General features: G+C 47.7%; 1 protein-coding gene across 2 annotated transcripts; it reads left to right on the top strand.

Annotated features, from left to right (window-relative positions):
• The first annotated feature begins 33,957 nt into the window (after positions 1-33,957).
• On the top strand, positions 33,958-103,118 carry LOC140458846 (nectin-1-like). Of its 2 annotated transcripts, XM_072553530.1 has the most exons (9): positions 33,958-34,362; positions 57,416-57,766; positions 59,208-59,501; positions 60,601-60,718; positions 62,126-62,274; positions 93,531-93,669; positions 96,376-96,436; positions 97,095-97,181; positions 98,313-103,118. In XM_072553530.1, the coding sequence occupies exons 1-9, from the start codon at positions 34,311-34,313 to the stop codon at positions 98,490-98,492; spliced, it is 1,431 nt and encodes a 476-aa protein (XP_072409631.1). In that variant the 5' UTR covers positions 33,958-34,310; the 3' UTR covers positions 98,493-103,118. The 2 variants fall into 2 exon arrangements, with proteins under 2 accessions (XP_072409631.1, XP_072409630.1); XM_072553529.1 differs by lacking the exons at positions 93,531-93,669; positions 96,376-96,436; positions 97,095-97,181; positions 98,313-103,118 and adding an exon at positions 72,117-74,099 and having other exon boundaries at positions 33,967-34,362.
• Positions 103,119-144,179: the final 41,061 nt, after the last annotated feature.

Here is a 144,179-nt window from a genome sequence, read left to right as displayed (position 1 = left end):
ATACAGGTCACCTCTAAAACATGACCACTTTGGCATGAAATCTCACCTGTTTACATATAAACAAAAGGTCTCTCAAAATCCTTTTCATCTCTGTACCAAACCAGACTGATTGGAGCCTGGCCCAGTTTATTATCGCTCTAAAAAAAAATGAAGGAAGGAAATTGCTATCCTCACCTGGTCTGGCCTACATGTGACTCCAGACCCACAACTCCAAAGTGGTTGACTCTTAACTGTCGTCTGGGCAATAATTGCAAGCCTAACCAGTGTTGCCCTCATCCCAAGAATGAATTAAAATAAACAAAGGCACTGTGAGTAAACCAGTGAAACCTCCTACATTCCTTAGTAAAACTATGAGAGTACCTGCATGGCATATTCTGCAGTGGACCAAGAAAATAGCTCATTAATGTCTTCTGAACAGCAGTTAGATATGGGAACAAAAGCTAGCCTTATCTGTGATAGCAAAGAAAAATAAAAAGTAAGTTTAAAAAAAAATAGGTGTCACTGTACTCCTGTAACCTGCATTTTGTAAGGTATTACCTCCATTGTGGTTTGCAGATGTGCTCTGAGCTTCAACAACTCAGAACTCTCAAGTTATTGTTTATTCAGCACTCATAAGAATTATACTTACATGTCACATGTGCGAGGTTACCTTGGGTCTGTTGGGAAGTCAGACCAGGGGGAATGTGACAATAGTATGGATTTAAGAGATTTATTTTATCTTGTTTGTTTTTATGAAGAGAGACTGAGACAAAGGTGCTGAGCGTTCTGTTCCAAGCCAATAAACTAAACAACATGAGGTCTTGGTTTCTTTTAAAGTTGGAAGAATACTTACATGCCAGATCTCTTGGTGGAAGAGCATTTCTGTAATAGTCATCACAACTCCATGACATTTACTAGATTCATGGAGAAGGACAGGAGCAGATGGTATCGGAAATTATTTGGGGGAGGGGGAAATTACAATGCTATTATGCAGAAACTGGGGCACCTAAACTGGGAACAGATGTTCTCTGGGAAATGCACAACAGAAATGTGGAGGTTGTTTAGGAAGCACCTGCTGATAGTGCTGGACAGGTTTGTCCACTAAGGCAAGGAAGGGATGGTAGGTTAAAATAACCTTGTGTGACAAGGGATGTGGAACATCTAGTCAAGAAAAACAGGAAGCTTACTTTAGGTTGAGGAGGCAAGGATCAGACAGGGCTTTAGAGGGTTACAAGGTATCCAGGAAGGAACTGAAGAATGGACATTGGATAGCTAGAAGGGGGCATGAAACTGCTTTAGTGTGTGGGATTAAAGAAAACCCTAAGGCATTCTACACCTATGTGAGAAACAAGTGCATGGCCAGAAGTGAGGTTAGGGCCAATCAGGGATTATTGAGGGAACTTCCATCTGGAGTCAGAGGAAGTAGGGGAAGTCCTTCATGAATACTTTGCTTCAGTATTCACTACTGAGAGGGATCTTGATGTTTCTGAGGACAACGTGAGACAGACTGATGTGCTAGAACAGGTTAATGTTAGGAAGAAAGTTTTTGGAAAACTTAAGAATAGATAAATCTCCTAGGCCAGACAGAATATATGCTAGGTTTCAGCAGGAAGCGAGGGAAGAGATTGCTGCACCTTCGGGATTGATCTTTGCATCCTCACTGTCTACTGGAGTAACACACATGATTGGAGGGTGGCAAATGTTATTTCCTTGTTCAAGAAAATGAATAGGGATAATCCTGCGAATTACAAACCAGTCAGCCTTATGTCTGTGGTGGGCAAAGTATTGGAGAGGATTCTGAGAGAAAGGGTTTATGATTACTTGGAAAACCATAGTTTGATTAGAGATAGTCAGTGTGGCTTTGTGAGGGGCAGGTCATGCCTCGCAAGCCTTATTGAATTATTGAGGATGTGACAAAACATGTTGAATGTACGGCAGTGGATGTGGTGTACATGGCATTTGATAAGGTAGGCTCATTCGGAAAGTAAGGAGCCATGGGATACAGGGAAACCTGTCTGTCTGGAATTGGCTGGACCATAGACGACAGAGTGTTCTGGATGGAAAGTATTCAGTTTGGAGTTTGGTGACTAATGGTGTTCTGCAGGGATCTGTTCTGGGACCTCTGCTCTTTGTAATTTTTATAAATGACTTGGATGAGGAAGTGGAAGGGTGGGTTAGTAGGTTTGCCAATGACACGAAGGTTTGTGCAGTTGTAGATAATGTGAAGGGCTGTTGTCTGTTGCAATGAGACATTGACAGGATGTAGAACTGAGCTGAGAAGTGGCAGATGGAGTTCAACCTGGAAAAGTGTGAAGTCATTCACTTTGGTAGGTCGAATTAGAGTACAGAATACGGGGTTAAAGTCAGGATTCTTGGCAGTGTGGAAGAATAGAGGGATCTTGGGGTCCATATCCATAGATCCCTCAAAGTTGCCACCCAGGTTGATAGGGTTATCAAGAAAGCATATGGTATGTTGGCTTACATTAGCAAGGGGATTGAGTTTAAGGTTATGCTGCACCTCTATAGAATCCTGGTTAGACCATACTTGGAATATTGTGTTCAGTTCTGGTCGCCTCATTATAGGAAAGATGTGGAAGGCATCATTTTAAGGTGATTGGAAGAAGGTTTAGGGGAGATGTCAGAGGTAGGTTCTTTAGACAGAGAGTGGTGAGAGCGTGGAATTCACTGCCAGCAGTGGTAGTAGAGTCAGATACATTAGGGACATTTAAGCAACTCTTGGATATGTAAATGGAAGATAGTACAATGAAGGGTATGAAGGTTAGTCTGATCCTAGAGTAGGATAAAAGGCCAGCACAACATTGAGGGCCAAACGGCTTGCACTGCGCTGTAATCTTCAATGTAATGTTCAATATTCTAAAGCATCTGTATTGTGCTGTACTGTTTGAAGTAGCATGAATGGCTGGAATCAGTCTCCCACAAAATTAGGGTTTTTTCAGTCATCATTTGTTGGGATCTTGAAGCTGCCATACATCTCTCCCTTCTATGGCAAAATTGAGTTCCCGCTCTATCAGAAGTTTAGCTTGATGCTCTTCCCTCCCAGGACTGGAGAAACCCTGCATGTGAGACAATTTACTATTTTAATGCATTTGCCTTTTCCAAGGATGTGTTTATGGAATATTACTATATTGGAACAACAGTTGGTTTTAGTTAAGTAATCTATTATTTTGTTAAGTTTTCTAATAATGTTAACATGAGACCAGTTCTGTCTTTTAGAGTTATAGAGTCACAGATGTACAGCACAGAAACAGACCCTTCACTCCGATTCATCCATGCCGACCAGATATCCTAGCCTAATCCAGTCCCATTTGTCAGCACTTGGCCCATATCCTTCTCAACCCTTCCTATTCATATACCCATGCAGATACCTTTTAACTGTTGTAATTCTACCCATCCAGAAGCCTTTTAAATGTTGCAATTGCACTAACCTCCATCTGTTCCTCTGGCAACCCATTCCATACACGCACCACTCTGTATGAAAATGTTGTCCCTGAGGTTCCTTTTATTATATTTCCCCTCTCACCCTAAACCTATGCCCTTTAGTTCCACCACCCCAGGGAAAAGACCTTGTCTGTTTACCCCATCAAAGACCATCATGATTTTATAAACCTTTATAAGGTCGCCCCTCAGCCTCTGACGCTCCAGGGAAAACAGCTCCATCCTATTCAGCATCTCCTGATAGCTCAAACCCTTCAAACCTAGTTTGTATTTTAATTGTAGAGTAAGAATAAAGTGTGCTTTGTTTAAGGTTAGTAGTGTAACCAGTCAAATTACATCTTGAACGAAGGACATTACACTTGCCTTTAAATAAGAAATAGTTAATGTCTCTGCTATCTCCATCATATATCTGAAGGAGGTTTGGTCTTCTCTATTACAAACAAAGGCTCTTGTAGGGATCAAGACCTCTAATTCCAGGTTGTGTTTGGGATACTCAACTCAGACAATGCATTAAAGATGTGAGGTTAGAGTCTGTCCCATCCTGGAGTCAGATTGGTTTTATTTCCAAAGTAGGTATTTATAAAATGTTACATTGACTGACTGCCTCCAGATTATGTACAATTTCAACAAAATGCAATCAAGCCAATTTTGTATCCAATTAGTTATTCCTGGATCCCATGTGACAAACATACTAACCACATGTTGTTAAACCAGAAAGGGTATGGAAAACCATTCCAATTACTGGGACTGGGGGGGTTTGAGCTATAAGGAGAGGCTGGAGTCTAGGCTGTGGCAATGGAGCTTCGGAGGCTGAGAGGTGACCTTATTGAGGTTTATAAAATCATGAGAGGTATAGATAAAGTGATCTGCCAAGGTCATATTCCAATGGTAGGGGAGTTCAAAACTAGAAGGCACAGGTTTAAGGTGAGAGGGGAAAGACTTAAAAGGGACCGGAAAAGCAACATTTTCATGCAGAGTGTGTGGAATAAGCTGCCAGAGAAAGTGGTAGTGGCTGATACAGTTACAACATTTAAAAGATATTTGGACAAGTGCATGGATAGGAGAGGTTCAGAGAGATCTGGACCAAATGGAGGCAAATAGGGCTCATTCAGTTTGGGAAATCTGATTGGTTTGGATCAGTTCAACCGAAATGTGTGTACCCATCCTGCTTTCTCCAACACTATCGAGCTTTTAAATCTATTTTTGGCTTTATATAAATATTCTAATCAATCTCTGGTTTTGACTTTGTTCATTCAAACTGATTGCAGAGGGAGGTGGGGCACTCTGTTCACACACTTCCAAAACACCCTGCAGAAACTGCAGTGCCATTTGGGCCTCTGAACTCTCAGTAATGTGCCATTTCAAAAACATAATGGACAATGTCTGGGTAAATGCAAGATCAATAAAGAGTTTGTCACTCGCAGGACAATGTAACCCATTCTTTTGTTCAGCATTCTCCTGACCCTCATTGAAGACTTGCTCCTGGCAGCCATCTGACATTATAGCCAGGTAGAAACAATGACTGCAGATGCTGGAAACCAGATTCTGGGTTAGAGTGGTGCTGGAAAAGCACAGCAGTTCAGGCAGCATCCAAGGGGCAGGAAAATCGATGTTTCAGGCAAAAGCCCTTCATCAGGAATACAGGCAGATTGCCTGAAGGGTGGAGAGATAAATGACAGAAGGGTGGGGGTGGGGAGAAAGTAGCATAGAAGTGTTCCAAGGCGGAAGATGAGGTGTTCTTCCTCCAGGCGTCTGGTGGTGAGGGAGCAGCGGTGAAGGAGGCCCAGGACCTCCATGTCCTTGGCAGAGTGGGAGGGGGAGTTGAAATGTTGGGCCACAGGGCGGTGTGGTTGATTGGTGCGGGTGTCCCAGAGATGTTCCCTAAAGCGCTCTGCTAGGAGGTGTCCAGTCTCCCCAATTTGGAGGAGACCGCATCGGGAGCAACGGATACAATAAATGATATTGGTGGATGTGCAGGTAAAACTTTGATGGATGTGGAAGGCTCTTTTAGGGCCTTGGATGGAGGTGAGGGAGGAGGTGTGGGTACATGTTTTGCAATTCCTGCGGTGGCAGGGGAAGATGCCAGGACGGGAGGGTGGGTTGTAGGGGGGCGTAGACCTGACCAGGTAGTCATGGAGGGAATGGTCTTTGCGGAAGGCGGAAAGGGGTGGGGAGAAAAATATATCCCTGGTGGGGTCTGTTTGGAGGTGGTGGAAATGTCAGCGGATGACTGGAGAGAGGCAAATGTATTTCCTCTCTTCAAGAAAGGAAATAGGGAAATCCCCGGCAATTACAGACCAGTAAGTCTCACGTCTGTTATCTGCAAGGTGTTAGAAAGGATTCTGAGGGATAGGATTTATGACCATCTGGAAGAGCATGGCTTGATTAAATGCAGTCAATACGGCTTTGTGAGTTCTTTGAGGATGTGACTAGAAACGTTGATGAGGGTCGAGCTGTGGATGTGGTGTATGTGGACTTCAGCAAGGCATTTGATAAGGTTCCCCATGGTAGGCTCATTCAGAAGGTCAGGAGGAATGGGATACAGGGAAACTTAGCTGTCTGGATGCAGAATTGGCTGGCCAACAGAAGACAGCGAGTGGTAGTAGAAGGAAAATATTCTGCCTGGAAATTTGTGGTAAGTGGTGTTCCACAGGGCTCTGTCCTTGGTCCTCTACTGTTTGTAATTTTTATTAATGACTTGGATGAGGGGATTGAAGGATGGGTCAGCAAGTTTGCAGATGACACAAAGGTTGGAGGTGTCATTGACAGTATAAAGGGCTGTTGTAGACTGCAGCGGGACATTGACAGGATGCAGAGATGGGCTGAGAGGTGGCAGAAGGAGTTCAACCTGGATAAATGCGACGTGATGCATTTTGGAAGGTTGAATTTGAAAGCTGAGTACAGGATTAAGGATAGCATTGGCAGTGTGGAGGAACAGAGGGATCTTGGTGTGCAGGTACGTAGATCCCTTAAAATGGCCACCCAAGTGGACAGGGTTGTTAAGAAAGCATATGGTGTTTTGACTTTCATTAACAGGGGGTTTGAGTTTAAGAGTCGTGAGATCTTGTTGCAGCTCTTTAAAACTTTGGTTGGACTGCACTTGGAATACTCCGTCCAGTTCTGGTCGCCTTATTATAGGAAAGATGTGGATGCTTTGGAGAGGGTTCAGAGGAGGTTTACCAAGATGCTGCCTGGACTGGAGGGCTTATCTTATGAAGAGAGGTTGACTGAGCTTGGACTCTTTTCATTGGAGAAAAGGAGGAGGAGAGGGTCCTAATTGAGGTATACAAGATAATGAGAGGCATAGATAGAGTCGATAGCCAGAGACTATTTCCCAGGGCAGAAGTGACTAACGTGAGGGGTCATAGTTTTAAGCTAGTTGGAGGAAAGTGTAGAGGGGATGTCAGAGGCGGGCTCTTTACACAGAGAGTTGTGAGAGCATGGGATGCGTTGCCAGCATCAGTTGTGGAAGCTAGGTCACTGGGGACATTTAAGAGACTACAGGACATGCATATGGCCACAGAAATTTGAGGGTGCATACATGAGGATCAGTGGTCAGCACAACTCCGTGGGCTGAAGGGCCTGTTCTGTGCTGTTCTATGATTTGGTTTATGCGAAGATTGCTCGGGTGGAATGTGAGCACCAGGGGCGTTTTGTCCTTGTTACAGTTGGAGGGGTGGGTTCTGAGGGCGGAGGTACCGGATGTGGACGATATGCGTTGGAGGGTATCTTTAACCACGTGGGAAGGGAAATTGTGGTCTCTAAAGAAGGAGGCCATCTGGTGTGTTCTGTGGTGGAACTGGTCCTCCTGGGAGCAGATACAGCGGAGGCGGAGGAATTGGGAATATGGGATAGCATTTTTGCAGGAGGTAGGGTGGGAAGAGGTGTAATCCAGATAGCTGTGGGAGTCGGTGGGTTTGCAAAAGATGTCGGTGTCAAGTCGGTCATCATTAATGGAGATGGAGAGGTCCAGGAAGGGGAGGGAGGTGTCAGAGATGGTCCAGGTAAATTTAAGGTCAGGGTGGAATGTGTTGGTGAAGTTGATTAATTGCTGAAAATGTGTTGCTGGAAAAGCACAGCAGGTCAGGCAGCATCCAAGGAGCAGGAGAATCGACGTTTCGGGCATGAGCCCTTTCCTGAAGAAGGGCTCAGGCCCGAAACGTCGATTCTCCTGCTCCTTGGATGCTGCCTGACCTGCCGCGCTTTTCCAGCAACACATTTTCAGCTCTGATCTCCAGCATCTGCAGTCCTCACTTTCTCCTCCAAGTTGATGAATTGCGCAACCTCCTCGCGGGAGCATGAGGTGGTGCCAATGCAGTCATTAATGTAGTGGAGGAAGAGGTGCGGAGTGGTGCCGGTGTAATTACGGAAGATGGACTGTTCTATGTAGCCAACAAAGAGAGGCATAGCTGGGGCCCATATGGGTGCCCATGGCTACCCCTTTGGTCTGGAGGAAGGGGGAGGATTCGAAGGAGAAATTGTTAAGGGTAAGGACCAGTTCGGCCAAACGAATGAGAGTGTCGGTGGAAGGGTACTGTTGGGGACGTCGGGAGAGGAAGAAACAGAGGGCTTGGAGGCCATGGTCATGGCGGATGGAGGTGTAGAGGGATTGGATATCCATGGTGAAAATGAGGCATTGTCGGCCAGGGAAATGGAAGTCTTGGAGGATGTGGGTGGTGTCTCGAACGTATGTGGGGAGTTCCTGGACTGGGAGGAATAGAACAGTGTCGAGGTAGGTAGAAATGGGTTCAGTGGGGCAGGAGCATGCTGAGACAATGGGTCGGCCAGGGTGGTCAGGCTTGTGGATCTTGGGAAGGAGGTAGAACCGGGCAGTGCGGGTTCCCGAACTATGAGGTTGGAAGCTGTGGGTGGGAGATCTCCTCAGGTGATGAGGTTCTGTATGGTCTGGGAGATGATGGTTTGGTGATGGGGGGGTGGGGTCATGGTCGAGGGGGCAGTAGGAAGAGGTGCCATCAAGTTGGCGTCTGGCTTCAGCGGTGTAGAGGTCCGTGCGCCAGACTACCATTGTGCCCCCTTTATCTGCTGGCTTCATGGTGAGGTCGGGATTGGAGCAGAGGGATTGGAGGGTTGCGCGTTGTGAGGGTGAGAGGTTGGAGTGGGGGATGAGGGTAGATAGGTTGAGGCAGTTAATATCCCGGTGGCAGTTGGGAAATGAAGAGATCGAGGGTGGGTAATAGGTGTCCAGGTGGATGCAGTGTGTTGGAGGTGGGCGAAGGGGTCCTCTGAAGGTTGGCGGGAGTCCTGATTGTGAAAGTAAGTTCGGAGGCGGAGGTGGCAGAAGGAGTGTTCGATGTCACGGCGTGTATTAAATTCATTGTGTGAACGGAGGGGGATGAAGATGAGTCCTTTGCTGAGGATTGATCGTTTGTCCTCAGTGAGGGGGAGGTCTGGAGGGAAGGTGAAAATTTGGCAGGATTGGGAGCTGGGATCTGGTGTGGGTGTGGTGGTGGGGGGAATGGGAGTGGGGGCAGAGCCAGTAGCTGGAGTGGGTGTGGTGGTGGGGGGAATGGGGGTGGAGTCATGAGCAGGGGTGGTGTTCCCCTCACGGTTCTGGGGGGCAGGGATAGTGACAGTAAGATCTATAGGGAGCATGTCAGCAGAATGCAGGTGAGTGGCATTGTTGGGGCGGAAGTGGTGGCAAACACAGCAGTGGGGGGGGTGCGGAAGTCACTGAGCATGTGATATTACCTATGATGTGAGAGGCGGAAGTGATGCCACGTGTGGTGCATAAGGAATTGTGAGGGGCGGAAGTGGCTGTGGAAGCGGCCATGGTGGGGGCGGAAGTGATGTCATCATTCAGCTTCGGTATGGTGGCTGCACCAGCCGCATGGCTAATGGCATCTGAGCAGTTCCAGAGGCTGGGGGAATCCACTGGAATGTTTGAGAGTGATACTTTCTCCCCACCCCAACCTTCCTCTCATTTATCTCTCCACCCTTCAGGCCCTCTGCCTGTAGTCCTGATGAAGGGCTTTTGCCCGAAACATCGATTTTACTGCTCCTTGGATGCTGTCTGAAACTGCTGTGCTTTTCCAGTAGCACTCTAAACCTGAGATTACAACCATAGAACCACAGGAACGATACAACACAGGAGGAGCTCATTCAGCCCAACTTGTCCATGCAAACCCAAAGACAACGAGGTGTAATTTTTGAACCGCATCTTCCTGCACATGGCCCAAAGCTCTGTGCTTATGGTGTAGATCCATGTATTTCTTTTTAAAAAAACATTTAGGGTTATGCCTGTACAACCAACTCAGGCACCAAATTCCAGACACTCACCATCGTCTGCATGCGTGGAAAGGTTTTCCTTCATGTCCCCTCCAATCCTTCTGTGATTTAGCTTGAATCTATGACCCCTAGTTTTTGAACTCTCTGCCAAGGGAAAGAGGTTTCTCCTGTCTCACTCTATCTGTACTCTTCACAATTTTGTATACCTCAATCTTGTCACCCTTCAGCTTTCTCTATTCCAAGGAGAACAAACCCAATCTCACCAGTCATTTTTGATTTGATTTATTTCTGTCATATGTATTGGGATACAGTGAAATATATTGTTTCACATGCTATCCAGGCGAATCATGCTTTACATGAGTACATCAGGGGAACAGAACAGAATGGAGAATATAGTGTTACAGCTACAGGGAAGGTGCAGAGAAAGATCAACTTCAATATTTGTGAGGTGCATTTGAAAGTCCAAGAATAGTGTGGAAGAAGCTGTTCTTGAATCTGTTGAAACATGTCCTCATAGCTACAATATCCAGGCAAAAGTAAGGACTGCAGATGCTGGAAACCAGAATCTAGATTAAATTGGTGGGTCAGGCAGCATCTGAGGAGCAGGAAAATCAACGCTGTGGGCAATATTTTATTAAATCTTGTCTGCACTTTCACCAAAGTGGTTAAGTCCTTCTTGTGGACTTAGCAATATGTCCTTCCTGCTTCATCTGATCCCAAACCAATTTTCTTTCCCCTTTTTGTACCATCTCTAAAATAATCCCCAAATCTGTTAACATCACTGTAATTTTCCCCTGCTTAAGCTCAACTCTGCCTCTGTTAGCTCTGGTCCTGACTCTTCTAACAATCCCCTGGCTGTTTCCTATTCTTGGTGGTGGAGGTCCGTTGGGACACCATGTGAAAAGTGCACTTTAATATTAAAAATTATAACACCAGGTTAGAGTCCAACAGGTTTATTTGGAAGTATTATCTTTCAGAGCACTGCACCTTCATTAGGTTAGTACCTGATGAAGGAGCAGTGCTCCCAAAGCTAATACTTACAAATAAACTCGTTGGACTATATAACCTGCTGTGTGTGATTTTTAGGTTTGTCCAGCCCAGTCCAACACCGGCACCACCACATTATCTGTATTAATAAGCAATTGAAGCTTTCCACCAGATGGTAGTGCTGTACCACCAAAGCAGCTCATTCCATTGCTTCATTTTGCTGCTCATGGGTTTATTTATTCAACATTAAGTGTGTTTCCATAGTGGCACTCATTGCTTTCTCTTGCACAAAAATCATTCTTTTACTAGTATGGGTTCTTGTGGTGTGGGTTAGATTCCCTACAGTATGGAAACAGGCCATTTGGCTCAACATGTCCACACTGACCCTCTGAAGAGTAGCCTACCCAGACCCATTTCCCTCTGGCTAATGCACCTAGCACTATAGGTAATTTAGCATGGCTATTTCACTTGACCTACACATCCTGGATTATGCAGAGGTGTTTATCGAGGTTCGTCCCGAGCATCTCCGTGGCGCGGGACTCCGTGTTGTATGGTCCTTTTCCCGGGACGCATATCGAGGCGAACATCAACTGTGCCTGGAGGATCATCAAGTTGGTGAAGGACGCTCTCCGGGCGGTCCGAAACCTGTTGATCTTCCAGATGAAGGAGTTGACCCCGACTGAGTGTTGCAGACTGGCACATTCCAAGGTCCAGGACTACGTGTTGAGGGATGTGCTCAAGATTGGGGCAGCTGTTGTCAAGGCGAGGTGGGGAAAAACCACCGTGTAACATCTGCCTGTCTTCTTAGGGGGCAGGGGGCCCACGCAGTCTTTTAGGCTCTGCTGACGCCTCAGCTAAATATATGGACATATGATTGATAAAAGTACAGACCTGTATATACAAATGATAAATTCTGATCTCTGTATGCAAATGTTTACATATGTATGGCATGACCAACAGTAGACCATCAAATTATTTTATGAATAAAGTATATTTTTGAAATAAAAAAAATCTTGGATTGCAGGAGGAAACCGGAGCAAACCGGCACAGACACGGGAAGAATATGCAAACTTCACACAGTCACCCGAGGCGGGAATCAAACCCGGGTCCCTGGTTCTATGAGGCATCAGTGCTAACCAGTTGAGCTACCATGCCACCCCCAATTTTCACCATTTTAATAGTAGTCCATTTTATTGTGTTCCTATCAAAATGGATGACCTCACATTTACCAACATTACTCCATCCATCAGATCCTTGCCCACTCACTTCACCTACATTCTTCTGCAGACTTTCAGTGTCCTCTGCACACTTTGCTGTCCCACTCATCTTAGTGCCACTGTGGGGTGGCACAGTGGCTCAGTGGTAAGCACTGCTGCCTCAAAGCTCCAAGAACCTGGGTTTGAATCCCACCTCGGGCAACTGTCTGTATGGAGTTTGAACATTCTCCCTGTGTCTGCGTGAGTTTCCTCCCACAATCCAAAGATGTGCAGGCCAGGTGAATGGGCCATGCTAAATTGCCCATAGTGTTAGGTGCATTAGTCAGGGGTTAACAGGGGACTGGGTCTGGGTCGGTTACTCTTTGGGGACTCAGTGTGGACTTGTTGGGCCGAAGCACCTGTTTCCGTACTGTAGGGAATCTAATCTAATCGAATTGGTGCAGTGGTAGTCTCTCTACTGTCTGAACCAGGAGGTCTAAGTTCAGGTCTCACCTGCTGCAGAGATATGAGAAAAAATCTCTGAACAAATTGGTTGGAATTTTTTTATTTTCAGATTTAGATTTCATTATACATGTACTCAAGTACAGTGAAAAGTGTATAATGTCACCACACGTGGCACCATTTTAAGTATCAAAATAGATTGACCATTTTATGGAACACTTAGCAAAGTTAAATCTCATGGAATACAGGGAGAACTAGCCATTTGGATACAGAACTGGCTCAAAGGTAGAAGACAGAGGGTGGTGGTGGAGGGTTGTTTTTCAGTCTGGAGGTCTGTGACCAGTGGAGTGCCACAAGGATTGGTGCTGGGCCCTCTACTTTTTGTCATTTACATAAATGATTTGGATGCGAGCATAAGAGGTACAGTTAGTAAGTTTGCAGATGACACCAAAATTGGAGGTGTAGTGGACAGCGAAGAGGGTTACCTCAGATTACAACAGGATCTGGACCAGATGGGCCAATGGGCTGAGAAGTGGCGGATGGAGTTTAATTCAGATAAATGTGAGGTGCTGCATTTTGGGAAAGCAAATCTTAGCAGGACTTATACACTTAATAGTAAGATCCTAGGGAGTGTTGCTGAACAAAGAGACCTTGGAGTGCAGGTTCATAGCTCCTTGAAAGTAGAGTCACAGGTAGATAGAATAGTGAAGGCAGCGTTTGGTATGCTTTCCTTTATTGGTCAGAGTATTGAGTACAGGAGTTGGGAGGTCATGTTGCGGGTACAGGACATTGATTAGGCCATTGTTGGAATATTGTGTGCAGTTCTGGTCTCCTTCCTATCGGAAAGATGTTGTGAAACTTGAAAGGGTTCAGAAAAGATTTACAAGGATGTTGCCAGGGTTGGAGGATCTGAGCTACAGGGAGAGGCTGAACAGGTTGTGACTGTTTTCCCTGGAGCGTCGGAGGCTGAGGGGTGACCTTATCGAGGTTTACAAAATTATGAGGGGCATGGATAGGATAAATAGACAAAGTCTTTTCCCTTGGGTCGGGGAGTCCAGAACTAGAGGGCATAGGTTTAGGGTGAGAGGGGAAAGATATAAAAGAGATCTAAGGGGCAACTTTTTCACGCAGAGGGTGGTACGTGTATGGAATGAACTGCCAGAGGATGTGGTGGAGGCTGGTACAATTGCAACATTTAAGAGGCATTTGGATGGGTATATGAATAGGAAGGGTTTGGAGGGAATGGGCCGGTGGGACCAGATTGGGTTGGGATATCTGGTCGGCATGGGCGGGTTGGACTGGAGGGTCTGTTTCCATGCTGTACATCTCTATGACTCGATGACTCTATTTCCACTCTGTCTGTTGGAATGACCCTGACTTCCTGGTTGTTTGCTATTTAAATAAGCCACCTGGCTCTCATGCCATGATTTCTGTCCTGGGATTGTTGCTATGTTCCAATGAAATATAACACAAGCTCAAGGAACAAGCACAAACTCATTTTCCATTTCAACATTTTATAATCTGCATTTGTTTCGATAAGGTCTCCCCTTCCTTTTAAATTCCAATGAGTACAGTCCCAGTTTACTCAATTTCTCCTCCTAAGCTAACTGTCCCAATTCCGGAATCAACCTAGTGAACCTCCTCTGCACTCTCTCCAGTGCTTGTACATCATTTCTCAAGTAAGAAAACCAAAACTGTCCACATTACTCCAGGTGTGGGCCTCACTAACACCCTATACAGCTGCAGCATAGCCTCCCTGTTTTTAACCTCCATCCCTCTCGCAATGAAGAACAATATTCCATTTGCCTTCTTAATTACCTGCTGCACCTGCAAACCAATGTCTTGTGATTCATGCACAAGGACATCCAGATCTCTCTGCACAGCAGCATACTGTAATTTTTCACCATTTAAATAATAGTCCATTTTGTTGTGTTCCTACCAAAATGGCCAACTTCACATTTACCAACATTGTACTCCATCCGTTAGATCCTTGCCCAGTCACTTGATATATATTCTTCTGCAGACTTTTAGTGTCCTCTGCACACTTCGCTGTCCTACTCATCGAAGTGCCATCTGCGAACTTTGACACACATTTGGTCTCCAATTCTAAATCTGCTATCTAAATTGGAAACAGTTTTAATTAGCACTCACCATTGAGTTTCACAACATCAGGATATAACCTCTCTCTTCTATTTCTCATCCATCTCTCACCCTCTTCTCGCCAAATCTTATTTGTGTCTTGTGAGCTTTGCTGTCAAGAGCCTACCTTTAACATTTGTTTTACATCTCTACTGTTCCTTAATCACCATTAACACTCCCTTTGTCTTTAGCACTGGGCATTCTCACAATTTGTTCCAATGGCACAGAACTCACCACTGTCCAGCCCCTTTCAGTTCTGAGGAACAGCAGAACAGATTTGAAACTTCAACTCTGTTTTTCTCTCTTCACAAATGCTGCCAGATCTGATGAGTCATAGTCATACAGCATGAAAACAGACCCTTCGGTCCAACTCGTCCATGCTGACCAGATATCCCAACCCAATCTAGTCCTACCTGCCAACACTTGACCCTTATCCCTCCAAACCTTTCCTATTCATATACCTATACAGGTGCCTTTTAAACGTTGTAATTGTACTAGCTTTCACCACTTCCTCTGGCAGCTCATTCCATACATGTACCACCCTCTGAGTGAAAAAGTTGCCCCCTAGGTTTCTTTTATATCTTTCCCCTCTCACCCTAAACCTATGCCCTCTAGTTCTGTTTTGAAATAAAGACTTGAACTAGAAGGGCCTTTCAGCCCTTCAAGCCTACTGTGCCACAGAATTAGATCATAACTGATTTTTTTGTGTGTTGAGTTCCACATTCCCATTGAACCCCAATAACCCTGGACTCCACTGCCTATCCAGAATCTGTCTCACTCCACCTTAAAAGTATTCAGTTATCAGCATCTCTGACAAGGTGACCCCCACTTTGAAAATAGCTCCCCCCAGTTCTGGACTGACTAACAAGACGTAACATCTTTTCCCCATCCACCTTGTTTAGACCATTCAGGATTTTGCTCCCTTCAATTATGTCAGCTCTCACTCCCTAACCTGCAAGGGAAACAAACACTCAGCCCAACACTTTCCTTGGAGGAGACTCCCTCACTCCAGGGGATTCCCTAAACCAGCTCCAATCCAGTTACATCCTTTAAATAAGGAGACCAAAACTGTTCACAGTACTCACAATGTGGTCTCACTGACGCCCTGGATAAATTAAGTAAAACATTATGCTTTTTTGTTCAAATCCAAGAAAGATGCACATAGAAACCATACAGTGTGGAAACAGGCCATTCATCCCACACCAACCCTCCAAACAGAATCCTACCCCATCCCTTTTACCCTGCATTTCCTAAGGCTAATCCACCTAACCTACACATTTCTGGACGCTATGGGCACAGCCAATGCATCCTAACCTGCACATCTTTGGAATGTGGGAAGAAACCAGAGCATCCAAAGGAAACACACACAGACATGGGGAGAATGTGCAAACTCCACACAGACAGTTGCCCGAGACCAGAATTGAACCAGGGTCCCTGGCACCATGAGCCACCATGCCACCCCAGATAAAGACGAACTCCCCTTAGCTTTTTGATGATTTGTTCTTGATTAGATGTTTTACCTGCCCACCATTTATGAGTTTCAGACTGTCAACTGAATTTGGTTCCTGTGAGGAAGATTAATCTCTAAGACTTCAAAATTGGGAGCAAAAATTCCACTTTTAAATGATTTTGCTCATAATAATTCCACAAAATCACACCATGCTCTTATATTCTGTATTTAAAATGCTCTTTAATGTTTACTTGACTCTTCTTATGAAACTGAGCATATGTCTATAGCATATTTATGAATCGGATTGCATTGAATATGAAGAAAATCATTGCCCAAACAGGGGTCTTCAGTTCACTGCCTCCAGATTTAAAGGGAAGAACCATTTCTATAGCACCTTCCACTACCAGCAGATATCCCTGTGTGCTTTACAGCTTGTAAAGAGCTGTTCTGAAACATGCTTGTTGTTGTAAAGTAGGAAAGGTTGCTATGAAATGGCAAACTCCATAAACCACTTGCAGGTACTGGCTGTCTAATATTAACCACACAACAATGGGGAGAACAACTCTTTTCTCCTTCAAATCAATGCATCTTTCATTTCTCTCAGAAGGGACAGACACGGGCAACAGTGTCATGCTACACAGAAAAAATGCGGCACTCCCTCAGCACTGACCCTCGACCAGTGCCCACTCCCTCAGCACTGACCCTCCAACAGTGTGGTACTCCCTTAGCACTGACCCTCCGACAGTGTGGTACTCCCTTAGCACTGACCCTCCGACAGCGCGACACTGCCATAGCACTGACCCTCCGACAGTGCAGCATTCTCTCAGTACCGCCCCTCGGCCAATGCAGTGCTCTTAAGTACCTACACTTCGACACTGTGGTGCCCCCTCAGTACTGACCTCCGACTGTGTGGCACTTCCTAAGCACTGATCCTCCAGCACTGCGGCACTCCCTCAGCATTGATCCTCTGACAGTGCGGTGCTCCCCAGCACTGACCCTCTGACAGTGAGGTGCTCCCTTAGCACCGACCCTCCTACAGTGCAGCATTCTCTCAGTACTGCCCCTCGGCCAGTGCGGTGCTCCTTAAGTACTAACCCTTCGACACTGTGGTGTCCCCTCAGTACTGACTCTCCGACTGTGCAGAACTCACTTCGTACTGACCCTCTGACAGTGCGGCACTTCCTAAGTACTGATCCTCTGGCATTGCATTGACCCTCTGACAGTGTGGTGTTCCCTCAGCACTGACCCTCCGACAGTGTGGCGCTCCCTCAGCACTGATCCTCCGGCACTGTGGCACTCCCTCAGCACTGACCCTCCGACAGTGTGGCGCTCCCTCAGCACTGATCCTTCGGCACTGTGGCACTCCCTCAGCATTGACCCTCTGACAGTGTGGTGTTCCCTCAGCACTGACCCTCTGACAGTGTGGCGCTCCCTCAGCACTGATCCTCCGGCACTGTGGCACTCCCTCAGCACTGACCCTCCGACAGTGTGGCGCTCCCTCAGCACTGATCCTCCGGCACTGTGGCACTCCCTCAGCACTGACCCTCCGACAGTGCGGCGCTCCCTCAGCACTGACCCTCCGACAGTGTGGCACTCCCTCAGCACTGACCCTCTGACAGTGCAGCTCTCCCTCAGCACTGACCCTCCGACAGTGCGGCGCTCCCTCAGCACTGACCCTCTGACAGTGTGGCACTCCCTCAGCACTGACCCTCTGACAGTGTGGCGCTCCCTCAGCACTGACCCTCTGACAGTGTGGCACTCCCTCAGCACTGACCCTCTGACAGTGTGGCACTCCCTCAGCACTGACCCTCCGACAGTGTGCTGCTCCCTCAGCACTCTTGTTGCTTCCAATCGCCATTCCAGATTGGAATGAAATTCTGTGAACATCGTTCAGGCCATTTGGCCCATTCACTTTATCCTATCGAAAGTCTTTATTCCTCTCCAACCTATGACACCTTCTTCTCATCCAAACAGTTGCTCAGAGTCCATTCCTGTTGCCTGACCCTGTATGAAATTAATTCCCCACATGTCCAGGGGGTTACACAGCGGCACACCGAGCTTGCATCCAGGGAATAAAAAACATCTCAGAAGCAACATAATCATCTCACAAACAATGTACACAAATCAAAACTTCATTCCTAGTCAGTAGTAATGTATGCTGGGACAGTGAATACTTTGAACAGAATTTGCTGTTGGGAGATCCTTATGTGTGGCAAGAAGTTACTTTCTCTCATAACCTGCGCATAGATCACTTTGGAACATTATGCCTCGTTAACAGTGCCCATTGATTAACAATAACAGTGAACATGATGTGCTATTTACAGCTGAAGCTGGAGACTGGTGTTTATTCTCTGTAAGACCATCTCTGACTGTCCTCATAGAAAGTCTTTGCTTTTCAGGGTAAACAGGAATTGGACTTGTGTGAGGAAGATGCAATTGGAATCTCTGACGAGATGGGAAAGTATTGTCTGACTCGTGTTCCAATGTCCAGATATTAATGATAAATATTGTGCCTTCCATAACAGACACTGCAGTGTTTCATCATTCACACAAATCAAATATCATGTTTGGAAACCTCACAGGAAGTAATAAACATGTGATTCATTGTTTCAATTGTGAATTACAGGATATAATGTTCACCTCAAAGTCAGGAGGTCACAACTCACACTGCAGAGATTTCAGTCTCTTATTGACGTCAATGTTGGATGATCAGTGTTGAGGGAGTATCCCACTGTCGCAGGGTCAGTGCTGAGGGAGTACCGCACTGTTGGAGGGTTAGTGCTGAGGGGTTTCTGCACTGTTGGAGGGTCAGTACTGAGGGAGTAATGCACTGTTGGAGGGTCAATGCTGAGGCAGTGCCACACTGTCGGAGGGTCAGTGAAGAGGGAGTGCCGCACTGTCGTAGGGTCAGTACTGCAGGAGTACCACACTTTCAGAGGGTCAGTATTGAGGGAGTGCTGCACTGTCAGAGGGTTAGTGCTGAGGGGTTTCTGCACTGTTGGAGGGTCAGTAATGAGGGAATAGCGCACTGTTGGAGGGTCAGTGCTGAGGCAGTGCCGCACTGTTGGAGAGTTAGTGCTGAGGGAGCGCCACACTGTCGTAGGGTCAGTGCTGAGGGAGTGCCGCACTGTTGGAGGGTCAGCGCTGAGGGAGTGCCGCACTGTTGGAGTGTCAGTACTGAAGGAGTGCTGCACTGTCAGAGGGTCAGTACTGAGGGAGTGCTGCACTGTTGGAGGGTCAATGTGGAAACGTCCCAAGACCACTAATCTGAGGAAGAGTTGGTACAGTCTCTCAGGGGTCACCAGTTAACACAAAACCATCATCCTTTGAAAAAGCTAATTGTCTGGGAGAAGGTTAAAAACAATCACACTACACCAGGTTTATTTGGAGGCACTAGCTTTCGAAGCGCTACTCCTTCATCAGGTTGGACTATAACCTGGGTGTTGTGTGATATTTAACCTTGTCCACCCTAGTCCAACACCGGCACCTCCAAATCATGTCTGAGACATGGCCACAGTGTGATTTTTGGGTGTTTTGTTTAACACAGCTAGGCCTTCATGTTTCTGACATCACAGTTAAACTTCAAAACAAATTACCTGATGAGACCTGAGGCACTTTGAGAAGTCTGGAGGCTGCAACAACATGGCTTGTACTTTGTTTAAATTCCGGTTTGGCTGCCAGATGAACAGAAAACCTCTGCAGTAATCATCATTCCAGCAAATCATATAGTGTTTGGGAGCTGACTTTGACACATAATCACCCAGCCTTCTGCTAATCCTGTTTTGCAATGGGTATAATTATTGCTTTGCAAACCCATAGTTGATTACGATGTTCAGTACGCAATGTACAGAGGTGAAAGTGAGAATTCAGTATCACCAATATTAAGATGCCTCTGCTTCACTCTTAGCCATCCTCTCGAGTTCAGTCAACATCCCCTTTCCCTGGACTCTGACAATCCCCCAAATCCCATCAAAGTTTCGGTGTGGGGGTGATTCCTTTGGATGGTATGAAGCAAGAGGGACCACAAATTCTGTAGAGAGATTGAAGAATCTGGGATTGTGTTTTAATCTTAGAGCAGAAAAGGTTTAGGGTAATAATTCGTGATGTCTTCTACACACATAACTGAGTCGGATAAGCAGTACCTCAATAACTCCCCATAACTTAAGGCAGAGCGAGATAGACTGTATAACATCTAATGTGGGCTTGCAGTGTCTATAACTAGTCCCTAATTCAGAGGAAGAAAATCTTCTGAAAGTGTTGCCTTCTTTCTGATAGCCTAAAATACAATTGTCTTGTCGCTAGATTGCAATCTCCCCGGATATTGTTAGGATGTGGGTGAAAATAATCCAACACTATCCAGAAAAGAGGTTAAGTTTCACTGAGCATTTGATACAGAAAACTTGATGAAGCAATTCAAATTTGAATTCGTCCTTTAATTTAATGCTACAAAGCATTCAATTTTGATGATTGAACAAAAAAATATAAATTGCAAAGTTGAATCATGTCACAAAACGGTAACTGCTTTGTATTTCTGAAAGAGAATCCAAGAGTCAAAATCTATATCATACAATTCTTCAGAAAAAGAGACAGGGATTTGGAAAGCGAGTTTGCAATAGAGAATGACGCCAGCAGTGTGTGGGTCCAATTCCAAAGACTGGTTGGTTACCAAAATATCCTCGAGGAGAAAGTGAGGACTGCAGATGCTGGAGATCAGAGCTGAAAATGTGTTGCTGGAAAAGCACAGCAGGTCAGGCAGCATCCGAGGAGCAGGAGAATCGACGTTTCGGGCATCAGCCCTTCTTCAGGAATGAGGAAAGTGTGTCCAGCAGACTAAGATAAAAGGTTGGGAGGAGGGACTTGGGGGAGGGGCGTTGGAAATGCGATAGGTGGAAGGAGGTCAAGGTGAGGGTGATAGGCCGGAGTGGGGATGGGGGCGGAGAGGTCAGGAAGAAGATTGCAGGTTAGGAAGGCGGTGCTGAGTTCGAGGGTTGGGACTGAGACAAGGTGGGGGGAGGGGAAATGAGGAAACTGGAGAAATCTGAGTTCATCCCTTGTGGTTGGAGGGTTCCCAGGTGGAAGATGAGGCGCACTTCCTCCAACCGTCGTGTTGCCATGGTCTGGCGATGGAGGAGTCCAAGGACCTGCATGACCTTGGTGAAGTGGGAGGGGGAGTTGAAGTGGAGGGCATCATCGACTATTCCAGCAGGCTAAGATAAAAGATAGGGAGGAGGGACTTGGGACGATGCCCTCCACCGCATCTCTTCCACTTCCCACTCCTCCGCCCTTGAGCCCTGCCCCTCCAACCGCCACCAGGACAGAACCCCACTGGTCCTCACCTACCTCCCCACCAACCTCCACGTCCAACGTATCATCTGCCGTCATTTCTGCCACCTCCAAATGGACCCCACCACCAGGGATATATTTCCCTCCCCTCCCCTATCAGAGTTCCGAAAAGACCACTCCCTCCGTGACTCCCTCGTCAGGTCCACACCTCCTACCAACCCAACCTCCACTCCCGGCACCTTTCCCTGCAACCGCAAGAAATGCAAAACTTGCGCCCACACCTCCCCCCTTACCTCCCTTCAAGGCCCCAAGGGACACTTCCATATCCGCCACAAATTCACCTGCACCTCCACACACATCATCTATTGCATCCGCTGCACCCGATGTGGCCTCCTCTATATTGGGGAGACAGGCCGCCTACTTGCAGAACGTTTCAGAGAACACCTCTGGGACACCTGGACCAACCAACCCAACCACCCCGTAGCCCAACACTTCAACTCCCCCTCCCACTCCACCAAGGACACGCAGGTCCTTGGACTCCTCCATCGCCAGACCATGGCAACACGACAGTTGGAGGAAGAGCGCCTCATCCTCTCAGGTGGATAGAGTTTGTAAGAAGGCCTATGGAGTATTATCGTTCATTAGCAGAGGGATTGAATTCAAGAGTCGTGAAGTGATGTTGCAGCTGTACAGGACTTTGGTTAGGCCACAGTTGGAGTACTGTGTGCAGTTCTGGTCGCCTCACTTTAGGAAAGATGTGGAAGCTTTGGAGAGGGTGCAGAGAAGATTTACCAGGATGTTGCCTGGAATGGAGAATAGGTCATACGAGGATAGGTTGAGAGTTCTCGGCCTTTTCTCGTTGGAACGGCGAAGGATGAGGGGTGACTTGATAGAGGTTTATAAGATGATCAGAGGAATAGATAGAGTAGACAGTCAGAAACTTTTCCCCCGGGTACAACAGAGTGTTACAAGGGGACATAAATTTAAGGTGAAGGGTGGAAGGTATAGGGGAGATGTCAGGGGTGGGTTCTTTACCCAGAGAGTGATGAGGGCATGGAATGTGCTGCCCGTGGGAGTGGTAGAGTCAGAATCATTGGCGACCTTTAAGCGGCATTTGGATAGGTACATGGATGGGTGCTTAATCTAGGTTAGAAGTTCGGCACAACATCGTGGGCCGAAGGGCCTGTTCTGTGCTGTATTGTTCTATGTTCTATGTTCTATCTTCCGCCTGAGAACCCTCCAACCACAAGGGATGAACTCAGATTTCTCCAGTTTCCTCATTTCCCCTCCCCCCACCTTGTCTCAGTCAAATCCCTTGAACTCAGCACCGCCTTCCTAACCTGCAATCTTCTTCCTGACCTCTCCGCCCCCACCCCACTCCAGCCTATCACCCTCACCTTGACTTCCTTCTACCTATCGCATTCCCAACGCCCCTCCCCCAAGTACCTCCTCCCTACCTTTTATTTTAGCCTGCTGGACACACTTTCCTCATTCCTGAAGAAGGGCTGATACCAAAATATCCTACCTTCTCCACAACCCCCCTCTTAGCATGAGGTGTAGTGACCTACAGGTTAAACTCACCACCAGTTATCTCTCTCTGATGAGATAACGGGACAATGGAGACTTTTAAAATAAATTCAGAGTCAAACATCAAAGTAATGATGTTATCCCTAGGCAATGAGACCAATGAGGTTTTGAATCAGTCATCTGATACATAAGTGACTGACAGAAACCTCTCTCTCCCCTGACCAAACTAATCAGTCAAACTATGTTGAGACTTTTTAATAATACTTCTTGGTGCCAAGGTGTTAAAATGGAAGACAGCCATTCAATCAATGATTATTATCCCATGTGAGTGAGAGAGGAACAGGAGAAGCCCCTTGAGCCTGTTCTGCTATTCAATGAGATCATGAGGCCTAACTCCATAGATGTTCCTTTGTTCCATATCCCTTTGCTTAACAAAAGTGTGACTATCTTGGATTTAAAATTAACAAATGATTTTGGAAGAGAGTTCCAAATATCAGAGCTATCGCTGTAATAGTGGGTGATATAAACAGATTCAAGATGGCTTCAGAGTACGGCAACTCCTTGCGAAAAACAGGCAAAACAAACACTTTTCACTGTATTTTGGTACATGCTCAGCTGGCTAGTTTGTGATACAGTGACGTCAGCAGTGTGGGTTCAATTCCCACACCAGCTGAAGTTACCACAAAGTTCCTACATTCCAGCTTGAGGTGTGGTGACCTTCTAATGAGAGAGCAGGACTACAGTGACTTGATCTGTTTGTTGCCCAATCTGTTTGGTTAAGGATTTGCATTCAGGAAGACAATGAGTCTTAGGACTGAGTGTTTCTTTATCAGACTGTGGTTTTCCCTTATCTGACTTTATCAGCTCAGGAATCCTGGATCTGTTCCTTTTTAATTGCATATAAACTTTGTCAGCAATCACACAACATGGTGGAGGAGGGGGGGGAGGGGGAGGGGGAGGGGGGGGGGGAGGGGAAACCATGTTCTTTGCCATTTGAAAAATACAGCTTTTGTAGGTTTTACTGAGAGGTTGTTATTGAGTTAACTTCTAATCCCCATTCCATCTGTTTTAGCCCTTATTCTGTCAAAATTTAACCAAGGCATTCACAATCACTGAGGGAGGGTTTAGATTGAGTCGATGATGGAGACACCAATCCCGGGGTAGGAGGTTCAGTCACCAGAGGGACATGGATTGAAGGGAATTGGGAAAAGAACCAGAGATGGGGAGAGGAGGAAAATGTGTTTCTTTTTGACCCAGCCAGTTGTTGTGATGCGGGACATGCTGCCTCAAAGGGCAGTGGGAACAGATTCAACAGGAGCTTTCAGCAGTGGGGAACCAGGGAAATACTAGAAGGGAAAACATTCCCTGGACTATGGGGATAGAATGGGGGCAGGACTTTGGTGAGTATAACAAATGGGAGAGGTCTAAGATCAAGCCCGAGCAGGGACGGTGCACTGAATGGCTTCCTCCTGTGCTGTATGATTTTGTGGTTCTACTTAACTGTATGAATCCATTGGATTTGTTTCCTCCAGATTCAATAACTCCAGTAGTCTCCAGGCATCCGTCCATACTCCAGAGCCCCTGCTGTGTGCTGAACATGAATCAAGTCCCTTTAACTCATCAACTCCCTGTCCCACTCATTGACATTGGCCCACAGTTCAGCATCGGCAGGTCCTGCTGAAATCATTCCATCACTGATCCATCAGCTCACTCTCCCTATACCTTCCCAAACCTCAACACCTCTCCCTACCTCGGTAAGCTCCTTATCTCTCTAACACTTTCTGACACTCTCCCTATCTCTGAAGCCTCTCCTAGCCCCTACCCCTTCCTTAGGTCAGTAACCTTTTCTAGCCCCTACACCCCTCCCTAACTGTCACCTCCTCCAGCCCTTACATTCCTCCCTATCTCTGTAACCCCCTCCAACCCCAAAACCCCTCCCTATCTCTGTTACCTCCTCCAACCCATACACCCCTCCCTCTCTCTGTCACCCCTTCCAGTGCTTACATCTCTCCTTATCTCTATAATTTCCTCCAGCCCCTACACCCCTTATCTCTAACCTCCCCCAGTCCCTTCACTTCTCCTTATCTCTGTAACCTCCTCCAGCCCATACATCCCTCCCTATCTCTATTACCTCCTCCAGCCCCGACACCCCTCCTTATCTCTAACCTCCTCCAGGCTCTTTACTCCTCCATATCTCCATAATGTCCTACATCCCTCCTTATTTCTGTCGCCTCCTCCAGCCCCTACATCCCTTCCTGTCTCTGCAACCTCCTCCAGCCCCTACATCACTTCCTGTCTCTGCAACCTCCTTCAGCCCCTTCACCCCACCTATCTCTGTAACCTCCTCCAGTCTCTACATTCATCACTATTTCTGTAACTTCCTACAGTCCTGAAATCTCTGCCCATCCCTGATATTTCCTCCATATAACGTGGTGAAGATTAGTGGGAATATTGATGATTGAGGAGCCATTAAAATTTGGTAGAGAATAGCTAAAAAAAGCACTTAGGGGGAGTAGATAAATGAGCTTGTAATAAAATAGAAGATATTTTAGAAATCTAGAAGCTAGGAGAAATGCAAGAGTGGACAAAGAACAAAGAATTGGCGACGGAATTTTACAGGTGCTTTGCATGAATTTTCACAGTGGAAAACAGTAGCATCCCAAAACTTCAAGGAAGTCAGGGGACAGAGGTGAGTGTAGTAGCCATCACTAAGTTGCTGGGGAAGCTGAAAGGTCTGAAGGTGGATAAAGCATCCGAAACAGATAGACTACACCCCAGGGTTCTGAAGGAGAAAGCTGAAGAGATTGTAGAGACATGAGTGGTGATCTTTCAGGAATCACTGGAGTCAGGGAGGGTCCCAGTGGACTGGAAAATGGCTAATGTCATGGTGAGATAGAAATAGGAAACTATAGGCAGGCTAGCCTGATCTCGGTTGTTGGTAAGATTTTAAAGTGCATTATTAAGGATGGGATTGCAAAGCACTTGGAAGTGGATAGTAAAACAGGGCTGAGTCAGCTTGGCTTTGTTGAGGGGATATCATGCCTGATAATCTGGTAGAATTCTTTGAGGAGGTAATGAATAAGTTAGAGAAAGGAAATCCTGTGGATGTGATCTATTTGGATTTCCAGAAGGCCCTCGACAAGGTGTGGCACAAGAGGCTGCTAAATAAAAGCCCATGGTGTTAGGTCAACCCCCGTATCCATGGAACCATTTTTCATGGTTTCACTTACCCATGTTTTACCATGGCTGGAACATATAAGAGGGAACGTTCCAGAACCAGGGACCAGGAGGCTGCCAGGAAGGTACGTTTCTCAGTTAAATGAATGTGTTCACTCCTATCCACTGTTTTGAGCTTCTGCAGTAGGTCCTGGAACATTTCTCCTATGGGTACGGCGGGAGGACCACTATGCTGGCCTGAATGGAGGATCAACTGACTGGCAGAGATCAAGAGATAAAGGGTATTTTTTTGAGAATGGCAGCCAGTAACAAGTGGACGTCTGCAGGGGTCAGTGTCGGGACCACGACTATTCACATCATACATTAATGATCTGGACAAAGGAATGAGGGCACTCTAGCTAAATTTGCAGATGACACAAACTTAGGTGAAGGGACAGGTCGTGTTGAGGTGGCAGAGGCAGCAGAAGGATGTTGCCTTCAGGGAAGTAAACTACCATTCTTGCCCAACCTGACCAACATGTGACTCCAGACCCACAGCAATGTTGTTGATCCTTAATTGCCCTCTGGGATGGACCATAAGTGCTGACCTACCCTGTGACACCCTCATCCTATGAATGAGTCAAAACAAAACTCTTAAACATACAAAAAGAGGACTAGGCTTAAATAAAGTCTGTACAATGAGACAGGTGGGTACAACAGCAGTCAGATAGCTGCATAGCCATGAATCCTAGAAGAAACAGTGCTGAGCTGCCAGGAATTATACAAAGCCAGCCCCAGTCACAAACCTCCATTCAGTCTACCCAGCCCAGCCCATTCCAGCCCAGTCCCTCCTCCACCCTGACTGTCAATGAGAGAAAACCTAATCACAGCCAAAACTCAAGCAGCGCCTTTAAATCAATGCTCTCAGTCCATCGCAAACACCATAGCTTTCGGGGGGTAGAGGGCTCCAATGGTCTGAAAGTAGCAATGACAGGGGCCCGCAGTCAAGAGAGACCCTTGCATTTAAGTTCGAGAGAAAAAAAACTGCAGATGCTGGAATCCAAAGTAGACAAGAAGGAGGTTGGAATGACACAGCAAGCCAGGCAGCATCAGGAAGGACAGGCAGGAGGCTGGGAGAACACAGCAAGGCAGGCAGCATCAGGAGGGACAGGCAGGAGGCTGGGAGAACACAGCAAGGCAGGCAGCATCAGGAGGGACAGGCAGGAGGCTGGGAGAACACAGCAAGGCAGGCAGCATCAGGAGGGACAGGCAGGAGGCTGGGAGAACACAGCAAGGCAGGCAGCATCAGGAGGGACAGGCAGGAGGCTGGGAGAACACAGCAAGGCAGGCAGCATCAGGAGGGACAGGCAGGAGGCTGGAGGAACACAGCAAGGCAGGCAGCATCAGGAGGGACAGGCAGGAGGCTGGGGGAACACAGCAAGGCAGGCAGCATCAGGAGGGACAGGCAGGAGGCTGGGAGAACACAGCAAGGCAGGCAGCATCAGGAGGGACAGGCAGGAGGCTGGGAGAACACAGCAAGGCAGGCAGCATCAGGAGGGACAGGCAGGAGGCTGGGAGAACACAGCAAGGCAGGCAGCATCAGGAGGGACAGGCAGGAGGCTGGGAGAACACAGCAAGGCAGGCAGCATCAGGAGGGACAGGCAGGAGGCTGGAGGAACACAGCAAGGCAGGCAGCATCAGGAGGGACAGGCAGGAGGCTGGGGGAACACAGCAAGTCAGGCAGCATCAGGAGGGACAGGCAGGAGGCTGGGAGAACACAGCAAGGCAGGCAGCGTCAGGAGGGACAGGCAGGAGGCTGGGGGAACACAGCAAGGCAGGCAGCGTCAGGAGGGACAGGCAGGAGGCTGGGGGAACACAGCAAGTCAGGCAGCATCAGGAGGGACGGGCAGGAGGCTGGGAGAACACAGCAAGGCAGGCAGCATCAGGAGGGACAGGCAGGAGGCTGGAGGAACACAGCAAGGCAGGCAGCATCAGGAGGGACAGGCAGGAGGCTGGGGGAACACAGCAAGTCAGGCAGCATCAGGAGGGACAGGCAGGAGGCTGGGAGAACACAGCAAGGCAGGCAGCATCAGGAGGGACAGGCAGGAGGCTGGGGGAACACAGCAAGGCAGGCAGCGTCAGGAGGGACAGGCAGGAGGCTGGGGGAACACAGCAAGGCAGGCAGCGTCAGGAGGGACAGGCAGGAGGCTGAGGGAACACAGCAAGTCAGGCAGCATCAGGAGGGACGGGCAGGAGGCTGGGAGAACACAGCAAGGCAGGCAGCATCAGGAGGGACAGGCAGGAGGCTGGGAGAGCACAGCAAGGCAGGCAGCACCAGGAGGGACAGGCAGGAGGCTGGAGGAACACAGCAAGGCAGGCAGCATCAGGAGGGACAGGCAGGAGGCTGGGGGAACACAGCAAGTCAGGCAGCATCAGGAGGGACAGGCAGGAGGCTGGGAGAACACAGCAAGGCAGGCAGCATCAGGAGGGACAGGCAGGAGGCTGGGGGAACACAGCAAGGCAGGCAGCGTCAGAAGGGACAGGCAGGAGGCTGGGGGAACACAGCAAGGCAGGCAGCGTCAGGAGGGACAGGCAGGAGGCTGGGGGAACACAGCAAGTCAGGCAGCATTAGGAGGGACGGGCAGGAGGCTAGGAGAACACAGCAAGGCAGGCAGCATCAGGAGGGACAGGCAGGAGGCTGGAGGAACACAGCAAGGCAGGCAGCATCAGGAGGGACAGGCAGGAGGCTGGGGGAACACAGCAAGTCAGGCAGCATCAGGAGGGACAGGCAGGAGGCTGGGAGAACACAGCAAGGCAGGCAGCATCAGGAGGGACAGGCAGGAGGCTGGGGGAACACAGCAAGGCAGGCAGCGTCAGGAGGGACAGGCAGGAGGCTGGGGGAACACAGCAAGGCAGGCAGCGTCAGGAGGGACAGGCAGGAGGCTGAGGGAACACAGCAAGTCAGGCAGCATCAGGAGGGACGGGCAGGAGGCTGGGAGAACACAGCAAGGCAGGCAGCATCAGGAGGGATGGGCAGGAGGCTGGAATGACACAGCGAACCAGGCAGCATCAGGAGGGACAGGCAGGAGGCTGGGAGAACACAGCAAGGCAGGCAGCATCAGGAGGGACAGGCAGGAGGCTGGGAGAACACAGCAAGGCAGGCAGCATCAGGAGGGACAGGCAGGAGGCTGTGAGAACACAGCAAGCCAGCCAGCATCAGGAGGGACAGGCAGGAGGCTGGGAGAACACAGCAAGGCAGGCAGCATCAGGAGGGACAGGCAGGAGGCTGGGAGAACACAGCAAGGCAGGCAGCATCAGGAGGGACAGGCAGGAGGCTGGGAGAACACAGCAAGGCAGGCAGCACCAGGAGGGACAGGCAGGAGGCTGGGAGAGCACAGCAAGGCAGGCAGCATCAGGAGGGACAGGCAGGAGGCTGGGAGAACACAGCAAGCCAGCCAGCATCAGGAGGGACAGGCAGGAGGCTGGGGGAACACAGCAAGGCAGGCAGCATCAGGAGGGACAGGCAGGAGGCTGGGAGAACACAGCAAGCCAGCCAGCATCAGGAGGGACAGGCAGGAGGCTGGGGGAACACAGCAAGGCAGGCAGCATCAGGAGGGACAGGCAGGAGGCTGGGAGAACACAGCAAGGCAGGCAGCATCAGGAGGGACAGGCAGGAGGCTGGGAGAACACAGCAAGGCAGGCAGCACCAGGAGGGACAGGCAGGAGGCTGGGAGAGCACAGCAAGGCAGGCAGCATCAGGAGGGACAGGCAGGAGGCTGGGAGAACACAGCAAGGCAGGCAGCATCAGGAGGGACGGGCAGGAGGCTGGGAGAACACAGCAAGGCAGGCAGCATCAGGAGGGACAGGCAGGAGGCTGGGAGAGCACAGCAAGGCAGGCAGCATCAGAAGGTGGAGAAGTCGCTGTTTCAGGTAGCATTGAAAATATCCTCAAGCATGCAGTTGGGGAGGCAATGACCCAGAATGATATAATTGCTGGACTATTAGTCCTGAGATGCAGATAATGCTCTGGGGACCGGGGTTTGAATCCTGCCACATCAGATGGTGGAAGTTGAATTCAATAAATATCTGGAATTAAAAAGTCTAATGATGACCATGAGTCCATTGTCGATTGTTGGAAAAACTCACCTGGTTCACTAACGTCCTTGAGGGAAGGAAACTGCCATTCTTACCTGATTTGGCCTACACCCAGACCCACAGCAATGTGGTTGACTATTAACTGCCCTCTGGACAATTAGAGATGGGCAATAAATACTGGGCTAGCCAGTAACACCCTTATTCCATGAATTCTTAACAAAGCACTTCACAGGGAACTGACCACAAATATTGAAAAAGAGCTACAGAAGGGAAAGGCAGCCACAAGGATCGGTGCTGGGTCCACTACTTTTCATCATTTATATAGATGATTTGGATGTGAGCATAAGAGGTACAGTTAGTAAGTTTGCAGATGACACCAAAATTGGAGGTGTAGTGGACAGTGAAGAAGGTTACCTCAGATTACAACAGAATCTGGACCAGATGGATCAGTGGGCTGAGGAGTGGCAGGTGGAATTTAATTTAGATAAATACAAGGTGCTGCATTTTGGGAAAGCAAATCTTAGCAGGACATATACACTTAATAGTAAAATCCTCGGGAGTGTTGCTGAACAAAGAGACCTTGGAGTGCAGGTTCACAGCTCCTTAAAAGTAGAGTTGCACGTAGATAGGATAGTGAAGAAGGTGTTTGGCATGCTTTCCTTTATTGGTCAGAGTATTGAGGACAGGAGTTGGGAGGTCGTGTTGCGGCTGTACAGGATATTGGTTAGGCCACTGTTGGAATATTGCGCACAATTCTGGTCTCCTTCCTATCGGAAAGATATTGTGAAACTTGAAAGGGTTCAGAAAAGATTTACAAGGATGTTGCCAGGGTTGGAGGATTTGAGCTGTAGGGAGAGTTGAATAGGCAGGGGCTGTTTTCCCTGGAGCTTCGGAGGCTGAGGGGTGACCTTATAGAGGCTTATAAAATTATGAGGGGCATGGACAGGGTAAATAGACAAGGTCTTTTCCTGGGGTCGGGGAGTCCAGAACTAGAGGGCATAGGTTTAGGGTGAGAGGGGAAAGATATAAAAGAGAGCTAAGGGGCAACTTTTTCACGCAGAGGGTGGTATGTGTATGGAATGAGCTGCCAGAGGAAGTGGTGGAGACTGGTACAATTGCAAAATTTAAAAGGCACCTGGATGGGTATATGAATAGGAAGGGTTTGGAGGGATATGGGCCGGGTGCTGGCAGGTGGGACTAGTTTGGGTTGGGATATCTGGTCGGCATGGACGAGTTGGACTGAAGGGTCTTTTTCCTTGCTGTACATCTCTATGACAGTAGGCTTTATTAAGCATCTTAAAGGCCTTAATTTTAAAGGTGAAAGGCAGGAGGTTTGGAGGGAATTTGAGGAAATTTTATTTCATCCAGATGGTAGTGAGTGTCTGGACTGCACTGCCTGGGAAAGTAGTTAAGGCAGGAAACTTCCCAATATTTAAAAAGTACTTGGATGAGCACTTGAAATGTTGTAATATTCAAGGATATGAAAATGGGTCTTCTGGAATACTGAGTTCAATCCTGGTTTCCCTGCTATAGGAACTTGAAAGGGTTCAGAAAACATTTCCATGGATGTTGCCAGGGCTGAAGGGTTTGAGCTATGGGGAGAGTTTGGATAGCCTGAGACTATTTTCCCTGAAGGTTCGGAGGCTGAGAGGTTTTCTAAAATCACGAGGGGCATGGTTAGGATAAATAGACAAGATATTTTCCCCAGGGTGGGGAATGCAGAACCAGAGGGCATAGGTTTAGGGTGAGAGGGGAAAGATATAAAAGGGACTTAAGGAACAACTTTTTCATCCAGTGGTTGGTGCATGTGTGGAATGAGCTGCCAGAAGAAGTGGTGGAGGCTGGTATTATTACAACATTTAAAAAGCATCTGGACGGGTACATGAACAGGAAGGGTTTAGAGGGATGTGGGTCAAATGGTGGAAAATGGGACTAGATTCCATAGAATCCCTACAGTGTGGAAACAGGCCCTTTGGCCCAACAAGTCCACACCGACCCTCAGAAGAGTAACCACCCAGACCCATTCCCCCTACCCTATATATTCCCCTGACTAATGCACCTAACCTACACATCCCTGAACACTATGGGCAACTTAGCACAGCCAATTCACCCAACCTGCACATTTTTGGATTGTGGGAGAAAACCTGAGTGCCCAGAGGAAACCCACACAGACACAGGGAGAATGTGCAAACTCCACACAGTCAGTGGCCCGAGGCTGGAATCAAACCCAGGGCCCTGCTGCTGTGAGGCAGCAGTGCTAACCACTGAACCATCCCCAAAACAACTGCCTGAGCAGGGACATGAACCCTGGACACCCACATTAAAAGTCTGATGGTTTACTGACTGAGCTACCTGGGCTCACCCTGAATTAATTTAGAATATCTGGTTGGCCTGGACGAGTTGGACTGAAGGGTCTGTTTCCTTACTCTTTATCTCTATGACCTGAATGTAGATTTGAAACAGTCATTTTTTGTCAGTATAGGCCAGGTGGGCTAAATTACACCCTCCTAAGTTGGAGTGATAGAAATATGCAAGATCCTGAAATGGTAAGAGGGCATGCTGAGAACATAGGGAGGACTTTAGGGAGACAGAGGTTTTGGGAACAAATAAATGTTGTTTAAAAATTGAGGTATTGCTGAACCAAGATCACTAAAGGTCAATGAGGGGCTTGGAGCTATAATTTGAGGAAGTTCCAGGGTAGATGTTCAGATGTTATTCACCCTTGGCTCGAGAATTCAGAACTGGAGGAAGAGGTGAAAGTTGCAGTCTCAGGTTTAAGAGTGAGCCCATTTATGACCAAGAGGGGACAGAATTCTTTTTCAAGGGGAGAGGTGTGAATCTTTGGGATTCACTCCCTCAGAAGGCTGGGAAAACTCAGTCCTTCGGGAACAAGGCAACATGGGGCAAAAGCAGAAATTGCTGGAGAAACTCAGCAGGTCTGGCAGCATCAGTGGGGACAAAAGCAGAGTCTTCATCAGTCATTGGACTGAAAGCGATAACTCTCTTCACACAGATGCTGCCAGACCTGCTGAGCTTCTCCAGAAATTTCTGCTTTTGTTCCAGAATCTCCAGCAGTTCTTGGTTTCAGTTTAGATGCAGCATGTGAATCATAAAATCACACATAGCACCCTTCCTAACGTCGGGACGTCCCGAAGCATTTGCCAAACAATGGAGTTGTTTTGTGGATTAATCATCGTTCTAGTACAGAAAGATCCCACAGCCAGGAACACTAACTTCACAGATAAGACATTGGACAGTAAACCGGGACACACCATCCGAGGAAAGATGGGGCCCTGGTTTAACAACACGTCCAGGGAGGGAGAGGCAGCAGTGCAGCACTCTCTCAGTACTACCACTCCAGGGTCAGCCAAGAAATGTGTGCTGAAATCTCAGGAGGTACAATTACATTGAAAGGCCAAGTAGCTACAATGACACAATCCAATCCGACTTTTATAGCGTCTATAAGGCAACGCCCAGCGATGTCACCAACTGGGGCCAAACACTCGTAACTTCCAGGAAACTGGAATCACAATGGCGCCAGGAGAGGATTAAGCCGCATTTCTATAGCACCTTTCAACATCTCAGGATGCCACAAAGCTTGGCACAGCCAAAGACATTTCTTTGCGAAGTGTACTTTCTGTGGTAATGTCGGAGAAGTAGCAACATACCACATCCTAGAATTTTTTAAGGGCTATTGATTGAAGAATAAATATTTTCTCCACGACATATGTAGAAACTTCCCATTTCATACTCCAAACTGGCCGAGGAATAACTGAAACAAGCCTTATCGAACACTCTTTTTAACAATGCATTTCTAAGATGGTGCCAATGATAGTGCAGTGCTCCCTCAGCGGGTGCTGAAAGATATGATAACTGGTGAACACGCCCTGTACATAAATCGCTCTGAAACGAGCCTGAAACACTGAAATTTCAGCTCGGAATGTGGGGACCCGCATTTCACTACACCGCCCGCACTCAGCCTCCGTCCTCCCACCCCCGACTCCCTTCTCTTTGTAATACATTGAAAATCTTCCGGCTTTCGGTTTCTGAGGGGGGGGTGGGGGAGAAATCGTGTCTGAGTAAGTGAGAGAGAGAGACAGCCCTTAAAGGGGGAGGAGTCTTTTCAATCGATACTGGGAAACGAAGGTTTTTTTTTAATTGGAAAGTATCGAGGGTGCAGCTATACAGAGAAAAGGAACACGCAACATTTGGGGAGACTCGCGACAGAGAGATCGGAGGGACGCAGCGATAAACAGATCAAGAAGGACTGAGTCGATTTCACTGGGAACTGCAGCTCTGTGTGAAATCTACCGACCTGCACATTTCCTTCAGCAATGGCTACGTTGTATCTGATTCCCTTCGTCTTGTTACTTCAAATCTGGCCTGGTAAGACTCGCAACATTAACTGTAGCACATTTAGATTTGGCTTCCTAGGAAAAGTAACACGCTGTGTCCTAGCAGAAAAAAGGCCCCTGTTTTAGGATCGCCATTATTTAGGTGTGGCTTGTTACAGGTGGGAGGTCTGTGTATATTCTCTGTCCTTAGTGAATGATTTTAAATTGGGAAAGAGGGAATTAAATTTGAAATGTCTACACTTTGTCTTTCTGCCGAGATATGTCTCTCTCTCTCTCTCTCTCGACTTAAACCAGTTGTAGTCAAATTCCTTGCTCCCTCTATGGTCACTGCTGAACTAGAGCTGTTTTTTTCTGGTGTAAAGTTACAGCGAACGGGTGAGCTCAGATTACCCAGAGGGAAGAACCCAGGTTTTCTTTTTCTATCTTCCCATAACACATGAACACACACAACCAACTGAATTAATTTTAAAATCCAACTCCAACCCTCGCCATTTCAAAACAGAAGTGAAATAGTTTTTTTTAAAGGAATTAGGCGTGTTCTCTTTTGTGTCTCAGCGTTCCAGAGACAAAGGTATTTTTCTGGACGTGAAAAAGGGCGTGAACCTTTGTTTGAGAATATCTGATTTCCAAAGTGCACTTTTATCTGTCTCTTAGACCCCCCCCCCCCCTTCGGGTAACTTAATTTTCACTGCAGAATTCAAGGGAGTTTGTTTTTAAGGTTTTTGTTTTAACATGCAAGCCTTTGAATTGGCTGGTGATGTTTTGTATATTGCTTCTTTCAGTTTTTGAGAGAGAAAGAGAGCATACAGGAGACAATTGGAGGATTAGTTTGGTGGGAGTGTGTTTTGTGAGAAGTCTGGAGTCCTGACTGTGTTAGAACAGAAGGGAACCAGATCCTGGTGCAGTTGGGGTGGAGCTGTTGTTGTCATTGGAGAGTAACTATGATAGAGGCATTATTATCAAATAAACACACCTACACCCAGTACCCCCACCCTCCCATTCTGCCACCTTGTCTTGTCTGCTTGCCCTCAAATTGGGGTTTGAGACTCTGCTCATTTTCCACCTCTGCTCACATCGCCATACTCTCCTGTGTTTGGTGAACCACATTGCCTCATCTTTTCATTTTTAAAAAAAAAGGTCCTCATCCTTGTTTTCAAATGCTTTCTTTGCTTCATCCGTCCCTGTCTTTCTAACCTCCTCCAGCTCCAGAACCTTTTCTGCTTCTGCATTCATTCAGCATTGGAAGGCATGGCTTTTGCTCACTTGGGGTCTTGTGCTATGAACTTGCCTCCCTAATCCACCCCTGCCCCGGTTACGACACATTTTGCCACCACTGCCTTTGACTAAGCTCTAATGTCTTGGGCTCTATGTCAAATGGTTAGTGCCCTTGTGAGAAACGTTCCTGGGGAAGAGTTTATGCTCAAAACATTGCCTTTCCTGCTCCTTCAATGCTGCCTGATTGACTGTGCTTTTCCAGCACCACACATTTTTTTGAATCTGATCTCCAGCATTTCTCCCCCTTGTAAGAAACTAAGCCAAGCTAAAGGCACTATATCAAGTTAGGTTGTTGCTTCACTTGTATTTGTTCATGGGATATGGACATTTGTTGGGGCCAGTGTTTATTGCCCAGAGGGCAGTTAAAAATCAACACATTGCTGTGGATCTGGAGTCACATGTAGGACAGATCAATAAGGATGACAGTTTCCTTCCCTCAAGGACCCAGTTGAGTTTTTTTTTAATGAAGTTTGACATGGTTTGTTCATCGTTAGGCTATCATTTTAATCTAGGTTTTTAAACTGGACTCAGAATTAGCCACCACTGCTGGGATTCAAACCAACCCCCAGGAACTTTAACCTGGGGTTCTGAATTGCCAGTCTAGTGACAATGTGACTACATCTCCCCCAGGATGCGATTAAATGAGTGCAGTGGAGAGTCTTGGTGAGATTGTATCAGGAATATTGTGCACAGTTTTCATCTCTTTATTGAAGAAAGGATGCAGTGGAATTCAAAGCAGTTTGATGCAGGCCTGTAATTAAGGTGTTAGTTCATAGGAAACAGGTCTAATGGTTTGTTTTTATTCACTTTTCCAGCTGGCCCCAGCACTTATTGCCCCATCTCTAGTTGCCCTTGGTGAAGGTGGTGGTCAGCTGCTTTCTTGAACCGCTGCAGTTGGGGCCTATTCCCATTTAAAACTTTTGAAGAATGAGAGATGATCTCGTTGAAAAGTAAAATCCTGGGGCTATTACTAGGATGATGTTTCCTGTTGTGGGAAAGTCTGCAATGAAGAGCCACAGTTCAAAGATTAGTAGCCTTCTGATCAAAATGGAAGTGTGGAATAATTTCTTTCATGTTTGGATTCCTCTTCCCCAGTTAGCAGTAAAAGATGTGCCATTAAGCATGAGTTAGATAGATTTTTTTTTTAAAATTGGTAGTTGAGGACAGAAAGTAATGTGGAATTAAAGCCACAATTGGATCAATATGACCTCTTTGAATGGCGATGCAGGGTCAAGGGTCATACCTCTATTTCTTGTGTTTCTCTGTGTCAATACTTTAAGAAATGAGTCAGCAGTTCTGAAAGATTACCAGGTCTGGCATTGGGTGTTAATAGCCTTTTAATGGGGAAGAGAGGTTTTCAGTAGAGAGGATGCAAGCAGTAACAATGGGATGGGGCAAAAGACAGCTGCAGAGGGGATAAAATGACTTAGTTCAATTCTGTGAACTCTGAATGAATGGAAACTGGAGTTGGAGATTAACTTTGTTCAGTATCTAGTTTTCATGTCATAACCAGAATCATAGAATCTCTACAGTATGGAAGCACACCATTCGGCCCATTGCATCCACACCAACTCTTGAAGAGTATCCGACCCAGACTCACCCCCTACACTGTCCCTGTAACCCATGGATAACCCACCTAGCCTGCACATTTCTGGATATAATGGGGCAAATTAGTCTGGTTAATCCATCTAACCTGCATATTTTTGGACTTTGGACATAATAGAGTTATTACCCATAATCCCTTTTCTCTCTGTCATTGATTATTATCTGTCAACCTACAGAAGACTCACTCGCACAGGATGGAAAGCCCCTCCTGTGCTCGGAGATTATAGGCCCAAAGTTCCTTCTATATCTATTGCAGTCTCAATACGTCACCTCTGACATGACTCATTGGCTGGATGTGGTTAGTTTTGGAAATAACTCAACACAATTCACCTCTTCTTCTTTCCCAGAAACCACACTTCCCCTCCCAGAAACCACTCTCCCATCCCGGAAACAATCAGGGAGAGAGAATGGGAGCGATTACGTGATTAAAGATAACAGCATTCTTGTGCCGTTGAGGAATTCTGGCTGGCATGCATTTATGATGAGTGTCCTTTCATCTTTCTGTAAACCGGTGGAGTTGGAGTAGTGTGATAAGGAAGGCTGGAGCTTGTGGGAATCTTTTCTTTCCCTTTTTAAAAGGCTGCTTTCTAAGATGTTTCGAGTATTGGCTTTGCTTCATTTGGATAGCACTATCTTCTGATCGAGGCCCCTGACAGCAAATAGAATTCAGATTCACTGCTGTGTCAGGCCTCCACTAGTGGCATAGTGGCTCAGTGGCTAGCCCTGCTGCCTCACGGCTTTAGGGACCCCGTTCCTCTCTTGGGGGTGACTCTCTACGTGGAGCTTGCATGTTCTCCCAGTGTCTGTGAGAGTTTCCTCTAGGTGCTCCCACAGTCCAAAGAGGTGCAGGTTAGGTTGATTGACCTTTGGAAATGTGGGGTTACGGGGAAAGAGTGGGTCTGGGTAAGATGCTTCTCGGAGGGTCGGTGTGGATCCACTGGGCCAAATGGTCTGCTTCCACACTGTAAGGTCTCTATGATCTTGCTCTTTCGGGTTAGTGTAAATAATCCAACAGCTGCTGTTGGAAGAATACAGACTGGGAGGACGAAAAGATCACTTGCTTCCTTAAGTTATTCTGCAAGCCAAGAACAAATTGATTTGATCAGTTTTTTTATTACTTCTGACTTCCCGGTTTTTAGGGAATAAGATTTTGCAGAGTAATTACACTTGCAGAGTGAAAAATAATTTGTCTTTAAAGGAGAATCCTTAACTTTTAATTGTAGATAAGTTCATGTCCATTCAACATCCAATCTGACAGGTTCCTTCTGGATCTTGTATATTTAAGAGCAGAGGGGCTTTGAGGTTCTCTTTGACACCAGGACCCCTGTCGATTGGCCCTTTGTCATCGTGTGATATTGAGCACCTGGTCATGGTTGTGTACTCATAGTCATAGACGCTTTGGCCCAACTCGTCCATGCCATTCAGTTTTCACAATTAACCTAATCCCATTTGCCTGCCTTGGGTCCATATCCCTCTATACCTATTCCATCCATGGACCTGTCTAAATGTTTCTTAAGTGATGAAATTGTACTCCCCTCCATCATTACCTCTGGCAGTCCATTTCAGAATCTCACCACCCTCGGTGGGGGTGGACAGAGGTTTGGAGGAAAGAAAACACCAGCACCTCCTGTAGTTTTTTTAAAAAAAAGTCTTTGACCCCCCTCAGACCTACAACTATGTTTCCTGCGATACAGTTGTGGCCACCGCTTCTACAAAAGAAAAGGTGCTGCATTGATTGTAAAGTGCTTAACTCATGAAAGGGGAAACATAAATGAATGCTTCATCTATCTAGATTGTTACCTCAAAAATAAAGTGAATGAATTAATTGGGTAATGCAATGTCACCATTCATCTGGAGAGGACTATAAAAGCAGGGATATACTTCTGAGGCTTTATAAAGCTCCAGTCAGGCCATATTTAGAGTATTAGGAGCTATTTTGGGCTCCATGCCTCAGGAAAGATATATTGGCCCCGGAGCAGGTCCAGAGGAGGTTGACCAGAATGAAAAGCTTAACACATGAGGAATGTTTGAGGACTCTGGGGCTATATATGATGTTGGAAGGATATGGGGAGATCTGATTGAAACTTGCAGAATATTGAACAGAATATTCATTGCCACAGAATGCTGTGGAGGCCAGATCGTTGAGTATATTTAATATATTTATCTGTATGAAGCTCCTTTCCTCCACAATTTGACCAAGGCCTGACCTCTTCACAGTGAACAGCATATGGCAATCAGGATGAATCTGCCTCCAATCAGATGCTTGGGGGAACATCCCTTTTTGCTGTCCCAGGGAATGTTTGTTTAATCATCAGAGAGAATCCCCTCCCTCTCATGCTGTGAACAGGTTTCTGTATCTGTTGCGAGGAAGGAGATTTCCCCATTTTATTGCTATGACAGAAGTGTTGCAGCACAGGAGGTGGTAATTCGGCCCTTTTTTTCAGCACTGCCTTCTCTCCCTGTAGCCTTGTATTGCGTGTAACGCCATCACACCATAACGCTTTTAGAACTGTTTTTTTAAACTGCAGTTATTTTTACTGTAACTTTGTTTGATCTGACTGCGGTCATCCTCGTTCTTTGATTCACAGATGGGGGCGATCAACTGACATCGCAGGAATAACAAACTGCAGTTTGGGATATTGTTCATGTTACGCCTTTAACCAGTGCAGATAGGCCAAATAAGCTATTGCTTACGCTGGGCAAAGCGCTGTAGGACGGGAATGTTGTCTTGCAGGGTGAGATGTGACGTTGAGACACATATTCCTTACCCCACTACAAGATAAATAAGAACGATCCCTCTGGAAAGAAAGTAAATGCTGTGCTCCCACCCCGTTAACCAACATTGCTAAATGGACAATCTGGTCCAATTGCAGTTTTCTGGAGCTGGCTGTGCACAAATTGGTTGCAGCATTTCCTACATCGTAACAGTGGTGACACCTCAAATACACTTAACTTAGCCTTTTTTATAGAAAATCCCTTGGAATGTTCTGAGGTCATAAAAGGCACTCTGTTTAAAAATGCAACTCTTTTTGAGTGCAGTCCCATTCAGTCTCAAGGGGAAATTGAACGGTAAAGGATGAATTTGTCCATGTCACTAATGAAGGAATAAAGTGCCATCAATTGTGCAACCATCCTGGCTAATTAGCTTAACCTCTGTCATTGGGTAAATGTAAATGGAAAATAAAAAGGATATCAGAGCAGTTATGTTAGAAACGCAGGTATTCCCCTGCCCACAGAGTGTTCCTATGAAACCTTCTGTAAACTGAAATGGCGTAAAGTGAATAAACATTAGTTTATGTGGGAAAAAGTTTGCTTTTTCTCAAAAGCTAACATCCTCTTCGGATTTCTTTTGGTTTGTGAAAGCAAGTACTAATGTAGGTCTTTCTTAAAAGCGAAGTGGCGTAAAATGAGCTTTTGAAAAACGTGCGATACCTGTACATGATAAATTTGAGCAGAGTCCGTATGGTTTCATGAGGGGAAAATCTTACCGTATGATCATAAGAGCAGATATTAGGCCATTCGGCCCATTGTATTTGTCCTGGCACGGTGGCTCAGTGGGATGGCACGGTGGTTAGCACTTCTGCCTCACAGCGCCAGGCACCTAGGTTCAATTCCCGCCTCGGGCAACTGTCTGTGTGGAGTTTGCACATTCTCCCAGTGTCTGTGAGGGTTTCCTCTGGGTGCTCCGGTTTTCTCCCACAGTCCAAAGATGCGCAGGTTAGGTGAATTGGCCATGCAAAATTGCCCTTAGTGTTAGGTGTAGGGAAATGGGTCTGAGTGGGTTGCTCTTCGGAGGGTTGGTGTGGACGTGTTGGGTCGAAGGGCCTGTATCCACACTGTAGGGAATCTAATTTTTAAAAATCTAATAAGTCAACCCCATTTTCCAGCTTTCTCCCCATAACCTTTGATCTCCATGGCAACCAAGAACATATCTACCTCTGTTTTAAATATACTCAATGATCTGGCCTCCACAGTGTTCTGTGGCAATGAATTCCACAGAGTCTCCACTCTCTGGCCAGAGACCTTTCTCTCAATCTCCACCCACTGGAAACATCTTCCCAATTCTGGTGAACCTCCTCTGGACCTGCTCCAGGTCCAATACGTCTTTCCTGAGGTATGGAACCCAAAATAGCTCCTAATACTCTGAATGTGCTCTGACTAGAGTTTTATAAAGACTCAGAAGTATATCCTTGCTTTTATAGTCCTCTCCAGATGATTGGTGACAGTGCATTACCTGACTAATTCACTTGCTTTATTTTCGAGGTAACAATCTAGATAGATGAAGCATAACTAGTAAATATAGTGTTTCGTTTCTAAAGAGGTGTTAAATAAATTACCACACATCAGGCTACTTAATAGGATTACGGACCATAATGTTGGGGTTGGTATTTTAGCAAGGATAGCGAATTGGCTAACTAATAGACAGGGAGTTGAGCAGAGGAGGACATTTTTTGGAATTTGGTAACCTGTGATGAGTGCTAAGGGTCACTTTTTATTTCTCTGTCTGCCTCTGTGTCTGTCTATCTTGTATATTAGTTGGATGATGAAAGTGTATTGTCGTCAAGTTTGTGGATGACATTAACAGTGGAAAAGTAAGTGATGAGGGTGACACAAGTAGAACAAAGACCAAAATAGGAATTGCTGGAATTGAGGGTTCTGAGGAAGGATCACTCTACTTGAAATGTTAACTCTGATTTCTGTCCACAGGTTCTGCCAGACTTGCAAAGTCTTTCTAGCAATTTCTGTTTTGTCTCTGATTTACAGCAACCACAGTTCTTTTGGTTTTTACAATAGGAAAAAGGCAGGTTCAGTGAGCGGGCAAATGCTTGGCCGACAGAGTTAAAATGTGACGTTACACACCTTTTTGGCAGGTAGAAGAAAGAAACTTGTGCGTGCATCATAAAAAGCTAGCATCCAAGTTCAGCGGCTAATAGGGAAGGCGAATAAAATGCTGGCCTTTATTACAAAGAGAATGGAGTATATCATGGAGAAGTCTTGCTAAAACTGTACAAAGCACTATCCAGACCCCAGCTAGGAAACTCTGATCACTTCTAGACTCCTTTTATTGAAGGAAAGATAGACTGGCATTGGTGGCAGTCTGAAGAAGGTTCACTCAGCTGACCCTGGATACGGAGAGACCATCTTATGGAGGAGAAGTTGATTGGCCCAGTTACTCATTGGCGTTTAGATGAATGAGAGGCGATGCTATTGAAACATAAAATTTTTGGGGAGGTGTGATTGGGTAGGTGCGGAGAGGTTGATTTCCCCTTGTGGGAGACTTGAGGAACAGAGTGCATCATCTCAAGCTAAGGGTCCCACAGAGATGAGGAATTTCTTCTGAGGATGGCGAATGTCTGGGGTAGGGGTTTGGTTTAGCTCAGTTGGCCAGACAGCTGGTCTGCAAAGTGGTTTGATTCCAACAGCATGGGTTCAATCCCCACACTGACTGAGGTTATCATGAAGTGCTCTCCTCCTCAACCTCTACCCTCACCTGAGGAAGGATGACAGTCAGGTTAAACCACCACCAGTCATCACTTTCTAATGAGAAAGCAGCCCTATGGTCTCGTAAGACTATGGCAACTTGACTTGAATTGGTGAATGTGTGGCACTTTTCACCACCTGGGACTGTCAGGGCTGGGTCGTTAAGTATATTTGAAGCAGCGAAAGACAGATTTTTGATCAATAAGGGGAATGAAAGGTAAAGGTAGGTAAGTGGAGTTGAATGTTATGCGATCAACCTAGCTGAACTTCCTAACCTGTAAAGACTGGAGGAACTTTGAATAACATCATGGTTTCTGTGCTGTGAACGTGGCACGCTGTCCTGGACAGAGAAGTCTAACACATGATGCTTTTGTTTTTAAAAAAAAATGAAAGTCTGATGTTTATTGACACTTACTGGTGTGGTTTCTGATGCTCTCCAAATGCAATTAAGGTACAGGGTTTTTGGTTGACATTTGCACAATGCATTTTAACCTGTCATAGAGCAATCTAATTCTGGGCCACAATGATGTTCGTATGGGTTAATATTAGCAAAACAACAGTCAGTTCTGAATCTATTTTAAGAGAGGAAATAGAGAGAGGTTTGTGAAAGCGAATAAGTGAGCTTAGGCCTCCAGACCATGAGGACTGGAGGTGGGACAATGGAAATCAGAAGGCAAGATGCAAGAAGCTGGGTGGTTAGACACCACTGAGAGAGAATGGAGCTCCTCAAGGCTATTCATTTGTGTTGTTAGTGACTTGTCGCTCAACAAGACCCATCAGCCCACATCCCTTGATAGCCCACAGGCACTGTGGGCTTTGTTGAGACAGCATTGAGTGCTGCAGTTGGGAGCTTTCTGAAGTGATTGACTGAAGCAGGCTACGTCATGTGATTGGCTGAAGAAGTGGCCAATGCCTGCGTTTTGTGTAGCCCAGCTCAGGGCTATCCCCAAGACCTTCCAAAGTGAGGGGACCGGTTCAAGGAGGAAAATGGGAACCAGTTGGCAGATAGCAAGCTCTGACAAACAGGAATCAGTCGAACAATTGGATCATTGCTTTGGATTGTTGGTTAAGGGTTAACCTTTTGGCTGTGGGCAGCCCAGCGTTTATGCCATTCTTTCTGAAAGAACGGAGGCATAGGCCCTATTTTAGTCTCCTCTGAGCGATTGACCTAGCTGAGTGGTATGGGACTGAATGTGTTTTGCCAGGTTTCCATGCTCAAAGCATTTGTGAGTGCTGAAACCTTCAGCATCTGAGGAGGGAGTGTGCATTGAGCTAAACCTGACAGTGCTTCGTGTGTGCTCTTGTGCGTGCTCTCTCCTTTCTAGACCACTGAAGTTTTAATTGTTGCCACCTCTGGTCAGGTGTACTACTTGCTGTTAAAATTCTTGTGTCCCACATTTCCAGCTCTCATTAAACAGCAGTAATAGATCTATATCTATTGTATGCTCGTGAGATAACATTGTGTTTCCACCCCAAGCAGACACACCCAAACTTACACTACCTGTCAAACAGGTTTGCTTCATCTCAATGGGAGGAGTGCAGCCATTTCAGAATTCCAACAAATGTCTGGCTCACTTCCCCCTCCTTCCGTCCATGCCACTTACACACCCCGACTCAAAATTTCCCACGGGCTGGCGTTTGGGATCTTGCGGCTCAGTGTGGCTCCAGGCTGCTACTGCTGCTTGGTAATGTTGTGGTGGAGGGACGTATCTGTGGTTACCCCAGTGGTCCTTTTTAATGCTGCTCTGTTAGACTGGTAACACTTTAAAGGAAGCCACCTGCAGCCCCCCTTCGCACAATCAAACCAAAGTGATCACTGACCACAGAAATGTGGTCGTGATTTGCTACATTGGTTGGAATGTTATGTAATTAGACTGTTGCTAAATCTGTTTGGTGCGACAGAGGAGTGCATTTCTCACCCAGTTCCGCTTTAGGAAATTGGGGAAGAGTGAGCGTAATATTCCACAAATATTTTCTGCACAGAAACGCACCGTTCAGCCTAATGGCTGTGCTCTGTGTTGCTATAACAATCGGGTACTGGACTCTATGATTAAAATTGGGAAGGTAGTCATGTTGATATTCTCCACGTGACTAGATTGGATATTTTTGGCTGAAGTAGCTGTAGGGTTAGCCTCTGATCTTTTTGTTACTTCTTCTGCTACAACATTTGCATTTAAATAGTTTCTTAAACATGATAAACCCTTTTTGCAGCTCTTCACCAGAGCACTTTAATCCAGAACTGAACTATAATCTGATCAGATGGGTGCTTGGGTGTGTTGCTGGAGCAACTAGAGAGAAGGAGGTGAGAGCTCGAAGGTTAGGTTTAAATTTAGAATCATAGAGATGTACAGCATGGAAACCGATGCTTCGGTCCAACTCGTCCATGCTGACCAGATATCCCAACCCAATCTAGTCCCATCTGCCAGCACCTAGCCCATTACTTCTGTGCTACAATGTGCCTCGTAGCTAGATAGTGTAAAAGATCTTGAAACCAGCTGCAATTTGTGCTCTAAGGATATATATATGAGCATTGTTTCCTTTTGAGTTGCCGACAGTCTCTTGTGTACTATTAGGCAATTACTTATGCATGTTGTGAGGCATGGACATGTCAAAGCTAAAGGGTTGTGTTGGATTGAGCTGGGCATTGTTGAACTGTGTGGGTTCTGCTGGTGTTTTTATTCTGTGTCTCTCTCTGCAGTTGTCCTTGAGCTTGTGAATTTTGAGCGAGGATACCCGTGAAATAATACGCAGGTGTGCACTGCACATGACCGTGTTCTTGATCTCTCTCTCTCTCTCTCTCTCTCTCTCTCTCTCTCTCTCTCTCTCTCTCTCTCTCTCTCTCTCTCTCTCTCTCTCTCTCTCTCTCTCTCTCTCTCTCTCTCTCTCGCTGTATAGTTCACTCTCTGCAGGAATGGCAATGTTATTGAGTTATCGAATTACCTAGTTAACAAATCAGGAATTTATTTTGACATGAAACCAACCTTGGGGTATACTGGGATGACAATATTTCATTATATTTTAAAAAGACGTCTTTGCTTTTAAGAGGGATACCCATAATCAGATCATTCAATTCCCCTTAGCCCGTTCCACCATTTAGTATAGGATCATTGCCAATCCTCTGGTGGCTCAGTGTTTAACACTGCTGCCTCTCCATGCCAGGGACCCCAGTTTGCACGTTCTTCGAAGGGTGGAATCAAACGCCACACATTCATTCTCCCCGTGTCTGTGTGGGTTTTGTCTGGGTGCTCCAGTTTCCTCCCACAGTCCAAAGATGTGTAGGTTAGAGTGGATTGGCTGTGCTAAATTGCCATTGTGTCCAGGGATTTGTAGGTTAGGTGGATTAGGTATGGGAAATGCAAGGGTGGATATAGGTGGGATGCTCTTCGGAGAGTTGGTGTAGACTCGATTGGCCGAATGGCTGCTTCTATACTATAATGGTTCCATGATTCTATCTCTGTTTCATATTCCTGCTTTCTCCCTAAACCCCTTGATGCCTTTTTACATCTAAAGCTGTATTTGTCTGTTTCATTTAATTGTAATCAGTGAGTTGAACCTCCTCAACCTTCTCTGATAGAGAATTCCACAGATTTGCTGTCTTCTTATTGAAGAAATATTTCCTCAACTCAGTCCCATATGATCTGCCTCATATCTTGAGATTGTGTCCTGGTTCTTGACTCTCCAACAAGGGGATACACTCTTTCTGCATCTAGTCTGTCCAGACCTGTGTGGAATTTTATACATTTCAGTCCGATCCCTCACCTCCTTCATCTTTCTGAACTCTGGTTCAGTTGGGTCTGTATTCACTAATCTCTCCTCACAGGGCACTCAAATGTTGGTTAAGTAGGGCACATGATTACCACTGGTCACAGAGAATCATCAGATGAAGCTATCAAATGTTTTCCCAGATACCTATTTCTTATCCTGGACTCTGTACATCCTGTGTACAATCCAAAACTCTCCTATCCCACTGCCTGCCCCATGCTCAGAGACCACACATTTCCAAATTTCTCATCGAGGTTACCAAATTTCTCCATCCCTTTCCTACCTCAGTAGCCTCCTCCTGCCACTTAACCTGCGGAATCAACACTGTAGCTATAAGAGCAGGTCAAAGGCCAGGAACCCTGCAGTGAGTAGCCTCCTTACTCCTTAAAGCCTGTTCACTATCTATCCACTCCCTACATGCCTTGACAGGTGTAGCTCAAGAAGCTCAGCACCATCCAGGGCAAGGTAGGCCCTGTTTGATTAGTCCCACATTCATAAACATCCATTCCCTCCATCACTGATGCTCAGTACATACTGTTGCTACTACTTACAAGATGTACTACAGATATTCACCAAAGATCCTCCGACCGCACCTTCCAAACCCACAATCCGTTCCATCTAGAAGGGCAAAGGCAGAAGAATATATGGGAACACCGTCCCCTGTGATTTCCCCTCCAAACCACTCACCACCTGACTTGAAATTATATCGCTGTTCCTTCAGAGTCGCTGAGTCAAAATCCTAGAACTCCCTCCCTAAGGACATTGCGTGTCTACCTACAGCACATGGACTGCAGCGGTTCAAGAAGGCAGCTCCTCACCACCTCCTTGAAGGAAGGAAATCTGTCATCCCAACCTTGTGTGGGTGTGCATGTGACTTCACACTACAGCAATGTGGCTACCTCTTAACTGACCTCTGGGCATTTAGGGATAGTTAATAAATGCTGGCCTAGCTAGTGACACCAAGGTCCCATGAATAAATAAAGAAAATTGCTGTTGTTTGCTACCTTGCCCTTTTTTAAAGATGAAGTTAAAAATCAAGACACCAGGCTTAAGATGTTTTACTTTTAAAAAGAAAACTGCCTCCTTGGAGTTACTTCCCTCATATTTCTGCTCATCAGATCTGTGGCTGAAAATCTCTCCAGTGGTTCCTTTTTTTTAAACTCAGACCACTGATGTGGAAAGTTGGTTGGAGAAAGCACAGATGCCTCCCACACATCCCCCTTTTTCATGAGGGATGAGTTGAATGGGGAATCTCTTGTATTCTGCATTCCTGAGAAAAGCTCCAATCTCAGTTCATCCTGTCACTGTGCTGGAATTCAAGTGGCTTTCTTCCCCCCCCCCCCCCCCCCCCCCACCCCTGCACCTCAATGTTTTGAAGGTCGGGGTAGCCTGGAGGTAGAGAGAGACAGATGGTGCAGTTAGATTAGATATATTTATTATCGCATGTACTGAAACACGCAAAAGAGTACTTTTCACTGTGTTATTTGCAAAGAGTCACTGCTGTCTTTGGCACTACCTTAGATCTCTTTATATCACTGATCTTGCGGTTTTTTTAAATGTAGTCATGTGTTTGGTTTTGTTATTTGTAATGTTTTGAGAGGTTGAGGAAGGAAGGCTCAGACACTGGTGTTTCAGAAATTATCTTGTCTAAATGTTGAGATTTTGCCAGGGTGTCTCACTGGAGATTTTAAAGCTAGGGGCAGGGCTCAGGTTCAGAGTCTCTGGGTAAGAGGTCTGTAATTTCTGCGATGAGGAAGAATTTCCTCACTCGGGTTGTCAGGTTTTATAGATTTTCGGGGACTGTGAATGCTGAGTCCTAAAGTAGTTTTGAGACTTCTTGTTTATGCCATTTTGGGACATTTTTAGTGTTTTGAATTCTTGGCTGAAACACAGTGACAGGAAGTACCCTTGGTGTAAGTGGAAGAGTTGGGAGACTTCTCTTATCAGGTGCTTGTGCTGTGTGTGGTCATTAAGCTCCTGTTTCGCCTGCTCTGCTACTCTGCCAGTGGTAATAATTAAACCAGCTACACCACTGGTGAAGTCACCAGATTACTAGACCAGAGCACTGGGTCCTGACTGAACTGTGAGAAATTAAGAAACACCGAAGCCATGGACATCTGTGTCTGATTCTCCTCTCTCTCCACCCCCTTGCTTGATTGTAGAATATAGAACATTACAGTACAGCCCTTGATGTTGCGCTGACCTGTCATACCAATCTGAAGTCCATCTAACCTGCACTATTCCATGTATTTCCATATGCTTGTCCAATGACGACTTAAATGTACTTAAAGTTGGCAATTCTACTACCGTTGCAGGCAAAGCATTCCATACCCTTACTACTCTCGGAGTAAAGAAACTACCTCTGACATCTGTCCTATACCTATCACCCCTCGTGCTCGTCATCACCATACTTGGAAAAAGGCTCTCCCTGTCCACCCTATCTAACCCTCTGATTATCTTATGTGTCTCTATTAAGTCACCTCTCAAACGAAAACAGCCTCCAGTCCCTCGGCCTTTCCTTGTAAGACCTTTGTATCTCCCACTATCTCCAAAACCAAATGACCTGATCGTTCTCACTGTTGTGTTTCCTCCATTCCAACAGGGACTGTTATTACTCGAACATATTGTTAAGTGCACAGATTGTGCTCCCTGTCTCATCACCTGCTCCCCCCTCCCCCACCACCCCCCACCGCCCCATCCAAGCACACCATAGTACGAAGGGCTTTTTTTTTGACAAACTTTTAACTGATGACTGACGTGAGTGGGTTTGACTGGAGCAGGTCAGACATCAGCAGCCGTGATACCTATCGCTTTACCAGCTGTAATTTCATGAGAGAATGGGCCAGCAAGTTGATCCTGACTAACCTGCTGTGGAAATAGTAACCAGTCCGAGGCTCCTCAACAGATCGGTGACAGTCTCAGCAACTTCAATCCGGTTTGATTGGTCTGGAATAGGCCTTTATGCTAAATATCTGGAGTTCTGGGGGAGGGATCAATTTCTCCTCTCTCCACCCCCGGTTTGTTGGTTTTTGTTTTGTTACGTTAATGTCCTCGAACTGAGTTAGATATGTTGTGCCATTCAAACATCACTGCAGATCATGTGTAGGCAGGACTGAGTGAGGATGGCAGATTTTCCTTCCCTAATGGGGTCTTGCAGCAATTCATGGTTTAAATTTAATTGGATTGGACCTGATCAGATGTACTCTAGAACTCTGTGAGAAGCTAGGGAAGTGATTGCTGGGCCTCTTGCTGACATTTGGATCATTGATAGTCACAGGTGAGGTGTCAGAAGACTGGAGGTTGGCGAATGTGGTGCCACTGTTTAAGAAGGGGACAACTGAAAAGCTCGGGAATGAGAGAGCCTGATGTCAATGGTGGGCAAGTTATAGAATCATACAGCACAGAAACAGACCCTTCGGGCCAACTCATCCATGTTGACCCAGATATCCCAACCCAATCTAGTCCCACCTGCCAGCACCCGGCCCATATCCCTCCAAACGCTTCCAATTCACACACCCATCCAGATGCCTTTTAAATGTTGCAATTGTATGAGCCTCCACCATTTCCTCTGGCAGCTCATTCCATACATGAACCTTGTTGGAGGCAATCCTGAGGGACAGGATTTATATGTATTTTGGAAAGGCAAAGACTAATTAGGGATAGTCAGTATAGCTGTGGGCATGGGAAATCATGTCTCAAAAAGTTGATTTTGAGTTTTTTTTTGAAGAAGTAACAAAGAGGATTAATGAGGGTGGAATAATGGACGTGATCTATGTGGACTTCAATAAGTAAATTTGACAAGGTTACTCATGGGAGACTGGTTAGCAATGTTAGATCTCATGGGATAGAGGGAGAACTAGCCACTTGGATACAAAACTGGCTCGAAGGTAGAAGATTGGTGGCTGTACAAGCTTGCTTTACCAACTGGAGGCCTATGACCAGTGGAGTACCACAAAGATTGGTGCTGGATCCACTCCTTTCCTTATTTATATAAATGATTTGGGGATAAATGATTTGGACACAGGAGATATAATTAGTTAGTTTGCAGATTACACCAAAATTGGAGGTGTAGTGGACAGTGAAGAAGGTAACCTCAGATTACAACGTGATCATGATCAGATGCACCAATGGGTTGGGGAATGGCAGACTGAATTTAATTTACATAAATGCAGGGTGCTGCATTTGGGAAAAGCACACCTTTAGCAAGACTTATACACCTAATGGTAAGGTCTCAGGGAATGTTGCTGAACAAAGATGTTGTCCCATTCCTCCCCCTACCCCACGCCCCCCCAAGTCGAAGCAAAATGCTTGGAGACGCAGTATAAGACTGTAAGACACCAGAGTGGAAGTAAGGCCATTTGACCCATCTAGTCCACTCCACCATTCAATCATGGCTGATGAGCATTTCAATTCCACTTACCCACACTCTCCCCATATCCCTTAATCCCTTGCGAGATCAAGAATTTATCAATCTCTGCCTTGAAGACATTTAACATCCCGATCCCCACTGCACTCTGTGTGGCAATGAATTCCATAGGCCCACCACTCTGGCTGAAGAACTGTCTCCTCATTTCTGTTTTAAATTGACCCCCTCTAATTCTAAGGCCTTGTCCATGGGTCCTAGTATCCCTGCCTGACAGAAACAAATTCCCAGTGTCCACCTTTTCTAAGGCATACATTATCTTGTAAGTTTCTATTAAATCTCCCCTCAACCTTCTGAACTCTAATGAATACAATCCCAGGATTCTCGGCCATTCATCATATGTTAGGCCTACCATTCCAGGGATCATCCGTGTGAATCTCTGCTGGACACGCTCCAGTGCCAGTATGTCCTTCCTGAGGTGTGGGGCCCAAATCTGGACACAGTAGTCTAAATGGGGCCTAACCAGATCTTTATAAAGTCTCAGTAATACATTGCTGCTTTTACATTCCAAGCCTCTTAAGACAAATGACAACATTACGTTTGCTTTCTTAACCATGGACTCAACCTCCAAATCAACCTTTAGAGAATCCTGGACTAGCACTCCCAAACCCCTTTGTACTTTGGCTTTATGAATTTTCTCATTGTTTAGAAAATAGTCCATCCAGCATTCTTTTTTTTCCAAAGTTCAAGACCTTGTGTTTGTTCATGTTGAATTTCATCAGTATAGTTTTACCTCCTTTGTCCAGGTGCTGGAGGGAGAGAGAATGGTCACCAATGTGCACAGGGACATCAGTTCACTGTCTTCTCTAGAACTGCAGTTTCTCAATGAACTGTATAGTTTACAGGGAGGAGCATCCAGACAAGGCAACATACATATTGATTGGGCGACCTATCCAATCAGTGAGCATCAACAGTAAAGATTAAGCCATCTGCCGTTACACAATGAATAATTGGCTTTACATAATGAGTACATTTTCACCTTGTTAATTGATGTTACATACTGAATGCTACCTCATCTTGTTAAATGGCTGTACATAATGAATGCTTTTCCACCTTGTTAACCCATTACCCTTGCCTCCAGCATCCCATTCTTAATTGTAAGTTCTTATCTAATCTGAGTCATGCTCAGCTGCTCCTCTTATTTCACACAACTCAAAACTTAACTCTTTCCCTGCCTGCTTATACCCTACTCACATTCTCAAAGAGACCTTGGAGTGCAGGTTCGTAGCTCCTTGAAAGTGGAGTCGCAGGTAGATAGGATAGTGAAGAAGGCGTTTGGTATGCTTTCCTTTATTGGTCAGAGTATTGAGTACAGGAGTTGGGAGGTCATGTTGCGGCTGTACAGGATGTTGGTTTGGCCACTTTTAGAATATTGTGTGCAATTCTGGTGTCCCTCCTATTGGAAGGATGTTGTGAAATTTGAAAGGGGACAGAAGAGATTTCCAAGGATGTTGCCAGGCTTGGAGGATTTGAGCTATAGAGAGAGGTTGAATAGGCTGGGGCTGTTTTTCTTGGAGCATCTGAGGCTGAGGGGTGACCTTCTAGAAGTTCATAAAATCATGAGGGACATGAATAGGATAAATAGACAAGGTCTATTTATCTGAGGTGAGGGAGTCCAGGACTAGAGGGCATAGGTTTCGGGTGAGAGGGGAAACATATAAAAGAGACACACAGGACAAAGTTTTCACACAGAGAGGGTGGTGTGTGTTCAGAATGAGTTGCCAGAGGATGTGGTGGAGGCTGGTACAATGACAACTGGATGGGTACTGTATATGAATAGGAAGGGTTTGGAGGGATATGGGCCAAGTGCTGGCAAATGGATCTAGATTAGGTTGGGGATATCTGGTCAGCATGGTCAAGTTGAACCGAAGGGTCTGTTTCTGTGCTGTACTTCTCTATGACTATGAAATTCCACTCTTCACTCTGTGGTTAGACTAAGAGTGATAACTTGTGGTGTGAGGTCTAGTGTGGAAGTACTGAGCTAATATTGCAGCCACAGACACATTCCACTCTTGTGCTTGTTTGTAGATCCGTGTTATTTTGGGCTATGGGAGTTGAAGTACTTACCCCCCTCTCTACAGGTTCGGTGGCAGCCACCATATCCCGGAGTTGGAAGCTCCCATGGACTCAGACCCCACCATTGTGAAGATGTATCTCAGAATTGCTAACAGATTCTGAATTTAAAACAGCCAAAACCCACAAATATCCTTGTCTTTAGGCTTTGTCTTTTTCAACTGGTTCAATATAATTTCCCAATCAGAGCTGAAATTTGTAACTTGGTTCTATTTTATGATCAATCCACCATGTCAAAATGCCCTTTATCACTCCTCCCTCTCTCTTTTTTTTTTCTCTCTCCCTCTCTCTCTCTCTGCCTCCATCTGACTTTCCCTCTGTCTCTCTTCCCCTTCTTCCATCTCTCTTCTTCCCTTTTTCCTTCCTACTGTGTGTGTGTGTGTGTGTGTCTCTGTCTGTCTGTCTGTCTCCATCACATACCCCCATCTTCCCACCCAATCTCGACACTTTCCTGGTGAAGACTGACTGCCTTAGCTGTTTTCTGGGTGAACTGGGAGTTTTAATTTGCCCAGATTTTCAATGAGATCTGCCTTTTTGTGCTGGCAGCTCCCGTTGCCGTAGGAACCTGGCGGTGAATTGCAGTGTTTTAAGATAAGGCCTTTCATGGCTATGCTCCAAACAGCTTTTTGTTCTCAGATCACTTGAGCGAACCATTTCGACAACTTCCTTTCACTTTTGCTGCAGTCTGCCACTCTTTTTTTTTCCCAACCCCTTCATGTTGCGCCCACACCTCCCCCCTCACCTCCCTCCAAGGCCCCAATGGATCCTTCCATGCAAATTCACCTGCACCTCCACACACGTCATTTACTGTATCCGTTGCACCCGATGTGGTCTCCTCTACATTGGGGAGACAGGCTGCCTACTTGTGGAACGTTTCAGGAACACCTCTGGGACACCGGCACCAACCAACCCAACTGCCCCGTGGCTGAACACTTTAACTCCCCCTCCCGCTCCGCCAAGGACATGCAGGTCCTTGGCCTCCTCCATCACCAGACCCTGACCACACGACACCTGGAGGAAGAGTGCCTCATCTTCCGCCAAGGAACCCTCCAACCACAAGGGATGAATGCAGATTTCTCCAGCTTCCTCATTTCCCCTCCCTCCCACCTTATCTCAGTCCCAACTCCCAGATTCAGCACTGCCCTCTTGACCTGCAATCTTCTTCCTGTCCTCTCCGCCCCCACCCCCCTCTCTGGTCTATCACCCTCCCCTCCTTCCACCTATCGTATTCCCAGCAACCCTCCCCCCTACCCTTTAGCTCAGCCCGCTTGGCACACCAGCCTCATTCCTGAAGAAGGGCTTGTGCCCGAAACGTTGATTCTCCTGCTCCTCGGATGCTGCCTGGCCTGCTGTGTTTTTCCAGCACCACATTTTTCAATTATGTTCCCTCCCATTGCCCTGTTCAGCTCCATTCTCTCACTACCCCCACCCCCGCCCTCTCCCTCTCAGTAGGGACCCTGGGGTGGGGGGAGTGGAGGGGGGGTGGCCATCTTTCAGATGAGGCCTGACGTTGAGATATAAAGATAAGAGCCATTTCTTGTTACAAGAATTCTGTGAAATCCTCACCACCCCACCATCACTGTAACAGGTTAACCGGGCAATTGTCACCTCCCTGTTCGTATGTTTTTTGCTGTGCATAGCATTTCGCCCTGGTGGTTCAGTGGTTTGCACTATTGTCTCTCAGCGCCAGGGTCCTGGGTTTGATTCCTCTGACGAAAGTGCAAACTTCACACAGACACATTCTCCATGTCTGCATGGGTGTCCTCCGTGTGCTCTGGTTTCCCCCCATAGTCCAGAGATGCGCAGGTTAGGTGGATCGGCCATGGGAAATTGTTCATAGTGTCCAGGGATATAGAGGCTAGGTCATAGAGCTGTACTACACGGAGACCTTTGGTCCAACTTGTCCATACTGACCAGATATCCTAAATTAATCTAGTCCTATTTGCTAGCATTTGGCCTATATCCCTCTTAACCTTTCCTATTCATGTATCCATCCAGATGCCTTTTAAATGTTGTAATTGTGCCAGCTTCCACCACTTCCCCGCCAGCTCATTCCATATACACACACCACCCCTGGTCTTTTTTTTTAAAATCTTTACCCTCTCATCTTAAACCTATGCCCTTTAGTTTCAGACTCCCTTATTCCAGGAAAAAGATCTTGGCTAATCATGTTATCTATGCCCTTCATGATTTCATAAATCTCTATAAAATTACCTCTTAGCCTCTGAGGCACCAGGGAAAACAGCACCTGGACTATTTACTGAACACTGGAGATAAGAGTAAAAAGTAGAATTATCTATCCTTACCCTGTACAGGCCAATTAGGTGCTTAAATGTAGGACTGAGGAAACACTCCTACAGGGCAAGAAAGCTTAAATACAGCAAAGGAGCTCCTCCATTGTCATCCTCACTATAACCCTCCAAGATCCTAGCAGCTTCTTCAAGCCACATCCCATTCAATTCACACATGGCCCTGACAAAGGTGAATTAGCCTTGGGAAATATGGGACTATGGCAGGACAGTGGGAAGCTGTGTCTGAGTAGGAGGGTCAGTGCAGACTTGGTGGGTCAGTGGCCTCTTCACATTTGTAGGGATTCAACGATTCTCTGATTTTTCCATGTTGAACTGGTGCCAGTTCTTCTGATTTGTGAAGTGCATCTTTTCCCTCGAGTGTAGAATATTCAAAGGTTGTTCTGTTGGCTCTCATTTCCACTCTCTCTGGTCCATCAGGTTTCCTCCAGATATCAATAACCTGAGGCAGTTCTAATTGGATATAACCAACGTTCTTTTAGTAAAGCATAATGCATCACAAAACAAACTGCAAAAATCCTACCGTACAATGCTTACACTGTCAAGTGAACTGGTTTCTGCAGATTTGTCAGAGAACAGCAGCAGGACAGGCAGTGCTCAGGTGATTTCCACTTCCCTCGAACTAGCTAACTATGCTCTGAGGCAAGGTTTTGTCTTCTAAGTATTCTTTCCATGCAAAGAAGCTGTAGGTTCTAACTCTGACACTGTCCCGTCTCCAGCATATAATAATCATACCAATATACAGCACCGAAACTGACCCTTCGATCCGGCTTATCCATGCTGACCAGATATCCTAAATTCATCTAGTTCCATTTGCCAGCACCTGGCCCAAATCCCCATTAAACCCTTCCTATTCATATCCCCATTAAACCCTTCCTATTCATATCGCCATTAAACCTTTCCTATTCATATACCCATCAAGATGCCTTTTAAATGTTGCATGGAATGATAGAATCCCTTGAGTGTGGAAACAGGCCATTCAACCCATTGAGCCCACACCAACCTTCTGAAGAGCTGCCCATACCCCTACCCTTTAGATATACCATGCATTTCCTGTGGCTAATCCACCTAGCCAGCACAACCTCTGACAGTCTGAATTTAGTGGTCCACCCTCCCTGCACATCTTTGGACTGGGAGGAAGCCAGAGCACCCAGAGAAAACCCATGCAAGTGCTGGGAGAATGTCTACACGGAGTTTGCAGTCACCCGAGGGTGGAATTGAACCTGGGTCCTTAGTGCTGTGAGGCAGCAGTGCTAACCACTGAGCCATCAGATTGACAACTGGCAAGCATCACAAACATGTCATGCATTCCAGATGGGTTTAGTCCATTAATTCTGTCAGACCTCTCTGCATCTCCATGGAAAGAGGCATATCTCTTGATTTTAACTAACCCTGACCTCTGTTTTAGCTTGCACTCATTGTTCGCCACTTTTAGATCTCCTCCACTCTTCTGCACGATAATTATGTAGCAAAATTCCACCACAGTCACGCATTCAGCTGATAAGCAGTCCACATCTCAGTTCAGGCCATTGGTGTTGAGTTCCCGCACTCAGTATAAACATCCTTCAGCTAACCACAAACAGACTAAAATAGACAATCTTCTGAGCATTGGGTCATCACCAGGCTTCATATGTTTTCTCCTTCTGGTTTCATTCTTGTTTAATTTAGCTTCACCTGGGCTCATCCATTAACTTCATTTAAGATGAACATCTGCAAGGCCTGAACAAGGGACGTGAGATGACTCAAACACTTGAGGGAGAGAAACCATTTCCTTTGGCAGTTGGGGGCAGGGAACAAAGTGGGTGGTGTGTTACTTGTTTTCGGGGGTATATCTAAGTGTCTGAAGCTTCTGAGCCGATGGTTGATATTTACAGACACTTGAAATATGGAGCACCCTCCTCATTTTTAAAAAAAGACAACGGATTGATTGGGTTTGGAGTCTTCAGGAATATGGAAATGGGATCTGGAGTTGCGGGGGATGGGGGGTGGGGGAAGCTGGTGAAAGGGGAGGGGATTCGTCCAATCATGGAACAGGCCTGAGGGTTGAAGGGCAGGGTCTCCTCCAATTCCTGAATTGTGGCTAATGATACCTTGGGTTTTCAATGCTTTATGCTGATGCCTGTTTGTTTCTCTCCTGTGTCCCTTACTCCCTACAGTTTGTGATGCCCAGAACGTGAAAGTGGAACCCTTCGTTTACGGCTACGTGGGGAACCAGGCGATCCTGCGGTGCCAGTTTGTGGATCCTGACAACTCGCTCCAGGTCACACAAATCACCTGGATGAAGAACCCCACCACCAGTAAGGTCAACCTGGCTGTGTACAACCCCGAATTTGGCATCAACTATCCGACCGAAACCAGCGGCCGCATCCACTTTCGCCAGGTCACCAACACGGACGCCACGCTGATCATTGATCGCCTGGAGATGGCGGATGATGGGATTTACAGCTGCGAGTTCGCTACCTACCCTGATGGCAACCAGGATGCTACCACCAACTTGACCATCCTAGGTAGGAAGGATGTCTTCCTTTCCTTGGACACTCCTTTTTTTTCCCCATAGTGCAGTGGCTTTGACCCTATTGGCCAAGGACAGTCTACACTGGAGCTGAGGGCCATCTCTGTCTTCCCTGCTCCTCTTCGAATTTGGACCTCCCACAATATCTCCCATCACTCAATTCCCCACTGTCAGCATCCTATGGGATTACCATTGACCAGAAACTCAACTTGCCTTACCATGTAAACACAGCAACTATAAGAACAGGTCAGAGGCTGGGACTACTGTGGCGAGTAACTCATCTCCTGATTCTCCAAAACCTGTCCACCATCTACGTGGCACAAGTCAGGACTGTGAGGGAATGCTCCCCACTTGGCCCTGCAGCTCTAACAACACTCAAGAAGCTCGACACTATCCAGAACGAAGCAACTCTTGCTCAATTGGCACCACGTCCACAAACGTCCACTTCCTCCACCCCCAATGCTCAGTAGTAGCAGTATATAGCATTTACAAGATGTGCTGCTGGAATTCACCGAAGATCCTCAGGCAGCACCTTCCAGCCTCGTGACCACTTCCATCTAGAAGGCAGGTACAGGGGAACACCACCCACAACAAGTTCCCTTCCGAGCCCCTCACCATCCTGGCTTGGAAATATATCGGCCGTTCCTTCCGTGTCACTGGGTTAAAATCCTGGCATTCCCTCTCAAAGGGCATTGTGGGTCTATCTCCAGCACGTGAGCTGCACCAGTTCAAGAAGGCAGCTCACCCCCCACCTTCACCAGGGTGATTCAAAGATTGGCAGTCAATGTTGGCTCAGTCAGTGTGTCCATCCCCTCAGAAAGAACAATGAGAGGCTATTCAGCGGTCTGTGCTTGTACTGGCTTTCGGTTGAATGAACCCCATCCATTTTTGTGTCACGTTTGCCCTCTCCATTTCCCCCATTGCATTTGTGGTGGAGGCCCTGGATTTGAGAAGTGTTGCACTTCCCAGTTCCTCATGGACAGCTAACCTGTGAAGCATTGTGACTCTGAATGGACTGCTCTGCCAGTCAGCCATGTTGGTGTGGGGGTGGGGGACACGAATCACCCACAGACCCTGTAGGGAGGGCAGATCGCCTTCTCTTATAAATGGGACAGCACAGAGGCTTCTAACTACAATCCTAAAGCTCCGCTGTCACCCATTTCCAAGTTTGCTTTGTTGTCTTTTTTTGGGGGGGGGAAGAAAGTAATGGAAATGTGGAGTGACTTTCTCAAAAAAGTGGGGATTTGAATGTAAATAAATTCCTGATATTAATTCCAGGCTCGAGGGTGGGGTTGGGGGGGAGGATTGTTTGACCTCGTCGATGACCCGGGAGATGTCACCTTGATCCTCGGGAAGTGCTCGTGGACAGTCTTGTCGTTTCTCATCCCTGTGCCTTTTGTTCATTGTTTATTTCTCCTCTCCTCCCTCTCTCACAGCCAAGCCACAGAATTCCGGAAAAACTATCCTTGTCCAAGCTGGACACGCTGAAGTCCCTGTCGCCAGGTGTGTCTCTGCAAATGGGAAGCCTCCAGCCACCATCAACTGGTCAGGGGGCTCTGAGGGCAACGTTTCTGAGACTGTTACCAAAAACAACAACGGCACTTTCACAGTGACGAGCGAATACTTGATGATTCCCACCGGTGACAACAACGGGGAGAAGCTGACCTGTGTGGTAATGCAACAGGCACTCGATCGGCCAGAGACCATTCCCATCACACTCTCTGTACAGTGTAAGTACTCTCTGCTCCATTCCCCTGGCTGCTGAAATCTACCTTTTCTCTAACCATTTCAATGTGTTACTCTTGGGCAGCTGTTCTTGACTCGTTCTGTTCTGACAAGACTTTTGTCAATGCGAATTTGCAGTTGACGAATTGGGGACACTGTTTCTAAAGCGTAAACTTTTTTAAACATGTGTTGGCTGTAACATGATTACCTTGTCAACACTTTAAACACTGTTTCTAAAGTGTGATTGTTCTTGAACACTGGGTTGCGCAAGAATGCAGCCATCATGTTATAGAAGGACTGTCTCTATCTGGCTAGGAAATACCAACAAATATATTTCTACAGCCAAACCTGTCGTCTCAGCTTCATTCATCAAAAAAAAACTATTATGCACTGGGAAATATCAGTGTTAATTCCCAATGTGTGCGCGAGTGGTTAGCACTGCTGCTTCCCAGCGCGAGGGGCCAGGTTCGATTTCACCCTTGGGTAACTGGGTGGAGCTTGCACATTCTCCCTGTATCTGCGTGTATTTCCTCTGGGTGCTCCAGTTTCCTCCTCAGTTCAAAGATATACAGGTTAGATTGTGCCTTAGCCATGGGAAATGCAGGGTTGTAGTGGGGATCTGACTCCGGGTGGATACTAGATACGTCAACTAGCCTCTTTCCGCATTGTTGGAATTCTATGATTCCTTCAGGTGAACATTTCAATCATTGAGAGCAGGCTCGTGTCACTTGCCTGCTCCATCTGGGTGTGCGTGTAGCAGCTTTTCAGCAATGGAATGGTCCCAAAGACAATCCGTACAAATGTAACTGAGACTCTGAAATATTGGTAGAGGTGACTTAAAGCTTGGTCAGACAGAGAGCTTTTAACAAGTGGCCTTGTAGGTGAGGTGATTCCAGAGCTGAGGGCCCGGGCAGCTGAATATGTGGCTCCCAATGGAGGACTGTTGGGAATCATGATAGATGCTGGAAGAAGTGACTGACTCAGGAAGGGGTATATGGGCTGGAGGAGGTGACAGAGGATTCCAAAACCGGGATGTATATTTTTGCTCCTGAATCTCTTTTGGGGCAGTGTGTGACATTTTTCCTTAAATCTCTGAATTTTCAGATGCACCTATCGTGAGCATTGAGGGATATGATGAAAACTGGTACCTGGGCCGGGAGCATGCTTCATTGACCTGTAGCGCAAAAGCCAACCCCCAAGCTTTGAATTACAAATGGCTCATGTGAGTATTAAATTCCTAAAGTAAGTTAATTTTTTGATCTGGTCGAGGGTGTGTTGAGCGGATATAATGCGTGAATATCCGGAATGCAGGACCCAACAGAATGTCAATAGAGTTTCCATGGAAACTGGTAAATGGGCCACCACAGCCAGGAGTAATGAGGCCACTCAGCCCTTCTGCCCTGATTATCAGGGAGTGGTTCATCTGCAATATGACGATAACGAGTTAAACAGAGGGGTCTCCGTTAATCCCCTTAACCCAACAAAAATCGAACTCTACTTTGTAACTTTCTATTATAAACATTCCCTGCCCGTCCCTGAATGCATAATGTTTTTGTGGTCTGGTTCCTGATGAGTATCATCATCCAAATTTCTTCAGATTGGGCCCAGTGTTTATTTGCCTTTATATTGATTTGCTATATCCTGATGACTCTTGTCTCTTTCTCTTTGACTTCTCCAGTTCCCTCAGTTCGTGTTCGGCTCTGTATTAGGACCAATCTAGGTGACCTCTCCCTTCCTCGTTCTGATTCGAATGGTTTTGCCCCTCACTCCGTTTCCCCCCAACATCATGTGCTGAGTGGAATAAAGGAGCCCTTGTCAAACTAACCATGACCTGACCGATGGGCATGGCCAGGGTGGTTGCTGGTACCCCTTTACTGAAGGATCACTCATCGGGAGGGGACATCATTTAAGGTGAAGGGCAGGCCGTTTTGAGGGCATTTGAGGAAGAAAAAGATTTTCGTTCAAAGGGTTGTGGGGGTCTAGAATGCACTGCCTGGGAGTGTAGTTGAGGTGGGAAACCTCAACCTTTTTAAGTGTATGGATGAGCACTTGGGAATGTCAATAACATTTCAAGGCTATGGGTCAAGCGCTGATTAAATGGGATTAATGTAGATAGGTTGGTGCAGACTCAGACTCATGGAGGGGCGGGAGGGGAGTGGAGGAGGAAGGGCCTTTTCTGAGCTGTAAGGTCTTTCGACATATGACCAAGTGTTCACACAAGTGTCTTCCCAGCTCTTACTTGCACACCCTCTTTCTCCTGTTTTTAAGCTTTCCTTATAAATAACCGCTGACCATATATGCTCATTAGTTATGGCATTTCCTTGTGGATTCGTATTAATTCAGTTCTGAGACTACTGTGCAACAGCTGGTCCTGGTGAGAGTCTTGTACAGGTTGACATTCTGCTTATAGGTAAAAACAATGACTGCAGATGCTGGAAACCAGAATCTAGATTAGAGTGGTGCTGGAAAAGCACAGCAGTTCAGGCAGCATCCGAGGAACAGTAAAATCGACGTTTCGGGCAAAAGCCCTTCATCAGGGATACTAAATGGCAATACTAATCTGGATTCTGTTTATAGTCTTGTTCCATCTCTTTCTGACTGTGCTCTATACCTCCCCCTCTCTCCACAGGAATGGGAAACCCCTTCCTTCCTCCATCCAGGTGGATGGACACCAGCTCACTGTACGGGATGTGAGTTACATTGTCAATGGCACCTTCACCTGCGAGGTCACCAACAGCCTGGGCACAGGTCGGGCGAAGATGGATGTTGTGGTTCGTGGTGAGTTCTGTTTCTCTGTTCCTCCGATTTGAGATCTGGCCCTGAGTGTACATGCTCACCCTGGGAGACAGCTAGGCTATTTGGGAAGTCAGTGAAAGAGTGGGCAGGGGAGCCCAGTTTGTTTACTGAGCCCAATGGACCTAGTTTCTAGGCAATTTGGTAATACCCGCTACCTTGATTTGGTTAAAGTCAAAACTCTCCTTCGTTTTGGGAATGGCAATACCAAAAAAGCTGCTTTTTCTGAACCTGTTTATTTGTCAGCTGTATAATTTTTGCAAATAATGGAAAGACCTTACTTTGTTTAGCAAAAGCTATGAACAAAGCTTGAACATTTCAGCTACTCCATCTCCACTTGACCATTTGTTACTTTGAGTATCGTAAGCTTGATGGGTGTCCTATGTGGCACTGTTGCAGGGATGGAAGGACATTTTGGATGCATGCATTTGACTACTGAAGGTGACAGGTGGTGTTTAAGAGAGTGGTTAGAGAGGCATACAACATTCAAGGTGTTGACTGCAAATATTTTGCTGAACCACTACAAAATTCTGGTTAGGCCACGCCTAGAATATCGATCCAGTCCTCACTGGCACGTTTTAAGAATGTTATGAAGGTACCAGCAAGATGCACAGAAATGGTCCTGCGATGGACGAATTTTAAAAAAAAGTGTGTTTTGGAGAAGTGGAGGTTGATCTGTTGGCACAAAGAGGAGATTTGAAATAGGATGATGACCGATTGAAGATAGAATACTGAGAAGCTGCTTCCATCAGCTGCTAGCACAATTCTGTACGTACTGAACAGCAGCACTAAGTTACACTTCCAACTCGTATCTGATTATCAGTCAGGTTCATAATGTGGATCGCTGTGCTCTTACTAATGAACCACAATGTACAGGAGGCGGGGGGGGGAGGGCACAGGGTTCGGGGTCCGGGTCCTTGATCTTATGAATGTTGTGACTTAAGAATGCAATCTGATGCAGGGGTATAACTTTAAATTTCTAAGTACATATCCTGTATCATTCTGCATCTCCTTCCTTGTATACAAGTCACCTTGCAAATGCACTCAGTAACGGAACCCCATTCACGACCCAGGGGCTGCCTGTATTCATATTACCTGGTTCCCATACATTTATCTGTCCTCTGCAGTCAAAAGGTAGACATCCAGGTATTTGTACTTTTTTTTTGAGTTAGGCAAAAGTCTGGGCTGCAGTCATTTCCTGGTGTATTCTCCCTGGCAAAACATCTTTTGACCAATTGACTTTTTTCTTTTGTTCTGTCGTAGTATAAATTCTTCCTTGTGAAATGTGGTATTCTTGTATTTGTCCTGATTAGCTTTGACAACTTGATTTCCTGTTTTATATTGTCTTAATGATCGTATTCCATACTGCCATGTGGCTAATTCTGCTTGCTTTCTGTCTCTGGTTCTGCACATTTTATCTTTAAATCAGTGTCCGTCTGTAACTTCTATTTCTCTATATTTTTTTAACCTGTCAAAATTTCTTAAGACTTTGACAGATTCTGTTGAATCTCACCCATAACCTCGACCTAGGGGCTCAGGCACAAAATTCTTTGGAATTTGCGTCATGGGTAGATAAGTGTTTAGCACACTTGCCTTCATTGCTCAAATCTTAGAGGGTAGAGGCTGGGATGTTGTGTAAAGTTTGTATAGGACATTGTTGGAGCCATTTCTGGGGTACTGCGTCCAGTTCTGTTCATCCATAGTTACAGGAACAATATCATTAAACTGGAGAGAGAGTTCAGAACAAAGTTACCGGGATGTTGTCAGGAATGGAGGATTTGAGATACAAAAATAGACTGGGACTTTTTTCATGGGAGGTTGAGGGGTGACCTTAGAGGTTTATAAAATCATGAGGGTCATAGGCGTTGTGACTAGCAAGGATCTTTTCCATAAGGTGGGAGAGTTTAAAACTAAGGGGCATATTTTTAAGGTGAGAGGAGAAAGATTTAAAAAGAGGTTGATTTGTGCATGTAATGAACTGACAGAGGAAGCGATGAATGCAGGTATGAGGTTATGATGTTTAAAAGACCTTTTGATAAGTACATGAACAGACAAGTTTTAAAGGAATATGGGCCAGGTGGGAGTAGTTTAGTGGGAACATGGCCAGGTTAGTCTGAACGGTCTGTTTCCATGCTGTATGACTCTGTTCCAAAGACAGCTATCCATGTGTACTGAACTCCCTCATCCCTGCACCTATCTATTCTGCCCCACTTCCCAATTGCTTGACGTTCTTTCTTTTGAAGTGTGTGGTTTCCAAGTTGGGACCCAGTCCTCTGGCTGGATCCCAGTTGATACCCTGTTGTCATTGTAAGCTCCGTCTTGGAGAGAGCAGAGCAGACTGGGGACTGAAGTCAGGAAGTTCCATTTTATCCCCAGTTGACCAGGGAATGGGGATAAAATGGTGCACTTGTACTTCAATCTCCTGGATGGCAGCACACTCTGGTGGGCACCGGGTTTGATGAGGATGATGAGCCGAAGTGTTGCCTTCATCTGAAACTATTTTCGAGGGAAGGTTTTGACCAGCAGGGAGCAAGGCTGGTCCAACAACATACAATCTACTTTAGAGAGCCCGGGATGAACCAATCCCACAAGTGTAACTACATGAACGTCTCCACACAGTGTGAAAAATAAGCCTGCTACTGTCAGGAGTGCAGTTGGGTAATGTAGATTTGTTTGTGTGTGTGTGTGTGTGTGTGTGTGTAAAATGAAGAAAAATCACTGATCAACACAGTGGGATAATTCTGCCCCACCAATCTGTCAGTCGGATCTGTCCTACTATATTTTTTTGCCTTGGCATCGCTGACAAGGCAGCATTTATTGTCCATCCCTTATTGCCCCAGTAGGTAGTTCAGAACCAACCACATTGCTGTGGGTTTGGAGTCACATGCAAGCCAGACCAGACAAGGATGGCTGTTTCCTTCCCTAAAGGACATTAGTGAACCAGAATGGGTTTTACCAACGATGGATTCATGGGCCAATTTTTAGACTCCTCTTTCCAGATATTTTTATTGAATTCAAATTCCACCATCGGTTGTGATGGGGTTTGAAGCCAGATAATGTCTGGGGATTTGGGTTGACAGTCCAGCGATCATACCACTAGGCCACTTCCTCCCCAAAGAGGAGAGATCTCTTGCTGGTCAATGCGTAGACCTCTCGGGTGTTTACAAGTCACTGATTTCTTTAAAGAAAAAGGCACGCACCTGTAGATGATGTCTTTCTAGAGTGCTTCAGGGCCATGCAAGTCCTTTTCTGTTGTTGAAGGAAGGGTTCTGTTGTGACACAGGCAACACAGCTGTCAAACTGTGCATAGCAGGATCCCACAAACAGCACTAAGATGACTACCAGGTGTCATTTTGCTTTCAATGAGGTTTGCTTCATCAATACACCATACAAATATGGATGAACAACATTGGTAATGGCAAGGGCATGCATATGACAGTTTTGACTGGTCTTCAAAGGATCTGAGGTGGTAATATGCCAGGGGAGTGGGACTGTTAATGGGAACGTGTCCATGCAAACATTGGTTGAGAATTCTGAACTCCCAGTCTCCCTTACAATGTTGTATGGAGTCCAATTGCATTTTTAGAATCTCTGCAATATGGCAATAGGCCATTTGACCCAATGAGTCCACACGGAGCCTCAGAAGAGCATCCCTCTACCTTCCCCAACTCTGCATTTCTCAAGGCTAACCCACCAAGCCTGCATATCCACAGACTTTTCAGGGCATTTAGCATGGCCAATCCATCCTAATGTGCACAGCTTTTGAGAGGAGCCCGTAGCACCCAGAGGAAACCTATGCAGACACTGGGAGCATGTGCACACTCCACACACAGTCACCCAAGGTTAGAATCGAACCCGGGTCCCTGGGGCTGAGAGGCTTGGCAGTTTATTACATTTGAATACCATCTGTAAATAAACTGAACTAGCAAAAGAATATCATTTGCTTTTGTTCACTGCTGGGGAAAACAGGTTTTGCTTTTGTCAAAAATGTGTTGTATAACTTCTTTTTTATAATCATTTTGACCTCCCTGATCATGTTGCTGCATTGGAAGAAAAGGTGTCAAAATGTTGACATTTCTATTGTTACGAGTCATTTCAGTTTCGCCCATTCTCTTTATTCTCTCCATTGTTTAATCCCGATGTTTGTTTGAAGGGTTGTTCCTCCCAACCCCTCCACAGCCACTGCTATCTACTTCGGGCTCTTCCTGCATTAAATAAGACCAAGGCTGGTCCGAGACAAACTCAGCAGAAAATGGAGTGGCCTGTCCAGTCATTTGAGACCAAACTTGGCTAAACTATGTAGCTTGAAACTGTTTTGATCATCTCTGCACCATAACGACAGATTTGTATTTTAGCCCAAATCATCCGTGAAATCTTCCAATTCAGCAGTCTTTTGTGCATTGAGGCTCTCAAAGGAATAATGGAATTAATGAGCGTTTTAGGGGGAGTGATAATAGTTGATTATTCCATGTGAGAGTTATTGAGTGAATTGTACATTCAGAGCATTATAGAGTGTGTGCCATCTTGTCTGGTGATTAGCCAGGCTTGTGCTCTTGGTGATTGGGTGAGGGTGGTTAAATAGAGAACCTCCTGACAGTATTATCAATTCTTTGTGGGTGAAGAAAGCCTTGCATTTGTATGGAGCCTTGCATGACTGCTGGCTGTCGTAACTTCACAGCCAATGGAGTGTACGTTTGCAGGAAATGTGGCAGCCTGTTCAGTGTACAACAAGATCCCTCGTTACTGTTGATGATCTATGATTTGGTGTTTGGTTGTAGGGGAGAACGATTGGCCGAGGCTTCAGGATGAACTCCAGCCTAGTGGCTGAATCACACCAGCCCGTGCAGGCTGACGAGACCTCCATTTAGAGTGGGGTTTCCCAAATTGGCTGGGGGGGCCGGGCACCTCATGGGACCACAAGCTCTGAGTGATAATGGCTATGTTGATAACAGCCCAACTCCCTCACCATTCCCACCCTGAGGGCTGGTGGCAAAATTTCATCATCCAAAACAGGCTTGCGGTGTTTGGGATGAGAAATTGATGTCAAGATCAGAGCTGGTTCAATGTAGCACTGTCTTCCATACTGTCCTGGAAGATGACAGCCTTTGGGTCTGTTCTTTTATGCTCCAGGCTAGCTAGTTTGAAAGTGGAACTGGTTTGACTCACCATCTCCTCTTTGTACATGCCAGTACTATCAATGTCCCAGAGTGACTAGAGTCTGCTTTGACTGAAGGATAATATTAATCAACAGCAAGCCCCCAGTACAGTCTCTTTTGTATCCTTCAGCTGAAAGGACTTTGCTCCTATAAAGTTAGTATAATCCTAACCCTAACTGTATAAAGCTGGGGCTCCTCTTTGTTCGCCTACGATCCACTTTGATTTGGACAAGAGTCTCTTTTGTTTTCAGCTCTTGCCCTCTCACTGTAACTGAGTTCAAAGAGAGAATGGAAAGCAAATCATTAAGAATAGCACAACTGGCCCATATGTCAGAACAAAGTCTTGTTTGTGATTCCTGATAAATGATTTTTCTTCACTGGAAAGGTGGTGTTAAACTTGAAAGGGTTCAGAAAAGATTTTAAGGATGTTGCCAGGGTTGGAGGGTTTGAGCTTTAGGGAGAGGCTGAGTAGGCTGGGGCTGTTTTCCCTGGAGCATTGGAGGCTGAGTGGTTACCTTTTTATAGAGGTTTATAAAATCATGAGGGGCATGGATAGGGTAAATAGACAAAGACCCTTTTCCCAGGATAGGAGAGTCCCAACACTTGGGGACATATATTTAACGTGAGAGGGGAAAGACTTGAAAGGGGTGTGTGTGTGTGTGTGTCTGTGTTTGTTTGGCTGCCAGAGGAAGTGGTGGAGGCTGGTACAATTACACACTGCAAAGACATGTGGATTGGTATATGAATACAAAGTGAAAGTGTTTGGAGGGATATGGGCCAAACGCAGGCAAATGGGACTAGATGAATTGTGGATATTTAGTTGGAATGGATGAGTTGGTCTGAAGGATCTGTTTCCATGCTGTACAGCTCTGTTTGGGATTGGAAGAGAGTAATGGCACGAACCTCCCTTTTGACCTCGAGCATTCTGTATTGGGGTGGGTCTTGCTGAAGGGCAAGTGTTGCACTGGTAGCCTTGTAACTTGCTCCATTCTCGGGGCCTATTCTCCTGTGTCCATTCCTAGATCTTTTCAAATCGGCCTAGTCGGAGATGCTAGGGCACATCTCTGCGGTTTGACTCTTCTCTCCTACACTTTTTGAAATGGAGGCTTTTCTTGTAACAGTTTTGTGGACCTGTGTAGATGTTTCCACCACATAGTTAACCAAAGCATATCCTTCCCGGTTATGTATGTTGTAAGGTGGGGAATGCAGTCAGTAATTTGGCCCCAAAATGATCTCCCGCTGATCAGGCACGTGATCTGTTTTTTTATGATGTTGGTAAAGGATAAGTTGTTCAAAGAGGCAGCTTCTTCCTGAGCATCTTGAGGAATAGAGAGAGGGAGGTGTCGAGGTTCAGGAAAGAGATTCCAGAGGGGATTTTGGTGACCTGGAGAGATGGGGAGTGGGGCACGAGGCTGGAGTTGGAGGGACACTGGTTTCTCAGTCAGTGTCTTGAGGTGGAGGAAATTGTAGAAATGTGCAGAGGCTGTGGCTGGAGTTGGGGGTTGGAGGGGAAATGGCGTGGGAATGTTAACACAGTGGTGTTGCGGAATTGATGCTCAACCTGTGGAATGGTGGAGACAGGTTTGAAGGGCTGAACAGCCTACCCCTGCTCCTGGATTCAAAAGACCAGCTGAGAATGAGAAGAGAAACCTGGATTGGGCAGCCCACTGCGTGATGATGTGCGGCAAGGTACGTGACTGGTGGTTGTCAAGATCCCCACTGAGCTGAGCGACCAGATTCCTTGGCATGTCGGTGGAGGCCCAAATAGCTGGTGCTGGAAGCGGGGAGAACCACCCAGTGGCTGCGGGATCTTTCTATTCCCGAACAGAGCATTGCTCTTTAAAAGGAAATCGTCTCTGTGGACATGGGTCTGTGTGATGTTGCCCCACCAGGAATGCCTGAGAACTGCTTATTGTGTGGGGACTGTGAGGGTGCATTGGACTTATTCAACTCCACCCTTCCCACAGCCTGCTACGCCAACAGTGATATGATCCATCATTTTGGCTAAACCTATGCAAAGTGTGTTTATGAAGGGAGATATCAACAATGACATGCCAATTGCAGGTGCTAACATTTCCCATATACATGCTCTATTACCTATATATGAAAGTGGGTCTGACAGGGTAGATGACCAATCCCAACAACTTGGCCCTAACTTCTCCAGCTCTTGACACCACATTTTTTTTTTAGGAAGGATATCAGAGAAAGTGTAAAACGAAAAAGAAATTCACAAAGCTGGCTCCAGGGCTGAGGAGCTTCAGTGATGCGGATAAATTGGAGAGAATTGGGGCTGGTCTTTCTGGGAGATGTGGTGGTTTGAGAAAGGCCCTTTTTGATCTGGAGTAAGTTAGATGGGGAGTAACCATTCCTGTTGGTGAAACAATCGAGAACCAAAGGACACCGAGCTAATGAGATGGTGAAAAGTGAATAAGACTGAAAGATGTCTTTTCAAAACAGTGTGAGATTTGGGTCTGAAACACACTCTCTGGAAAGAAAGGCAGGTTCAGTTTATCCATTCGAGAGGAAATCTGATTATTATCTGAAAAGGAAGACTAAAGTGGGGGAGGTGACACGAGGTGAATTGTTTCTTTTGTTTTGGAGAACCAGCACAGGCACAAGGGACCGAATAGCCTCAATCTGTGCCATTACCACTTCTGGGACTTCTTTTGTTGTGAAGGACAATTTGAATCTGCAAACGACTCATGAGGGGCGTCAATCTAAACGCAATCTGTTTCTTCTTCTGAAACTCGTCATGAGGAGGCATTGCCAAGAGATGGGTGGCAGCACAGAGGCCATCCAATTGGCTGAAAAGGATGGAACAGGCTGCTGGTGCTCCAATTGTGCAAGGAGTCTGGGAGCGGGTTGAGTCAGCTAGCCAATAGAAGGCTGGTGTGGGGCGGGTGATGTGATCATGTAAGTGAAGGTTCCTCTGGGATCCAGCCAGTCACAACTGGTAACTTAAGTGGGAGAAGGGAATAGTTTGTGACAAGTGGTCAGCAACCAAAGGGACAAAGGGAAATTTCTAGAAACGAGTACCTATTGTTTTAGCTTTGATCTTCACCACCTCTTTCTGAGAGTCAAGTGTTCTGGAATTTCACTTTTTTGTGTTGTATTGTGTCTCGCTGCCTTTCCTTTTGTATGTATTTCCCTTTGTGTATGTGTTCTAACAAAGTGTCATTGTAAGTACTTTGCTTCCCTGGTCACCCAGTGGTGGCTGTGCTCTGGGTTCAGACTACATCCAGTTGGCCCTGTTTCCTGTTGTACACAGACCATTGCGATGCAGTTATGATGACTGTGTGTGTCTCTGGGTCCCACCTGGTCATTAACATCCCTGATTTATTGGGCAGTTGGGTCTGGCAAGCATGTAAAGGTAGACAACTTCATGTGGAAAGTGGGGGGGGGAGAAAAGTAGTTTTGGCAGTTAACATTCTGAAAGCCCTAGCAATGACCCTGTATCTGCCGAGTGGTAAAAATTGATGTCCTTGGTTGTGAATAGAGTTTTGTTTTTATATTTTGTTTTCTTTTGGCTTGTTCTAATAGTGATCCAAGTCTCTACCCTCAACCACATGGTGTATTGAGTTGGTTCTAGATGTAACTTCTTTGTCGTTTGGGATTTTACAGAGTTTTGGGTTTTTCACTGGCGGGTGGATCTTTCCATTATTTGTGATTGTCCAACTTCATTTGTCCCCCTCTCTGTTTTGTTGCACATTTTTTGGTATTGGCCGTGGTTCAAAAATATCGAAGTCACTGGAATTGGCAATATTGCTGGTATAGTGGCATTGAAGCTGGGAAATTGTCAAAGTCCATTGGAGGTCACAGATGGAAGAAAGGAAACCAACTGGCTCATGACTTTAGACCCCACACTCCAACCGTGTTAATTTGTGCAAACCCCTCCTACAATAATCCACTCAGCATGCTGTGGTCAACCAACAAAGAAAATGAACCCCCCCCAACAATACTCAGAACAATCCAGGGTGAGCTGTACTCTGAATCTTTTTGTTTAAAAATGGTCTGGTTGTCGTATGACACGGCATTTGTATTTTATCCCCTTGCGACTTTGGCAATTTACCTGAGCAGCAGTGGGAATACAAGGAGTACAAGGAGGCCATTCAGTCCTGATTGAACAATAGAAAGTAGCTCAATTCCTGCCTGCACCCTGACTCTGTCTTGGTGCACACGCACAGACACATGCGCACGCACAGGCAGACACAGACTCACACAAGCGCACACAGATACACATGCACAGGGGCATATACAAGCACATCGAGACCCCCAGGAGGAGGTCTCTTAAACCCCTTGTCCACAAGATTCAATTGATAGTTTTCCGATTTGAATTTTAAAAAAAAATGTTTAAATGGACAGTTCCTAGCTTTTTGCTCTTTTCCGGGGCAAGGGGGAAGGAGGGGTGAGAAGCGTTGGAGGATCGGGAAGGAGAGAGAGAGAGAGAGCTTTGCATTCCCCTAATTACTGTGAGTAAAAGCTTCTTTGACCCCCAAACAACAACCTACCTTTCTCTACCGAACCATGGGCATAGGTGTTGGGAGCAAGGCAATGATGGTTGTCCGACCGCGATTTCTGTAGTTGTGTAGAGTGGGAAACATTTGTGGGTTTATTGCTAAGGAGATGCCGGATGACCGGGAACCTCCCCGATGTGTTTTTATCTCACCCCAGAGAAACGGTTGCCGCAGCCGAGCAACGTGGGAGCGATTGTGGGCGGCGTGATTGGTGGGATCTTGGCACTCTTGCTCATCGCCGGCCTGGTTGCCTACTTCCTGCACAAACGCCAGCGCGGGGCAGCAGGCTCTTATGAGACCAAGAAGCGGGTCTTCGGCACCGGGAATGGCGCACCTCAGCCCGAGTACATGTACCGGCCGGACTCTGACTCAGAGAGGGTGCCCAGCGCCACCGTGACAACCAGCTCCACAGTGGTGGGCCACCACACTGGTGAGGCAGAGAAGCTGCTGACCAGTGAAGCACCTGATTATGAGAACTTCAAGAGCAGCCAGAAGGAGGAGGAGGAAGATGAGGAACTGGGCAGCTCCAAGGGGCCCGCTCTGTCCCTCCCAGGCCACCCTCGGGATGAGATACAAATGGAGGACGATATGGAATCTCAACGAGATGGCTCCATCATCTCCAAGAGGGCAGTCTACGTCTGAGGGTCTGAAAGCCCTGGCCCCATCACCCCCTGCATCTACACCTCAGCACCCCCCTCCACCCCAAAATGAATCAGACAGCATCACTACCCCACTTCATTTGCCCTTCCCAATAAACTTGGGGGTGGGGTGTATCACCAGTGACTCAGTGAGCTGCAGTGTGCACATGTTAACAAGATGGCAGTCTAAGGGGGAAAAGTGTCAGGACCCAAAAGTCTGGACTGACAGCTGTCACAATGGCAGTGGAACTTGGTTGGGGTGGGGATTGGGGGTAGTGTAGGTTTAAAAAAAAGGGATCTGTATCTGAATTGAGTTGGGGCTGCAGGGGTTGGTATGGGTGGGTATGACTGATTTAGGTCTGATGTCTGCACTGAGAGTCACACTGTTCATTTTTAACAAAAAAGTGGAATTGAGGAAGGGTTGGGCAAAAGCGAGGAGGAGGTGTGGTCGATTAGTGTCTGGCCTGGCTGGGGGAGGGGTTAGAGTCCGAAGGACTTTTTTTTTTCCCCTTCTACTGATCAAACGCTGCGCCACCACCCAATCCCATGCCAAACATTTGGGCTTCCTCCGACATCAAACTCCAGGAACAAATCACTGTTCCAGCCTCCCAGCTCCAAAATCAGAGTATGCAACTGGTCTGTCGATACTTACTCTGGTTGGTGTGAACTTACCCCTAAGGTGATGTATGTCTGTCTCACCCTCTCTTCCCCCACTCCCATTTAAATTTGGCATTCAGAGGAGTTTTGTGCCGGGAAAGGGACGGGAAATGCTGTGCTTTTTTATTATTGTCCCTTTTGCTATTTCCGTCCTGGACTGGAACCTTCCAGGACGCCACTTCCTTGCCTTTTCCAGCGACCTGAAGCTTTTTCCGTGAAACGGGTTCCGGGCTCCTGATTCTTTTTTGTTCTCTCTGCGTTTTTACATCATTTCCCCCCCCCCCCCCCCCACCACTTTTTTGCAAGGATTCACGGGTGTGGGGGGAGATGTAAAAACACAGCGGGAAAAGAAAATCCCATGCAGCCGAAGATCCAAGCCTATCCCACCTTGGCCAGGTGTAAGACCAGACTTGTGTCAGGTTTTATTTTGAGTCGCTCTACTTCATTTTTTTTTTTTGTTTTCTATTTTTAACAAATGTGAAGGCTTCCCACTTTTAATGTTTGAGCAACACAATGTGCTGTTTTTGCCTCTGGAGTTTAAACAGTAAGGTACGCGCTGTGTTGTCTAAGATTCCCCCACACAGTGCAATGTAATAAAGCCAGGAGAGATATTAGAGGCTGACCGTTTGATTAGGAATAATCTCTGGAAGCACTGTATTTTGTTTTATGATGTGGACTTCTGGGAAGAATAGGTTGTCGGAACTAAATGAAGTTAACTAGCATCCTGATTTGAGTTGATTTCATCCCAAACACAATCCATTTTTAGAATGTTTTCGACTTCCCTTGGTGCATCTGTATATTTTTTTGTGAATATATATATATATATATAAAAAAATTTTCCAATTTGCTTTGCCTCTGTTTTGTGTTTCGAAGAAATGCTTACTATCGTATGGTTGTGTTTCATATTTAAGGTTTCGGTTTTAGGGTGGGTCACCAACTTGCATTGACATAGTTTAAAAACAAAAAGAATGCCGAGTAAAACTGCCCGGAGGATTGCATGTCAGGCATTCGTTTGACCCTGAGCCCGTCGAGGTGACCAGAAAGTTTGGTCAAAGATAGGAGTTGGAAGGAATATTTTGAAGACCAGGTTGGGGGAAGATGGGTGAATTCCTGAGCTCCGAGCCCCAGGCAGCTGAAGGCATGGCCACCAGTGGCAGTGCAATAGGAAGCTGGAGGAGTGGGGTGATCTTGGAAAGCTTGACTGGCTGGAGGAGGTTACAGAGATAGGAAGGGGTGTAGGGGCTGGACGAGGTGGTGAACGGGGTGGGGTTGAGGTGTAAGGGCTGCCTCTGAGTAGTCCCTCTGATGTTGTCACTGTATTCAGAGGATATGGAAAGACATGAGGGAATTGAGTTACTTGAGAGTGTCTGCATAAAGGATGATTGTGGGGATGTGGTGAGAGGGCAGTTATCTTTGCTGGAGTGTCGATTCCTTCTCCACATAGCGCACAAGAGGCCAGTAACTGTCTAGCTCAGTACTGGTGGTGAGCTGAGATTTCTGTTTTCTGTGACCGACTGCTGCCTGCAGCTACACAGCACTCCTGTTCGGCTGTGTGAACTTTGAACTGATTTGTGCTGGTGTGTTCCTGATTGAGTTATTGAATGCCAGCAGATGTTTAAAAAGTGAGCAGGGTGTGTTAACTGTTGCCTGTTCTCAGTGAGCTCCTTCACAATTTGAGTTAGTATCTCTAACTACAAACAGTATTACCATAACATCTCCTTTGGTCAGTCTGTGACTTCTGTCTTAATGGGGCAATTCTGGTGTAGATGGGCAGATGAACCTCTCTGTGTGTGTCTCTCTCTCTGTCCATATGATGGACAGGGCTCTGTGTGGAAGGGCCTGTGAGCTGAGTGTATTTGCAGATTGCAGTGAGTTTAATGTATTCGCTGGCTGTCTTCCACTTTTTAACTGGAAGTTGTGAGGGTGACAAATAATCAGCTGGCTCCTGGTGGGGGTGGGGGGTGGGGGGAGAGGTTCTATTTTTAGAGATGCAGCAGGAAGAAATTTCACAATTTCATTGAAAAATTGAACATAAAAACCGAACGAGTCAGCAGCCCCTGCATGCACAGTAAGATCCCATTGACTTGTCTAGTGGATTGTGTCATGGGGAATCCTCAAGGCTCTCGGCAGAGGTGGGGGAGGGGTCAGCTAGTTAATTTGGCTGGATGGTTGATACAGGGTGACCCCAACAATGTGGGTTCAATTAGAATCCCTATAGAGGCCATTCAGCCTGTGAGCCTGCACAGACCGGGCTGAGGAGTGGCAGGTGGAGTTCAACCCTGTCAAGTCTGAGGTTGTCCATTTTGGAAGGACAAATAAGAATGCGGAATACAGGGTTAATGGTAGGGTTCTTAGTAAGGTGGAGGAGCAGAGGGATATTTGGGTCTACGTTCACAGATCTTTGAAAGTTGCCACTCAGGTGGATAGAGCTTGTAAGAAGGCCTATGGTATATTAGCGTTCATTAGTAGAGGGATTGAATTCAAGAGTCGTGAAGTGATGTTGCAGCTGTACAGGACCTTGGTTAGGTCACATTGGAGTACTGTGTGCAGTTCTGGTTGCCTCACTTTAGGAAAGATGTGGAAGCTTTGGAGAGGGTGCAGAGAAGACTTACCAGGATGTTGCCTGGAATGGAGAATAGGTTGTACGAGGATAGGTTGAGAGTGCTAGGCCTTTTCTCATTGGAACGGCGAAGGATGAGGGGTGACTTGATAGAGGTTTATAAGATAATCAGGGGAATAGATAGAGTAGACAGTCAGAGACTTTTTCCCTGGGTACAACAGTGTTACACGGGGACATAAGGTGAAGGGTGGAAGGTATAGGGGGGATGTCAGGGGTAGGTTCTTTACCCAGAGAGTGGTGGGGGCCTGGAATGCGCTCCCTGTGGGAATGGCAGAGTCGGAATTATTGGTGACCTTTAAGGAAGCAATTGGATAGGTACATGGATGGGTGCTTAAGCTAGGACAAATGTTCGGCACAACATCGTGGGCCAATGGGCCTGTTCTGTGCTGTATTATTCTATGTTCTATGACTCTCTGAAGAGTAGCTCACACTGCACATCCCTGGGCACTATAGGACAATTTCCCATGGCCAATCCACCCTAACCTGCACATCCCTGGGCACTATAGGACAATTTCCCATGGCCAATCCACCCTAACCTGCACATCTCTGGACTGTGGAGGGAAACCCACACAGACATGGGGAAAACATGCAAGCATGACGCAGACCGTTGGCTGAGGTTCGAATCGAACCTGGGTCCATGGCACTGGGAGGCAGCAGTGTTAACTTCTGTGCTGGAAAGTTTCCAGAGGGTTGCACCTCCTTAATCTCTCTCCTTGCCTGGGGGTATGTTGACCCTCATATTAAACTCCCGATGAGTCATAGTTTTTCTCTCTTTCTGTCTAATGATCTCTAAGCCTCTCTGGGACTATGAGCAACATCACTTGTCTCTCCCTGTACAATTTATTTTTTTTCCCTTTTTTGGTCTCTGTTTTGTTTACTGCATTGTTTATATTGCTGCTGTTTCCTGTAACTGATTAACCCCAGTGGTTCGAATGCTGTTGGTAACCCTGTTCAGTTTGGCAGCTGCTCTGGTGAATTGGCTGGCTTATATGTAGTGACTGCACATTGATCTTATTTCCTTTTCTTGTCTGGTGGGGAGAAAGTGTCATTTGACTTCTGTTTTTCGATTTTTGACCTGGTTGTCAGCTATTCCCTGTGTGTTTTTTTTTTAATGACTCTCTATATCTCTTGGCGAACTGAGTGGAAATAAATGGAAGGCAAAGGTTGGGGGTTGTTGGGGGAGCAATGCAGGTCCAAGGTTTCTATGTGAAGGGTTAGCCAGACCGATAGATGGGGGTGGGGAGTGAATGTTGTATAAACCTGTAAGGACTTGAAACGGTTAACAATCTCCCTCCAGGGACTGGAGTCAGGAGCACTTACTTGGAATTGAATTGTCTCTTGCATACAGGAATGTGCCAGAATGTACAAAATGAGACCCGGCAAAAGCTATTTTTGAGCCATATTTCCAGCAGCTTGGACATACTTCAGTAGAGCCTTGTGAGAAGACCATTATGTATCTCAGATGAGAAGTGTAATGAAATCTTTTTAAAATCCTATTCGCTGTTTTATCAAGATGGGTGAGGAGAGGTAGAGGACTGAGGGTGTACCATGGGCGAGAGCTGTCTGGCACGGTGAAAGGGCAGGAAGATAATCCTATGCCTTGTAATCCAATTCGGAGAAAGTTACGAGTGCAGATGCTGGAGATCGGAGAAAAGTGTGTGATGCTGGAAAAGCACAGCAGGTCAGGTCACATCTAAGGAGCAGGAGAATCAACGTTTTGGGCGTAAGCCCTTCTTCAGGAATGAGGCTCATTCCTGATGAAGGGCTTATCCTGAAATGTTGATTCTCCTGCTCCTTGGAAGCTGCCTGACCTGCTGTGCTATTTCTGTACCCCACATTAGAGCTTATTTATTGATTTTTGTTTTCACATGTACAGAGAGAGCGAGAGAGTGACAAGTGGTGTTTTCGCATGCTCTACAGCCAGATTGTACCATGCAAAGTGCATTAGGGTAGTAGAAAGACAGACAGAGTATTGAGAGAAGACCAGGATGAACAGAAGAAATACGTAACGTTTCAGGCTTCTGTGGGAACAAGACTGCACACTTCCACGATGACACTGTCAGGGTCCGAGCTGGATTGGTCATAATAATTTATTTTACATTTTACATCTCCTGTTTGTTTCTGGTCTGAATTGTTCCGTTAAATCCTGAAGCGCAAACCATCTCATGTGACTGCAATGGCACAGACATGAAGAGCGTGGCTTTGGGATGAATGTGGTTAACTGTGTGTTTGTGAACCTCCCAGAAGGTGCTGCCTAATATTGCAGTGTTATCAAACTGGCTGATCTTCCACGCCCTCCCCATCCACTGGTGTGGCTCAGAACTCCAGAGAGTCGTTTAAGGTACAATCCGAGTCGAAATTGTCCAATTTGTCCAATTTGACTGCGCTTCTTTGTTACAGCAAATGGATTTGTGTTCAGCAAGATCTCTGAACAGGACACTGATTTAGACCACTTTTTAAATACTGCGTTCAATACTGGTCTTTCTCTGCTGTAAAAAGGATGTTGTGAAACTTGAAAGGGTTCTGAAAAGATTTATAAGGATGTTGTCAGGATGGGACGGTTTCCGCAATGGGGAGAGGATGAAGAGGCTGGGGCAGTTTTCCCTGGAGCATCAGAGGCTGAGGGATGACCTTTATAGAGGTTTATAAGATCATGAGGGGCTTGGATAGGGTGAATAGCCAAGGTCTCTTCCCTGGGGTGGAAGAGTCCAAAGCTAGAGGGCCTAGATTTAGGATGATTGGTAAAAGATTTGAAAGGGACCTAAGGGGCGACCTTTTCACAAAGTGGGTGGTGTGTGTATGGAATGAGCTACCAGAGGAAGTGTGGGAGGCTGGTACAATTGCAACATTTAAAAGGCATCTGGATGGGGACATGAGCAGGAAGTGTTGAGAGGAGGATGGGCCAAATGTTGGTAAATGGGACTAGATTAATTCAGGATATCTGGTCAGCATGGACAAGTTGGACCAAAGGGTCTGTTTCCATGCTGTATGGCTCTATGACCTCTCTCCATCTCTGCCTATCTGTCTCTGCACCTTCCCTCTCTTCCTCTCCCACAACCCACTCTCTGGCTCCATACTGTCACTAAAGCCTTTGTAACATTAGGGTACACAGATCTATATTTTGGTGAAGTGTTTGACGATGTGAGAATTGCTCAAAGCACTCTCTTGGTAATGATATGGTTTTTGATGTCTGGGCACTTATTATGGAATCATAAAATATTACACTATAGAATGAGGCTCTTCGATCCGTTGGGTGGATACCTGTCAGCATCCATTTTAATCCCATTTCTCAGCCCGTGGCCTGTGTAACCTTAATGCTATGTAAAAATGATGTTTCAAGTACCCATGTAAATATTTCTTCAATGTTTTGAGAATTCCTGTCTCTAACACCCTTTTGGGACAATTGTTTCCAGAATATTCACCACCCTCAAGGTGAAAGATTTTCTCCTTTTAAATACCCCCTAAACCTCCCACCCTTTTTTACCTTCAATCCATAACCCCTGTGAAGTGAACTGAATTGAATTCATTTTACTTCAAAAATAAATTGTCTGCTGGTCATTTGACCAGACACTAAACTGGGCTTGCCACATGAACAGTGGCTTTAAGAGCAGATCAGAGGTTAGGAATTCTGCAGCGAGTAACTCACCACCTGACTCCTCAACTTGTCCACTATTTACAAGGCACAAGTCAGGAGTGTGATGGAATACTCCAGCTTGTCTGAATGGGGGCAGCTCCAACAACACTCCAAAAAGCTTGACACCATCCAGGGACAAAGCAGCCCCCTCTTGATTGGCACCACACCCACAAACATCTCCTCCCTCCCCCACTGATGGTCAGGACCAGCATTGTGTACCATCTACAAGATGCACTGCAGAAATTCACTAGAGACCCTTAAACAGCATCTTCCAGACATACCATCGCTTCCACCTCGAAGGACAAGGGCATCAGATACATGGGACCACCACCCCCTGCAACTTTTCCTCTAAGCCCCTCCCCATCCAGACTTGGAAATATATCACCGTTCCTTAAGTGTCACTGGGTCAAAATCTTGGAATTGCCTCCCTCAGGGGCATTGTGGGCCTACCCACAGCACATGGACTGCAGCGGTTCCAGAAGGCAGCTCACCCCCACCTTCTCAAGGGCCAACTAGGGATGGGCCATAAACTGCTGATCCGCCCACGTTCCATGAGTGAATTTTTTTTAACAAGCTGGACGTTATAATAAGGGAAGAGTTTATTCCTACCAATCCTGCGAATGCCCCTGAGATTTTATAGACCTCGGTCAGATCCCTGTCTGCTCTGAGGAAAACACCAGGAAATGGACAGTCAGTTCACGCACAGCACAATCCCACTAGCAAAGGCGTTTGTCAATTTGTCGGGACTGTTTTAATCTGTGGTCGGTATGTGTACTGAAGTGTGGGTTAGCAACGTGAGACAGATTGTTCAACCCCTCGAGGGCTGCTGCGCTGATAGAGCGTAGGCCAAACTGCCCTTTTATCGGGTGACCTGTGGTGATCAGAGGCTCTGCTGACTCTGATGTAAAAATTCCTGTGGAACCCATTCGATGCAGAGAATGGAGGGGAGATCTCCCACCTTTTATTGGGCGAGTAATGATCTCTTAATCTCCCATTGCTGTGATCTTGTCCATCTTTGGTTGCTTTGGGGGGATCTTGCTGTGTCTGAATGTTGGCTGGTGCCTCTTTCGCACACTCTGCGTTGGATGCTGTGAAATCCTCCAGTGCGGGAAGAAGCTTTCTTCTCAGCTTTTTCTTTCCTGCTGTCGGATAGTTCTGAACACCATTTGGTTCCCTTGGAAACAGTGCCCGTGTTTGGAACAAGATTATGTAATCCAATCCAGCACTAGTTACATTTATTTAAAATAGATTCACTGGTGGTTTGAAATCGATGAACTATGCAAAAAGATTTGACGTGGTTGTATTGCTTCATTTCCTCTTAGGCGAGAGTCAAATGCTGAATTGAAATTTTTTTCTCTTGTTGATTAAATCACAGACTCCTGACAGCTCAGAGAACCATTTTGCATCCAGCGATTTTCAAAAGAGCTCTCTGATTAATCCCACACATTTTAAAAAAACATATGCCCCACTTTCCTTTATCTCCTCCACCCTGAAAGTATTTCAAGTATTTCCCCAATTTCATCCTTTTTTCTTTCCTGATTTAAAATTTTAGATTTAAAAACAATTTTTGTTGAATCCGCTCCCTTTCAAGTGGTGTGTCTGAGATCACCACTCGTTGGGTCAATATATATAAAAAAACAATTTCTCCTCCTCTCTTCTCCCCTCCTCTGATTCTTTTCCCGATTCTGCTCTTCAATCCGTGTCATTCTGGGGACTGACCCTCCTGCCCCTGAACCGTCAGACTCGTTTTAATGACCCCCTCAGGTTAGCTTTGTATTTTCATCCACGGAGGATTCAAACCAGCTTCGGTGGCTGTCTGCATTATTGTAGTGCCCGGGTTTCTAAGAAACTGTCTCCTGTTTTCCTGGAGAAAAGACACCCACCCACCCTTTTCCCTTCTTTGCAATGTGCGCAGCCGCAAGGGGTGGTGTGGTGGCTCAGTGGTTAGCACTGCTGCCTCTCAGCGCCAGGGACCTAGATTCGATTCCAGTCTCAGGCAACTGTCTGTGTGGAGTTTGCATATTCTCCCTGTGTCTGCATGGGTTTCCTCCCTCAATCACAAAGCTGTGCAGGTTCGCTGAGTTGGCCACACTAATTTGCCCATAGTGGTCAGGCATGTGTAGGCTAGGTGCATTAGTCAGGGATAAATATAGGGTGGGAAATGGGTCTGGGTGGGTTACTCTCCTGGAGGGTCAGTGTGGACTTGTTGGGCTGAAGGGCCTATTTCCACACTGTGTAGGGATTCTAATGCTGCATTTTAGGAGTGGCTCAGGTGATTAGCACTGCTGCCTCTCAGCACTAGGGACCTGGGTTAGATTCCCGCCTCTGGCGACTGTCTGTGTGTAGTTTGCACACTCACCTAGTGCCTGCGTGGGTTTCCTCCGGATGCTCCAGTTTCCTCCCGCAATTCAAAGATTAACAGGTCAGGTGAATTAGCCATTCTAATTTGCTCATAGTGTTAGGTACATTAGTCGGGGTAAGTATAGGGTAGGGGAATGGGTCTGGGTGGGTTACTCTCTGGAGGGTCAGTGTGGACTTGTCGGGCCAAATGGCCTGTTTCCATACTGTAGGGAATCTAATCTCATCTGTTTTTTTTGACAGATGTGGGGGGGGGGGGGGGTACCTTTTTTTTATAGAAGCCAATAAAATTCTAACAGGATTTTAAAGACAGGAAGGAGACTGTTTGTTTGAGTATTGTACATAGTTTTGGTTCCCATTTATTTGAGGAAGGATGTAATGGCATTGAAGGCAGTTTGGAGAGTTATGGACCGGGCCAGACCCCTTTAAAACATTTCAAGAAGGTAGTCTAGATCCTAATGCTGCGAGTTGTTTTAAGCAGGTGTAAATGGATATTCCAGGAGTGATGCAGCTGGTCAAACCATCTAGTTTTAAACAATACAGAATTTTTTTCCAAGATTACTGAATGAACCATATCCAACAGCAAACAGAATACCGAATAACACAACCTCTCCAAAAATCCAACATAATGCTGCTGTTCCAAATACTTGCAAAAATTCCCATAAACACCCCTTGGCACAAAAGGTAAATCAAACACAAATTCTTACTCCCTCTCTCTGGCTTCTCTCCTGTATCACCTTTGGACCTGGCTCCAGAAGCGAATGTGGGGAAAAAAAAAGGGAAAAGCTATGCTGTGATAACGGTCCACACCCCTTTCATTGTACAAGTGTTTTTTTTTTCGCATGTGAAAGCCTCTGCCTGAGGCAGTATCTGTTAGCTATAATCAACTTGGCCCTAAAACCCTTCACCTCCGGACTTTTCAGAGTCTGTGTCGTATATGACCTCTCTTGGGTGGAGGGGAAATAAACAAAGTCAAGGACAGCATAACCTTGTTAAAGGAACAGCTCAGTAATGGGAGGATGTTGAGTAGCTTGGTCCTAGGGATGAGGTGGTTTGTTGCATGAAGAGAGATTGAACAGTTTAGGCCTAGACCTTCCGGAATTTAGAAGAATGAGGGGAGATCAAATTGAGGTATTGAAGATGATTAGAGGTGTGGGTAAAATAGACATGGATCAGATGCTTCCTCTTGTGGGGCATTCCAGGAAGAGAGGTCATAGTCTTACGAAAAGGGATAGCAAATTTAAGACAGTTGAGGAGAAACTGCTTTCCAAAGAGTAGTGAATCTGTGGAATTCGATATCCCAAAGTGTGGTCGATTCTGGGACAGTGAGTAAATTTAAGGAAGAGGTAGACATTTTTAATTGGTAACGGGTTGAAGGGATATGGAGGGAAAATGGGAGTAAGGAGCATATCAACCGTGATCAAATGGTGGAGCAGGCTCGATGGGCTGATTTGGCCTCATTCTGCTCCTATATCTTATGTTCCCGTTGACTGGCAGAGTCCTGAACCAGGGGTCACAGTCTAAGGATTTGGCATATGACTGAGATGAGAAACGCCTTCACCCAGAGAATGGGGAGCCGCAATGAGATGAGATAGGATGGGGTCAGAGTCTTGCGTGTTAGGCCCCTTTTGCTCTTCCTGTACTCGGCTTTCCTTGGAACCTCCCCTCTCAGGAAATTCCTTTGTCTCCTCGTTTGTAGAGTCTCGATTGTTTATACGTTGAGTTTCCTCAAGTCCACTAATCTGCAAACTAAACCATGTGGATGTGAAGATATATAAACTACTGAAACATTTACCATACTCTAATCATAAAGTGATAATCACTTTCCTTTTGCAAGCTTTAAATGATTGATGTAGATTCCTTCTGGCTGCTGTCAGCTGTGGCTCAGTTAGTAGCTCTGTCTCCAAAGCGTGAGGCAGCTGGGTCATACGTCACTCAAGGGTGATTCAGTGCTGAGGGAGCGCCGCACTGTCGGAGGGTCAGTGCTGAGGGAGCGCCGCACTGTCGGAGGGTCAGTGCTGAGGGAGCGCCGCACTGTCGGAGGGTCAGTGCTGAGGGAGCGCCGCACTGTCGGAGGGTCAGTGCTGAGGGAGCGCCGCACTGTCGGAGGGTCAGTGCTGAGGGAGCGCCGCACTGTCGGAGGGTCAGTGCTGAGGGAGCGCCGCACTGTCGGAGGGTCAGTGCTGAGGGAGCGCCGCACTGTCGGAGGGTCAGTGCTGAGGGAGCGCCGCACTGTCGGAGGGTCAGTGCTGAGGGAGCGCCGCACTGTCGGAGGGTCAGTGCTGAGGGAGCGCCGCACTGTCGGAGGGTCAGTGCTGAGGGAGCGCCGCACTGTCGGCGGGATCTTTGAGTTATTTAAGATAACTGAGAGTTTGCCTGTCCCCTTTTGTCTTGTGTGCAGAGTTACCCGTCGTACACTTTTGAAGAACAGCAGGTTTCCCAGTTGATATTTATCTCTTGATCAATATTGCTAAAACTGTTTATCTGATCGTTATCAAGTTGCAGTTTGCTGTGTTTGTTTCCTGTTGTGTTTTTGACCTGTGAACAGTGACTAGGATCCATTAAGTACCTTCAGTGCATAAAGTGAAAGGTGTTACGTAAGTGCAAGGGTTTTCTCATTACTAATCATCAAAAACTCCATTCCAATTAAATAAAACTTAGGGTAAATATGAGTATAGATGAACAATATGTTGAGCAAACTCTTATGTGGAGATGTTCCCTCAGAGCAGGGGAATATTAAGAGGGAGATTGAATTGGGGCGTTCAGAATCCCCAGGCAGGTATCGGTTGAGTCAGTGGGGGAGAGACAGATCCCAGGGGTAGAACGGCCAGTCACTGGAGAGACACAGGTTGAAGGGAATCAGGAAAAGAACTCGAGGAGGGGGCGTGGAGAGGAGGACATTTACTTTTTTAATTTGATGCACCAAGTTGTGAACTGGAATGTTTAGTGGAAATAGACGTAAATGCTTCCAAAGGAGAAAAACAAGCTCTCTATGGCCTAGGGTGAAGTGGCAAAAGAGTGGCGCTTTGACAAGGCTGGCAGAGTTGTGATGGGGGGGAATGGCCGCCTTCTCCCATCTTCTGTGGCTTGTTTGGTGTTAGCTTGTGTCACTCTGTCTTGGTCCTGGGTTGTCATCATCCTTCTCAATGACTGATCGTAGCGCCAATGGATAACATGTAGAGCAGTACTTAATCTCTGGTCCGAGAGTAGAGTGGCTTTTATTTGTCATTTCTACCATATACAGTAAAAATGAGACCACGTTCCTTCAAGGACCAAGGGTGCAACATGGACAGTACAAACTACACAATCATACACCAGAATAAAGTGCAGAAGAAGTGCAAAACACACAAATTACAGCTTGCGTTCTGGAAACCCTTCCCTTGTCTGACCTTCCAGATGATTGTAGGTGCCAAAAACATGCCTGTTTCCATATTGCCACACTCTGACCATCACCGGGAAACCCTTCCACTTCACTCATTGTCGGAGATCTTGGTTAAAGGCCTAACTGCCTCAATAGTGTTCCAGTATCCTCCCACGCTCTAAGGGTGTGCAGGTCAGGGTGGATTGACCATGCTAAACTGTCCCATAGTGCCCAGGAATGTGCAGGTTACAGTGGATTGGCCATGGGAAATGCAGGTGAAAGGGCAAGGGGTGGGTGTGGGTGAGATGCTCTTCAGAGATCACTTGGACTCGATGGGCCGAATGGCTTGTTTCCACACTGCTGGGATTCTGTGATTCTATTGAGCTCTGATTTCTTGCATGATGTGGGAGATTAATGCTTTTTAAAAACCTCCCAGTAGCAATTAACAGCAGAATAGTGACAAAGTGTATAAACTAATATATTTTAATCTTTAATGGCACTGTTGATAGAGGCTCTTATGGCTGTGGGTTTATAGATGAACTTCCGGCTCACAAAGTACTGTGAAGTACTGCTTTGTCTTCATTCTTAAACAGGGGAATTTGTGTTATATTTCAGACGTAAACATCCCCAAGCTGAGGCAAAAGTCCCAGGGAGTTCTTGTGAATTAAACATATGAATGGAATGAGTTGCTTGGTTTGAAACTATCTCCAAAGACATCCCCCGCTCTCGATTTTAAATAAAAATTTTAATTGTGCCACTGTCTTGTTCCAAAGGGACAAGGCCTCGCTTCAGTCCTCAGGCTAAATTTCACTCCTGGGCCTAGACCTGGACTTGACTGTCTGGGAATCTCACTCATCTATATACTGGAGCTGAGGAAATGTTTTCTCTTGCTCCGTCAGCTGATTGTGAAGAGCAGGTGCTAAACTGGGCTGCACAAATCATGACGATGTGTTAATTTAAAAATATTTATATTGTTTGCTCCTGTGGTGCTTCTCAGTACAGGATTCAATTGAATGAACCAGAGACAAACCAGAGCAGAAAATACCACACTGCTGAATCCCCAGTTTAAACTTCCAGGTTCTGCCCTTGACTTCATTCCAAATTCCCAGGGTGATATCTGTGTTATATATAATTATCTCACAATGTAATTATACACTTGTGATAGAGACTGTAAGCACAGGCTTAGAGACTTAGATTATGTAACACTGGGGTGCAGTACTGGTGCAGACAGGTCTGTCGCTGTGTAATATGGATCCAGTACTGGTGGGGACTGGTCTGAGGCTGTATACCACTGGGGTACAATACTGGTGGGGACAGGTCTGTCCCTGTATAACACTGGGGTACTACTAAGTATCTAACCAACTCGAATGTATTAAGCAGTTCACCAGGAGCTTGCTATTGCTTTACCAGGACACCTGGAGATCAGGGTTCGATTCTGCTGTCATACATCTCGAAAATGAGCTGAGTTGCATTTGGCAAATTCTACCAAGTGCCCATTGTGTAACATTTTGGAGTCTGACACATTTGAAATGGACAGGAGTAATTGGTGTAGTTGGAGTTACATTGCTGCCCTCTCCTCCCACTCCTCTTCTTCCAGGTTGGTGTTTATTCAATGGGAGGAATGGAAAGGGGTTTTGGGGTAATGTCTGATATGGTGAGGTGAAGGTTGGGATGTATATTTATGAAAGGTGTTTGGGTTGCTGCACAGACATGGTTCCCTCTGTTCAGTACACAGTGGGAAGAGTTTTTTAAAAGTCCTACACACAAATATAAGAGGTGTCTTCCTCCTCCCACTTTCAGACCAACATTCCCACAAATTAACTTTTCTGCTGCGCTGTGAATGCCTTTCTCCTATCGCCGTCCTCTTGCTCTGATTTGGTTCTTGCTTTCTATGATACCCCATTTACAAAAACGTTCCTTGTGTCACACCCACCTTACCCCATTCCATCCATCCATGTCTTCCAGCCCCTGCACCCCTCCCGATTTTGTACCATCCTCCAGCCCCATCGCCTCTCCCTATCTCTGTACCTTCCTCCAGCCCCATTGCCCATCTGTAACTTTCACCAATCCTGGCCTGTTCACCATCCTCCGGTGCACTGCGGCAATTCACAAAGGCTCCTCAGGCAGCACCTTCCAAACCCACGGCCACTTCCATCGAGAAGGACAAGGGACAGTAGGTACATGGGAACACCACCCCCTGCAAGTTCCCCTCACCATCCCGACTTGGAAATATATCGGCCGATCCTTCCTGGGTCAGAATCCTGGAATCCCCTCCCTCGGGGGCATTGTGGGTCTACCCACAGCCCATGGACTGCAGCGGGTCAAGGAGGCAGCTCACCCCCACCTTCCCAAGGGGGGCAACTAGGGACGGGGCAGTAAATGTTGGGCCCAGCCAGCGATGCACACCTCCCACAAAATAAATTCAAAAAATTAAAACCTCTCATTAGTACTTTTGGAGGGCATGCCTTCAGCTTTGGAATGCCCTCCCTAAACTCTTCCATATCTCTCTGTCTGTCTCTTTCATTGTCTGCCTGTGCATCTGTTTGTCTCAGAACATCTGCGGCCCAACCCTCATGTTTCCCCCATCCAGAGTAGCTTGATGTCAGATTATGTCTGATAGTCAGTCATTCTCTGGAAGCACTTTGGGATGTTTTAGGTGTGGAACATTGTGGTGTCCTATGTGAGTTGTTACAAAGTTCCTGCCTGTACTTGTTGGGCTGTGGCAAGGTTTGAGTTGATTGCCCTTCAGCTTCCTGTAAATGTTTATCGCTCCAGTCAAGATTTGACCTTTTGTGGTCTCGGGTTTTTTCTGGGTAAAGTTGGTGACTCACCTGCTCATTCCCGTCAGAGCCGGTGAGCTGAGTTCCCGCTCCCACCCCTGGGAAGAATTCCAGGGGAGGGCTATGACATGGTAAAGGATCCCAAGAAAATGGCAGATCCCAACACTGTCCACAGCCGCCAAACTACTTTGCAGAACATAGTTCCTGCTGCGCACACATTTAGTTGGCGCACAGTAGGATCCCAGCAGCAGTTGTGTGCGGGTGATCCAGTTCTGATGCCCCTCCCAGGAGGGGTAAGGTTAGTTGAGGGATAAGTCCCAGGCAGCAGAGCCCCTGCCCAAACCTGGCTTTTGTCATTGTGGGGCCTCCGGTACTCACCTGTGGGCACAGAGAGATTGGTAGGTACCATTTTGACATGTAGATGGTGCAGTAATGCTTAAAGGTTTCCTAAAGTCAATGAGAAATCAGCTATTGGTGTTTGGGTAAGGTTATGATGGCCTTTTTTTTTAATGTTGACTCACTCTACGGCACAGAGTAGAAAATAAACTGAACCAGTTAGTCCAGAGAAATTCTAACTGCCTGGACTTGTTCACTCTGCTTTTTATTGTTTATTTTCTTTTTTTTCCCCTTTTTGTTTGCTCTCTTTTTCATCTTTTTTCCTCTTGCACTTTGTCTGTCTGTCTGTCTCGCTCACTCTCTTGCTGTTTCTATTGATCATTGGCATTAGTACTGAACACTGGATTCCATGACCACCACTGAGTTGAGGGTGTGTGTGTGTGTGTGTGTGTGTGTGCGCGTGTGTGATGCTCTCACAGATGAGCAGTGCCCTGCCTCAGGATCACTCCAGCTTGTTTACACACCTGTTTTTAAATTCGGTTCTGTGCGTCTGTACGTGACAAGAATGTGAAGCCCTTTCACACGATGGCTTTGAGATTCTGTCTGATTCCACACTCACTTTTTTCCCCCCCCTCCCCTCACCGTCACTGAGGAGGTCTGAGAGTGCCCCTTTCATGAGGGAATGGGAGGAAGCCACTCATCTCCTTTTTGAGCCTGTTCTGCTCGCACTGGACCTGGTATGTCTCTTTGCTCTATAACCTGTCTCAGCTTTTAGGTTGTCAATTGAGTGTTAGTTATTTTCTGTGGTGGGGGTAGGCTGTGGGGAAGAGTTGCGTATTTCCATTCTCCTTCATATGAACAAGACACATCACCCCCTAATTGTTTATGTATAAAATTAGTCTCCATTACAGTACAGAAAGAGTCACTTCAACTCCTCATCTGCTCATCTAGGCCATCATGTGTCTGCTTTCATCCCATTTCCCCAGGACTTGACCTCTCTCCTTGAAGGGATTTTCGACCAATTGGTTCAGATGTAAAATCATAGTGTTACAGCATGTGTAGAGCCCTTCAGCCCATTGAGCCTACCTCTGTCATCGAGCAGCGATCTATTCTAATCCCCATTTCCCAGCACTTGGTCATGGCACTGCACACTTTGTAGGGATTATGTCAACACTTCCACTGGAGATGGACTCCATTCTGCCTATCAAGAATACACTGGTCTTGATGAAGAGCAACCCACCTTATCCCCACAATTTCTCATTTCCCATGGCCAATCCACCCTAACCTGCACACCCCTGGGAACTATGGGGCAATTTAGCATGGCCAATCCACCCTAACCTGCATACCCCTGGGTACTATGGGACAATTTAGCATGGCCAATCCACCCTAATCTGCACATCCCTGGGAACTATGGGACAATTTAGCATGCCTAATCCACCCTAACCTGAACACCCCTGGGTACTATGGGACAATTTCCCATAGCCAATCCACCCTAACCTGCACATCCCTGGGCACGATGGGACAATTTAGCATGGCCAATCCACCCTAACCTGCACATCCCTGGGCACTATGGGACAATTTAGCATGGCCAATCCACCCTAACCTGCACATCCCTGGGAACTACGGGGCAATTTAGCATAGAGAAAATGAGTACTGCAGATGCTGGAGATCTGAACTGAGATCAGAAAAGCCCAGCAGGTCAGGCAGCATCCGAGGAGCAAGAGAACAGATGTTTCAGTAATTCCTGATGAAGGGCTTAATGCCCGAAACGTTGATTCTCCAGCTCCTCGGGTGCTGTGCTTGTTCAGCACCTCACTCTCTACTCTGATCTCCAGCATCTGAAGTACTCACTTTCTCCTCTTTAAATCTTTGCCCTTGGTTCTGGACCGTCTACTCGAGAGAAATGCTTCTTCAGATCTAGTACTTCGTATACCTCAATCAGGTCCCCCTCTTCAACCTTCTCTGCTCCAAAGAACACACAGCACCCCCCTAACTAGTCTCTATGCACAGCTGAATTCCTCCAGCTCAGGCAACATTCTGGGAAATCTCCTCACTGGTCCTTCCTGTAGTTTGCCAACCCAGTTAAAACCCTCTCACATCTTGCTCCTTTTTTCTCTCTGCTGTTCAAATGCAAGCATAACAGACTGTGCTCCCCTCTCTGTGTAATTAACCCTCTCCATCTTTGTATCATTCTGGGGAAAAACCTCAACACCTGATTGGCCTAGAACTGCATCCCTTCAACCAATCCGATTTCAGCACCCACCATTTTTAAAAAAGGTGGTAACCCAACACCCTGACAAACACCCAATTTGGTTCATTCCTCATAAATCTCAAGGGGCTAGACTACCAGATGTTGGAGAAGTTTCATAGCTCAGGTTGTGAATCAGGTTGGAAGTTTGCTCGCTGAGCTGGTGGTTTTACCGAGCATGGTGACGAAACGTCTGAGAACAAAGGGGCACCAGTTTAGCAAGCAAACTTGCAGCAAGAGTATCAGCAAGGAAGTTACCACAAATCCATACACCATGCGGCGTTGGCGTATGTCAGAATCCTGCTCTGAAAACCACTCTGTCAGAAGAATGTCAAGGATTTGCTGGCAGTGTAGAAAACAATTAAATGAGACTGCTCCCAGTGACAGGGGAATGTTAATGATGTGGATGGGTTTTAGAGGTTGGGACTGTTCCTTCTCAGAAGGGAAGGTTGGAGTAGAAGCAGATTTGAAATAGGTGTTTACAATCAGGAGGATGACACCAGAATTGGAGGTGTAGTGGATAGCAAAGAGGGCTACCTCTGATTGCAACAGGATCTTGACCAGATGGGCCAATGGGCTGAGATGTGGCAGATGCAGTTTAATTCAGATAAATAAGGTGTTGCATTTTGGGAAAGCAAATCTTAGCAGGACTTATACACTTAATGGTAAGGTCCTAGGGAGTGTAGCTGAACAAAGAGACCTTGGAGTGCAGGCACATAGCTCCTTGAAAGTGGAGTCGCAGGTAGATAGGATAGTGAAGAAGGCATTTAGTATGCTTTCTTTTATTGGTCAAACTATTGAGTACAGGAGTTGGGAGGTCATGTTGTGCTGTACAGGACATTGATTAGGCCACTGTTGGGATATTGTGTGCAATTCTGGTCTCCTTCCTATTAGAAAGATGTTGTGAAACTTGAAAGGGTTCAGAAAAGATTTACAAGGATGTTGCCAGGGTTGGAGGGTTTGAGCTACAGGGAGAGGCTGAACAGGTTGGGGCTGTTTTCCCTGGAGTGTCGAAGGTTGAGGGGTGACCTTATCGAGGTTTACAAAATCATGAGCGGCATGGATAGGATAAATAGACAAAGTCTTTTCCCTGGGATCGGGGAGTCCAGAACTAGAGGGCATATGTTTAGGGTGAGAGGGGAAGGACATAACAGAGACCTAAGGGGCAACATTTTCACGCAGAGGGTGGTACGTGTATGGAATGAGCTGCCAGAGGGTGTGGTGGAGGCTGGTACATTTGCAACATTTAAAAGGCATTTGGATGGGTATATGAATAGGAAGGGTTTGGAGGGATATGGGCTGGGTGCTGGCAGGTGGGACTAGATTGGGTTGGGATATCTGGTCAGCATGGACGGGTTGGGCCGAAGGGTCTGTTTCCATGCTGTACATCTGAGTCTATCTGGAGAGAACACATTGGGTGAACCATTGGTCAAAGGACTGAGGATGAGCAGCAACAGCTTTAAGGTGATTGCTACTTGTGTTAATGGGGGCCTCAAGGGGAAAACTTTTTAAAAAAAATTATTCCCTTGCTGGACTTGAGTATTGCTTGTTGTGCTAGCATTTATTCCTGTCCCTCAAGCCCGTTCCAGAGGTATGTAATAACATTTATTAATTTATTAACAATTACACCATTGAAATTATATTTACAGGAACACTTGGTTCTTTGTCTTGTATGTTATGGTGTTTCAAATGCTGGGAATTGGGATTTGTGTAGATATGTGCTTGACGAATGTAGTGGAATCGATGGGCTGTAGGGTCTCCCTCCATACTATAATACTGTACAACTCTGTGTCTGAAGAGGTTAATTAAAACTATCTGCAAGGAGATGGGTCAAGTGCTGGCAAATGGGGTTAGAGTAGATAGGTGCTTAATAACAAGCAGAGGTACGATGGCCTGAAGGGCCTGTTTTGATGCAACGAATGGTTGGAATCTGGAATGCACTTCCTGAGAGTGAGGTGGGAGCAAATCCAACTGAAGCTTTCAAAGGGAGGGAGGGAGGGAGGGCATGGAGGACTGTATATGTGTATCGTGTCACTTTCGTTCTCCCACTCTTCGATCTCCTGCCCCTTCTCCCTCTGTGTCTCTGTCTCTGTCTCTCTCTGTCTCTGTGTGTGTCTCTCTGTCTCTGTGTGTTTGTCACTCTGTGTCTGTCTCTCTCTCTCTCTCTCTCTCTCTCTCTCTCTCTCTCTCTCTCATGCAGTTTCCAGGAAACCTATTGAGACCACTCATTCCAATCCCACTCGGTTAGGTGCGTTGTGTTCTGTGGGCTGTGATGTTTTCAGTTGACTGTATCACAAACAGCGTGGAATGTAATGCAGGGCATTATGCTAAATGAGGCTGCTACATTTATCAGACAGGCTGTGTGACTGTTTCATATCATCGTTATCTCCTGACTTTGTGTCTACATAGTGCAGACTGTGAAGGACTGGGACCACCTCATTGTCCCGGCAGCAGGGTCTATAGTTTACTTGAGGTCCAATGAGACATCGGAGGCGTTTGAGGGACTGTTATCCAGCACAGGTTCACCCAGGGCCACAGGAGGAGGTAATGCGACCAGGACGTTGGCTTTCAGTCCAAGAGTGTGGGGGAGGTATAGGCATAGGTGGGAACAGAGCAAGAGAGCTGGACACGTTTACAGGTGAATTCCTGAGCTCAGGATCCCAGGTAGCTGAAGGCACAGCTCCCAATGGTGAAAGGAATGAGGGCTGGAGGGAGTTACAGGGATAGGGAGGGGTGTTGGGGCTGGAGAATGCAGTGGATTATTTTATTCTGTATCGAAACCCCGTGCTCTCCCTGTCCTGGGAGTGTTTGATAGGGACAACATCAAGGAGCTTTACCATTAGCCTAAAAGAGTAGAGGGAGCTTTACCATCTTTCTAAAAGAGTAGCGAGCCGGTCATGATTCCTTCCCTCTCCCTTCTTTACCTTCCTCCCTCTCAGAGGACCCAGTGGATTCGGGATCGACGACTGGAGCAATTGTGGGTGGGATCATCGCTGCGATTGTTATCCTGACTGTGCTGGTCACTGCTGTCCTCATCTTCAAGAGACAGAGGAAGAACACGGACGAGGAGGAAGATGAGTGAGTGTTGGAGCCGGTGTGCGCTTCGAGCTTCCTGACCTCTATCCCCAGGACCAGAGGCCATGAGCCCTGATCTCTGACCCTCAAACCTCCTGATGCCTGGGTTAGCACCCAATGCTGGCAGAATGGATGTGTACCTCCACATCTTTCCTGCCCATCCCTAACCCCAGTGGCTTTTGGGTCCCACACTAAACCCCTTCCCTGGCCAAAGCCACGTTCCCAACTCTGAGTCTGGGGAATGCCCTTCTATTGGTGGACAGAAGGGCCATTCCGGAACCCGTCGGCAAAACCCTGAGCTGGGAATCCAGGAGCGGAGAATGATCTCCATCGGCTGATCGCCAAGCGAAGCTTTGCATTGTCACTCAGTCCTGGCCCATGTTGTGTTGTACTGTGCAACTGATTGGAAGTGATGTTCCCATAGTCTGTGGTGACTGCACACATTGCTCCCCATCCCCATGCTGTGTATGCTGCCTCACTGCCCTCAGCGGCCCATCCTATTGGCTCAAGACAAAATAGGAACTAGATACACCGCTCCTTCCTGACTCCCAGCAAGCCCTCCTGAGCCAATGGCTGCCTCATTCCTGTCAGCTTCCCAGAAATCCCGGCGATTAGGCTGAATGTGACCTTTCTGACCCAACTGGAGAGGGGGGTGGAGAGGCAGGGACGGCTCTTCCAAAATTCCTCCTCTCCTCCCCCTCCATCTACTGCTGTCCCAGGATGCTCCAATCCCTGAGCTCAATCTTTGTCTCCTTTCTGAGAGAACAGCCCATAAACTTTGACCTTTTCTTCTCTTGGGCGTCAATTCCCGTCCAAGTAGTTTCCTGCTGTCTCTCTCATGTCGCCTTGCTCCCCGTCCCTAATTACCCTCTGACTGTATGTGTCTGGCACCCACTATCCCTCAAGGACAGAGGGTAGCTAAGGAATCGGCCATGTTGTCATGTGGGTTCTGGAGACACGTGTAAGCAGTGAGGAATGGGCTTCCCGCCCTGAACGGATAGGAGTGAGCCAGTATTGTTTGGTTTTGGGTTTCTTTTTTATCAACAGTCCTCCGAACAGGTGAGATTGTTCTAGGCAATTTCCCACAGCTATTCCACCCTAACCTGCACATCCCTGGGTACTATGGGACAATTTCCCATGGCCAATCCACCCTAACCTGCACATCCGTGGGCACTACGGGATAATTTCCCATGGCCAATCCACCCTAACCTGCACATCCGTGGGCACTATGGGACAATTTCCCATGGCCAATCCACCCTAACCTGCACATCCCTGGGCACTATGGGACAATTTCCCATGGCCAATCCACCCTAACCTGCACATCCCTGGGCACTATGGGGCAATTTCCCATGGCCAATCCACCCTAACCTACACATCCCTGGGCACTATGGGACAATTCCCCATGGCCAATCCACCCTAACCTGCACATCCCTGGGCACAATGGGACAATTTAGCATGGCCAATCCACCCTAACCCACACATCTATGGACAGTGGGATGAAGCCAGAGCACCCGGAGGAAATCCACACAGACACGGGGAGAATGTGCAAACTTCTGGAATTGAACGTGGGCCTCTAGTGCTGTGAGGCAGCAGTGCTAACCCCTGATGTGCGTACGAATGGCCTCCATCTGCAGTGCAGGGTTCATAATTTCATGGGATATCGGAGCAGAATTAGGCCATTCGGCCCATCGAATCTGCTCCACCATTCGATCATGGCTAATATGTCCTCGCCCTGATTTTCCTGCCTTCTCCCCGTTTCCCTCCAACCCATTGCCAATTAAAAATCTGTCTGACTCCTCCACAAATTTACTCACTGACCCAGCACCCACCAAACGTTGGGGTAGCCAATTCGACAGATTCACAACCCCTTTGGGAGAGTTTGTTTCTCCTCAACTCTCTTTTTAAATTTGCTACCCCTTATCAGAAGAGTAGGGTTCTGTGATTTGAACCTGTGTTCTCACCTGACGCCCGGAGGTTACTGACCCAGTGATGTGCCTGTTATGATGGTAATGGGGTCAGGCAGGTGGACCTCATAGAATCTGAGTTCCCTGATTGGGGCTGTTAACCTGGTCCAATCAGGGAGCCCTGGCTGACTGACAGAAACAGGAGTGTCAGAGGTTCTGCTCACACTGAGAGCTGGCTCTGAGGAAACTAGGTCAGTATCAAGGACTTCGCACATGTAAATAAAGTGGTAACTTGGTGATGGGATACCCAACTCTTTGCAATCCTTTCAGTTCCCATCTCCCTTCCCTCTAACCCTCGATCCTTTCAGACCTAGAACTGGGTGAGTGGAAGTGTTATTGTACATGTGGGATTGTCCGTACTGTGCGGAAGATGAAGCTATCTGGTTGTCCGATGCTGCCTTGTGGAGAGGTTCCTGCCAGTTTTGCTGGTGATGGGCGTGCGGGGGGGGATTTCAGACCCCACGTTGAAGTGGGTGGCCCAGTACAGATGACACCCAGTCACTGACCAGGACACCATAGTGACCTGCAGCTCGGGTTCATAGAGCTGAGCGGGGATTATTGATCAGAATCGACAGTGTCGTTCAGACTCTCCTTCCCAGTTCTTCTCCGACCTTTGTCCTCCTGATTGTATCCAGGGTGACGATCTTTCAGTTGCGAAATAATTACTCGCCAATATTTAACGTTTCTCTCCTTGGCTCGCCAAGTCTCTGTTAAAGTGATTTGGTTTTTTGCTTTTTTTTTACAGTCTTGAACCCCCCAACTACAAGCCTCCTCCCCCAAAGAAGACCCTGGAGGGAACTGACAAGGTATTCGTTTTCGGGTTTAATTCTGTTTTCCAAGGAAGGGACTTGCATTGATGTGGCGCCTCCCACAACCTTGGGGCATCTCGGAGGTTCCCGCAGCCAGTGTGGCTCTTTCTGAATTGTGGTCATTGCTAAAGCGTGGGAAATACCACACTTTTTTGTCTATGCACAGCAAGATCCTACAAGCGGGAATGTGACAATCCACTGAGGATCCGTTTGGATAAGTTGATTGAGAGAGAAATGTTGGACTGGGGTCATGGGGAAGGTCTCCCGCTCCTGCTCCCCTTCCAGTCATGACTGTGGGGGTCTCTTACATCTACCTAAAAGGAGTGAGGATGGTGATGGCTTAATGTGTGAGACGGTTAATCTGACAGTGCAGTACTCCCTCCGCACTGACCTCCTCTCTGACAGTGCGGCGCTCCCTCCGCACTGACCCCCTCTCTGACAGTGCGGCGCTCCCTCCGCACTGACCCCCTCTCTGACAGTGCGGCGCTCCCTCAGTCCTGTTTGTGTTGGTGTGTGTTTGGGTTCTGCTATCTGCCCTGGGGGTGGGTGATGAGTGATGAGTGAGAATGTACCAAGAATGGGGCTGAGATGTCCAGCTGGCCCCTGGAGATGTAACTGCGTTCCCTTTTCGATGTTTAACAGTGTACTCCTTTAGGTTATGAAAACAGAAGATGAAAAGATGGAAAGCATCCCCATTACCACGACCTACTTTGAGACTGGGGCAGAGGAAGATAATCGAATGGTAAGTGTGACAGGCAGTGCGAGGGACTCACCCACCCACTTTTACTTTCAAATTAGTGAAAGGAATAACTTTGATTGGAACAGTGAGGAACGAGAATGGACGTTAAAAGTGACAATTTTAAATGAGGAGCTGGAAGCGAGGGAGTATTTAGATAAATCAGTGAAGGTAGGTGCTCAGGCAAGGGTGGCATTTACAAACACCAGGATGGAGACCGATTCTGAAATGGCACTTTTATCAGAGTTCAGTCACAAATGCAGATCCTCATTCTGTTCCCTGATGTTGAATGATTGATCACCATGTTAAAGGGCTTATAGAGTTGGGGAGGGGGTGTAGGGGCTGGAGGGGGTTACAGAGATAGGGAGGGGGTGTAGGGGCTGGAGGGGGTTACAGAGATAGGGAGGGGGTGTAGGGGCTGGAGGGGGTTACAGAGATAGGGAGGGGGTGTAGGGGCTGGAGGGGGTTACAGAGATAGGGAGGGGGTGTAGGGGCTGGAGGGGGTTACAGAGATAGGGAGGGGGTGTAGGGGCTGGAGGGGGTTACAGAGATAGGGAGGGGGTGTAGGGGCTGGAGGGGGTTATAGAGATAGAGAGGGGGTGTAGGGGCTGGAGGGGGTTACAGAGATAGGGCGGGGGTGTAGGGGCTGGAGGGGGTTACAGAGATAGGGCGGGGGTGTAGGGGCTGGAGGGGGTTACAGAGATAGGGAGGGGGTGTAGGGGCTGGAGGGGGTTACAGAGATAGGGAGGGGGTGTAGGGGCTGGAGGGGGTTACAGAGATAGGGAGGGGGTGTAGGGGCTGGAGGGGGTTACAGAGATAGGGAGGGGGTGTAGGGGTTGGAGGGGGTTACAGAGATAGGGAGGGGGTGTAGGGGGTTACAGAGATAGGGAGGGGGTGTAGGGGCTGGAGGGGGTTACAGAGATAGGGAGGGGGTGTAGGGGCTGGAGGGGGTTACAGAGATAGGGAGAATACAGGTGTATAACGGTGATGCTGTGTTGGAATGGGATGGGAGTGAGATGCCGTTGGACGGTGCGGAACGGGCCTTTTCTGTCTCACTCTTGGGGCTTGTCCCCTTTTCTGTCTCTCTCTCCCACCCCCCCCCCCCCACCACTTTCTCTTGCCCCTCCCCCTCTGTAGACTCTGACCCAGTATTACGATGAGCCGGGCCTGAACACTGAAGTGAAGTCTGCTAACATCGCCATGCGCCCTGGGGACTATCTGGAGCAGGAGAACCCGATTTACAATGACTTCTCGTACAATGAGCCTGAGGAGCATCGCAAGAGCCAGGAGTTTGTGTCGAAGGGCATGTACGTGTAGGCCCCAGGCTTCTCCTGGCAAAGACCTCTACAAACCCCCATCCCCAAACCCCCGCCACCATCCATTCCAACCTCGTTATTTGCCTTAACACTAACACGGCTGCACTTCCCTTCTCTCTTCCTGACTGACACAGAATTTCTACCTTCTGGGGGCTCGGAGGGTGGGAGTCTTCACACTCTCTAGTCTTGCTGCTATCGATCCTTGACACTGTTTTGTTGGAATTTGTGACATTAGTCTCGGGAGACAGAGGGAGCTGGGCTGCACCTGACCACTTTTTCCCTTTGGCACCCACACTCCCTCCCCCATACCCCACCCCCACCTCCTCAGTGCCCCGTACCCAGTAAAAGATACTAGGCCCTAAGAGCGTAATATGTGGCCTGGTCATCACACTGTACACTACCAAGCCTGAGGTTGGGTTGAGGGTGGGAGGGGGCCTAGCTCTGTCCTCATGGGGGTATTAGTGGGGATGGAAATAAGGAGATGGTTTTGTGTCAGGAGCTTAAAGCCCTTAAACCCCTCTCTGGTCCCCATTTTCCTCCCCCCCCCCCCCCAACTCCCCCAACTCCCCCTACTTACTCTGCACTGCCCAGTTCTCAGGCAGAGGCTTATTATGAACAGACCTGTCCCAAACTTTGGGAAATCATGGTAACTCTGGGGACCTACAGGAGCTGGTCAATGCTGGTGGGTGACAATTCCATTGCCTTTAACGACAACCACTCCCAGTCTCGCTCCTGTTTAATCAGTTTCCCAATATGGTCGCTCTCAATTTCCCCCCCCCCCCGCCTCCCCACTGTCCCCATGTTCCTTCACTCTCGGCTCCCTACCCTCACCCCGTTTTCGGTGGAGAGAGATAGAGAGCGCGCATGATTGCGCTTCAGGAATTTGACTCCTGCCTTCTTGGAAGCTACAGCCGATTTTGTAGGCTAGCAGGGAGAGCGTGGATAATAGGAGAGGGCTATTGGGAAGGTGCTTATGGTGGGCTGTTGTCAGAATGGGGGCTTTGGAGAGGTCAATGGGTATGGGGATTGGGTTGAGGGGGGACAAGGTTGAGGTGCAGGTAATTTGAGGAGGTGAGCGATTGTCGGGCACTGATGGGGAGGTAAAGGGGCAAACCTGCAACCCCCATACCCAAGGGTTGGGATTAAGAGTTCATTAACCGGGAATTACCGTTAAGTGTATCACAGGGTAACCCACTTGGATCATATCGCTCTCGCGCTCTGTCTGTCTCTCTGTCTGTCTCTCTGTCTGTCTCTCTGTCTGTCTCTCTGTCTGTCTCTCTGTCTGTCTCTCTGTCTGTCTCTCTGTCTGTCTCTCTGTCTGTCTCTCTGTCTGTCTCTCTGTCTGTCTCTCTGTCTGTCTCTCTCTTTTCTTTTTTTCTCTCTCTTTTCTTTTTTTCTCTCTCTTTTCTTTTTTTCTCTCTCTTTTTTTCTCTCTCTTTTCTTTTTTTCTCTCTCTTTTCTTTTTTTCTCTCTCTTTTCTTTTTTTCTCTCTCTTTTCTTCTTTTTCTCTCTCTTTTCTTCTTTTTCTCTCTCTTTTCTTCTTTTTCTCTCTCTTTTCTTCTTTTTCTCTCTCTCTCTTTCTTTACTTTGTCTGAGCTCTGGGATTTGTAAAGGCCGCGGAGCTTGTGTCTCACTCTTTAACACTTGCTGAGCTCAGAGGAGTTTGTTTATCTTCCTGAACTCTGGTATTGGGTAAAGTGTTACAGGGAGGAGCTGTAAGGGTATTTCAGATCCAGAAGCAATTTTAAACATCTGGGATGGAAAATCCCTCTCTCTCTTATCCGGAATTTAGAAGCAATCCAATTTAAATTTCATTATAGTCCTGCAGAATTATTTATTGTACTTTCAACAAAAAATAATCTGCTTTGTGTTTTTAAATCCAGTTTTCTGAGGGGCTATTGTTGGGGCCATATAACAGTCGGTGAAGCCCTTCCAGTCTCTGGTACAGAGTTCCTCATTCTCCAAAAATATCCCTTTTTTTAAAAAAAAAATTAATGACTTTTTAAAAAAAAATACCATTGGAGTGAAGATTACAGGAGAAATTAAGAGATCACGGGTCTTAAAGGGTGAGGTCAAGGATGACATGAGAAGAAAACTGAATGAGGGTGGGGTTGGTGAGAGGAAAATGCATTTAAATTCTGTGTAAATCCAGCTGTGAAATCCTGTTCTGGAACGGATGCAGGAAAAAGCATCCAGTCAACATCTATACAGATCTGTGAGAGATGTCTCCAATCAGTTCCCACTACTTCCCCACATCCCTGCAACTGCTTCCTCTCCAATTTATTGCTATAGTTCCCCCCCCCCCCCTTAAAAATATTCTTGTTGAATCTGAACCCTTTCAGTCTCAGATTTACAGTAGCACGGTGGGTCAGTGGTTAGCACTGCTGCCTCCTAGTACCAGGGACCCATGTTCGATTCCAGCCTCGGGCGACTGTTTGGAGTTTGCACATTCTCCCCGTGTCTGCGTGGGTTTCCTCCGGTGCTCTGGTTTGCTCCCACAGCCCAAAGATGTGCAGGTTAGGGTGGATCGGTCATGGGAAATTGTCCCATAGTGTTCAGGGATGCGTAGGTTAAGCGCGTTAGTTAGGGGAAATTTGGTGTGACTGGGTTACTCTTTGGAGGGTCGGTGTGGACTAGTTGGGCTGAAGGGCCTGTTTCCACACTGTAGGGATTCTATGAACTTACTCCACCAAGAAATTAATTTCCCTCTTCTTCCACCTGCTCTCTCTGGGTCTTTCCCCTTCAATCCTAGGGGCTGACACTCCTGCCCCTGGGAACTGCTTGAATTGAATTGATTGAATCGATCGAAAGCCGCTGCCTACCCCAAATTATTCTGAACGCCCTGACTCAATCTCTTCCCCAACCTCTTACCCACTCCCAGGGCAACAATCCCAGTCTCCCTGTGTGTAATTGAAGACCCTCATCTGGGACCATTCTGATAAATCACCTCCATAACCTCCTGAAATCCTTAATGTTCTTCCTAAAGATCCTGAGCTGCCCCTCTCTGATTCCTGCCAGGAAGGACATTTTCATATTCCTGCCTTGGATTTTCCAATTGGTTGTAAATACTCCTCCCTTCACTCTGAATTGAATGGCAGAAACAATAGCTGATCAGGCAAATGAGCCATTGGCTTGTCACTACAGCATTAACTCCACTCCACAGTATTCCCACTTTTTCTGTTTGTATCCAACCCGGAAGAAAGATTGAGTGACTGACTGATTTAAAAGCAGAAGATGATGGCGATCATTCGCACTGTGTTTTTTAAAAAGCTTGGGACTCCTGGCCGTCTGCGATTGCAATTGACATGTGACTGACTGTGCGCCCCTAGGCGAGAGGGTGTGATTGCTGCTCACAAAGGATTTCAGAACAAAAACCAGTTTTGGGAGTTCCAGTTTCTGTTCTGAGTGTGAAAGCACTTTTTTTCTTAACCTCACTCTCAGTGAGAACACCGCACTCACTTTTTAAAGGGTAGGTCTGCTGACTCGGTGCTGCCAATTTGCACACAGCATGATCCCAATAGCAGCAGTTTGGTGGCAACTCACTCCATTGATTTGAAGAAAAGAAATTGGCCCCCAGACACTAAGGAGAACTACACTTTCCCCACCCCAGTTCCTGACCCTCCGACAGTGCGGTGCTCCCTCAGCGCTGTGTCTGGGATGATTTAGAACCTTGTTTATTTGGAGTGGGATTCCTGAGCAGTTGTTCACACACTTGGCCTCAGATTGCCTGGTGCTAATTGGTGAAAATCTGAGCTCTGTTTCCAAGCAGTTGAGGAGATCTCCCCATGTCAGTCTGAAATCGATGATACAATTTAGCCTGATGGTTAATATTTCATGAAGAAATAACATATCAGAACACTAACTCATTGGCACATAGTCAATGATTCATTTCTAAACATTGTCCTTGCTGGCAAAATGTGAACCTTGGAGTAAGTCTGAAGTAATGCTGCTCTCTGGTGGTGAGTGCCAATGATGTCATTCGGTTGTGTGTTCTGAACTATTTTGTCAATACTTGCTTCTATTGCCATGTAACACAGTCACAAAGGTGCTCCACGTGAGTGTTCATCAGACATCTTTTGGCAATTAGCCACAGGAGGAGAATTTCAGACGGCTGACTGACAGATTGGTGAGATGCGTGCTGTTAGGAACAGCCTTGACAGTGCAGTGGATGTGATGTAATGGTAAATCTTGTCCCAGCGGCCTGTTATTTTCCACACAGACACTTCATGAAACATTAGTGCTGCTGCTTTTGGTTTTTTTTTGGCCCGCTCAACTGAATTACGATTCTGTGAGAGAAGCTACAAGATGTGAATACTTAATGTTCTGTGACACGGTTAATTGTGATTTCTGTAATTAATCAAAGTGGCACTACACGGGATTAAATGCCTTTGAATTCTGCTGCTGTTAATCATCCGAATTAAATATTTGTGTATTCGCAAGCTGTGATGAAATTTAAGACTTAACACTATCGATGTAAAGGTATATCAGAACTGACTTTGCTGTTTCAGAATAAAATTACTAATGCTGTCCAAGTCGCAGTTGGGCTCACTCTACAGGAAATATTTTGTATATCTTGGATGAGTTTTAAGTTATCTTTTGTAAACAATAAACTTTTTCTGTATTTGCAGGGTGTGTGGGGTTTTCCTTGGGGATTGCAGTGGATGACATGACAAGCAAGGGGAGGGAGAAGGCCATGCTAATTGATTTGTAAAATACACAATGCATTTCCCAGGATTTGCCAAATTCAAGCTGAATTATCGACACACCCATCCGGCCAAGAGTGTGCCAAAGCGTTTTTTAAAACAAAACATGGTCCATCGTTTAATTTGCAGTGAAGGAATGTGCATTCCTGTAGCCACTGTCACAGGGCAAGATATCCTAAGTCTACTCCCACTTCCAAAAATATTTGACACGCTGCTTGCGATGTGATAAGGACAGGTTTGGGTCAAAGAGACAGAGAGAGATATGGGTGGGTTGCGGGAGCGAATGCAAGAACTCAGTAAATGGGCAGCTGAAGACAAGGCGTGCCCTGCACCCCCCCACCCCCCTCCAAAGTGGAGCAACAGTGAGAATTGAGGGATACACAAGGAGACGAGTTGGAAGAGATTACAGGGATAGAGAGGGGATGTGTGGCTGGAGAGGGTTACAGAGACAGAGAGGGAGGTGTAGGGGCTGGAGAGGGTTACAGAGATAGGGAGGGAGATGTAGGGGCTGGAGGGGGTTACAGAGATAGGGAGGGGGTATGTGTTGGAGGGGGTTATAGGGAGGGGGTAGGGGTTGGAGGGGGTTACAGAGACAGGGAGGGGGTGTCGGGGCTGGTGGAGGTTATAGAGATAGGGGGTGTAGGGGTGGGAGGGGGTGTCGGGGGTGGTGGAGGTGACAGAAATAGGGATGGAGGTATGGGCTGGAGGGGTTACAGAGAGAGGGAGGGGGTGTAGGGGCTGGAGGGGGTTACAGCAATAAGGAGGGGCTGCAGGGATTTACAGAGAGGGAGGGGGTGTCAGGGCTAGAGGGGGTTACAGCGATAAGGAGGGGCTGTAGTGGCTGGAGGGTGTTACAGAGATAGGGAGGGTTGTTGGGACTGGATGAGGTAGTGGAGATAGGGAAGGAGTATAGGGGCTGTAGGGATTTAGAGATAGGGAGGAGGTGTAGGGGATGGAGGGGGTTACAGAGGTAGTGATGGGTGTTGGGACTGGATGAGGTAGTGGAGGTATGGACGGGGTATAGGGCCTTTAGGGATTTACAGAGATAGGGAGGGGGTGCAGGGGCTGGAGGGGGTTACAGAGATAGGGAGGATGTGTAGGGGCTGGAGGAGGTTGCGGAGATAGGGAGGGAGTGTAGAGGCTGGAGGGGGTAATAGAGATGGGGAGAGGGTATAGTGGCTGGAGGGGGTTACAGAGATAGGGTGTTATGGAGATAGTGATGGGCGTATGGGCTGGAGGGCGTTTCAGAGATAGGGAGGGTGTGTCGGGGCTGGAGAGGGTTACAGAAATAGGGAGTGGGGGTGTCGGGGCTGGAGGGGGTTACAGAGATGTGGAGGGGGTTACAGAGATAGAGAGGGTTGTTGGGACTGGAGGAGGTAACAGAGATAGGGAGACGGTATAGGGGCTGGAGGGGGTTACAGAGATAGTGATTGGTGTATGTGCTGGAGCGCGTTTCAGAGATAGGGACGGGGTGTAGGGGCTGGAGGCGGTTACAGTGAAAGGGAGGGGGTGGAAGGGGTTACAGAGATAGGGAGGGGGTGTTGGGGCTGGAGGAGGTTACAGAGATATGCAGGGTGTGTCGGGGCTAGAGGGGGTGTAGGGGCTGGAGGGGCTTACAGAGATAGGGAGGGGGTGTAGTGGCACTGGAGGAGGTTGCAGTGATAGGGGGTGTAGGGACTGCAGGAGGAGGTAACACAGATAGGGAGGGGATTTCCGAGCTGGATGAGGTGACAGAGATGATGAAGATTCCTGAGGTTACGGAGTTGGTGAGTTCTGAGCCAATCGTGGGGTTTGGAGACGAGGTCATAAATTCTGAAGCAGAGGTGTCCCTAAATGGGGAGCTCAGCATCGGTGAGATAATAGTGACATCATGGGTAAATGGGGCTTGATAGGAGTTCGCATCCAGGAAATACTGACCAGGGAAAGCTTGCGCTCTCTCTCTCTCTCTGTTCTTGCACTAGAATGATCAGATTGGATGTGTTTCACTCTCTCAGCTGGGAGCAAAAGAAATCTATTCCAAACATGGTTCACACTTCAGCTGGAGATTAATCTCCTTGTCTGAGCCTCACCCATGTCCGGAAGTGGCTCGGACAGTGTTGGGGAGGTTAACCAAATGTCCCAGTGTTGAGGGACTTCAGTTAATGAGGAGAGTCATAGAGATGTACAGCACAGAAACAGACCCTTCAGCCCAACCCGTCCATGCTGACCAGATATCCCAACCTAATCTAGTCCCATTTGCCAGCACTTGGCCCATATCCCTCCAAACCCTTCCTATTCATATACCCATCCAGATGCCTTTTAAATGTTGCAATGTTTCAAGCCTCCACCACTTCCTCTGGCAGCTCATTCCATACACATACCACCCTCTGCGTGAAAAAGTTGCCCCTCAGGTCCCTTTTATATCTTTCCCCTCTCACCCTAAACCTATGCCCCTCTAGTTCTGGACTCCCCCACCCCAGGGAAAAGGCCATGTCCACTTATTCTATCCCTGCCCCTCATGATTTTATAAACCTCTATAAGGTCACCCCTCACCCTCTGACGGTCCAGAGAAAACAGCCCCAGCCTGTTCAGCCTCTCCCTGTAGTTCAAACCCAACAACCCTGGCAACATCCTTGCAAATCTTTTCTGAACCCTTTCAAGCTTCCTATAGGAGGGAAACCAGAATTGTATGCAATATTCCACAAGTGGCCTAACCAATGTCCTGTACAGCTGCAACATGACCTCCCAACTCCTGTACTCAATACACAGACCAATAAAGGAAAGCATACAAATGTCTTCTTGACTATCCTGTGAACCTGGTACTCCACTTTCAAGGAACAATGGACTGGGATTGATCCCCTTGGAATGTGGAAGATTATGGGGAGATTGAATCTGGGCGTTTGGAATCGCTGGGTGGGGGGGGGGGGGGGGGTAGGGTTTGTTTTTGGTTGAGTTGATGATCGAGACACTGTTCCCAGGTGCAGGAGGGTCAGTCACCAGAGGGACACAGATTGGAGAGATTTGGGAAAAGAACTTCAGGGTGGGGGTTGGGTGATGTTTGGTGGGGTGGTGGGAGGGCGGAGAATTTGTTTTTTTGACCCAGTCTGTTATCGTGAAGGGGACGTGTTGCCTGAAAGAGAACAGATTTAACAGGGACCTTCAACAAGTTGGGGGAGGGTGTGTGTGAGATAGGAGATGTACAGGACGAGGAAGTATTTACAGGGCCATGAGGGTGTGTGGAGGTGTAGAATGTCGAGGTAGGGAAGTTGGTCTAATGGGATTGATCTGTCAATGGGCTGATTGATTGATTCTTCAAGAGGAGTTCTCTGCCTCAGTTGAGTGAGTTGTGATGATGAGCCATGTCCAGCAGAGGGCAGTATTGTACCACCTAAGGGCTGTGCATGGTAGTGCCATCTGGTGAACAGGAGGAGTCATCGCAACCGAATCATCCAGAGATTGGGAAACATTAATCCTTGGGTTGGTGGGGGGGAGGGGGTTGGTGGGGGTAGGAAGTCTGTCTTCGACAGTTGTACGAAGGGTCAGCAGTTTGATGTGGTGAGAGAAAGCTTTGGTGTCCGCAAAAGCGAGGTGGAGGAATGTGCGGGTGAGCAGGATGGGACAGTAATGTCCCTCAGGGAAGGATATTGCTATGGGTCTGGTCTACATGTAACTCCAGACCCACAACAATGTGGTTGACTCACAGTTGACCTCTGAAATGGCTGAGCAAGTCACTCAGTTGTACCAATTGCTGCAAAGTCTCATACATCTGGGGGCTAGTGCCAACACTGGGAGAGCTGTCCCACAGACTGGCCAAGCAACAGCCTGACACAGTCATACTGACAGAATCATACCATACAGACAATGTCTCAGACCCCACCATCACCATCCCTGGATATGTCATGTCCCACCGGCAGGACAGACCCAGTAGAGGGGGCAACACAGTGGGATACAGTCAGGAGGGAGTTGCTCTTGGAGTCCTCAACATGGAATCCAAACATCCCATGGCACCAGATCAAATATGGGCAAGGAAACCTCCTGCTAATTACCTTGTATTATCCTCCCCTCAGTCGATGAATCAGTGGTACTTCATGTTCAACACCTCTTGGAGTAAGTACTGAGGGCAGAAAGGGCACAGAATGAACTTCACATTGAGAATACCCTCCATCGTGTTGTGTGACACTATAACAGTACTAAATGGAATGGACTTCGAACAGATCTCGCAGCTCAAGACTTGGGATTAATGAGGCACTGAGGGACATCAACAGCAGCAGAACTGTACTCCAGCACAACCTGTAACCTCATGGCCAGACATATCCCCCACTCAACCATTACCATCAAGCCAGGGGATCGACCCTGGTACAATGGAGAGTGCAGGAGGGCATGCCAGGAGCAGCACCAGGCAGACCTGAGGATCAGGTGCCAACCCAATGAAACCACCAAACTGGACTACTTACATGGAGAAAGTGAGGACTGCAGATGCTGGAGATCAGACTTGAGAGTGTGGTGCTGGAAAAGCATTGATGTTTCAGGCATAAATCTTTCATCAGGAACAAGGCCCTCTTTCCTGATGAAGGTCTTATGCCCAAAATGTTCATTCTCCTGCTCCTCAGATGCTGCCTGGCCTGCTGTGCTTTTCTAGCACCATCTCTCGACTCTGGACGACTTACACACCCAACAGCATCAGCAGCAAGTGACAGACTGAGCTAAGCGATCCCAGACCCAATGGATCAGATCTAAGCTCTGCAGTCGTGTCACATCCAGTCAGGAATGGTGGGTGGACGATTAAACAACTCACTGGAGGAGGAAGCTCCACAAATATCCCCATCCTCAATGGTGTAAGAGTGCAGCACATCAGTGCAAAAGATAAGGCTGAAGCTTTCCCAGCAATCTGCAGCCAGAAGTGGCGAGTGAATGATCCATCTCAGTCTCCTCCAGTGGTCCCCAGCATCACAGACACCAGTCTTTAGCCAATTCGATTCACTCCAGTGATATCAAGAAATGGTTGGAGACACTGGATACTGCAAAGGCTATGGGCCCTAACAGCATTCCAACAATAGTACTGAACTTATGTACTCCAGAAATTGACGCTCCCATAGCCAAGCTGTTCCAATACAACACTGGCATCTCCCCTACTGTGTGAAAAACTGTATACGTTTAACTGTAAAACATCAGATATATGGGAATACCAACCCCTGCATGTTCCCCTCCAAGCCACTCTCCATCCTGACTTGGAAATATATCACCATTCCTTCAGTGTTGCTGGGTCAAAATTTTGGAATTCCCTCCTCAGTGGGTCTACCTACAGCACATGGACTGCCGTGGTTCAAGAAAGCAACTTCGGTCCGCCTTCTCAAGGGGCAATTAGGGATGGGCAATGAATGCCAGCCTGGCCAGTGGCATCCATATCCCATTATAATGAGGTCAGTCAGGTGGATCGCTTAGAATCGGAGTTCCCTGATTGGGGCCGTTAACCTGGTCCAATCAGGGGGCCCCGGCTGACAGGTGGGAACAGGACTGTCTGCTTGTCACTGGACACTCGGGTGTTTTCCTATCTTCCTGGTAAAAAAACAAAAAAAAAGGAACAGGAGTGTGGGGAGGTTCTGTTCACTTGGAGAGCTGGCTCTGAGGGAGCTGGGGCAGTGTCAGGGACTCTCCCCGTGTATATAAAAGGGGGACTTTGTGACGGGATACTGCTCTGTGTGGAGTTATTTCACTGAGGGTGAGTAAAGGAAACATACACACAGTGTGAACCTTGAAAACCCTCTGTTTGCTCTGACTGTCCTGGTTCTAACCAAACCCTTTGAAAACACGCAACATAGAAACACAGAAGATAGGAACAAGAGGAGGCCATTTGGCCCTTTGAGCCTGTTCTGCCATTCATCATCATCATCATGGCTGATCATCCACATCAACAGCCTCATCCTGCTTTCTTCCCACAACCTTTGACCCCATTCGCCCCACATGCCTCTTGAATACATTCAATGTTTTGACATCAGCTCCTTCCTGTAGTAATGAATTCCACAGGCTTCCCACTCTCTGGGTGAAGAAATGTCTCCTCATCTCTGTCCTAAATGATCCACACCGAATTCTCAGACTATGTTCCCCCCCGCCCCTGGTTCTGGACACATCATCGGAAACATCCTTCCTGCACCTACCCTGTCTCATACTGTTAGCATTTTATAAGTCTCTATGAACTCCCCCTCCCTCACCCGTCTGAATTCCATTGAAAACAATCCTAACCTTGTCAATCTCTCCTCATGCATCAGTTCCGCCATTCCCTGATCCATCCTGGGTAAACCCTCACTGCACTCCCTTGAGAGCAAGAGCATCCTTCCTCAGAAAAGACTAAATCTTAACCAAAATTTTAGCTTCTTACAGCTTTGCCTCAATTGCCAATGCTCTCTCCCTCTCTTTCTCTCTCTCCCTCAACTCAGAATCACAAGGTTGTGAGTTTTTGTTTACTCATATCTCAGATTGACGTTTCCAATGCCCGTACTGAGGAGATTGCCATCTTTGAGACGAGGTATGAGTCTGAGTTTCCTCCTAAGGCTCTTATCAGATGGTACAGTTTGTTTCTAAAAGGTGAAGAGAAACAGACAGTGGCTATTAATTGTCTTTGTGCAAATAAACAGTAGCCCCTGGGACACTGGGAGAGGGGATGAAAGGGGTAAGATTGAGACAGTCAATAAACTCTCCTCACAAAAACGAAAAAATGTGTATTGTTAAGACTGCACCCCCCCCCCCCACCCAATTAAGATTTATCAAAAATTCAAGTTTTCAAAACCAGCCAGCTGTCGAATCTTCTGTTTGGATCTTCCTGTGTCTTCTTTTCTTCTTCGTCGGGGTTATGCTTCTCAGGACATGGATAGACAAAAGTACCTTTAAGGGCTGTCTTTACATGCTGGCTTGGTAGTTCTCCTCCCAACTGTTCAGGTTTCCCCAATCTTATGTCCTCAAAGCATCGAATTGTGTCATTGGCTTTTAAGATTGTCAATATGCTCAATTCGAACTTGATTGGAATTTGGTATTTTTTGGGGTATAATTTAAACTGTTTGGCTTAATTTGAATCTGTTTTTGTCTCTAGGCAACCAGCTAGACCACATGTTACATTGTATCTTGCTGAGAACACTTAGTGCTGTCAGGTAGTTCTGTTAGCTTTCAACTCTCTTAAAGGTACAGTACACCCACATCTTCATAGCACCTCCCCTCTTAAGAAAAAAATGAACCATCATAATGAAAAGATGGCTTCTTTTTTTTCCCTATTCTTTAAACCCATTACACTAACTTATCGATAACTTCAATCTAATTTCACCTTAACTTTTTTCCATATACTTGTGTGTACACACATATATACACACACAAAGCATTAAATAAATACAAATCTCATCTAAACTTTATCAGTTAAATGTGTGATAACGCATCTGTGATTACATTCTTACGTCCCACATTATCTACGATTTTTAAATTAGAAGTCTGTAACATAAGACTCCAACAAAATAGTCTCATATTCTTGTCTTTAAAACGTCCTAAGAATGTAATCGGGTTGTGATCAGTGTATATAACTCTCTCCGACGCATTATTTGTAACATACACGTTAAAATGTTATAAGGCTAGTACCAAACTCAATCGTTCCTTTTTGATTGTGGAGTATTTTCTCTGGTGGATGTTGAGTTTCTTTGAAAAGTAACCAACTGCCAGTTCAATCCCATCCTCGTCTTCCTGTAGGAGTACAGCTCCAACTCCAATGTCATGAACATCGGTGGGGACTTTAAAAGGCTTTGAAAAGTTTGTTGTAGCTAAAGTTGGTTTGGTGATTAATATCGATTTCAAATGCTCGAATGCCTCCTGGCATTGTTCTATCCACCGAAACTTTGTGTTTTTCTTCAGCAAATCAGTTAACGGTGTCACTATTCTGCTTAAATTTGGAACAAACTTCCATAGGATCCGCGGAGTCCTCAGAATTGAAGCACCTCTTTCTTTGAGATTGGTTGTGGAAATTCCTCGATGGCCTTCCTCTTTAGAACATAGAACATAGAACATAGAACAATACAGCACAGAACAGGCCCTTCGGCCCACGATGTTGTGCCGAACTTCTATCCTAGATTAAGCACCCATCCATGTACCTATCCAAATGCCGCTTAAAGGTCGCCAATGAATCTGACTCTACCACTCCCTCGGGCAGCGCATTCCATGCCCCCACCACTCTCTGGGTAAAGAACCCACCCCTGACATCTCCCCTATACCTTCCACCCTTCACCTTAAATTTATGTCCCCTTGTAACACTCTGTTGTACCCGGGGAAAAAGTTTCTGACTGTCTACTCTATCTATTCCGCTGATCATCTTATAAACCTCTATCAAGTCACCCCTCATCCTTCGCCGTTCCAACGAGAAAAGGCCGAGAACTCTCAACCTATCCTCGTATGACCTACTCTCCATTCCAGGCAACATCCTGGTAAATCTTCTCTGCACCCTCTCCAAAGCTTCCACATCTTTCCTAAAGTGAGGCGACCAGAACTGCACACAGTACTCCAAATGTGGCCTAACCAAAGTCCTGTACAGCTGCAACATCACCTCACGACTCTTGAATTCAATCCCTCTGCTAATGAACGATAATACTCCATAGGCCTTCTTACAAACTCTATCCACCTGAGTGGCAACCTTCAAAGATCTATGTACATAGACCCCAAGATCCCTCTGTTCCTCCACCTGACCAAGAACCCTACCATTAACCCTGTATTCCGCATTCTTATTTGTTCTTCCAAAATGGACAACCTCACACTTGGCAGGGTTGAACTCCATCTGCCACTCCTCAGCCCAGCTCTGCATCCTATCTAAGTCCCTCTGCAGCCGACAACAGCCCTCCTCACTGTCCACAACTCCACCTATCTTTGTATCATCTGCAAATTTACTGACCCACCCTTCGACTCCCTCCTCTAAGTCATTAATAAAAATTACAAACAGCAGAGGACCCAGAACTGATCCCTGCGGAACTCCACTTGTAACTGGACTCCATGCTGAATATTTACCATCTACCACCACTCTCTGACTTCTACCGGTTAGCCAGTTTTCTATCCAATTGGCCAAATTTCCCTCTATCCCATGCCTCCTGACTTTCCGCATAAGCCTACCATGGGGAACCTTATCAAATGCCTTACTAAAATCCATGTACACTACATCCACTGCTCTACCCTCATCCACATGCTTGGTCACCTCCTCGAAGAATTCAATAAGACTTGTAAGGCAAGACCTACCCTTCACAAATCCGTGCTGGCTGTCCCTAATCAAGCAGTGTCTTTCCAGATACTCGTAAATCCTATCCCTCAGTACCCTTTCCATTACTTTGCCTGCCACAGAAGTAAGACTAACTGGCCTGTAATTCCCGGGGTTATCCCTATTCCCTTTTTTGAACAGGGGCACAACATTCGCTACTCTCCAGTCCCCTGGTACCACCCCAGTTGCCAGTGAAGACGAGAAGATCATTGCCAACGGTACTGCAATTTCCTCTCTTGCTTCCCACATAATCCTAGGATATATCCCGTCAGGCCCGGGGGACTTGTCTATCCTCAAGTTGTTCAAAATGTCCAACACATCTTCCTTCCTAACAGGTATCTCTTCTAGCTTATCAGTCCGTTTCACACTCTCCTCTTCAACAATACGGTCCCTCTCGTTCGTAAATACTGAAGAGAAGTACTTGTTCAAGACCTCTCCTATCTCTTCCGACTCAATACACAGTCTCCCACCACTGTCCTTGATCGGACCTACCTCGTTCTCGTCATTCTCAGGTTTCTCTTTGTGTTCTGTGGGGTCAATCTTCCATGACCAATGTTATGTCCCAGGATGTTATGTTCTACTCTCGTGAATTCCGTTTTATTTAAGTTTATCACCAATTTTGCTTCTTGTAGTCGTTCAAAGAGCTCTGCCAACTGTACCATGTGATCTTTCCAGGACTTACTGAAGGTCACTACATCGTCCTAATAGACTGTGGAGTTTGTTAACCCAGCCACAACTCTGTCCATGAGTCTTTGGAATGTGGTAGGTGTGTTCTTCATTCCAAAGGGCATCATTTTAAATTGATATCACCCATTTGGGGTTACAAACACAGAAATCTCTTTTGCTGTCTCTGATAAAGGTACCTAGACAATAGACAATAGGTGCAGGAGTAGGCCATTCAGCCCTTCGAGCCTGCACCGCCATTCAATATGATCATGGCTGTCAGTAACCACACATTAAGTCCAAACTGGTGATATAACTGGCTTGTCCGAATTTCTTGATACAGTCCTCCAATCTAGGAATTGGCTATGAATCCAATTTTGTAACGGCATTGACCTTCCAATAATCCACGCAGAATTGTTGAGTCCCATCCGGATTGGGAACCATGACAATTGGTGAACTCCACTTGCTTTAGCGTGGTTCGATGGTGTTCTCGTCAAGCATAGCCTCCATCCAGGACCAGTCTGGGTTTGAAAGGATTTAGCCGATAGGGGTGTTGTTTTATCGGAGCAGTATTCCCTATGTCTACTTCATGTACAATAGCATTAGTCCTCTCCATCTAATTCTTACACATGCCCTTATACTGCACTAACAAATCTTTCAACTGTGTTCTCTGCTCCTGAGACAGATAGCTTACTAATCTATCCCACTCTGCAAGGACTTCTTCATTTTTTAATCTATTTTGAGGCACATCAAAATCCACATCATCTGGATCTGATTCCTCACTCTGCGGGGCAGTAACTAACACCTGTTTCTCCAGTTCCTTCTCTGTTGTGTAATACAGTTTCAACATGTTCACATGACATACTTGATATCTTTTTTCCTGCCTGGCGTCTTTTCTAAATAGTTCACCTGACTCAACTTTTTCTCAATTTGTCAGGGACCTGCCACCTGCTTTATTCTACACTGTGCCCTCTTTAGGTGCTGTTTAGCTAACTTACCTACTCAAAATATATGTGTGCATGTGGGTCTTTGTCTGTCTATCTGTCTGTGTGTGTCTGGGCTGGGGGTTGTGAGTGTGAGAAAGTGTGTGTGTGTAATGTGACATGAACCCAAGGTCCCGATTGAGGCCGTCCTTATGGGTACCGAACTTAGCTATCAGCCTCTGCTCGTACCTCCTACCTCCTACAGGTAGTTCATGTGCTACCCATAACACCTCCTGTCTGTATGCTACCGGAAACACAATCTGGTGCCCTTCAGCCCATGTCCCCTCTGCACTAACCTGCCCTGGTCTCCATTTCCATCTGAGGATTCTATCTTTCAGATAATAACCCTCCAGAATGTTCTCTGCCTCCTTTATGGAGTACACATCCACATATATATTTTTTATCATCTTGCCTTGCTGTTGCAAGTCCCTTAGCCTTTCAGGTCTGAACACTTCTGTCTGACCCTCTGCCTGTTCAGGGGTTTTCCTGCACCATTACATCAAACAGGGTGTCTGCAAACTGAACCTCAACTCCTTCATCTTTCTAGTCACTTTTTGCTTCGTACTGTGAAGTACGATTGAGGGATCTGGTTACAACACAGTCTGGGAAAATACCAGGATATTTCTGTTTTAACTCCTCAGTTTCTTGGTCTTCCTTAGGCTTCTTCACAACAAGGGGTGTCACTCCCACCTTGGATCCTGCCAAATCATTCCCAATAGCAAACTGGATTCCTGGAACTGACACTCGGTCAATCACTCCCGTTGTAACTTCCTCAGTCTAGAGCTTGCACTCCAACCTGATCTTACACAGGGGAACGCTAAATTTCTGTCTATCTATCCCACAAATTACCACACTCTCGGGTAACAGAACAGGACGAGTGCATATTTGCTCGTCCCTTACTTTCAGTGACTGGTTGGAACCTGTATCTCTCAAAATTCTAACTTCTTGTCCTTCTCCCCCTGTTCTTTCTGAGCAAACTTTACCTACGGAGGTGAATCCTTTATAGAGATCAGGTACTAACTCCATACCCAGCCTCTGCCTAGGCTGTGCTCTCTCCTGCAGCTCCTCAGCTCCTCTTGGGGTATCCTTTCCAACCTTTCCTAATGCTCCTTTTACCACATCTTTTCCCACACTACCTTTCTTTAAGGACCAGCACAGTGTCTTTATGTGTCCCACCTTCGGGCAGTGAAAACACTTTTTCCCAGTGCCCTTCTGAAACCACCAGGACTGTCATTTTCTGTGTCCCACTCCATTACAGTGAAAACTCCTGAGACCTTTCACCTCCTGTCCAGCCTCTTAGGCTTCTTTTTTATCCTGTGGTAAATTCTTACCAGTGCTCTCTACTCTTGGGTTTGGTAGTGTAGGATCTCCCCTTCTCCCCACTTCTATCCCTCACAGGACGAGGGAAATTCTGGCTGGAAGCTTGTCTCCTGCACCAACATTTATTCATCTGCTATTTCTGCTGTCCTTCTTACTTCCTGAACTTTCTGTTCCTCCACAATAATTCTTACCATCTTTGGAAGTGAGTTTTTAAACTCCTCCTGCAGAATAATCTCTCTGAGAGCCTCAAAGGTCCTATCTATTTTCAAAGCATGCACTCATCGATCAAAATGACTATGTTTATTTCTTTTGAACTCAACATAAGTCTGATCTGGTTTGTTCTTTGTGTTTCTGAACCACTGTCTATATGCTTCTGGTACCAATTCATAAACACTTAAATTAACCTGTTTAACCTCTTCATAATCTCTTGACCTCTCAACTGACAGCGTGACAAATATCTCACTAGCTCTGCCTACCAGTTTAGTCTGAACTAGCATTACCCATAAATCCTCGGACCACTCCATCTCGGTAAAAACAAGGACTGCAGATGCTGGAAACCAGAGTCTAGATTAGTGTGGTGCTGGAAAAGCACGGCAGTTCAGGCAGCATCCAAGGAGCAGGAAAATCGACGTTTCGGGCAAAAGCCCTTCATCAGGGCTTTTGCCTGAAACGTCGATTTTCCTGCTCCTCGGATGCTGCCTGGACCACTCCATCTGCCTAGCCTATTTTTCAAATGAAATAAAGAAAGCTTCAACATCTTTCTCATCAAAATGTGGCAGAATTTTGACATATTTGTATATATTACTACCTTCTCGTTTAATCTCCTTCCTATTAACTTGACTTTGCTGACTAAGTCGCAACTTCTCAAGTTCAAATTCTCTCTTCTCTCTATATGACTCTCTCTTTCCTCTCTCTCTTTTCTCAGCTAAGAACCTTCTCTCTTGATTTTTTTACCTCTTTCTCTCTTCTCTTTCTTTTTCCCTTTATTTATCTTCTAACTCCATTTTCCTCAATTGCAATTTAAGTTTTCCTACCTCTACTGCACATGTCTGTTTCCCTAACACACCTAAGTGTTTGAGTAATTCTCTTAGAATTTCAGCTTCACTTTTGTCCTTGGTAAACTCAAATATAACTTCAGTGTTAATTCTAAAAGGATGGCCTTTTTCTTTCCTTCTAAACCTTCTTGGCAAATTTGAGAATCATCTTCAAATCCCTCAACCGTTTTAGCAATTTTAAGAGCCATTTCTCTCACTTTTAATTTACTCAACCACATGTCACCAAAATTAAACAAATTGTCTCACATATGATTTATTTAAGGTTCTAAGATACTAACCTGCAAGTGTTTAAATCTGCTGTGATTTTTGATACCCCCAAATCTATTCAAATCCCGATGACGAGCCTCCAAACTGTTATGACACGGTGTAAACCCTCCTCTTTAACTTAAAGCAGCAAAGCAGAAAAGATTAATCCCGCGCAGTAATCTATGAAAATTTGAGAGGCCAGGAACTACTTAAAGTAAAAATTAAAACTTTATTTCTTATAGTATTGAATAATTAACTAACCAACTATTTACAACTCCTTCCCCATACCTATCTTTTAGTTTCCCTTCTATAATACTAGACCGATAAAAACCCCTGATTAAAATTTACCAAAAAATCAAGTTTTCAAAACTAGCTAGCCATTGAATCTTCTATTTGGATCTTCCTGCATCTTCTTTTCTTCTTAGGCATTACGCTTCACAGGTCATGGATCGATAAGGGTACCTTTAAGAGAGCAGTTTTTTTGGGCAGTTTCTACATGCTGGTAGCTTGGCAGTTCTCCTCACAACTGTTCAATTTTCCTCAGTCTTATACCGCCACCCCCCCCCCCCCACCCCCCAAAGCATAAGATTCTGTCACTGGCTTTTAAGATGGTCAACATACTAAATTCAAACTTGATTGGCATTTGGTATTTTTCGGGGTATAATTTAAACTGATTGGCCTAATTTGAATTTGTTTTTGTCTCCAGGCAACCAGCTACCCCAGTAGCTGGACCACATGTTACATTGTATCTTATTCAGAACATTTGGTGCTGTAGATAGTTCTACTCGTTTAAATGTACAGTACACACATATCTTCATAACAGTATGTTGATTACAATCTGCTTGTTTCTGTGAAGATTGATAACAATGGGAATTGGAAACGGAGACTTCTTATCAAGCAGAATACAGTTACTTTGGAGAAGAATTGCAGACCCAAAGGTTTGGAAAAATGCCTTCCCATTCATGCTTTGTGAAGCTGCATTTTATAGAATGATAGCTGGGCACACCGGGGAAAATAAAAGTAAGGAACTTTTACTTTGACACTCTCACTTCCTAACAGGCAAAATCATGTTCACGTGACAGCAAGGTGAAACAAACAGCAGAATATTATTTAAACAGTGAACGATATGGAAAATAAAGAGCATGAAAGCATGGGAAGGGTTAAAGCGTGAAGACCGCTGGCAATCTGTGGTCTGTGGAAGACAAGATGGGATAAGGATAGTGGAACATTCTTACAGCAATTAGCAGAGTAAGGTTAAGGCTGAAAGGTCACAATGGCAAGATGAGATAACAGTTGGCAGAGATAGTTTCCCTGTTAAGTGTCATTATGACAAGATTGGGACCATAAATATTTGGGACATGGCATTAAATATCTAATTAATAGTCAGTAGAGTCAGCTTGAGACAGGGGACTATTGTAATAGATGGAATAGATAAATACCTAATCATGGCAGGTTAGTATGGAATGGACGATCACTGTAGCAGAGGTGATATTAAATATCTAACCGTGAAATTAGAATAACATTAAGTAGAATGTACTACTAAAGAGGTCATGGGAACTAACATCACTGGCTTATTGTGTAGCTAGAGTGAGGTACTTTGATTAATATAATTGGACATGCTGATAAGCTAACAGAAACATGATAAAAACGATATTAAAAAACCACGAACCCTGAGGTTCAGGGGTTTTCGAGAATCTGCTTTCTCGGTGTCACGGTTTTTTGTTTGCAAATAAAAGACCTACTTCTTGAAGAACTCTCTGTGTCTCCTGGTGGTTCTCTACATTTTCTCCACGACAATGACTGAAGAATCCTGACTACCAAAGGGATTGAAGTGTGTGGTCTAGGCGTTATAGTGCAGGTACAGTACATCATTGGGAAGGCGAATGACATGCTGTATTTAGTTACAAAGGAGAATGCTGCAGTTGTGCACGGTGTTGGTGAGACCACATCTTGAATACTATGTACAGGTTTGGTCTCCTTAATGAAGGAGGAGTGTAAATACATTGGGGTTGGTCTCAGAGGAGTTAACTGGGTTGATAACTTGAGGGGATTGTCAGAGGTGAAAAGAGTTGAACACACTGGGCTGGTCCACACAGATCACCAGACTCAAACACATGAACTCAGTTTCTCTCAGACCTGCTGAATGTCTCCAGCATCCTGTGTGTTTGTTTGATGAATTTCCGCTGGAGGTTAGGACAGTGAGGGGGTCCCAGAAGGTGGTGTAAGGGTGGAACTCTCTGCCCCAGAAGACAGTGGAGGTGACCCATTCAGCCTTTTTAAAGTGGAGGGTGGTAGATTCTTGTCATGGAGGGGAATTAATGATAATCAGAGAATCGCTACAGTGTGGCTGTGCAGCCTTTCAAGTCCATGCTGACTCTCTGAACAGTATCCTACCCCCCCCCCCCATCCCTGTAAACCTGCATTTCTCAAGGCTAACCCCCCTGTATCTAAGTGTGGGACAATTTCCCACAACCAATCCACCCTAACCTGCACATCCCTGGACGCTATGGGACAATTTCCCATGGTCAATCCGCCCTAAACTGCACATCCCTGGGCACTATGGGACAATTTCCCATGGTCAATCCACCCCTAACCTGCACAACCCTGGACAATTTAGCATGACCAATCCACCCTATTCTGTACACCCCTGGACACTATGGGACAACTTCCCATGGCTAATCTACCCTAACCGGCACATCCCTGGACACTACGGGACAATTTCCCATGGCCAATCCACCCTAACCTGCACACCCATGGACACGATGGGACACTATGGAACAATTTAGCATGGCCAATCTATCCTAACCTGCACATCCTTGGGAACTATGGGATAATTTAGCACGGCCAATCCACCCTAACCTGCACATCCATGGACACTATGGGACAATTTAGCATGGCCAATCCACTCTAAGCTGCACATCCCTGGACACTATGGGCAATTTAGCATGGCCAATCCACCCTAACTTGAACACCCCTGGGCACTATGGGACAATGTAGCATGGCCAATCCACCCTAACCTACACATCTTTGGTCTGTGGGAGGAAACTGGACCAACCGGAGGAAACCCACATGGGGAAACCCATAATCAGGTGATTAATGTTGACCTCCCCTCCTCCCACACAGGCCTCATGGTAACACAGCCAAACATCGTGAGGATTTATATTCCAGAAGGTGCTGTCTTGGAGGTCCGTGCAGTGGGAGGGAAACACAGTACTCCCCAGGTTGGGGCATCAGTATCCAAAGGAACCTCATAAACTGTGAAATCTGAACTGCAGCTTTCTTTTTATATTTCAAAATATACTTTATTTATAAAAAAGTTCTGCATATATGCATAGTTGCAAATGCAGTTCGGTTCTGTACAGGAGCGTAGCAAGGAAATACACAAACTTGAAAGGGTTCAGAAAAGATTGACAAGGATGTTGCCAGGGTTGAAGGGTTTGAGCTACAGGGAGAGGCTGAACAGGCTGGGGCTGTTTTCCCTGGAGCGTCGGAGGCTGAGGGGTGACCTTTTAGAGGTTTATAACATCATGAGGGGCATGGATAGGGTAAATAGACAAGGTCTTTTCCCTGGGGAGGGGAAGTGCAGAACTAGATTTAGGGTGAGAGGGGAAAGATATAAAAGAGACTTAAGGGGCAGCTTTTTCACACAGAGGATGTGTAGGGAAACTGGACATTTGTCCCAATAAGTCAACACCAACCCTCCGAAGAGTAACCCACCCAGGTCTATTCCCCTATATTTACCCCTGACTAATGCACTTAACACTATGTGTGCGCGTGTGTGAGAGAGAGTTTTAAAGGCCATACCATTAAGCCATTACATAACCCAACACGACCAATGGTTGAGGGGGAGTACTACCTCCAATTAGACGTTTTCCAGTGAATCTGTTCCGAGATTTTATATACCTCGGGTGTGGGTTAGTCTGGATCCCAGGCTAGTGCCCTCAGAGGTAGGAGTACTATCACTGCGCCACATATATCTTCCTTGTTTCTAAAAGCCAGCTTTGTTATCAGTGAGTGAGGATGAACCACCTAGTTACTTTAATGTCTGAAGGAGGAGAGGCATTCACAACAAGAGAAAGTTTACTAAATGCTTGCAACAGATACAAGCCACATTGGCTGTGCACACATAACGACTGAGACCATCAGGAACTGATTCATAGGACTGATGCCATGACGGCTCAAGTCTTCATCTAGTCCTTCTTGTTGCAAGTGGCCATGGGTTTGGAAGGTGCTGTTTGAGGATCTTTGGTGAATTTCTGCAGTGCATCTTGTAGCTGGTACACACTGCTGCTACTGAGCGTCGGTGGGGGGGAGGGAGGGGATGTTTGTGGGTGTGGGGCCAATCCAGCGGGGGCTGCTTTGTCCCTGGATGGTGTCGAGCTTCTTGAGTGTTGTTGGAGCTGCCCCCATCCAGGGGCAAGTGGGGAATATTCCCTCACCTTCCTGCCTTGGGCCTTGTCGATGGTGGGATAGGCTTTGGTGAGGGGTGGCGGGGGGGGGGGGGGGTGGGGGGTGGGGGGGAGTCAAGAGGTGAGTTACTCGCTGCAGGATTCCCAACCTCTGACCTGCTCTTGTAGCCGTTGTATTTATGTAGTGAGTCCAGTTGAGTTTCTGGTCAATGGTAACTCCCAGGATGGTGACAGTGGGGGAATTCAATAATGGCAACGCTGGAGGGGAATGAAACTCTGAAACTAAATTGTGTTGAATTGATTTTGGAAAGTTCTGTGAAAGATATCAACAGTTAGGATCAAATATTCAGACAAACTGTTCCCTTCCCATATGGGCTCAGTACCCAGTTTGGAAGTCTACTGCACTCATTCCTTGTTGGAGAAATACTTCCTGGTCAAGATCTGTTCAGGGACTCTCCAATAAGCTCTCACTTTTTCAGACAAAGCAATCTTCTCAATGTCTGGGCAGAGCATTCAAGTCTTGCTGTTTCCTTATCACAGCTGTTCTTCCTTCTCCCCCCCCCTCAGTTTTTGAGAGGGTCCCATGTGAGACTTTTTGTTCATTCACAGAATTAGGGCATCGCTGGCGTGTCTACCATTTATTGCCCATCTCGAATTGCCCAGAGGGCAGTTAAGACTCAACCACATTGCTGTGGGTCTGGAGTCCCATGTAGGCCAGACCAGGAAAGGATGGTAGATTTCTCAAGGTGTCGCCCGTGTCAAGTTCCAACAGGTTCGGAGGATTCGGATGGGTTGGCAAATGGATTGAAGGACTAATCAGGCCAGAGGCTCCTTTCTTGTTCAGCCACACTGGAGCTGAACGGTCAGTGTGGGTGAGCTAGGGGTGGGCCAGGAGGCCGAGAGGTAGCCCCATGATTATTTCCAGGGTTCAGTGGTTGCCTCCCAGCGCCAGGGAACCAGGTTCGATTCCAGCCTCAGGCCACTGTCTGTGTGGAGTTTGTACATTCGCCCCGCGTCTGCGTGGGTTTCCTCTGGGTGTACCGGCTTCCTCCCACAGTCCAAGGATGTGCAGGTTAGGGTGGATTTGCCATGGGAAATTGCCCCATAGTGTCCAGGGATGTGTAGGTTAGGGACGATTGGCCATGGAAAATTGGCCCCTCGTGCCCAGGGACGTGCAGGTCAGGGTGAATTGGCCAAAACAATTGTCCCATAGTGTCCAGGGATGTGCAGGTTAGGGTGGATTGGCCATAGGAAAGTTTCCCATACTGTCCAGGGGTGTGGAGGTTAGGGTGGATTGGCCATGCTAAATTGTCCCATAGTGTCCAGGGCTGTACATGTTAGCATGCATTGGCCATGCTAAATTGTCCCATAGTGTCCAGGGATGTGCAAGTTTGTGTGGATTGGCCATGGGAAATGGTCCCATAGTGCCCAAGGATGTGCAGGTTAGGGTGGATTGGCCATGCTAACTTGTCCCATAGAGTCCAGGGATGCGCAGGTTAGGGTGGATTGGCCATGCTAAATTGTCCCGTAGTGGCCAGGGATGTGCAGATTAGGGTGGATTGGTCATGCTAAATTGTTCCATAGTGCCCAGGGGTGTGCAGGTCAGGGTGGAACGGCCATGGAAAATTGTCCCATAGTGCCCAGGGATGTGTACGTTCGGGTGGATTGGCCATGGGAAATTGCCCCATAGTGCCCAGGGATGTGCATGTTAGGGTGGATTGGCCATGCTAAATTATCCCATAGTGCCCAGGGGTGTGCAGGTCAGGGTGGAACGGCTATGGAAAATTGTCCCATAGTGCCCAGGGATGTGCACGTTAGGGTGGATTGGCCATGGGAAATTGTCTCATAGTGCCCAGGGATGTGCAGGTTAGGGTGAATTGGCAATGCTGACTTGTCCCGTAGTGCCCAGGGATGTGCAGGTTAGACTGGATTGGCCATCCTAAATTGTCCCATCGCGTCCAGGGATGTGCATGTTAGGGTGGATTGGTCATGCTAAATTGTCCCATAGTGCCCAGGGATATGCAGGTTAGGGTGGATTGGCCATGCTAAATTGTCCCATAGTACCCAGGGATATGCAGGTAAGGGTGGATTGGCCATGGGAATTTGTCCCGTAGTGCCCAGGGATATGCAGGTTAGGGTGGATTGGCCATGTTAAATTATCCCATAGTGTCCAGGGATGTGTATGTTATGGTGGATTGGCCATGGGAAATTGTCCCATAGTGCCCAGGGATGTGCAGGTTAGGGTGGATTGGTCATGAAAAATTGCCCTATAGTGCCCAGGGATGTGCAGGTTAGGTTGGATTGGCCATGGGAAATTGTTCCATTGTGTCCAGGGATGTGCAGGTTAGGGTGGATTGGCCATGGGAAATTGTTCCATCGTGTCCAGGGATGTGCAGGTTAGGGTCGGTTAGTTGGGATAAACTTGGAGAAATAGGGGAGGGGGAATGGTTCTGGGTGTGTTACTCTTTGGGGTATCAGTGTGGACTTCCACACTGTAGGGAGTCTATGATTAGTGAAGGCTCCTGCTCCACCCAAACAGGAAGCCTGTGTTCCATTGCCAGTCCCCTGTGCACGGCAAGATCCCAGCTTGAGGCAAATCGACCATTCCACTGTTACAGTCGTGCGGTGGCTCAACCAGGGTGGAGATGGCAGGCCATTCAGCCTATTGGTTTCTGTGCTGTTCACCATTTAGAGGCCTGAAATGAGGAAAGGACACTCTGAACCAGTACCTCTCCCCCCCCGCCACCAACCACACCTCATCCACACCTGACCACCCCATGCCATCTCGCTGTCGGCGCTAGGAGAGCCTGAGCTCAAAACTGGATTGTCACTGCAAGGCAAGGGAGGGGCCGGAGGGAGTTACAGAGATAGGGAGGGGGTGTAGGGGCTGGAGGGGGTTACAGAGATAGGGAGGGGGTGTAGGGGCTGGAGGGGGTTACAGAGATAGGGAGGGGGTGTTGGGGCTGGAGGAGGTCACAGAGATAGAGAGGGGGTGTAGGGGCTGGAGGGGGTTACAGAGATAGGGAGGGGTGTAGGGGCTGGAGGGGGTTACAGAGATAGGGAGGGGGTGTTGGGGCTGGAGGAGGTTACAGAGATAGGGAGGGGTGTAGGGGCTGGAGGGGGTTACAGAGATAGGGAGGGGGTGTTGGGGCTGGAGGGGGTTACAGAGATAGGGAGGGGGTGTTGGGGCTGGAGGAGGTTACAGAGATAGGGAGGGGTGTAGGGGCTGGAGGGGGTTACAGAGATAGGGAGGGGGTGTTGGGGCTGGAGGAGGTAATAGAGATAGAGAGGGGGTGGAGGGGGTGGAGGGGGTTACAGAGATAGGGAGGGGGTGTTGGGGCTGGAGCCGGTTACAGAGATAGGGAGGGGGTGTTGGGGCTGGAGGGGGTTACAGAGAGAGGGAGGGGGTATTGGGGCTGGAGCAGGTTACAGAGATAGGGAGGGGGTGTAGGGGCTAACAGACTGTGGAGATAATGAGCAGCACTCTCTGAGCCTCGTGCTGGGAATTGAGCCGACTGAACTGTCCCTTCCACAGAACCTGGAGAACTGGATAATTCACTGTGTGTGTGTGTGTTTGTCTCTCTGCGTGTGTGAAGAGATCTCTTGGCAAGGAACACTGAATGTAATCTTGACCTGAAATCCATGAAGCACTTGTGATGCCCATGACCAGTGGAACTTGTTCAGCCTGTGGGACACTGAGAGGCTTTGTTGAAATTTCCATGTGATTGTTGGTGTATTAGCAACACACAGTTCAGAAAAGTCCCTTCTACCCCCTCAATACACAGACACGCCTGATCCAACCAAACACCAAAACCCTGATTAGTCACGGATGGAACGAGAGAATGCCAAATCTCTTCCGAATCACCGAGGGATTCATTGCAACATCGTTCCCTTGCTGCAGGAGCTGTGAGCTGTGTCAGACTGAGAGGATGTAAAGGGAAAACAATCAGAACCTGCATTTGTTTATCACCCTCTTTGAATGTGGTTAATGTGTCCCTTTGCACGCCATTGTTGCTCAGCACAAAGGGAATCTTGGGTGGTCAAAAATATCAGAATTGAGGGCCATCAGAGAGGAGGAGGTGGTGAGAGCGTGAGGTGGAACAGTTTAGGGGGAATACAAAAAGAGGAGACCATTCACCTCATTGTGCCAGTACTTGCTCATGAGGGAAGGAATTAATCCTATTTCCTGGTTTGTTCCGTAAGAGCTCTGTGGATATATTCCCTTGCCAGTATTGGAGGTGAGGTTAGGACAGAGGGATTAATGGGAAGGTTTAGGAAGGGATTTTTAGAGGTTCCACAGTCATCCCCTCCCTCCCTCCCCCCACCGATGCTCAGTAACAGCAGTGTGTACCATCCCCTCCCTCCCCCACCGACTCTCAGCAACAGCAGTGTGTACCATCCCCTCCCTCCCCCACCAACGCTCAGTAACAGGAGTGCGTACCATCCCCTCCCCTCCTCCACCGACGCTCAGTAACAGCAGTGAGTACCATCCACTCCCCCCCACACCGATGCTCAGTAACAGCAGTGTGTACCGTCCCCTCCCCCCCCCCACCAACGCTCAGTAACAGCAGTGTGTACCATCCCCTCCCTCACCCCACTGACGCTCAGTAACAGCAGTGTGTACCATCCCCTCCCTCCCCCCACTGACCCTCAGTAACTGCAGTGTGTACCATCCCCTCCCTCCCCCCACCGACCCTCAGTAACAGCAGTGTGTACCATCCCCTCCCTCCCCCCACCGACCCTCAGTAACAGCAGTGTGTACCATCCCCTCCCTCCCCCCCACCGACCCTCAGGAACAGCAGTGTGTACCATCCCCTCCCTCCCCCCACCGACCCTCAGTAACAGCAGTGTGTACCATCCCCTCCCTCCCCCCACCGACCCTCAGTAACAGCAGTGTGTACCATCCCCTCCCTCCCCCCCACCGACCCTCAGGAACAGCAGTGTGTACCATCCCCTCCCTCCCCCCACCGACCCTCAGTAACAGCAGTGTGTACCGTCCCCTCCCTCCCCCCACTGACCCTCAGTAACTGCAGTGTGTACCGTCCCCTCCCTCCCCCCACTGACCCTCAGTAACTGCAGTGTGTACCATCCCCTCCCTCCCCCCACCGACCCTCAGTAACTGCAGTGTGTACCAGCTACAAGATGCCCTGCAGAAACTCACCAAAGTCCCTCAGGCAGCACCTTCCAAACCCACGGCCACTTCCATCTAGAAGGACAAGGGGCAGCCGGTACATGGGAACACCCCCCCACCCCCCTGTAAGTTCCCCTCTGAGCCCCTCACCATCCCGACTTGGAAATATATCAGCCGTTCCTTCCTGGGTCAGAATCCTGGAATTCTCTCCCTCAGGGACATTGTGGGTCTACCTACAGCACATGGACTGCAGCGGTTGTAGAAGGCAGCTCACCCCCACCTTCTCAAGGGGGGCAACTAGGGACAGGGCCCAGCCAGTGACACCCATGACTCATGAGTGATTTTAAAAAATCTTCAGGTCCAACCAGCTGAAGACTGCATGGCTGGGAGGGGTACGGGTTGGGGGTGTGTGGGTGCAAAGGGGGATTCGGTTGATGTGATTTCAGGGAAACTATACAGGCTGAAACTGGAATAGTGCAGGGATCAGAGAGGGGTTACAGAGAGAGTGAGGGGGATGGAGGGGATTACAGAGATAGGGAGGGGGTGTAGGGCTGGAGGGGGTTACAGAGATAGGGAGGGGGTGTAAGGGCTGGAGGGGGTTACAGAGATAGGGAGGGGGTGTAGGGGCTGGTGGGGGTTACAGAGATAGGGAGGGGGTGTAGGGGCTGGAGGGGTTACAGAGAAAGGGAGGGTGTGTAGGGGCTGGAGGGGGTTACAGAGATAGGGAGGGGGTGTAGAGGCTGGAGGGTGTTACAGTGATGGGGAGGGGGTGTAGGGCCTGGAGGGGGTTACAGAGATAGGGAGGGGGTGTAGGGGCTGGAGGGGGTTACAGAGATAGGGAGGGGGTGTAGAGGCTGGAGGGGGGTTACAGAGATAGGGAGGGGGTGTAGGGGCTGGAGGGGTTTACTGAGATAGGGAGGGGGTGTAGAGGCTGGAGGGGGGTTACAGAGATAGGGAGGGGGTGTAGGGGCTGGAGGGGTTTACTGAGATAGGGAGGGGGTGTAGGGGCTGGAGGGGGTTACAGAGATAGGGAGGGGATGTAGGGGCTGGAGAATGTTACAGAGAGAGTGAAGGGGTCCAGGCGCTTGAGGGTGTTACAGAGATCGGGAGGGGGTGTAGAGGCTGGAGTGTGTTATAGAGATCGGGAGGGGGTGTAGGGGTTGGCGGGGGTTACAGAGAGAGGGATACTAATGGAAAGATGTGTGCATATGAGATGGAGTTCTGAAGACGTTAACAGGAATGTTCAGAGGGATGTGGAAGAGCCGTAATAAGGACAGATCAGGGAGACTGGGACTCCTCCTGAGAAATGAGGAACCTAGTTGGCGCTCCAATTCCATGTTTTCTGAAGTACGATTGCATTGGACAGCGTAGATCGGGACCTCGTGTTCTTGCTCATAAAAGGATGGTGAGTTCACACACTCAAGGGCTTAGTAAATGATGCAATTGTGATGCCAATGATTAGCGAATGGAATGCACTTCCTGGGAATGTGGTGTAGGCAGAATCAATTTGGGCAGTCAAGAGGGAATGGATGATTATTTAAATTAAGCAATGTGCTGAGGAACGGGGAAATGAGAAACGATTGATACTAAACCTTTCCATTTCCTAATTTTAATAAAAGGCTGTCACTTCATTGTAGGTCGTTCCAAGAAAGCTGACTGGGGTGGTCCCTGGTGTGGATCAAAGGTTAAACAGGTTGGAGTCCACTCACTGGAGTGTAGTAGAATGAGAGGTGATCTCAATGAAATGTATCGAATGTGTTACCCCCTTCCCCAGGGGAGAGTCTAGGAGCAGAGGGCACAGTCTCAGAATAAAAGGGGCACCAAATTCAGACTGAGATGGGGAGGAATTTCTTCTCTCAGAGAGTTGTGGGTCTTCGGAACTCTCTGTCACAGAGAGCTGTGGGGGGAGTGGGGACTGGCAGAGTCTTTGAGTCTATTTAGGCTGAGACCGATTCTTGATCAGTCGGGGAATCAAAGTCACGGGGAAAAGGCCACCATTTTTGTTTAGCTTTAAGATACATCAGCCATCAAGCTGCCCATTCTGTTCACCCTCCTCCCTCTCAAAACCCTCTGCACTTTTCTCACCGTTAGCAGGAGGAGTTAGCTGCAGCTTTGCTGAGTTATATCCTTTTGGCTTTGAGGTAGGGGGTTGTGGGTTGTCAGTCTAGGAACATGACATTCTCAGTCCTTGGTGGTGCCAGCCCAGTGCTGCCTGCCCAATGCAGTTGGACCCAGATCCCCTCCAGCTCTCTGCAGTGGGCGTGTAAGATCCCACGGCCACTGTTGTAGGGACATCGAGTCAGTTTATAAAACCATGAGGGGCATGGATAGGATAAATAGACCCGGTCTTCTCCCTGGTGTGGGGGAGTCCTGAACAAGAGGGCATGGGTTTAGGGTGAGAGGGGGAGGATTTAAAAGGGACCTAAGGGGCAACCTTTTCACATAGAGGGTGGTGTCTGTATGGGATGAGCTGCCAGAGGAAGTGGTGGAGGCTGGTACAATGACAACATTTAAAAGGCACCTGGATGGGTATATGAATAGGAAGGGTTTGGAGGAATATGGGCCGGGTGCTGGCAAATGAGACTAGATTAGGTTAGGATGGAGGAGTTGGGCCGAAGGGTCTGCTTCCGAGCCCTACATCTCTATGACTCCTCCCTGATGTCCTGAGTCAATAATTATTCCTCAACATTAAAACTTCAACTGAACGTCCACTGATTGTGGGACCATAGCTCATGGGAGCAGAAGGAGGCCATTTGGCCTGTCATGTCTGTGCTAGCCTTCAGTGTGCCTTGAAATTAGCATCACAGGCATTTGGCACACTGACCTTCATCAGTCAGGAGTTGGGACATCATGTTGCAGCAGATCTCGGAACTTTGGTGAGGCCAGTTTTGGAGTACCGTGTACAGTTCTGCTCACCCTGCTACAGGGATGGATGCTATTAAATTGGAATGGGTGCAGAAACGATTTACAAGGAGTTTAAAGGGTGGAGAGGGTTTTTGTTTTAATGGAGAGGCTGGATAGGATGGGGTTCTTTTCCCTGGAGCTTTGGATGTTGAGAGGTAGATAAGGTCAATAGCAACAGTCTTTTCCCTAGGGTAGGGGAATTCAAAACTAGAGTGTATAGTTTTAATGTGAGAGGGGAAAAATTTAAGAGACCTAAAGGTTTTTTTCCCTTGAGACCTAAGTGGTGTGTATATGAAATTAACTAGATTAGAGTGGTGCTGGAAAAGCACAGCAGGTCAAGCAGCATCCAAGGAGCAGGAAAGTCGATGTTTCGGGCAAAAGGCCTTCATTAGGAATAATGAAAGGTCGATTTTCCTGCTCCTTGGATGCTGCCTGACCTGCTGTGCTTTTCCAGCCCCACTCTAATCTAGACTCTGGTTTTCAGCATCTGCAGTCCTCACTTTTGCCTGTATGAAATTAACTGCCAGAGGAAGTGGTGGATGCAGGTATAGTTCAAACATTTAAAAGGCATTTGGACAGGTAGATGAATAGGAGTGGTTTAGAAGGATATGGGTCAAACACAAGGAAATGGCAGCAGTTTAGTTTGGGAAACTGGGTCAGCATGGACGAGGTAGGCCAAAGGGTCTGCTTCTGTGCTGTATGACGCTATGACCATCCACCCACAGCACATCCTCCCTCCAGTTCCTCTCTCTGATAGATCTTGTCAAGAGGACCATAAGATCATGTGATATAGGTGCAGAATTAGGCCATTTGGCCCATCAAGTTGGCTCCAGCATGATCATGGCTGACATGTTTCTCAACCCCATTCTCCTGCCTTCTTCCTGTGTCCTTTGACCCCGCATCCCACTCACTAATCAGGAACCTATCTATCTCTGCCTTCAATACACTCAATGACATGGCCTCCACAGCCCTTTGTGGCAATGAGTACAGTATACAGTTCTGCTCGCACTCCTACAGGAAAGATACTGTTCAATTGGAATGGGTACAGAAATGATTCCCAGATTCCCCAGCCTCTGGCTGAAGAAATTCCTGCTCATCTAAGTTCCAAAGGGTCGTCTCTTCCCCCTGAGTCCGTGCCCTTGGGCCCTAGTCTCTCTTACTGGTGGGAATGTCTTCTCCATGCCCACTCTATCCAGGCCCTCTCAGTGTTCTGTAAGATTCAGTCAGATCCCCCCTCATCCTTCTCAACTCCATCGAGTACAGACCCAGGGTCCTCGACCTCTCCTCATATAACAAGCCCTGCATCCCTGGGATCGTTTCGGTAAACCCCCTCTGGGCCCTCTCCAATGCCAGTGCATCTCCCTCAGATATAGGGCCCAAAACTGCTCACTATAAGACTGCTCACACTAAAATGGTGTCCCCACATACGTTTGGGACATCACCCACACCCTCCACCTCCCCCAAGATTTCTGTTTCCCCGGCCCTCAATGCCTCATCTTCACCATGGACACCAGTCCCTCTACACCTCCAGCTGCTATGACCAGGGCTTCCACGCACCCCGTTTCTTCCTCTCCAGACGTCCCCAACAGTACCCTTTCACCGACACTCTCATTCGTTTGGCTGAACTGGTCCTCACCCTCAACAATTTCTCCTTCGAATCCTCCACTTCCTCCAGACCAAAGGGGTAGCCATGGGCACATGTATGGGCCCCAGCTATGCCTGTCTCTTTGTTGGCTACGTAGAACAGTTGATCTTCCATAATTACACTGGCACCACTCCCCACCTCTCCCTCCGCTACATTGATGACTGCATTGGCGCCACCTCGTGCTCCCGCGAGGAGGTTGAACAGTTCATCAACTTCACCAACACATTCCACCCCGACCTTAAATTCACCTGGACCATCTCAGACACCTCCCTCTCCATCTCCATCAACGGTGACTGACTCAACACAGACATTTTCTATAAACCCACCGACTCCCACAGCGACCTGGATTATACCTCCTCCCACCCTCCCTCCTGCAAAAATGCTATCCCCCTTTCCCAATTCCTCCTCCGCCTCCGCCATAAATGCTCCCAGGAGGACCACAGAATATATCAGATAGCCTCCTTCTTTGAAGACCACAACGTCCCCTCCCACCTGGTTGAAGATGCCCTCCAACGCATCTCATCCATGTCCTCACACCTCCACCCTCAAACCCCACCCCTCCAATTGCACCAAGTACAGAACTCCCTGGTGCTCACCCTCCACCCTACCAACCTCTGCATAAACCGCATCATCCGCCGACGTTTCCGCCACCTCCAAACAGACCCCACCACCAGGGATATATTTCCCTTCCCACCCCTTTCCGCCTTCCGTAAAGACCGTTTCCTCCGTGACTACCTGGTCAAGTCCATGCCCCCAACAACTCACCCTTCCCTTCCCCTGTCACCGCAGGAATTGCAAAACCCGCGTTCACACCTCCAACCAAGGCCCCAAAGGAGCCTTCCACATCCATCAAAGCTTCACCTGCACTTCCTCATCATCTACTCTACCCTTTGCTCCCGATATGGTCTCCTCGACTCTGGGGAGACTGGACGCCTCCTAGCAGAACGCTTTAGAGAACATCTCGTGGACACCCGCACCAATCAACTCAACTGCCCCATGGCTGAACATTTCAACTCCCCCTCCCACTCTGCTGAGGAAATGCAGGTCCTGGGCCTCCTCCACCTCCACTCCCTTACCACCTGATGCCTGGAGGAAGAATGCCTCATCTTCTGCCTCGGAACCCTTCAACCCCAGGGCATCAACGTGGACTTCCTCCCCCTTACTCCAGCTCCAACCTTCCAGCTCAGCACCATCCCCATGACCTGTCCTACCTGTCCATCTTCCTTCCCACCAATCCACTCCACCCTCCCCTCTGACCTATCACCTTCACCCCCACCTCAATCGACCTTTTGTACTCTCAGCTAAGCCCCAACCCCCTCCCATTTATCTCTCCACCCCCCGAGGCTCGCAGCCTCATTCCTGATGAAGGGCTTTTGCCTGAAATGTCAATTTTCCTGCTCCTCGGATGCTGCCTGACTTGCTGTGTTTTTCCGGCATTACTCTAATCATGCTCACACCAAGAGTTTAAGAATGTTTATTTCAGATCCTAACTACACCCGACATCGAAATGCTTTCCCTCATGCCTCTGGTCCTTCATTTATCAATTGCCTTTGATCTGGGGGGACTGTGGCATGATGTTAACCTGACTTGCTTAGCCAATCCTAACCGGGTTATTGCTGTGTGGACATGGGTTCGATTCTCACCATGACTAATGATGAAATCTGAATTCAATGGTTCCTGGAATCAGTCTGATGGGGGAAGTTATTAAAGCCCCATCTGATCTCCCTCCCAGAGAGGAAGCTTGGCCTACAAGTGACTCCAGCCTCCCAACGTTTGGCACCCTCCCAGCCTCCCATCATCAGGACCCTACCTAGCCAGCCACTTGGTCTGATGGGTGCCAAACGCTGCTCCCACACCACACTGTAGATATGCCAATGGAAGAGGGTTCAGGAGAGATTTACCAGGTTGTTGCTAGGTGTGGAAGAGTGGGGCTATAACAAAAGGCTGGGGAGGCTGGGGCTGTTTTCCCTGGAGAGTCAGAGGCTGAGGGCTGACCTTGTAGAGTTTTATAAAATCATGGTTAAAAATCACACAGCACCAGGTTATAGTCCAACAGGTTTATTTGGAAGCACTTGCTTTCGGAGCGTCGCTCCTTCATCAAATGGTTTTTAACTTTGTATACCCCAGTCCAACACTGGCATCTCCAGATTATAAAACCATGAGGGGCATGGATAGGGTGAATAGCAGGTACCTTTTCAATTTGGTGAGTGAGTTCAAGACTAGGCTGGCATCTCTTTAAGGTGAGAAGAGAAAGGTTTAAAGAAGACATGACGGGCAGATGTTTTTACACAGAGGGTGGTTCATGTGTGGAACGAACTTCCTGAGGAAGTGGGGGATGAAGGTACAGTTTAGACATTTGGATAAGGACATGAACAGGAACAGTTTAGTGGGATATGGGCCAGGAGCAGGCAGGTAGGACTATTTAGTTTGGGATTATGTCCAGCATGGACTGGTAAGACCGAAGGGTCTGTGTCCGTGCCATATGTGACTATGACTATTGCCATGTTGTGGCAGCTTGCTGTGCTTTTGTTGGGCTTGATATTTCCCACACACCGTGACACTTCTGTAAGAATGGCTATGGAAGCAGCTGGGGTGGACGAGGGCCCGTGCAGGCGCTACGTAGAGGCAAATGATTTGGATGTGTGCATAAGAGGTACAGTTAGTAAGTTTGCAGATGACACCAAAATTGGAGGCGCAGTGGACAGCAAAGAGGGTTACCCCAGATTACAACAGGATCTGGACCAGATGGGCCAATGGGCTGAGAAGTGGCAGATGGAGTTTAATTTAGATAAATGCGAGGTGCTGCATTTTGGGAAAGCAAATCTTAGCAGGACTTATACACTTAATAGTAAGATCCTAGGGAGTGTTGCTGAACAAAGAGACCTTGGAGTGCAGGTTCATAGCTCCTTGAAAGTGGAGTCGCAGGTAGATAGGATAGTGAAGAAGGCATTTGGTATGCATTCCTTTATTGGTCAGAGTATTGAGTACAGGAGTTGGGAGGTCATATTGTGGTTGTACAGGACATTGGTTAGACCACTGTTGGAATATTGTGTGCAATTCTGGTTTCCTTCCTATCGGAAAGATGTTGTGAAACTTGAAAGGGTTCAGAAAAGATTTACAAGGATGTTGCCGGAGTTGGAGGATCTGAGCTAAGGGAGAGGTTGAACAGGCTGGGGCTGTTTTCCCTGGAACATCGGAGGCTGAGTGGAGACTTTATAGAAGTTTACAAAATTATGAGGGGCATGGATAGGGTAAATAGACAAAGTTTTTTCCCTGGGGTGGGGGAGTCCAGAACTAGAGGGGCATAGGTTTAGGGTGAGAGGGGAAAGATATAAAAGAGACCTAAGGGGCAACTTTTTCATGCAGAGGGTGGTACGTGTATGGAATGAGCTGCCAGAGGAAGTGGTGGAGGCTGGTACAATTGCAACATTTAAGAGGCATTTGGATGGGTATATGAATAGGAAGGGTTTGGAGGGATATGGGCCGGGTGCTGGCAGGTGGGACTAGATTGGGTTGGGATATCTAGTTGGCATGGACGGGTTGGACCGAAGGGTTTGTTTCCATGCTGTCCATCTCTCTGGCTCTATGACTCTAATCTCCATGTTTTCCATGGTGCCTGCTCTCAGCTGAGGCATACTTGAGAATTTCGGCAGCTTATCCAGTTGTGCGGCATTCTGGAATAATTTCCTTCCTTCTTTCTGTCGTCAGGGGAAGGCGGTGAGTGAGACAGTAAATGGGTCTGTATGGAGACAGTCGGAGTTTCAGTGTCTGTGCGGCCAGTACTACAGTGAGGCTTGTCCAACCAGCTCATCTAGAATTACAAATTCATTATCAATGAGAAAGTGTATAAGTCATCCCTCTCACAAGCTGTGGGAGAAATTTCAGCACAGATTTCTTTCACTGGGGAATAACACACTTTCCGGCCAGTGTAGTGGCTGAACACAAATCTCCAGAGTAGATTTGAGACCAAAGAAGGAACTCGGGCAATCAGATCTCCAGACATCCTTTAACTAACACCGGATCCAGATTCCCAGTTGATCCAGGTTAGAGTCCACCCCAGTCAACTCACCGGAGTGATCCAGTGTTCAGCTTGGCTCACATCTGTGTCGGACACTGGACACAGCGGTGCCTAACAAATGGGGAAAGATTTACAAAGCAGCAGAACAAATACAAATCCCTTGTCTCAGAGTGAGGGCCAAATGCACATCCTCTGACTCAGAAACCGCACCACAAAACCTTGCATGGCAACGTTTCGATTTAATGTACTGTTTGTGGGCCAACAGACAAAGGAATTCCCTTGAACAGGTAAGTAATGCCTTGAAGCTCTATGGACCTGTTTGAAGCAATTAACATAGAAGACAAGTCTCAACAAATATCCAACTGCTCCAACAGCAGAGAAATTAGCATTGCAATTCTGCCCTGAAGCCAGCAGTGTAACAAAGGTGTGAGGTTGGTAATGCTTTGCACTTACACTCTGGGAAGCTCAGAGTTCATGGGAAAATACTGGAAGTAAATGGATAAAAATGCCTCTTGATACCACAGTTCCCTCAGGGCATGACACTGAAAAGCTTGGGCCATAGCTAAGAGATGCACAAGGCTCTAAAAAGTTTGATAATTATGTTTGAGGTTATTTGCTTCACATTTTAGCAATTATGCACAGATACACAAGGTGTTTTTATTTATTCATTCACAGGTTCTGAGTGTCACTGGCTAGGCCCAGCATTTATTGCCCAGAGGGCAGTTAAGAGTCAACTACATTGCTGTGGGTCTGGAGTTACATGTAGGCCCAGACTGGGTAAGGTTGGCAGATTTGCCTCCTGAAAGGGGTTTTAGAGAATCAGATGGGTTTTCCAACAGTTAGCATCATGAGGCTCTTGGTTCCAGGTTTTTATAGGGTTCATATATTACCATGGGCCGTGGTGGGATTTGAACACAGAGCTCCAGAACATTACCTGGGCCTCTGGAAAGTGTGCAAGCCATGGTTGGGAATGAATGTCTTTGGTGGAGCTTGGACAGAGCTGCTTACCATTCGAATATTCTCCATCAATTTCTAACACCAAGAATCTGATAGAGAGACTTAGAAAATAGGTGCAAAGGGGCTAGAGGGGTGACAGAGATAGGGAGGGGGTGTAGGGGCTGGAGGGGGTTACAGAGATAGGGAGGGGGTGTAGGGGCTGGAGGGGGTTACAGAGATAGGGAGGGGGTGTAGGGGCTGGAGGGGGTTACAGAGATAGGGAGGGGGTGTAGGGGCTGGAGGGGGGTTCTAGAGATAGGGAGGGGGTGTAGGGGCTGGAGGGGGGTTCTAGAGATAGGGAGGGGGTGTAGGGGCTGGAGGGGGTTACAGAGATAGGGAGGGGGTGTAGGGGCTGGAGGGGGTTACAGAGATAGGGAGGGGGTGTAGGGGCTGGAGTGGGGTACAGAGATAGGGAGGGGGTGTAGGGGCTGGAGGGGGTTCCAGAGAGAGGGAGAGGTGTAGGGGCTGGAGGGGGTTACAGAGATAGGAGGGGGTGTAGGGGCTGGAGGGGGTTACAGAGATAGGGAGGGGGAGTAGGGGCTGGAGGGGGTTACAGAGATAGGGAGGGGGTGTAGGGGCTGGAGGGGGTTACAGAGATAGGGAGGGGGTGTAGGGGCTGGAGGGGAAACTGAAATATGGATGGGGTGTAGGGGCTGGAGGGCATTACAGAGATAGGGAGGGGGTGTAGGGGATGGAGAGGGTTATGGAAATAAGGAGGATCTGTTTCCGTGCTGTGCGTCTGGATGACTCAAAACTGGGAATACTGACCTCACTAACCTGACGAACTCACCTCCTGACTCCTCTCCATTGCAGCAGTGTGTACCATCTACAAGTTCCTCTGACAGCGCCGTCCAAACCCACGGCCACTTCCATCTTGAAGGACAAGGGGCAGCAGGTACATGGGAACACTCCCTCAGCACTGACTGCCCGACGGTGCGGCAGTCCCTCAGCACTGACCCTCCGACAGTGCCTACTCCCTCAACACTCAACCTCTGACAGTGCAGCACTCCCTCAGCACTGACTCTCCGACAGTGCCTACTCCCTCAGCACTCACCCTCTGACAGTGCGGTGCTCCCTCAGCACTGACTGTCCGACAGTGCGGCACTCCCTCAGCACTGACCCTCCGACAGTGCCTACACCCTCAGCACTCACCCTCTGACAGTGCGGCACTCCCTCAGCACTGACCCTCCGACAGTGCCCACTCCCTCAGCACGGACCCTCCGACAGTGCGGCACTCCCTCAGCACTGACCCTCTGACAGTGCGGCTCTCCCTCAGCACTGACCCTCCGACAGTGCCCACTCCCTCAGCACTGACCCTCCGACAGTGCCCACTCCCTCAGCACTGACCCTCTGACAGTGCCTACTCCCTCAGCACTCACCCTCTGACAGTGCGGCACTCCCTCAGCACTGACCCTCTGATGGTATGGCACTCCCTCAGCACTGACCCTCCGACAGTGCCCACTCCCTCAGTACTGACTCTACGACAGTGCGGCACTCCCTCAGCACTGACCCTCCGACAGTGCGGCACTCCCTCAGCACTGACCCTCTGTCAGTGCGGCACTCCCTCAGCACTGACCCTCCGACAGTGGGGCACTACCTCAGCATTGACCCTCTGACAGTGCGGCTCTCCCTCAGCACTGACCCTCCGACAGTGCCTACTCCCTCAGCACTCACCCTCTGACAGTGCGGCACTCCCTCAGCACTGACCCTCCGACAGTGCGGCACTCCCTCAACACTGATCCTCCGACAGTGCGATGCTCCCTCAGGACTGACCCTCCGACAGTGCGGCACTCCCTCAGCACTGACCCTCCGACAGTGCCTACTCCCTCACCACTGATCCTCTGACAGTGCGGCACTCCCTCAGCACTGACCCTCCGACAGTGCGGCACTCCCTCAGCACTGACCCTCCGACAGTGCGGAACTCACTCAGCACTGACCCTCCGACAGTGCGGCACTCACTCAGCACTGACCCTCCGACAGTGCCTACTCCCTCACCACTGATCCTCTGTCAGTGCGGCACTCACTCAGCACTGTCCCTCCGACAGTGCGGCACTCCCTCAGCACTGATCCTCCGACAGTGCGGCGCTCCCTCAGCACTGACCCTCTGTCAGTGCGGCACTCCCTCAGCACTGACCCTCTGACAGTGCCTACTCCCTCAGCACTGATCTTCCGACAGTGCGGCGCTCCCTCTGCACTGACCCTCCGACAGTGCGGCGTTCCCTCAGCACTGACCCTCCGACAGTGCGGCGTTCCCTCAGCACTGACCCTCCGACAGTGCGGCACTCCCTCAGCACTGACCCTCCGACAATGCCCACTCCATCAGCACTGACCCTCCGACAGTGCGGCACTCCCTCAGCACTGACCCTCCGACAGTGCCCACTCCCTCAGCACTGACCCTCCGACAATGCGGCACTCCCTCAGCACTGACCCTCCGATGGTATGGCACTCCCTCAGCACTGACCCTCCGACGGTGCTGCACTCCCTCAGTACTGACCCTTGGAGAGTGCAGCATTCCCTCAGCACTAACCCTCTGACAATGCAGCGCTCCCTCAGCACTGATCCTCCGACAGTGCAGAACTCACTCAGCACTGACCCTCCGGCAGTGCTGCACTTCCTCAGCACTGACCCTTCGACAGTGCTGCACTTCCTCAGCACTGACCCTCCGACAGTGCCCACTCCCTCAGCACTGACCCTCCGACAGTGCGGCACTCCCTCAGCACTGACCCTCCGACAGTGCCCACTCCCTCAGCACTGACCCTCCGACAATGCGGCACTCCCTCAGCACTGACCCTCTGACAGTGCAGTGCTCCCTCAGCACTGACCCTCCGATGGTATGGCACTCCCTCAGCACTGACCCTCCGACGGTGCTGCACTCCCTCAGTACTGACCCTTGGAGAGTGCAGCATTCCCTCAGCACTAACCCTCTGACAATGCAGCGCTCCCTCAGCACTGACCCTCCGACAGTGCAGAACTCACTCAGCACTGACCCTCCGGCAGTGCTGCACTTCCTCAGCACTGACCCTTCGACACTGCTGCACTTCCTCAGCACTGACCCTCTGACAGTGCGGTGTCCCCTCAGCACTGACCCTCCGACGGTGCGGCACTCCCTCAGCAATGACCCTCCGACACTGCCCACTCCCTCAGTACTGACCCTCCGACAATGCGGCACTCCCTCAGCACTGACCCTTGGAGAGTGCAGCATTCCCTCAGCACTAACCCTCTGACAGTGCAGTGCTCCCTCAGCACTGACCCTCCGATGGTATGGCACTCCTTCAGCACTGACCCTCCGACGGTGCTGCACTCCCTCAGTACTGACCCTTGGAGAGTGCAGCATTCCCTCAGCACGAACCCTCTGACAATGCAGCGCTCCCTCAGCACTGACCCTCCGACGGTGCGGCATTCCCTCAGCACTGATCCTCCGACAGTGCGGAACTCACTCAGCACTGACCCTCCGACAGTGCTGCACTTCCTCAGCACTGACCCTCCGACAGTGCTGCACTTCCTCAGTACTGACCCTCTGACAGTGCGGCGCCCCCTCAGCACCGACCCTCTGACAGTGCGGCACTCCCTCAGCACTGACCCTCTGTCAGTGCGTCACTCCCTCAGCACCGACCCTCTGACAGTGCAGCACTCCCTCAGCACTAACCCGCCGACGGTGCGGCACTCCCTCAGCACTGACCCTCCGACAGTGCGGCTCTCCCTCAGCACTGACCCTCCGACAGTGCCCACTCCCTCAGCACTGACCCTCTGACAGTGCCTACTCCCTCAGCACTCACCCTCTGACAGTGCGGCACTCCCTCAGCACTGACCCTCTGATGGTATGGCACTCCCTCAGCACTGACCCTCCGACAGTGCCCACTCCCTCAGTACTGACTCTACGACAGTGCGGCACTCCCTCAGCACTGACCCTCCGACAGTGCGGCACTCCCTCAGCACTGACCCTCTGTCAGTGCGGCACTCCCTCAGCACTGACCCTCCGACAGTGGGGCACTACCTCAGCATTGACCCTCTGACAGTGCGGCTCTCCCTCAGCACTGACCCTCCGACAGTGCCTACTCCCTCAGCACTCACCCTCTGACAGTGCGGCACTCCCTCAGCACTGACCCTCCGACAGTGCGGCACTCCCTCAACACTGATCCTCCGACAGTGCGGCACTCCCTCAGCACTGACCCTCCGACAGTGCGGCACTCCCTCAGCACTGACCCTCCGACAATGCCCACTCCATCAGCACTGACCCTCCGACAGTGCGGCACTCCCTCAGCACTGACCCTCCGACAGTGCCCACTCCCTCAGCACTGACCCTCCGACAATGCGGCACTCCCTCAGCACTGACCCTCCGATGGTATGGCACTCCCTCAGCACTGACCCTCCGACGGTGCTGCACTCCCTCAGTACTGACCCTTGGAGAGTGCAGCATTCCCTCAGCACTAACCCTCTGACAATGCAGCGCTCCCTCAGCACTGACCCTCCGGCAGTGCTGCACTTCCTCAGCACTGACCCTTCGACAGTGCTGCACTTCCTCAGCACTGACCCTCCGACAGTGCCCACTCCCTCAGCACTGACCCTCCGACAGTGCGGCACTCCCTCAGCACTGACCCTCCGACAGTGCCCACTCCCTCAGCACTGACCCTCCGACGGTGCGGCATTCCCTCAGCACTGATCCTCCGACAGTGCAGTGCTCCCTCAGCACTGACCCTCCGATGGTATGGCACTCCCTCAGCACTGACCCTCCGACGGTGCTGCACTCCCTCAGTACTGACCCTTGGAGAGTGCAGCATTCCCTCAGCACTAACCCTCTGACAATGCAGCGCTCCCTCAGCACTGATCCTCCGACAGTGCAGAACTCCCTCAGTACTGACCCTCCGGCAGTGCTGCACTTCCTCAGCACTGACCCTTCGACACTGCTGCACTTCCTCAGCACTGACCCTCTGACAGTGCGGTGTCCCCTCAGCACTGACCCTCCGACGGTGCGGCACTCCCTCAGCAATGACCCTCCGACACTGCCCACTCCCTCAGTACTGACCCTCCGACAATGCGGCACTCCCTCAGCACTGACCCTTGGAGAGTGCAGCATTCCCTCAGCACTAACCCTCTGACAGTGCAGTACTCCCTCAGCACTGACCCTCCGATGGTATGGCACTCCTTCAGCACTGACCCTCCGACGGTGCTGCACTCCCTCAGTACTGACCCTTGGAGAGTGCAGCATTCCCTCAGCACGAACCCTCTGACAATGCAGCGCTCCCTCAGCACTGACCCTCCGACGGTGCGGCATTCCCTCAGCACTGATCCTCCGACAGTGCGGAACTCACTCAGCACTGACCCTCCGACAGTGCTGCACTTCCTCAGCACTGACCCTCCGACAGTGCTGCACTTCCTCAGTACTGACCCTCTGACAGTGCGGCGCCCCCTCAGCACCGACCCTCTGACAGTGCGGCACTCCCTCAGCACTGACCCTCTGTCAGTGCGTCACTCCCTCAGCACCAACCCTCTGACAGTGCAGCACTCCCTCAGCACTAACCCGCCGACGGTGCGGCACTCCCTCAGCACTGACCCTCCGACAGTATTTTTCCATGTAATGGCTCAGCGGCCATCTTGTGTCTGTGTTCCCCTTATCAGCATGCCCCATGTCAACTCTCCCACTTCACTGTCCAAATAGTTTTGAAATGTTGCTGTTGTACCTGCCTCTGGCAGCCCATTTCATATCCACACAGTGCTGTGTGTGTGAAGGAGTTGCCCCTCAGGTCTTTCTTAAATCTTTTCCCTCTCATCTTAAACCTATGCCCACTAGTTTCCAAATCCCCATCCCTGGGGAACAGACTATCTGCATTCACCCAATCAATGCCCCTCATGGTTTTATACACCTGAATAAGGTCACCCCTTATTCTCCTATGTTCCAAGGAATAAAGTCCTATCCTGGCCAACCTCTCCCTATAACTCAGGCTGACTAGTCCTGGCAACATACTGGAAAACCTTCTTTGTGCTCCTTCTAGTTTAACAGGGTGACCAAACCATGACATAATATTCCAAGTGCGGCCTCACCAACAACTTATACAACTGTAACATAACGTCCCAACTCCTGTACTCAATACCTCGACCGGTGAAGGCCAGTATGCTAAATGCCTTCTGCACTGCCCTGTCTACCTCTGACACCACTTACAATGAACTATGTACTTGTACTATTTGATCCCTGTGTTCCACAACACTCCTCAGGACCTTAACATCTACTGTATAAGTCCTACCTTGGTTTGACTTTCCAAAGTGCATCACCTCATACTTCTCTGTACTGAATTCCATTCACCAATCCTCAGCCCACTTCCCCACCTGGTCAAGATCCCTCTGTAGTTTTTGATCACCTTCCTCGTTATCAACGATACCTCCTAATTTTGTACCATCCACAACCTTACTGATCGTACTTTGTACATTCACATCCAGATCATTTATGTAAATAACAAATAACAAAGGTCGCAGCACTGACCCCTGTGACACATCACTAATCACAGGCCTCCAGTCTGAGAAGCAATCTCCAACCATCACCCTCTGCTTCCTACCCCTGAGCCAATTTTCAATCCAATTAGCTAGCTCCCACTGGATCCTATGTGACCTAACCTTCAAGGGCCAGCATGCTGTACAGGACCTTGTCGAAGGCCTTATTAAAGTCCACTTGGACAGTATCCACTGCCCTACTTCACCTATCCTCTTGGTTACCTCTTCAAAAACCTCGAAAAGATTTGTCAGACATTACTTCCCACGCCCAAATCCATGCTGACTATCCCTAATCAGACCTTGACTATTCAAATGTTGGTTGATCCTGTCCCTCAATATCCTCTCCAACAACTTGTCAACCCCTGACGTCAGGCTCACTGGCCTGTAGTTCCCTGGCTTGTCTTTGCTACCTTCCTTAAACCATGGGACAGCATTAGCAACCCTCTTGTCTTCCGGAACTTCACCAGTGGCTAAAGATGAAGCAGAAATCTCTGCAAGGGCCTCTACAATTTCTTCCCTCGTTTCCCACAATGTCCGAGGCTGGACCTGATCAGGCCCAGGGGATTGATCCACCTTAATGTATTTTAAGGCTGCAAATATCTCCTTTCTGGTAATATGTGTAGCTATAAGAAGATTGAGTGAATGAGCAGTGATCGGAAATATAATACAGGAGGGAGAGTTTTAGATTCCTGAAGTGTCTGGCTCTGGGCAGATGGGACCTGTACAAGACGGATAGGTTAGTCCTTAGCAAGACTGGGTGTAACATCCTCACAGGGAGACCTGCTCATGCTGTTGGAGAGGGTTTCAACTCCCCTGTCTGAGAGATGGAAACTACAAGAGAGTTCCAATAGAATATAATTGGAGCTGGTTATGGGAAGTGGAAAAGCTGTAAATGTAAGTAGAGAATGGGAGATTCAAATTGTCAAATCGACCAAGGTCAAATTACAACATAACGCTGAAACGGCAAACTTCAAATTAGTCAGATGGTACACCGCATTTGGATCAGGAGAGATCATTGACTTAAGAGTTTTCCAGCACAAAAAAAAAGCCAATCGTGTCATCGAGCACCTATCTACTCAAGTCTCGTCTTCCAGCTTTTGGCTTCCTAGCTTTGTACGCTCTTCAAACGTTCACCAAAAGACTTTTCTTTTTCAGAAAGCTGTGATGGTTCTGGCCTCTACCACCCTCTCAGTGAGTCCCAGATGCCCACCACCCTCAGGGTGAGATCCACTGTCCTCACATTCTGTCTCAGTTTCCTGCCCTTGGTTATTGCCCTGGCAGCTAAGGGGAGCACTTTCTCCCTATCTACCTTACCTGAGCCCCTCATAATTTTCCATCATGCCCCTTCCTCCAAACATCTCTGTCTTAAGGAAAACCACCCCAGGCTTCCAGACTCTTCTCATATCTGAACCGCTCCAACCCAGGCAACAACCAGGTGAATATCCCATGCACCTTCTCTAAGTGCAATCCCATCCTTCCTACCATGTGGTGACCAGAACCACACACAGTACTTCAGCTGAGGCCTAACTAACATTATACCCTGCAGTTCAGGCAGCATCCAACGAGCAGCGAAATCGACGTTTCGGGCAAAAGCCCTTCATCAGGAATAAAGGCAGTGAGCCTGAAGCGTGGAGAGATAAGCTAGAGGAGGGTGGGGGTGGGGAGAGAGTAGCATAGAGTACAATGGGTGAGTGGGGGAGGGGATGAAGGTGATAGGTCAAGGAGGAGAGGGTGGAGTGGATAGATGGAAAAGAAGATAGGCAGGTCGGACAAGTCCGGACAAGTCAAGGAGACATTTACTGAGCTGGAAGTTTGAAACTAGGATGAGGTGGGGGAAGGGGAAATGAGGAAGCTGTTGAAGTCCACATTGATCCCCCACCTC

Source organism: Chiloscyllium punctatum, chromosome 34 (assembly GCF_047496795.1).
Source record: "Chiloscyllium punctatum isolate Juve2018m chromosome 34, sChiPun1.3, whole genome shotgun sequence".
NCBI classification, from domain to species: domain Eukaryota; kingdom Metazoa; phylum Chordata; class Chondrichthyes; order Orectolobiformes; family Hemiscylliidae; genus Chiloscyllium; species Chiloscyllium punctatum.
This window is presented reverse-complemented; position numbering and strand designations above follow the sequence as displayed.

Excerpts from the sequence above, each read along its gene's own strand:
- LOC140458846 (XM_072553529.1), top strand. The coding sequence starts at position 34,311 with ATGGCTACGTTGTATCTGATTCCCTTCGTCTTGTTACTTCAAATCTGG. Across the intron at positions 59,502-60,600 it reads CATCACACTCTCTGTACAGT|ATGCACCTATCGTGAGCATT; the intron begins GTAAGTACTCTC and ends CTGAATTTTCAG. Across the intron at positions 60,719-62,125 it reads TTGAATTACAAATGGCTCAT|GAATGGGAAACCCCTTCCTT; the intron begins GTGAGTATTAAA and ends CTCTCTCCACAG.